At 40.5% G+C, this 110,010-nt stretch overlaps 2 long non-coding RNA genes across 4 annotated transcripts; both read left to right on the top strand.

Annotated features, from left to right (window-relative positions):
• The first annotated feature begins 28,691 nt into the window (after positions 1-28,691).
• Positions 28,692-107,813, top strand: LOC309607999. 3 transcript variants are annotated; one of them, XR_014232602.1, is made up of 4 exons: positions 28,692-29,054; positions 29,934-30,035; positions 88,034-88,148; positions 90,479-92,588. It is a non-coding gene; the product is annotated as an uncharacterized lncRNA (long non-coding RNA). The 3 variants fall into 3 exon arrangements; XR_014232601.1 differs by lacking the exons at positions 28,692-29,054; positions 29,934-30,035 and adding an exon at positions 95,837-107,813 and having other exon boundaries at positions 65,166-88,833; positions 90,479-90,561; XR_014232603.1 differs by lacking the exons at positions 28,692-29,054; positions 29,934-30,035 and having other exon boundaries at positions 65,166-88,833; positions 90,479-90,561; positions 91,358-92,588.
• Positions 60,017-60,857, top strand: LOC309608016. The gene is made up of 2 exons (XR_014232620.1): positions 60,017-60,627; positions 60,717-60,857. It is a non-coding gene; the product is annotated as an uncharacterized lncRNA (long non-coding RNA).
• Positions 107,814-110,010: the final 2,197 nt, after the last annotated feature.

The raw sequence follows: 110,010 nt of genomic DNA, 5'->3' as shown, positions 1-110,010 counted from the left end.
GCCCCCGACACGTGACTGCGCGGGCCCGGCCCCCGCGCACAGCGCCGCCTCGCCGTGACTCAGCACTTTGTGCCGGTTCAGAGCTGGAAGTCAATCCCGGAGAGGCCGCCCAGGGTTGAAGTCTGGTCCTCCACTCCTGCCCCCGGGGCTGCTGCTGCTGATGTTGCGGCAGCCATTTCAGTCTCGTCGGTTTTCGGGCCTCCGGTCAAAGAGGAAAAAAATGTTTCCCTGTGGCCACGCCGCTCCTAGTTTCCCCTGAGTCAGCGGCTCCGCGGAGAACCCGGAGCTGGCCTTGCACGGGGCGAATGAGGAGAGCAGAGGGGCTGTGCTTAGGGCTCTCTGAGGTTCAGGCTACTTGCGGTCACCCGCAACAGCCCTTACTGCTCCGTTTGGCCTGAGCATCCCCTAGATGGTCTCTTGGGTGGTGTCAGTACCTTACTCTTTATGGCGCACCTGCTTTATGCCACGCACTTTGATTTGGAAATCTGTGAGGCAGTCCTGGTTGTTGTCTCGTTTTATGGACGAGGCAACTGAGATCCAGTAATAGCAACAGGTAGTCGCTACGCAGGGATTTGAACTCCAGTGTGATTTCTAAGCCTGTGCACTTTCTGCTGCACTTCACATCCTGCGTGAAGCTGATGGCCTCCTGCAGTGGGACTCTTGGTTCTTGATACTTCCTCCACTACAGCCTCCTCCTTTGACACACCCTTCCCCCAAAAGACCTCTGGTCTGCTAGTGAGGGGCTTAAGCCTTTCTTTTTATTTTCATTAATTGGCAGAAAGACAGTTAACTTTAGTGTACGTAGTACAAAATCCAAAAGCTGTGGAAAGGATTGTCTCCCTACAATTTCACTGTACTTTGAATCTGAATTGATTATACTGAAGAAGGCCTCCAGGACCTTATGATAGAAGAGCAGTAGCCGAGAGATTGGGGTCTTCATGTTAGCTCAGACGGTAACCAGCTGGGTGGAGCTAAGCAACGTTGTGTGTATCATAGGGGACCCCTACCTCTTCACCTGTTCCAATGAGAATCTGGAAGAAACGTGGTTTCCCTTCCAACCTAAACATTCTCTGATGTTAATACTACTAAATTAGTTGAAAAAGTGCAAACCTTTTTGTATCGTGTAGTATTTCTAACACATGATGCTGAGATGCGCAATTGCTATTTTAAGTAAAAAAAAAAACAAAACCTTTTTTTTTGGCCGCACTGTGCTGTATGCGGGGTCTTAGTTCCCTGACCAGGGATCCAGCCCACACCCGCTGCAGTGGAAGCGCAGAGTCCTAACCACCGGACTGCCAGGGAAGTCCCAAGAAACACCTCTTTTAACTTAGTTTCTAAAAGCCAATTTTTAGTTTATATGGATTTAAAAAATATAAACATGTTCATTTTCATGTAGAGTTACTAAAGATCTGCTTGTCAAGGGAAGCCCTTTATTAAGCTGGGGAAGCGTGAGTGTGTAAAGAAGATGGGTAGGAGTCAGCTGGGGACGAGGTTAAGGATGTGGGGGTGAGAAAGGATGCCTTAGAGGCAAGATCTCTCAGGAGACATGACTTGATGGGATCCAGAGCACACGTAAAGAGGTGAGCTTCTTTTCTTGTCTTTTCTTTTTTTAAATAATAGCATCATCTTCCTGTGAGATACTAGGGAAGATGTATTGGGATGGGCAATGTGGTAACTGAGTTCCATAGACTCACTCTTTTCACTGGAGTATGGTTAAAGAAACACAGCTTTTTTTGATGGTCATTTCCAAACAAGCACAGAAGTAGGGAGAACACAGTGTAATATACCCATTACCCATGTTCAGTATCGCTGCATGGCTAATCTTGTTTCGGGTATTCACCCCCTCTCATTAGTGTAGAGCGAATCTTACTGCGTATGATCTCAAGTGGTTAGCTCTAAGTGCTAAAGAAAAAAAGAGGAACGTAGGGATGAGGGGCGATCCAGGAAGACAGGAAGGAATGAGCGGTAGGCTAATCCCTTACTGGAAATCAGTTTCCTTCATGCAGAAATTGGAGACGGTTGACGTTATCCAGTGGTTTTTATTCCAAATGTTCTAGCTATTGTTATAAATTATGGGACCTTGCATTTAAAAACAAAGCCAAAAACAAAACCAAAAAACTGTGCTTGTCACATGTAGTATAAACTGTTTCACAATAGCTGGCATGGATAATTATTATGGTCAAAGTAGGCCCACTGTCAAAAGGAGAATAAGGTCTTTCAAGCATGTATTTACCCTTTTAAAGATCCCTAATGGTAGTCTACACCCCTTTCCTCCCATTTCGCTTACACTGGTTCACACAGACATGTGTGAACTTCATTGTAGATTAGATAACATCAAATAATTCACCTTTGGCACACAGCAACCCATCATTTGTGGATGATGAGATGTGAAAAGGTGCTAACTGTAATTACATATACTTGAAAAGGCAATTGTACTAAATATTGAGCAATTTTGCTTTGATAAGATCAGTTCCTAAAAGAAAAAAAAAAAAAAAAGGAATAACGTAATTTTACTTCCTGAAGGTATTTTTCCACACAGAATACCCCTGGCCATTTATTTTAGTACTTAGGCTAAAATGTAATAGGTACTTCTGGGGGAAAAAAAATCAACTCATCTAAAATGCAACTTATCCTACAATGCACAGGGTAGCCCCACATGAAGAATCATCCATCTCAAAATGTCAGCAGTGCCAAGGGTGAGAAATCTTGGTCTACATGGATCAGAATTAATTCTGAGTATTACGTGGGTGCCTTTCCTTAAATCTTTGCAAGGGTTTCTAAGGTCATCAGAATGATTAGTTGAGACGAACTGAATATATACAATGGTTAGTATCACTTTATTTGCAGTTACCATGAACACAAATATATACAGCTGTCTAGTACACTCTTAGTCTGTAGTGTGCTTCTGGAGCTTATGATAGGAGGGTGAGGCTAGAGCCCCTTCTTTATCCTGTTTTTCTTTCCCTCGTGTTCTCTTAGTCATCCAACCCCGGTCTACTCTCCATAGCATCTTATTTCCTGTCCATGTGAGGCTAGTTATATATTTGTACCAATATTAATATTAAACTGCAGAGTTCTTAGTCCCCTGTCTATGTTTCTTAAAAATTCAGTTTTAAAGAATGAAAACTCATTAGCTTTCTTAAAAGCTCTTTTCCTACTGGACAGGGAATATGTCATATGTATGATCAGGCCATCCAAGATGGCTATTCTCTTGTTCCCTGTACATCCCCTGCTCGACCAGTGCCTGCTTCACCTACACCTACTCACATGACTGACCTTCCTATTGATACATACTTGCCCCTGCCCCAGCTAGTGATTGTTTTAACTTTAGATAAGAACATCTCTACCATGATACCTTATCAAAGGGGCGGTGAGGGGTGCCCCTCTGCTAGTTTCCCTGGTCATCCATAGCCAAGCTGACGTCAGTTCCCCCTGTAACTGGTAACCTGCCCCCAGCACGCATGTCCCTCCTACCTCCCCACCCCCCAACCCCAGCAAAGACTGCCACATAGTGGGGGGTTGCTCTAGGACCTTGCTTCTGGTATGTAAGCTCCCCCATCCATTAAGCCATTGACGTCTCTGTTGCTGACTCCGGGCTCTTTCTTCGGTCTTGAAGCTGGGCAAGCTGCGGGGTGCAGCCTGACAGCATACTGGGAGAAGGCTTGGGTGCTCCTTTGTTGAGTAGTTGTAAAGATTGAAAATAACCTGCAGAGCATCTGACGCATATTGGGGCCCATGAAATGGTACTTCTTTTGCATCAGTCAAGGCAGGGTAGGAATTTCAGGCGTAGCAACAGTACTACACTCAAATAGCAGTGAGCTCACGAAGCATCTTCCAGCCATGGATGCTTCTGCTGCTGGAATGGTAAGAAGTTTTAGCTTTTCCTGGAGTGACACTCCCTTGTTAACTCAAAAGCTCAGTACCTGTAAAAGCTGGGATTAAAACTCCCCCCTGGCCACTGAAAACTGCCTCTCTGGGACTTTCATTTTTAAGGTTTTGTGACTTCTGCCAGTGTCTTTTCTGGAAGTGTCATTCAGGCAAATCTCTATGGGTTTTCTACCTTATTTCTCCCCAAGAAGTAACCTGGACAAAGTAGAGAACAGCTTGCTACCCAGCAGCTGCCCCATGGCCTCAGGTAGGGGCGTTGTAGGGGCTTCAAGGAGGGCAGGCCACAGCTCACGTGGCACGTGGGCCAGTGAGTTCACAAAGAGAGTCACCATGAAGCATCACTTTGGGATGGGCAGCCCTGCCCTGGTACGGCCCGCCGTTGCCCTTCCGAGGAGTGTTCAGGCAGGGAGATGCGCGCCAGCCAAGCAGGTTGCTCCGTTTGTCCTTGATCTAGGGAAGGAAGGGGATCTAAGAAATCATGCTACATCTGTTATGATCAGGAAGGCTCACATTTATTCCTCCCCACACACCAAATAAAGCAGCACCTGATCTGGGTGATCACTGCCACCTGGTATGGTCACATCTCACTGTGGGCGGCAACATTCTTTGCAGTAAAAATATTCTCCTTTTCAAGGTGTGCAATATTATGGAAAAGTTTGGGAAAGACTTCTGTGAGGTATGAGCCCATTTTACAGAAGAGGAAGCTGAGGCTCACAGATTATTCCATCCTCAAAGGCCACACTTAGAAACAGCAAGTGAACAGCAAAACCAGGATTTGATACCAGGCCTGTTTGCCTTCAAAGTCCAAGTTCATTCCACCTTCCTCACACTGCTAAAAACCAAACCAAACCATATAAACAGTAATACCTAAGTTTTGATTAGGCTTTTATGGCCTACCAAATGCTTTGACAGAAGAAAGGGAGAATTAAGAGGGGAGGGAAAGAACATTTCTCATATACCTACACTGCATCTGGTGCTTTCCATCAACCGTTTTATTTAATCTTCTTAACAGTGTGAATTTCTGATTCACAAAACATAGTAGATGGTCTTGGTTTATTTTACAAATTTAAGTTGCCCTTTCATTATTTTCTCTCTGTACCTCACGAGTTCTAAGGACAAGCACACTAATAACTCATATTTGTGTATGAGAGTGTAGCTTTCACATAGTTTATCTCATTTGATTCTTATAACACACCTGTGGAGTAGGGCAGTTTTACAGGGAAGAAACTGAGGCTGAGAGGTTACCTATTTTGCCCCAAAGTGGCACCACTAGCATAAGGCCAGGCTGGGATTAGAACACACATTATTTCTCCAACCCTGCCAGCACCTGGCAGTGGACATTGATTCATGAGTATTTCATCACCAACCCAGTTCTTCAACAGTTGAAGTTTAGCAGATAGTTTTCCCGCCCCTCTTTTTCAAAATATTCCCAATCAACAGAAAAAAAAAAAAAAAGAACAAAAAAACAAACACCAACCAACCAAACAAAATATCACCAATCAGTTGTCTTTTAAGAACTAATACAAAAAGAAGGCTGGCCCAGGAAATGGCTTTCTTCTCTGGGTAAAGGAGCCGCTGGCCTGGGGCAGGTAGTAAGGTCAGTGTCTCTCCTCATCAGGGTGATGGCTTGACCACCCAGGTTCACACCATCTTTTCCCAAAGTCTTTCCTTTTGGTACCCTAACCTGACTCCTGCCTGCAGGCTGCCTTTACACATAGTCTGCCTTAATATAACATATAATACGCTGCCTTAATAATATATATGCCCCCCTTTAACAGCGGGTTTATATAATCTTGTAGAGTTTTAATATGACTTCATTTTAGAGATGGGGAAACTGAGCTGGAGAAAAGTTGAATGATAGAACCTGCACTTAAACCCGGGTCTTTTGACAGAAAAATCAGGACCCTCCTTGCCCTAAGAGCGATGGTGTCATTTCATTCAGTAGAGACTTTCGGAATCAGGCAATCATCCTTACTGGCTCAAGACTGTACAAAAGAAACTCTTAAACTTGATTTTTTTGTTTTTATAAATTTCTGTTTCTCTCTCTATGCCTTTTAATTTCTTTGTCCAGAACTTTGGGGCATTAGAATAATTACCTAAGTCATGTGCTGATGGAAGAAGATGAGAGAAAGACTGGATGACCTTGAGAAGACCCTCAAGAAATGATTTCTTTCTAAAGGAAAATCTTCAATAAGTACACTCCTTAAAGTAAACCCATAGATGTAAAACAGGCTACTCCTCTTCAGTATCATTCACTAAAACTCATCGTATTGAAAATAAAATTCTCTGCCCAGAGATGTCTCTCAGGCACATAGCACAGCCCTTTTTCCTGTCCAGGAAAACCGAATGTAACTTCTGTGAGAGCTCACGAACCATTTTGGGGAAATTCAGTGGGTTTTCTTAGTCATAATTAAATTGCAAGGGTGATAGCTAAAACCTTGAATGTGAGAATTTGTCCTTGAAGTTAAGATTATTACTGAAGTAGATTTAGGCACTATCTTCTTGTTTTCACTCTGCAAAACAAATAACTAAGAAATCTTTTACAGATGTCTTTTAATATTTAAGAACATGGATTAAATATGTCCATAAACTAGTTGTGAAATGAGTACCAATGTTGATCTGGGCTACAAAGAACTTTTGGAAATTTAGACGATACATAAAGTTCCATGATTATATAATGAAGGCAATTCTCTGCCAGTGGGATTGAATGTGTGCTTGTTTATTTAACAAATATTTGCTGGGTACCCTCTCTATGTGGGTCCTGTTCTTGGTACTGGGGACTTTGGGTGAATGGGAAGGACAACATTTCTGTTCTCATGAGCTTTCCTTCTAGAGCGAGAAGACAGAAAATAAACAAGAGAATAAGCACAGTGATTTTAGGTGCCATTTTGAAGAAAGTAATAGAGAGAAGTTATTACTATTGTGATGATTTGCATATGTCAGACCTTCTTCTGGTTAGTTTTGCTAACGATTTAACTACCAGAGCTGTGATTTTGCAGGCCAAAAAAGCTACCAGCTCTAGAGTATTTTCCTTTGCTCCTGCTGGGGATAAAATCTATTAGTTGAAGTAGAGAATTTTTTCCTTCTTTTCCTTCAGGTAGGGCATACAGCTTCCTTCCTAAAATTCTTCAAAATGAGATAATCATTGTAATTGTTATTGAAAGACAGATGCTTTAGTTACCTTTGATAGTTTGTTATGCATCTCTAGATCTTAGAAACAACATTTAAACAATTTCTAAAACCTCAGGTCTTTAAGAAAGATTTATGATGGGATTTATTCAGTAAGTCAAAATAGTGTCAAAATGTCAAAGAATATTTGATTTGATGTTCATTAAATTGACTTGACATGCTACTTGGGTCAGGGTTTTTTTTTCCCAAAATTTACTTGGATTGAAAATGATAATTAGTGGCATTGCCTTTGCTAACATTAGACTCTGCTCTTCTGCATGGAGACCACATTGATAGAAAGTTCCTAGCACGGGGTGGTGAAGGGCATCTAGAATGTAAAACCAGAGGGAAAAAGTACAAATTGTCCCGTTTTTCAGATATTTGGTACATTTGATGAGGTCAAATTTATAAGAAATACATATTTTAATCCATATTATATTACACCCAAGGTTGTTTATAAATCCTGTTTTTTTTCCTTCTCATAAGAAACAAACATAAATTCTGCTTCAGGATGGAACCCCAGCAAGAGTTTTCTCTTTTATCCATTTTTGTATTTTTTAGTTGTAAAAAGGAGATTCAGGTCATCCCATTTTAACTAGGGTAATATGTTCTGAGGTTTCTGAGTTTTCATTTTCAAGTTATGGCCAGTTTATAAAGTTTTAGGGCTGTTTTATATTCAGATGATTATATGGTAGTTCATTTAAAAGGCAAAAAGAAGTGCCAGCGTAAGCCTGCAAATATTTATTTCGACTTTTAAAAGTCTGTTAACAGCTCAATTCAGGTAACATGTTGCATGATTAATGAAAGCTGGGTTTCTTTTAACTGTACTTAGAAAGAAGACTGTTGAAATAATTTTAAAAAAAAAAGGCTATTGTATTTTGTTTCCTCTGAGGCTTGTAGTTTAGTAATCTCATTAGTATTGCATTCCAGACTCCCAGAGGAAGGGCATGAAAACTGGTGTAGATTATGAAGGGTTACTGGAAAAAGGGAGAGGAGGAAAGAATTGAGGGGAAAATGAAAGAAAGAAGAAAGGGAGAAAGAGAAGAAAAAAAAACCAGGGACAGCCTGGAGCAGTGTCTTTGGTTCCTTACGGACCAACTCATTCCTTTAGATATTAGTGTGCTAGTGACAGGACTCTGGGCAAATACATTAACATCTTAGCCTGGGTTCTGGGGGAAAAAAACAAGATTAAGAAAAAATGTAAGAAAAGAAATTGAAAATGATAACAATTCCAGCCACAGAGTTATTGTGAGGTTTAAACAGCATAACATATATGAAAGTGCTTCAAAAAACTTCTCTACAGAAGAAAGTTCTCTGCAGATACTACAGGCAGACATCAGAGAGACTGTGTGCAGGTTTGGTCAGACCACCCCAATAAAGCAAATATCAATAAAGTAAGTCACATGAGTTTTCTGGTTTCCCAGTACATATAAAAGTTATGTTTACATTATACTGTAGTCTAGTACTATGTCTTAAAAAAATGTAAATTTTTAATTAAAAAAATACTTTATTGCTAAAAAAAATGTTAACCATCATCTGAGCCTTAAGTGAGTCGTAGTAATAACATCAAAGATCACTGATCACAGATCACTGTAACAAATATGATAATGAAAAAGTGTAAACTATTGAGAGAATTACCAAATTGTGACACAGAGGCACGAAGTGAGCAAATGCTAATGAAGAAACGGCGTGAATAGGCTTGCTTGATGTGGGGTTGCCACAAACCTTCAATTTGTAAAAAATGCAATATCTTCAAAGTGCAATAAAACGAGGTGTGCCTGTATTAATAAAAGGTACAGGACCATTTACCATCTTATTTCTCAAACTATATTTGAGGTATTTCGAGGGGCCTCCAAGCCGGGCTCAGGCACAGAGAGTAAGATGAACATCCTTTATCTTGTGAGAAAACTTGCAGTGTCTCAATACTCAAGTGGGTGCATGTGGGTGTAGGAGGAACAGAACAGTATCTCTTTGATTAGTGCCTATTGTAAAAAACAAACAAACAAAAAAACCCCCCAAAACCCCCCAAACAAAACAAAACAAAGAAACCAAAACTGTATTCGTGCATATTTAAGATATGCTATCTCATTGGGAAGATACTGGGTAGGTGATTCATTCTACAAGACAGGAAAAGGTGAAGGAAGCTGATTCATCCAATTCAAGGCCAGGATCCAATAATTATGGAGGCTGTGTTCCATTCATTGAGGCCATAGTATGTGTCCGCCACTGTGTTCAAACTCTTAAGCATACTCTCGTTTAATTCTCACAACCACTCTATGGGGCCAGCAATAATAGCTCCACGTGGCAGCTGAAAAAAGCAACCTTTAAGGATTTAAGCATATTTACAAGTTACATATCTAGTAAATGGCAGAGTTCGAATCCAAGTCCAGGTGTTCACCACCTTGCTTCTCCACTTCAGCTCTCCGGGCATACCTGTGACACCTGCTCTTCCCCAGCATGTAGGGGCTCAAAGGCAAGGGGCCCAGGGCTCCCCTGCAAAGTCAGCTGTTGGCCCTGTGGAATCAGAGACCTTTCCCCCCCACCTGTCCCCCTTTCCTGTAGCATTTCCGGAGGGTGTCTGTGTTTCTTCTTCCCTCTTGGGGTGGCGGCACCATCCTTGACGGCATCCATGGCTTGCTTCTCAGTGATGTTCGCCTAGTTCCAGAGGTTGGTGAATACTTTGCAGGGGTTAATGGAGGAGCTGGGAAGTGTTAGGGTTCAAAAACGGGAAAGAGGGATAAATTAGGAATTTGGGAGTAACATACATACTACTGTATATAAATTATATGGGAAAAGAATCTGAAAAAGAATATATATATATGTAACTGAATCACTTTGCTCTACAACTGAAACTAATGCAAAATTGTAAATCAACTATACTTCAATAAAAAAGAATTTTTTAAAAAAGGGAAAAGAGGCAGGAAAAGGAGTAAAGTAAGGGTACTAGGGAAATATGAAGAGATCTAATGAGTAGTAGTTAATTGCCTACTAGGTGCCCAATACTGTGATAGGTGCTGGGACAAAAAAGTGAACAAAAGGCAGAGTAGTTCTCTCTCTGTTTACAGCCAGGTTGGGTAGAAAGAAAGTGGTGTTAAATAAAGAGATGTGTGAATTAATGCATAACTTTAAATTATGATGTCTTAGGACAGTAGAAGAGTGCTATGGAAAGGAATAAGGAGAGGAGGATACAGTTTTTTTTTTTTTAATTAAAAAAATTTGTTTTAGATTTTTTTTTAACATCTTTATTGGAGTAAAATTGCTTTACAATGGTGTGTTAGTTTCTGCTTTATAACAAAGTGAACAGCTATACATATACATATATCCTCATATGGGAGATAGTTTCAGAAAAGGCCCTTCTGAGAAAGTGATATTGAAAACATGTTTATAAACTGTTTGATACTGAAATACTTGTATATTGATGATTCTAGAATAATATAACTATTAACCTTTGATGGAAGTTATGCATAATAGTAGGAAATGCATTTATTTTTATTACATATGCATACTATAGTTTTTGAAAGTAAATTTCAGCTGTAAGTGAATATTTCTATATCTGCTATAATTATAAATTTTAAGGAACTATTATTATCTTTGTATTACCTGGAGTAAAAATCGTTGATTTTTACAGGTAAAATATCAATTGTTTTGTGAAGAGATTTCTCTTTTCCTCATGTCCCTCAATTAACCAAAGTTTAACTCCTTCTATACATATAATAGAAATTATCTTCTCACCATTTAATATATCTGTTTTAATATTAATATTCTACAGTATATGGGCTACAACTCATTTTTAAGTCTTATTTATATAACCACATAGCATTTTGTTTCCAGTAAAATGTTACTTAAATATTTGGTTTAGGATACATCTACATTTTCATAGAGAATAAACTGATAAAATTTTAGCAACATTTAATGGCCAAATAAAACATTTAGAAAGCTTTTCCAAAAAAATACAATAAAATATGTACTTTCACGCTACCTTTTTTTTTTTAGGATATTTGTCTTTCTCTTATTTATTTATTTATTTATTTTTGGCTGCACTGGTTCTTGTTTGCTGAGCGTGGGCTTTCTCTAGTTGCGGCGAGTGGGGTCTACTCTTCGTTGTGGTGCGTGGCCTTCTCATTGTGGTGGCTTCTCTTGTTGCAGAGCACGGGCTCTAGGTGCACGGGCTTCAGTAGTTGTGGCACATGGGCTCAGTAGTTGGGGCTTGTGGGCTCTAGAGCACAGGCTCAGTAGTTGTGATGCACAGGCTTAGTTGCTCTGCAGCATGTGGGATCTTCCCGGACCAGGGCTCAAACTCGTGTCCCCTGCATTGGCAGGAGGATTTTTAACCACTACGCCACCAGGGAAGTCCCTCGCCCTTCCTTTTGAGTGTGAATTATCACCTTATTTCCTATTGAAAGTTACTCCTTAAATATTTTACATTAAAAATACAGTTATCTTAATTAGTGGGAAGAAATATTGATCAAAATCTTTTATATTCCATTCTACCTCTGTGCAAAAACTTCATGTACAACGGTGTATGTATATTTCAAAGTGTAAAAGTAATGTGTGTGAGAAATTTTACAATTATCAAACCATTAAAAGCACTGTTAATTTTAACTGTTAATACTGCTGAATAACAGTAAAGCTTGTTAAATGGTAAAAATATATTTCCTCAGTTCTGATTCTTCTTTGTTACAGTCTGAAGTCACGATTTGTTTTATGATCATTGTTTATGATTAGCATTACGGCTGGGGTAAAATAAATTTTTCCCCCCAAACCTTCTTATTTAAATTGATGGTATAGCTGACAATTATAATTGACCCTTGAACAACAAGGGGTTTAACTGCTGGATCCACTTATATGGATTTGTTTCAGTAGTAAATACTGCAGTATTACAAGAATCCTTTGTTGGTTGAATCCTGGGGTATGGAGGGTCCACTATACATGGATTTTCAGCTGTGAAACTGTGAAGAGGGTCAGCACCCCTAACCCCTTCCTTATTCAAGGGTCAAATGTAATGGATCTTAGAATTGGCAAAATATGTCATGATGTACATAGTGATTTCAGCAGCAAGTCTTGCTTTCATCCACCTGGGGTATAAAATGAAATATCATTAATTTTTAAAAAATTTTATTGGAGTACAGTTGATTTATAATGTTGTGTTAGTTTCAGGTGTACAGCAAAGTGAATCAGTTATACATATACATATATCCACTCTTTTTAAAGATTCTTTTCCCATATAGGTCATTACAGAGTACTGAGTAGAGTTCCCTGTGCTATACAGTAGGTCCTTATTCCTTATCTATTTTATATAATAGTAGTGTGTGAATATCATTAATTTTTAATATCCAATTTACCATGGTTCTTCTCCCCAGAATGCGATTGATTGACCTGAGCCCCTGCCCCATCCCTCACTTTCCCACATTTCCCACTAGGTATTTCTGCGAGTCCTGGAAGGGGTGCCTTGCACCAGGCTTATAAGCCACTCCTCTCCTGTCACCGCGATGGACCCACATGCTCTGTCTCGCGCTCTGTCTGGGCCACATGCACTGCATTTCCTGTGCCTCAAGGACGGTCTCTTCAGACATCCCAGGTCTGTATAGACAGGGAAGTCCCCGGATGCTGCCTCCACCTATGTACAGTCGTCAGAATCTCAGCGGCTTCGGAGTGCCGGGAGAGATGTCCCCAGGGCTGAACTGCACTTGGTCTGGAGGCAGCTCTGCTGGAAGCCAGATGGTCTCCAAGCCTCCGAGGGACGCTTCTGTGGCACCTCCTTACCTCATTGCCGCCTGGACCCCCCCATCCCTCCTTTTTTGCCCACCTTCCTTTCAGAGACTAGTGTCCTTAAGAGTGTCCTGGCGGTTCCAACCCATTCCCCTCTGAACAAGGAAACTGCAGCGGCCTCCTTTCCCCCCAAAAGGCATCAAGTCATTTAAAAGAAAATTCAGAAAAGGCAGTCAGCAAGAACAATGGAGACTACAATAGCTGTTGCCCCATTTTAAAATTAGGAGACTCAGCAGAGAAGATTGGAGGTTGAATGATTTGTCCAAGGTCCCAGACCTAGGAAAACCACGGACAGGCGGAGAACCCAAAACTCTCTATGCCACTGCCCATAAGAAGACTGAGTTTTCTTTGTCTTCCTGGCTTTTTTTTTTTGCCTCTTGCTGAGCCTACCAGCTGAGGGAGGTGGAGTAAGCAGTGGGAAGCACATCTCTCCTCCAAGTGCAACTGGTTGAACCCCCTACCCTACCCGACCCCTTTCATGTTGCTGCCATTGTTTCGGGCATAAAGCAGGGACAGTGTCCTAACAAAAAGGCTTCTGAACATGTGTTTCAGCTTTTACCTTACATTTTTCTTTTTTTAATCCCACTTGATATATGCACTTATATGCTTAAAAAAAAAAAAAAGGAAGCTCCAGATAGCTGAGAAGAAATAGTTACAAAAGTGATGACATCTTTTGTTATGAAATCATTCTTATGATTTTAAGTGAGTTTGGATTTTTTTTTTTTGATCAGTTTTCTCCCTTGAAAGAACCAGTGAATTGAAATGCAGTTCATTCATTCATTCCAATCTTTTTTTTCCTCCCTCCCACCCTTTCTTTCTTCTTCCTTCATTGATCATTTAGGAGACACTTGCAATATTTGAGACAGTGCTAATGGGATACAGAGATGAATATAGCTGGTATGTTTCCTAGGATACTACACTGCAAAGAACTGGATCTTGAGAACGACCGTAAATACCAAAAACACTTTAGCATGAATTAGAAAAGGATAATTATTTAAGCAAAATTCTGATGAAGTGCTAGTTTTTTGTTTCTGTTTTGTTTTGTACATAGATTTCTCTCCACTGGAAGAGAAGGGCACTGGGGAGGCATCAGTGGGAGGTGATACATGGGCTAGACTTTGAAGGACAAGTGAAAAGTTGTTATGTAGAGATTGGGACATGGACACAGAGTTTTGGGCAGTAGGACCATTAGGAACTACATCATGGAATCAGAGGACAGGCTGCTTAGTCCACAGTGAATATTCTATTTTGATGGAATGTTAGATTTTCAAGGTGAATGATAAAAAATGTTTTAAAAGGTAGATCCAAATCTAGAAGATGTAAAATGCCAATCTAAAGACTTGGGACTTTGTTTTGTTTTGTCCTATATTGTGCTAAAAGTTAAGCCAACGGTACTCCTCAGTTTATAGCAAAGTTTGGCCATTGGTCTGTGCTAGACTCTTCTGTTTCATTCATTCATTCATTTTTATTTCCTTTTATTTCCCACTCCCAGCAATGGCAACCATGCTAATGCACTTGATAGTCATACTTTTTTTGTATGTGTTTTTATTATATAAGTACGGTTGTGTGCATGCTTTTTAAAATACGCTTCGTTGTGGAAAATTTCAAAAGTAAATGAACTATGCATCATCCACTTGTAATAATCAATTCCTGTCAAATCTTATTTTATCTATAGCCCCACCTACTTTAGCAATCCCTCTGGTCAGATTACTTTGAAAAAATCACAGACATTATATTATTTCATCTGTAACTATTTCAGCCTGAATGCTTAAGGGATAAGGACTTTTTTTGGGGGGAAACATGACTTCAATGCTATTATCTTGCTTAAAAAATTAGTGAAAATTCCTTAATTATTTCTTCAATAAGTGGTGTTTGTATTTCCCTAATATTTCTGTAGAATATTAGAGGAGATGGAAATTTTCAAAATCTGTAAATTTGGAGGAGGAGCCCTGCAGAGCGGGACTAACAGCTCTGAGGAGATGGGGTTGCTCTCAGTGGGTCACGTTGAGGCTGGCTGGGGGATTGTCGGGAACCCTGCAAACCAGGCTCAACTGTTGCTACTGGCACAGACTCCACTGCTGGGGAAAGGAAGGCTTGAGGGGTGGTAATGGTTCCCTTTTTGATTTTCCAGTTCTTTGCAACCTGGCTAGCAGTTCCTTAATTATGTTCAATACTCACTGTTAACAATGGCTGTGTGTTTCCACCTCCCAAGTGGACTCCAACTGAGAGACGTCATCTTATCTCCCTTTGGCTTCTGCTCTCCACCACTGCGTTGATATTATCTAGAGTTTTACTTCTAGATTATTATAAATATGTATATTTATTTTTAATTTTCCTTCTTTTATTTGCTAATTTAAAAAAAAAATTTTATTTATTTATTTATTTATGGCTGTGTTGGGTCTTCGTTTCTGTGCGAGGGTTTCTCTAGTTGCGGCAAGCCGGGGCCACTCTTCATCGCGGTGTGCGGGCCTCTCACTATCGCGGCCTCTCTTGTTGCGGAGCACAGGCTCCAGACGCGCAGGCTCAGTAGTTGTGGCTCATGGGCCTAGTTGCTCCGCGGCATGTGGGATCTTCCCACACCAGGGCTCGAACCCGTGTCCCCTGCATTGGCAGGCAGATTCTGAACCACTGCACCACCAGGGAAGCCCTGCTCATTTTTTAAAAATAAAAAATTGGGGTTTGTATTTCATCTATCTTTTTCTTTCTTTTTTTTTTTAAGTTTGTTGATTTTGAATATTTATTTATTTATTTTGGCTGTGCTGGGTCTTAGTTGTGGCATGCAGCATCCTTTGTTGCAATATGCGGGATCTTTAGTTGTGGCATGCGGACTCTTAGTTGCAGCATGTGGGCTTTTTAGTTGTGGCATGTGGACTCTTAGTTGAGGCATGCATGTGGGATCTAATTCCTTGACCAGGGATCAAACCCGGGCCCCCTGCATTGGGAATGCAGAGTCTTACCCACTGGACCACCAGGAAAGTCCCTCATCTATTTTTTTCAGACCAATTTTATTTTTCTGGTAACTTTTATTTTTTTTCATTTTAACAGCTTGATTGAGGTATAACTGACATACAGGAAACTGCACATATTTAAAGTGTACATTTTGATAAGTCTTGGCACATGTATACACTCTTAAAAATCATTACTGTGATCATGATAATATCACTATAATGAACGTATTCATGTCCCCCAAAAGTTTTCTCTTGCTGTTTTGTAACCCTGCTCCCACCCCTCCCTGCCCGTCTTCCCCACCCCCAGGCAACCACTTACCTGCTTTTTGTCGCTGTAGATTAGTTGCATTTTCTAGAATTTAATATAAATCGATCAAACACTATGAACTCTTTTCTGTTTTTCTTGTTTAGCATAAGTATTTTGAGGTTCATTTATGTTACTGCATGTATCAATAGTTCATTCTTTTGTATTGCTCGGTACTATTCCATTATATAAATGTATGGCAGTTTGTTTATCCATTCACTTGTTAATGGACATTTGGATTGTTTCCGGTTTGGGCTATTACCAGTAAATTTGCTGTGAACACTCGTCTAAGTCTTTGTATGGACATATATATACTTTCTTTGTCCTTGGATAATTCATTGGAGTGGAATGGCTGGGTCAGATGGGAGGTGTATGTTGAACTTTTTTTCCCCCACGTCTTTATTGGAGTATAAATGCTTTGCAACGTTGTGTTAGTTTCTGCTGTACAACAAAGTGAATCAGCTATACATATACATATATCCCCATATCCCCTCCCTCTTGAGCCTCCCTCCCACTCTCCCTATCCCATCCCTCTAGGTCGTCACAAAGCATCGAGTTGATCTCCTTGTGCTATGCGGCTGCTTCCCGCTAGCCATCCACTTTACATTTGGTAGTGTATATATGTCAATGCTACTCTCATTTCATCCCAGCTTCCCCACCCCGCCCCGTGCCCTCAAGTCCGTTCTCTACGTCTGCATCTTTATTCCTGCCCTGCCACTAAGTTCATCAGTGCCACTTTTTAAAATTCCATCTATATGTGTTAGCATACGGTATTTGTTTTTCTCGCTGACTTACTTCACTCTGTATGACAGATTCTAGGTCTATCCACCTCACTACAAATAACTCAATTTTGTTCCTTTTTATGGCTGAGTAATATTTTATTGTATTTGTGTGCCACATCTTCTTTATCCATTCACCTGTGGATGGACATTTAGGTTGCTTGCATTTCCTGGCTATTGTAAAGAGTGCTGCAGTGAACATTGTGGTACGTGTCTCTTTTTGAATTATGGTTTTCTCAGCGTATATGCCCAGTAGTGGGATTGCTGCATCATATGGTAGTTCTATTTTCAGTATTTTTTACGGAACCTCCATACTGTTCTCCATAGTGGCTGTATCAATTTACATTCCCACCAACAGTGCAGGAGGGTTCCCTTTTCTCCACATCCTCCCCAGCATTTATTGTTTGCAGATTTTTTGATGATGGCCATTCTGACCGGTGTGAGGTTATACCCCGTGGTTTTGATTTGCATTTCTCTGATGATTAGTGATGTTGAGCATCTTTTCATGTATTTGTTGGCCATCTGTATGACTTCTTTGGAGAAATGTCTATTTAGGTCTTCTTCCCATTTCTGGGTTGGGTTGTTTGTTTTTGTGATACTGAGCTGCATGAGCTGCTTGTAAATTTTGGAGGTTAATCCTTTGTCAGTTGCTTCATTTGTAACTATTTTCTCCCATTCTGAGGGTTGTCTTTTTGTCTTGTTTATGGTTTCCTTTGCTGTGCAAAAGCTTTTAGGTTTCATTAGGTCCCATTTGTTTATTTTTGTTTTTGTTTCCCTTACTCTAGGAGGTGGGTCAAAAAGGATCTTGCTGTGATTTATGTCATAGAGTGTTCTGCCTATGTTTTCCTCTAAGAGTTGTATAGTGTCTGGCCTTACATTTAGGTCTTTAATCCATTTTGAGTTTATTTTTGTGTATGGTGTTAGGGAGTGTTCTAATTTCATTCTTTTACATGTAGCTGTCCATGTTTCCCAGCACCACTTATTGAACAGGCTTTCTTTTCTCCATTGTATATTCTTGCCTCCTTTGTCAAAGATAAGGTGACCATAGGTGTGTGGGTTTATCTCTAGGCTTTCTATCCTGTTCCATTGATCTATATTTCTGTTTTTGTGCCAGTACTATACTGTCTTGATTACTGTAGCTTTGTAGTATAGTCTGAAGTCAGGGAGCCTGATTCCTCCAGCTCCATTTTTTCTTTCTTAAGATTGCTTTGGCTATTCAGGGTCTTTTGTGTTTAATCAATGAATTTGGTAAGATTGCAGGATACAAAATTAATGCACAGAAATCTTGCATTCCTATACACTTACAATGAAAGATCAGAAAGAGAAATTAAGGAAATAATCCCATTTACCATCACAACAAAAAGAATAAAATACCTAGGAATAAACCTACCTAAGGAGTCAAAAGACCTGTACTCAGAAAACTATAAAACACTGATGAAGGAAATCAAAGATAACATAAACAGATGGAGAGATATACCATGCTCCTGGATTGGAAGAGTCAATATTGTGAAAATGACTATAATACCCAAAGCAAACAATCTGCAAGTTCAGTGCCATCCCTATCAAATTACCAATGGTATTATTCTCAGAATTAGAACAAGAAGTTTTACAATTTGTGTATTGAACTTTTTAAGAAACTGCTGAACTACGTTTCAAAGTTGTTGAACCAACCAGCAGTACATGAGAGTTCCAGTTCCTCTATATCCTTGGCAACACTTTGTATGGTTGGTGTGTGGTGGTATTTCATTATTGGTTTATTTTGCACTTCCCTAAGGACTAATTGTGTTGAGCATCTTTTCATGTGCTTATTTGCCATCTATATATCTTCTTTGGTAAAGTGCCTGCTCAAGATAGACCATATTTTGAGCTATAAGACAACTCTCAATGCATTGAAAAGGATTCACATCATACAAAGTATGTTCCAGACCACAGGGGAGTTAAATTAGAAATCAGTAACAGAATGATATCTGGAAAATTTGCAAGTATTTGGATCCAGTGTTGCTGTTAAGAAATTCGATTCTTGTAGCTTTATAGGAGATATTCTTTTTCTCTGGAAGCTCTTAGAATTTTCTTTATCTTTTATGTGCTTAAATTTCCCAGTATTATATCTGAGTTCTTTATCTTATTTGGCACTCAGTTCCTTCCATCTGAGTTCTTTCATCTATCTTTAATTCAGGGTTATTTATTTTTGTTATTTCCTTAAATATTTTTTCTCCTCTCTTTAATTATCTCTCCTTTGGATTCCTATTTTCAGTATGTCAGCATGTCTGTTTTTTATCTTCCATGCTGCTTAACATTTTTTTTTTTTTAATTTATTTTTGGCTGCCTTGGGTCTTCGTTGCTGAGCGGGGGCTACTCTTCGTTGCGGTGCTCGGGCTTTGCATTGCGGTGGCTTCTCTTGTTGCTGAGCACAGGCTCTAGGCGCATGGGCTTCAGTAGTTGCAGCACACGGGCTCAGCAGTTGTGACATGTGGGCTCTAGAGTGTGCGGGCTTCTGTAGTTGCAGCGCGTGGGCTCAGTAGTTGTGGCTCGCGGGCTCTAGAGCGCAGGCTCAGTAGTTGTGGTGCGTGGGTTTTGTTGCTCTGCGGCATGTGGGGTCTTCCTGGACCAGGGATAGAACCCGTGTCCCCTGCATTGGCAGGTGGATTCTTAACCACTGCACCACCAGGGAAGTCCCTGCTTAACTTTTTATTTCTATATTTATTTCTTTATCCTATTTTTTTCCTGCCTCCCAGGAAATTTCCTCAATCTGCTCTTTCAGTTTTGCAGTTTATTCTTTAGCTATATTCAGCTTGCTATTTATCCCATCTACTATTATTTCTTTGAGTGTTTTTTTTTTAATAGTTAATCTTTCAGTTTGGCTATCTTTTTGACTTTTTCCTGTTTTATATTACCAGTACCTTTTGACAACATTGGTTGCAATTATTTTAAATTCTTAATCTGCTTATTCCAGTATTTCTGCTTGATATGATCTATGTGGTGCAGTTTGTGGTTTTCCTTCTCTAGGGGTTCTAACCTCAGGTATTTAGGTTGTGAGCCGATGTTCCCCGAGAGTTATCAAGTACCAGGATGAGACACCAAGGCTCAGGCCCTGGTTTATGGCTTTCTTGTGATTTTAAGAAGAGGTTAGAAGATGAGCCCCAGGGAGAGAGTCCTAGACACCAGAACTGCAGTCCACCACCCATCTGTTGCCATTCCCCCCACCCCCAACTAGGCATTCCTTGGGTAAGGGTTCTCCTCTAAAGTTTTAAAGGGAGAAGACAGTTCTCTCAGATGTGACCTACTATCCCTTATGTGGGCTGGCAAGGAGGCTGGGAGGAGTGGGTCTCAGGACAGCTGGTCAGCGTTCTCACCTTTATGTGGGCTCCTGTTGCTGCCTTCTGACTCCCAGTGGTAAGTGGGTGGGCAGTGGTCCAAAAGAAATCTAAGAGAGGCAGAGCAGAAACTAACATCACTCTCTCACCTGTTACTCTGCCTCTGCTTGCCTCTCCACCAACAGCTGAAAATGGTCTGTAGTCTCTCCAGGATTCCTCACAGTTTTGAAGATTACCACATTCCTCTCTCTTCTGTAGTCTCCCCAGAGCTGATTCGCCTTGGCCTGTCTCTGCTAAACATATTGTCTGTACTGCATGGGGTGGCAGTGGGGGATAGGTTACTGAGAGCTTTTGAGTTTTGCTGTAAGAAAATTAATCTTGCAGCAGAGTGCAATAAAAAGAGGAATGAAACAGTTATGAGTCTAGATAAGCAGTAACAAAGATCTGAATTGATAATTTGTATGTTGAAGTGAGAAGATTTTTTTTTCTGTATAAATAATTTACTTGTTAGTTGAACCCAAACTTGAAGAAGCTATTGGGGTTTTTTTTGTTGTTGTTGGTTTTTTTATATTTATTTATTTATTTATTTTGGCTGCGCTGGGTCTTAGTTGTGGCATGCGGGATCTTTAGTTGCGTCATGTGGACATCTTAGTTGTGGCATGCACGTGGGACCTAGTTCCCTGACCAGGGATCGAAACTGGGCCCCCTGCATTGGGAGTGTGGAGTCTTACCCACTGGACCAACAGGGAAGTCCCGCTATTGTTTTATTTTGCCTTTTTTTTTTTTTCTAAGTATGTTTGTTCTTAGCTAGATTTTTTTTTTTTTTTTTTGGAGTGAATTGCAAACTAAGCACTGGGAGAAATTCAAGAAGTTAAAGTGAAAAAGGAAGCTAAATGAGGCCAGATTGGATAGCAAATTGCTATTATTTAAAACTTATGGACCACCCAGACTATGGCAAGTTCTATTTAAGAAAATACAGAAACATGATTCCTTCCACTTAACAACTAACAGTTTCAGGAAATATATACCACATCTTCTGCTTGTGTTTTACTCCAGATACTTCCAATATTTAAGCTTGTTTAATCTGAGGAATTTCCTCTTCGTTTTCTTTCCCTTAATTTTTTTTGAGAGTAGTTCCCTTTCTCTTTTCATAAAAATAGAGACTATGAACAAATGTTATTGTGTATGTTCATATTATTTGGCTGAAAGTTGGTAACTAGAACACTATCTTTATCCTTCATAGGCAGGCTAGATGGAGCTTTTGTTACCCCCTTGCAACTATTCATTGTGTTTGCCCCTCCACTCAGCAGTAACTGGCTAGTCTCTATTTTTCTTTTAGACTAAAATCAAAGAAATCAGTTTGAACTGTAGCATGCAAGATTTATGTTAACTATAAACATATGAAAAGTATTCAATCTTAAGTAAGACAGAAAATTTTTCTTTTCTTTTCTTTTTTTGCCTATCAAACTGCCAAAAATTACATGTAAAAAGATTTTGGCAGTAAGAATTCTCATAGAATGCTGACGGGAACATAACTTCTGCTCACCATGAAGGGTACTTGTAGATGTGGCTATAGCTGCCTCTGTGTAGCAAGTGGACACCACCTCCACCACATCCCATATTCAGTGGTTCTCAAACTGTAGCGTGCCTCAGAATCACTCAGAGAGCTTGTTAAGACTTGGATTTCTGGGCTCCACCCCCAGATTTCTGATTCAGTGAGTCTGGGGTGATGCCTGAGAATTTGCATTCCTAACAAGTTCCCAGGTTATAGTGACACTGGTAGTCCAATACCAACTTTAAGGACCACTGCCACATGTCAATGGTCCTCGACCCTGGCTATACCTGGGGATCTTAAAAACAATCCTGTTGCCGGAAACTGCCAGTGTCCATGTCTACTCCAAGTGATCCTAGTTTAATGGTTGAGAGGGGGCCTGGATATCTATATTTTATAAAAGCTCTTCAGGAGATTCTAAGTGGCACTTTGGGTTGAGAACCACTGCCATATTCTCATTCTCTATCCATCATCCAGAGGAACTCTTAGAGATGCTGTTTCACTTCCAGTCAAGCCTTCAACATTAAGGTATTATCAAGATATTTATATTTAAATTGGAATGCCCATTGGTCTTGGTCACCACCAAAATTAAGTCATTAAGTATTTTTCTCCCTACTCGTAATAGTTCCCCATGATTTCTCTCCTCTGATCCATTCTCTCCTCCCTCTTCTCCCCACTTTCTTATCCCGTTCTCATCTTCCAGTTGCTTCCTCTAGAATTCTTCACTAACTGGTTATTAATAATCTCTTCTCTTTCAGCCTCTCTACCATTTTTTCCCTTCGTCTCCTTGCCTTATCTGTAGCTTGGCTTGTTTCTGAAGATAGCACTTTTCTTGCAGCCCTTTCAAATGCAGGCTGCGTTTATAAAAGGAGGTTCTCTTTGGTGCTTTCTGCACAGAAGACTGAGATGGGTAAGATATGCCCCTAGACCCCCTAATGTCTCTCCTATACCTCAAGTTTTACCCTTAACATTTTAATCCTTAGTCTGGGCGTGGGTAATACTGTTATTATGTTTCCTCAGATATTCATGTTTTACTGTGAAAAAGTTTCGGATACCTTCAGAATAGGTTATGTGCCTTATGCAAGGAGCAGCTTCCTATCAAAGCATGATTGACAGCATGATTCTGTAACATGTATCAAGAATCTTAAAAATATTTATGCCTTTTGACACTTTGATGGGTGGAGGGAACACAAGATAGAGAGGCAAAGGCCCAGGCCAATCCCTTCCATCTATTTCTCTCCTTTAATAAGAGATGTGTAGAAAAGGAAATGTCTTCCCATTCTTTTCGTTAGGCCCAGAACAATGCCTAGTGACCCTGAAATTCAATTCTCCCCAGAGCTGTAGTTCTCATTGGGAGTAAGTCTAGGTATGCTGGGAGAAGAGATGTGGACATTATTTATTCACAAACACACTTTGGACTTTTTTTTTTTTTAAGTATCTCTGTGTCACTGGTGCGTAGTGTTTTGTTTCCACACTTTTTATGCATGCACAAGATCTGGGTACAGTTTGGCTGGCATTTCTGGGAAATGAGAGTAGTATGAAGGGTGTGTTTAAGCCACAGCTGATAATTTTTCTTTGATAGAGACAGACCTATTCTGGCCCAATGTACAGAAACTGGATGCACAGAAAGATAGGAGACATAGTGGGATGGTGGAAAGAGCAAAAGACTAGAAAACTCAGAGTAAGAATTTTTTGACTTACTAGGCTTGTGATTTTGGGCAATTTACTTAGTTTGTGTGAGCCTCAGTTTCCTTACCTGTAAAATGGGGATTAGAGTGTCTTTTATTTTCCTCACAGGGTCTTTGTGAGGATGAAATAATTTAATGTGTGTGAAAGTACTTTGACAGTAGTAACTTGCCATAGAACAAAGGCAAGGCATTCCTGTAGGATGGGGTGTGGTGCTCTCCTGGGCTTCAAGGGGAATATTTGAGTTAAATTGACTTGTGAAATCTGTGAGGTTGACATGTTAGTAATGATAAATTGTAAGTTTAAAAATGATTAAGAGAAACTGTAGCTTTTGGAATTATAAAATGATTGAATGGAGATGAATAAAAATAGCATAAATTTACTGGATTAAAAAGAACCTCAGATTTTGAAAATATGCTACCTAGTTAAACAACATCAAATAAACAAATGATTATCCAAATAAAAACACTTTGCCCTTTCCTAAGCTCTTTTTCTTTTAGAATAAAGATTCCCTGATTCTTAAAATACTACCTAGATTCTAGTTAGATATGGGAATGGTTTAGTTATTCTACCCTACTTACCAAGAACAATCTTTTATATTTCAGTTGAAAAAAAAAAAAGAAAGACCAGCAAGTTTCAACATGGTGCATGTGACAGTGTTAATTTTCTGGAATATCTCAATTTCTAGAAATCTCATTGGTCATAAGGCCCTCACAAACTATCGTGTTTATGGTCCCTTTAACCCTTCAAACCAAAAATCCTCAATAAAAGCCTCCTTTTGGGGGCAAGGGATATGAGTATTCCTCCTAAGGAACATATCTCCTTGGTTTTGACTTCTGCCAGGCCTTTACTCCCTCACATCCGGGGTTTCATAATCCCCATTACTTGTTTTCTGCACAACAATTCTCAAATTTGGCCTTCTTTCATCATCTCTAAAGTCATCTTCTTAACCCATGCCCGTTTATCTTCTGCCTGGATACTTCCTGAACTTTCCATATTGCCAGCGGTATGAGGTTCTATGCTCACACTTTGGCCTCACTTCAAAGTGGTGCTAAATTATTTACTCATTCTTCACTGATTTCTACTCAGTTGTCTTCTCATTAAGCTAAATCCACCTTTTGCCTGTATGTCTCCAGACCAAACACAGTGTTTTGATCATTTTAGGTTTTCAGTACATGTTTGTTAAATCCAATTGAATAATTTTCTTTATCAAGCTTGCAGCATAAACTGGACCCTCTATGAGCAAACATAAATGTCCATGCCCCTGTTGATATAAAACATGAGTTTAGAGTTTTCAATGTGAATCTTGGAAAACAAACCGCCTTGGTGAGACGGAAGAGCAGTGATGTGGGTGGTGAGAGTGTGACCACGTCCTTCACCCCAGGACTCAGGAGGAAACTTTCAGTCTCTTGTTTTGGTAGTTGGAAGGATTGTCCAGGATCCCAGCAGAGAAGATGGAGTTTTGCGTGTTTAGAGGTGACAACTGGTGCTATGGAAGTGGAGGAATTTGGTCAAAGAAGGATATAGTTTGAGAGAGAAAGGAGTCATTTTTGAAAGGGAAAGTAGTGGTTAGCAAGCTTGGAGGAAGGAGAGTGGGGAGTGAACTGTCAGAGAATTCACATAGATTTTATAAGAATGGAAGGTTCATGAGGACAGGGGTGTCTTTGTATTGTGCACTGTTGTATCTATTCTAGCACCCAGAACAGCACGAATAGAGAGAATCCAAGTCGGCCCTGTCCATGCGCCAGAAATATCCAGTGGTTTCTACTGAATCCTGTGTGGATGGGTGGTTCTGCATTAAAGGCCTATGAGCACTGTTGTTCTGAAAGCATTTTATGTCTGGGATGCAAATGGGAAAAGGCCCGGCAGAGCCCTCTGACGGAGGCAGGCATCGTGACACGTTATTTGGCCTCCCTCCTCTGTTGCATGCCTTATGAACGCCCAAAGTCTTCACCGACATCCAGCTTCCACCCAGGGACCACATCCTCACTGCCTTCTGTAGGACATCCCTCCCTGTCCCATTAGGAGGCTGTGATTGCTGTTTCTTCTTCTGCTATCTTCACTCCAGTCCACGAAGAGATGAGGAGAGGAGGGGAGGGGCCGAGGTCAGCAGTTAGGTACAGCCTGAGTTGTGGGTGTGAGCTGGAAGCCTATGCTTCTCCGGAGACTGCTACTGGATGCTCCCTTACTGGGCTGGGAAAAGCTGAGCAGGATTAGAGGCAAAGAAATGATGTGACCCCAGTGGTTATGGGAAGGAGGTAAAGGAAGCCATAAGGTTAAGATGGGGCTCACTTTTTCTTAGCATCCAAAGGAAATCTGGGGATGCAGGAACCCGGAAGGGAGTGTGATACAGAGAGGATGGAGAGACATGTCTGAACACACTAAAATAAACTGCCAGTGTGGTCTGAATCCTTTATAAGTTCACGGAGAATTCTCCCTCTCTTCCCTCCCAAGTTTCCTCCACAGCATAGAGTCAAAACAAGAGACCAGGAAGAAGAGGCAGAACACAGCCCATCTCTAAAAGCCACTCCCTGTGGGCTTGAGTTTCCTTGGTTCACTGATTTCTCCTAAGGCCCATTATGATTGTGACCAGAGAAGAATGATTTTATGGCTCATTGACAAGTGCATGAACCTACCTCATCCCACATGTTTTGGGGGAGTACATTTTCTTTCTCTTTGGAAGGGGTCCACTTTCAATGTTTTTTATTAGGAATTGTTTCTTGTGATAAAATGCAATAGCCAAAGGTCACCAGAAACAAATCAGTATTTCAACAAAGGTTTGTTTTACTCTCTTCCTTGTCTCCTCCTTCCTGGGAGATTGTATTAAACCACTGATACATGAGGAATAAGGATCATTTACAAGTATATTGTTACTCAGTGCCTCACCGGTGATACAAAGGAAGAATTGCCATCATGAAAGAAGATTCTGGCTGGGGCCAGAACCTGACTAACCCTACCTGGAATGCCTTCTGTAAAGGTCAGGTTTCTGCCTTCCCCAAGTTCTATTTCCTTTAGCTCTTTCAGTGAAGGGCTGTCAAGTATCAGCATATAATGAATGTGCCTTGCAAGTAAATATCTTTCTAACATGTAGAACCTTGAAAGAAAATGCACCAGCTGTTTTTTTTTCTTTAGTTCTTTTTTCTGTTATATTTATAAACAACACAGAAAAAAGAGTCCAGATCTAGAAACCAATAAAATTAAACTGAAAAGAATGCCTCGGTATATTATTGTATACTCTAATTTTATGTGATTTTTCCCTTTTTATTCTTAGAAAGTCATTAAATTCAAGATCCGTGAGACTCAGTGGTCCTTATTATGCTTTTTTTTCTTGCTGTTTTAATGTTAGTAGATTTAGGAAACAAGCCATTCATTCATTAAAATGAAGTTACCATATTGTTGGGGATACAGAAAAGAGGCAGATAATGGGCCTGGTCTTTTAGGAGCTCAAAGCCCCAGAATACACTTCCTTCCCTGTGCTTTAGCACCACCTCTAAAGGAAAGAAGCAGCAAAATACTTCTCTTTTGAATGTATGGCATGTATATGACTCATTATATTTATGATTCCTTTAAATGAATTAAGAGGAAGTTCCTAGAGTATTTATACTCTTACAGTATAACATTTCTTAAGACTGCCCATCAATTCTATTGACATTTTTACCTGAGGATTTAGATAACTGGTAGAGATCTTTAAAAAAAAAAAAAACCCTTTATTGAGGTATGATCGACATACAAAAAGCTGGAGATATTTAGTGTATACAACTTGACGTGTTTGGGAATTGGTAGAGATTGTTATTGTTTTTTGTTTTGTTTTTTTATCTCTAGTACTGATCTGAAATTGAAATTGTTTAGGGGTAAGATTTACAGTTAATAGAGGAGTAAAAGAACAGCTGATTGTCCCAGCTTTTACTCTGGCTCTGCCTAATACACTGCAAGTCAATGTTTACTTAATGAGTGGTATTTATTGCCTTTCAATTCAACAACAAGCTATGTTTTTAATATGAAAATTACCATGATGAGTTATACCCACTGTCTATTCATCACTCAGCTACTCATTCCCTCTATGCGATGGCTCTAAGGCAGCGGTCCCCAACCTTTTTGGCACCAGGGACCATTTTCGTGGAAGACAATTTTTCTACGGACTGGTTGCAGGGAGCGGTGGGGGTGTTGAGGGGGATGGTTCAGGCGGTAATGTGAACGATGGGGAGCGGCAGATGAAGTTTTGCTCGATCACTGCTCACCTCCTGCTGTGGGGCCCGGTGGGTAATAGGGTCCACGGCCCGGGGGCTGGGGACCCCTGCTCTAAGGGATGCATTCCAGGATGTGGTAGTTACTGTCCTTGGATATAAGCTGGGTGGATATAAGCAGAAGTTGTGTCTGTGCTGTCTTTGTCACCTGCTACTCCTCAACCCACTGGAATCTGGTTTCTGCTCTACCACGCCAGCGAAGTGCTTCTTATCAAAGTCACAAGTCTGTATTGCTAAATCCAGTGGACACTTTTCAACTTCTATTTTCACCTCTTAGCAGAATGTGACACTGATGACCAATTTCTTCTTGAAGTATGTTCTTGTTGTAGCTTCTGTCACACCGCCACCTTCTGGTTTTCTTCCTACTGCTCTGAATACCCCGAAGTCTCCTTTGAGGGCTCTTTTGTATCCCTCCATCTTTTATTTTATTTATTTTATTTTTTTTTTAACTTTGGGTTTATTTATTTATTTATTTATGGCTGTGTTGGGTCTTCGTTTCTGTGCGAGGGTTTCTCTAGTTGCGGCAAGTGGGGGCCACTCTTCATCGCGGTGCGCGAGCCTCTCACTATCGCGGCCTCTCTTGTTGCGGAGCACAGGCTCCAGACGCGCAGGCTTAGTAATTGTGGCTCACGGTCCTAGTTGCTTCGCGGCATGTGGGATCCTCCCAGACCAGGGCTCGAACCTGTGTCCCCTGCATTGGCAGGCAGATTCTCAACCACTGCGCCACGAGGGAAGCCCTCCATCTTTTAAATATTGGTGTTCCTTCAGGGTATGTCCTGGGTCACCTTCTATTCTTATTCTATACACTTTTCCTGGGCAATTTCATCCCTTACGTAGGTTCTTATCTTCTATATTAATCTCTTCCAAATTAACGTCTCCAGCTGAAATCTCTTTCCTGAGCATCAGAAATCAAACCATCGACTGAGCAGCTTCTCTCTGATGGCTCAGTCTCAACCTGTCCCAGACTGAAGGCTGAATCCTTCTCCCCTTCCCCTGGCCTCATACTGCTTTTTTGCCCCCAGCCCCCCCAATCCATCAGCTCCTTCTATGGTCCAAACTGCAGTGAATGACACTACCATCCATCTGGTTACCCAGGAGAGGAACCCAGGAACTACCCTTGACTTCTCCCTGGCCTCTACTGCAGTCCTAAATTAATTAACAAATCCTGTCCGTTCATCCCTCTCAGTAGCTCTTGAGTAAATTCAGTTCTCTTTAGCTTTCTCTCTCTCCAGTTCAGAGAATGCATGTTCCCAAGTCATCTGTCTCTATGCCAGCCAAGGCCTGAAATGCCAAACACTTGACTCCATTGTCCTTTTCATTTTGCCAGATAGTGCCTGCCCCGAAACTGCAAAGAAAAATGCCCTGGATGACTTAATCTGAAAAGACCAGAGGGCATGGAAATGTGAGTATGTGTGAAACTTTATTTATTTAAAAATATGATCCAGCTGTATCTGCAGTAATTTCTAGAGCTTAGTGATTTCTCCATTTATTTTCTAGAGCTCCATATCTACTTTATAGCCAATAGTAATCATCATCTACTTAATCTACTAATATGTAGTAGTATACTATAGGATAGCCATAGTTAATAGCATAGATTGCTTTTTTCTCTTCATAATTTTACTTTTGAATTGCCTGTGTTGAAACTCAAATGTTTGTTTCCTAATTTTTCACACATTCTTGAAAGCTATTTTTTCCAGTCTGCTGGAATTTTTCATCCCTGTATTTGCCTGGCATTTTTTACCCCCAAGTTGTCTAGTGTACACTGCAGAATTATGATTCTGTAAAATAAAGATCAACCTTTCAATTGTTTGCTGACTCCTCATGGCTACAGTTTTTTTTTAACTCTGAAAAATGCTTATTAATTTTTACTATTTCCTTTTTATTTGCTCAAAAAGATCATTAAAATCAAGAGGACCACTTTTGAAAATATCCATGTTTAGATATCACTAATATTTTGGACTGAGAAAAATGATAGGTTATGGAAATATTAATATGTTGAAGATTCTTCTTATTTTCATACATTTTTAAACACGAATTGGGTATCATGTGTTGATAGGCCCATAGAAGGTGGCGGTGCAATTTGACAGCTGCATGAAGGCTAGAATTAAGAAGTGTGGACTGTCTGGATATGTGTTTGTAGTTGGTGGGTATATGGGACACCTCTTGTGCCCCATCTGGCATTGGCAACCAGAGGTGTAGGTGTGACCTGGCAGTGCCTGGACTCAGCTGTCCTGTGTATCTTTGGCCCACCTGTTACCTCTCTGTTCTTGTTGTGTGGGAGGTCTCCAGGAACTCACCAAGACATGGTGACAGATGCACAACTGAAATACAAGAGAATGACGCTCCATGGGGCTGTCTTTGACCACGGAGGGATGGGAGCCAGGTATGATGTGAATAAATGTACTTTACTTGACTTCTTTCATTCTGTCAAGTATAGGGAAAAGTATTTACATAATAATAAATATCCTTCAATGTAGTGAGGATTAAATAAGATAAAGTATGTACAGGTCTGTCAGATAGTAGATGCTGAATAAATGTTAATTTTCCTCTCTGTTCCTACCTGTATAAAATAGTGATAATGAGTGTTATTATTTTGGTTAGGTTTTTTTTTCCTGTTAGTCTTTAAAAATAATTTAAAGAAAATAATCTTTATTTATTTTATTTTTGAAAATGATTTATTTATTTATTTAATTTATTTTTGACTGCGTCGGGTCTTTGTTGCAGCACGCGGGGTCTTCGTTGTGGCATGCGGGATCTTTTCGTTGTGGCGTGCAGACTCTTTGTTGTGGTGCCTGGGCTTCTCTCTAGTTGTGGCGTGCGGTTTTTCTCTTCTCTAGTTGTGGCACGTGGGTTCCAGAGCGTGTGGGCTCTGTAGTTTGTGGCACACAGGCTCTAGCCGAGGCGTGTGGGCTTAGTTGCCCCGCAGCATGTGGGATCTTAGTTCCCTGACCAGGGATCGAACCCGTGTTCCCTGCATTGTAAGGTGGATTCTGTACCACTGGACCACCAGGGAAGTCCCAAGAAAATAACCTTTTTTTAAAAAAATTAGTACTTATTTATTTATTTGACTGCCCCGGATCTTAGTTGTGGCATACGGGATCTTTGTTGCTGTGTGCAGGATCTTTAGTTGAGGCATGCGGGCTCTTAGTTAAGGCCTGCGGGATCTAGTTCCCTTGACCAGGGATTGAACCCGGGCCCCCTGCATTGGGAGCATGGAGTCTTAACCACTGGACAAAGAGGGAAGTCCCAGAAAATAATCTTTTAAACTTAAAACTCTTGGAAAATTGGAATTCATACTAACCAAAGACCAATAACTATAGCCAAGAAGTATAGCTGAGATAATATCCTATGTGTAGTCAGAAAAACCTAGATTCTAGTTCTGGTCCCAGCTATGACTATCTGCATCATTTTGGACAATTTGTGACGACTCACACAACATTGGATGAGGAAATAGGCTTGTCCCAACTCCTAGCAACTGTTGGCAGAGGGCAGGAAGCAAGAGGGAGAAAAATGTTTTAATAGTAACACAGTCAACAGGGAATTTATTTCTGGCTTTCACTCCAGGTAGGAAGTGATTCTAATAACCAAAATAGGTTTGAAACCCCACACCCACTTAGTCCTGGCTGCAAAATGATGCTCTGCAGAGAGTACGACGTGCCTCCAGATGCCACAGATGCAGGGCCAGAGCTCAGTGATTCACAGCCAGGGATGGACAAAGCCTTCCCTCATGACCAGCTGACACAAACTCAGACTTCAAAGAATTTCTGTGAACAAGCGAAGAAGAAGCAAAGCTAACTCGCCGAAATCACTCCTAAATATCCCAAAGCAAGAAACAGATTTATCAATGACTGAGTGGCATAAGCATATCGTGCGTCATATGGAGAAACCAGACTGAACCCTAACTAGTTTCTTCACTAAGAATTTTCGGAAAGAGGAGCTAAAGAGGGTATCAAAACATGCTCTGTGTCTTTTAGAATTTGTTGTGCATGTTTATGGAGAGTGAACTGTGTGTAAGTCTCATGACTGGGTGTCGTTTCCATCATCCTCACCAATTGTTTTATTTCTTTAAAAATTCTGAGTTATATTATTTTAGGTGTTGTTTTCGTTTTTTTGGTCTTTTTTTAATTGTGATAAAAAACATATAACATTCAATGTTCCATCTTAACCATTTTTGAGTGTACAGCTCGAAAGTGTTAAGTATATTCACATTGTTGTGCAACAGCTCTCTAGAACTTTTTCATCTTGCAACACTGAAATTCTATACCCACGAACCACTAATTCCTCCCTCCCAGCCCTTGGCAACTACCTTTCTGCTTTCTGTTTCTGTGATTTTTGACTCCTTTAGGTAACTCATGTGAGTGGAAACATACAGTATTTGTCATCTCATGATTGGCTTATTTCGCCTAGCATAATGTCCTCAAGGTTCATCCATGTTTTAGCATGTGACAGGATTTCATTCTTTTTTAAGGCTACATCATCTTCCATTGTATGTTTATACCATATTTTCATTATCCAATCAGCGTTGATGGACGTTTGGGTTGCTTCCACCTCTTGGCCATTGTGAATAGTGCTGCCATGAACATGGGTGTGCAGATATCTCTTCAAGATTCTGCTTTGCATTCTTTTGGATATATATTCAGAAGTAGAATTCCTGGATCATATGGTAGTTTTATTTTTAATTTTTTAAGGATCCTCATACTGTTTTTCATAATGGCTACACCATTTTACATTCCCACCAACAGTGCACAAGGGTTCCAATTTCTCTGCATCCTCATCAGCACATTATTTTCTGTTCTTTTTACAGTGGCCATCCTAGTGGGTATGAGGTGATGATCTTGTGGTTTTGATCTTGGGTTGTCTTATGATTAATGATGTTGAGCATCTTTTCATGTTGACCATTCTTATATTTTCTTTGGAAAATTGTCTGTTCAAGTCCTTTCCCCATTTTTTACTTAGCGTATTTGTTTTTTGTTGTTGTTGTTTCTTACATTTTCTGGATATCAACTTATATATGTCAGATATATGATTTGCAAGTATTTTCTCCCATTCAGTAGGTTGCCTCTTCATTCTGTTGATTGTTTCCTTTGATGCACAGAGTTTTTAAGTTTGATATCATAACATTTGTCTACTTTTGCTTTTGCTGCCTATGCTTTTGGTGTCATATCCAAGAAATCATTGCCAATTCCAAGGTCCTGAAGCTTTCTGCCTATATTTTCTTCTATGAGTTTTATAGTTTTAGGTCTTACGTTTAGGTCTTTAATCCATTTTTTCCCCCACATATTTATTGGAGTATAAATGCTTTACAATGTTGTGTTAGTTTCTGCTGTACAACAAAGTGAATCAGCTATATGTATACATATATCCCCATATCCCCTCCCTCTTGAGCCTCCCTCCCACCCTCCCTATCCCAACCCTTTAGGTCATCACAAAGTACCGAGCTGATCTCCCTGTGCTATGTGGCTGCTTCCCACTAGCTATCGGTTTTACATTTGGTAGTGTATATATGTCCATGCCACTCTCTCACTTTGTCACAGCTTACCCTTCCCCCTCCGCGTGTCCTCAAGCCCATTCTCTAGTAGGTCTGTGTCTTTATTCCCATCCTGCCCCTAGGTTCTTCATGACCATTTTCTTTTTTTTGTAGATTCCATATATATGTGTTAGCATACTGTATTTGTTTTTCTCTTTCTGACTTCACTCTGTATGACAGACTCTAGGTCCATCCACCTCACTACAAATAAATCATTTCTTTTCTTTTTATGGCTGAGTAATATCCCATTGTATATATGTGCCACATCTTCTTTATCCATTCATCTGTCGATGGACACTTAGGTTGCTTCCATGTCCTGGCTATTGTAAATAGAGCTGCAATGAACATTGTGGTACATGACTCTCTTTGAATTATGGTTTTCTCAGGGTATATGCCCAGTAGTGGGATTGCTGGGTCATATAGTAGTTCTATTTTTAGTTTTTAAAGGAATCTCCATACTGTTCTCTGTAGTGGCTGTATCAGTTTACATTCCCACCAACAGTGCAAGAGGGTTCCCTTTTCTCCACACCCTCTCCAGCATTTATTGTTTGTAGATTTTTGGATGATGGCCATTCTGACCGGTGTGAGATGATATCTCATTGTAGTTTTGATGTGCAATTCTCTAATGATTAATGATGTTGAGCATTCTTTCATGTGTTTGTTGGCAATCTGTAAATCTTCTTTGGAGAAATGGCTATTTAGGTCTTCTGCCCATTTTTGTATTGGGTTGTTTGTTTTTTTGGTATTGAGCTGCATGAGCTGCTTGTAAATTTTGGAGATTAATCCTTTGTCAGTTGCTTCATTTGTAAATATTTTCTCCCAATCAGAGGGTTGTCTTTTGGTCTTGTTTATGGTTTCCTTTGCTGTGCAAAAGGTTTTTAAGTTTCATTAGGTCCCATTTGTTTACTTTTGTTTTTATTTCCATTTCTCTAGGAGGTGGGTCAAAAAGGATCTTGCTGTGATTTATGTCATAGAGTGTTCTGCCTATGTTTTGCTCTAAGAGTTTTATAGTGTCTGGCCTTACATTTAGGTCTTTAATCCATTTTGAGTTTATTTTTGTGTATGGTGTTAGGGAGTGTTCTAATTTCATTCTTTTACATGTAGCTGTCCAGTTTTCCCAGCACCATTTATTAAACAGGCTGTCTTTTATCCGTTGTGTATTCTTGCCTCTTTTATCAAAAATAAGGTGACCATATGTGTGTGGGTTTACCTCTGGGCTTTCTATGCTGTTCCATAGATCTATATTTCTGGTTTTGTGCCAGTACTATACTGTCTTGATTACTGTAGCTTTGTAGTATAGTCTGAAGTCAGGGAGCCTGATTCCTCCAGCTGTCTTTTTCTTTCTCAAGATTGCTTTGGCTATTCGGGGTCCTTTGTGTTTCCATATAAATTGTAAAATTTCTTGTTCTAGTTCTGTGAAAAATGCCATTGGTAATTTGAAAGGGATTGCAGTGAACCTGTAGATTGCTTTGGGTAGCACAGTCATTTTTGCAATATTGATTCTTCCAATTGAGGAGCATGGTATATCTCTCCATCTGTTTATGTTATCTTTGATTTCTTTCATCAGTGTTTTATAGTTTTCTGAGTACAGGTCTTTTGCCTCCTTACGCAGGTTTATTCCTAGGTATTTTATTCTTTTTGTTGCAATGATAAATGAGAGTGTTTCCTTAATTTCTCTTTCAGGTTTTTCATCATTGGTGTATAGGAATGCAAGAGATTTATGTGCATTAATTTTGTATCCTGTAACTTTACGAAATTCATTGATTAGTTCTAGTAGTTTTCTGGTGGCATCTTTAGGATTTTCTATGTATAGTATCATGTCATCAGCAGACAGTGACAGTTTTACTTCTTCTTTTCCAATTTGTATTCTTTTTTTTCTTTTTCTTCTCTGATTGCCATGGCTAGGACTTCCAAAACTATGTTAAATAAGAATGGCGAGGGTGGACATCCTTGTCTTGTTCCTAATCTTAGAGGAAATGCTTTCAGTTTTTCACCATTGAGAATGATGTCTGCTGTGTGTTTGTTGTATATGGCTTTTATTATGTTGAGGTAGTTTGCCTCTATGCCCACTTTCTTGAGAGTTTTTACCATAAATGGGTGCTGAATTTTGTCAAAAGCTTTTTCTGCATCTATTGAGATGGTCATATGGTTTTCATTCTTTAATTTGTTAATATGGTGTATCACATTGATTGTTTTGCATATATTGAAGAATCCTTGCCTTCCTGGGATAAATCCCACTTGATCATGGTGTATGATCCTTTTAATGTGTTGTTGGATTCTGTTTGCTAGTATTTTGTTGAAGATTTTTGCATCTATATTCATCAGTGATACTGGTCTGTAATTTTCTTTTTTTGTAGTATCTTTGTCTGGTTTTGGTATCAGGGTGATGGTGACCTTGTTGAATGAGTTTGGGAGTGTTCTTACCTCTGCAATTTTTTGGAAGAGTTTGAGAAGGATAGCTGTTAACTCTTCTCTAAATGTTTGATAGAATTAGCCTGTGAAGCCGTCTGGTCCTGGACTTTTGTTTGTTGGAAGATTTTAAATTACTGTTTCAATTTAATTACCTGTGATTGGTCTGTTTATATTTTCTAATTTTTCCTGGTTCAATCTTGGAAGGTTGTAGTTTTCCAGGAATTTGTCCATTTCTTCCAGGTTGTCCATTTTATTGGCATATAGTTACGTGTCGTAGTCTCTTATGATCTTTTGTATTTCTGCGTTGTCAGTTTTAATCTCTGCTTTTTCAATTCTAATTTTATTGATTTGAGTCCTCTCCCTTTTTTTCTTGATGAGTCTGGCTAAAGTTCTACCAATTTTGTTGATCTTCTCAAAAAACCAGCTTTTAGTTTTATTGATCTTTGCTATTGTTTTCTTCATTTCTATTTCATTTATTTCTGCTCTGATCTTTATGATTTCTTTCCTTCTACTAATTTTGGGTTTTCTTTGTTCTTCTTTTCTAGCTGCTTTAGGTGTACGGTTAGATTGTTTGAGATTTTTCTTGTTTCTTGAGGTGAGCTTGAATTGCTATGAACTTTGCTCTTAGAACAGTTTTTGCTGTGTCCCATAGGTTTTGGAGCATCATGTTTTCATTGTCATATGTTTCTAGGTATTTTTTGATTTCCTCTTTGATTTCTTCAGTGATCTCTTAATTATTTAGCAGCACACTGTTTAGCCTCCATGTATTTGTGTTTTTTACTGTTTTTTTCCTGTAATTGATTTCTAATCTCATAGTGTTGTGGTTGGAAAAAATGCTTGATATGATTTCAGTTTTCTTCAATTTCCCAAGGTTTCATTTGTGACCCAAAATGTGATCTATTCTGGAGAATGTTCCATGTGCACTTGAGAAGAAAGCGTATTCTTTTGCTTTTGGGTGGAATGTCCTAAAAATATCAATTTAGTCTATCTGGTCTATTGTGTCATTTAAAGCTTGTGTTTCCTTATTTATTTTCGGTCTGGATGATCTGTCTATTGGTGTAAGTGGGGTGTTAAATTCCCCCACTATTATTGTGCTACTGTCAATTTCTCCTTTTATGGCTGTTAGCATTTGCCTTATGTATTGAGGTGCTCCTATGTTGGGTGCATAAATGTTTATAATTGTTATGTTTTCTTCTTGGATTGATCCCTTGATCATTATTTAGTGTCCTTCCTTATCTCTTGTAACAGTCTTTATCTTAAAGTCTATTTTATCTGATATGAGTATTGCTACTCCATCTTTCTGGTGATTTCCATCTGCATGGAATATCTTTTTCATCCCCTCACTTTCAGTCCATATGTGTCCCTAGGTCTGAAGTGGGTTTCTTGTAGACAGCATATATAAGGTCTTGTTTTTGTATCCATTCAGGGAGTCTGTGTCTTTTGGTTGGAGCATTTAATCCATTTACATTCAGGGTGATTATCGATATGTATGTTCCTATTACCATTTTCTTAATTGATTTGGGTTTGTTTTTGTGGGTCTTTTTCTTCTCCTGTGTTTCCCACTTAGAGAAGTTCCTTTAGCATTTGTTGTAAAGCTGGTTTGGTGGTGCTAAATTCTCTTACCTTTTGCTTGTCTGAAAAGCTTTTGACTTCTCCATCGAATCTGAATGAGATCCTTGCTGGGTAGAGTAATCTTGGTTGTAGGTTTTTCCCTTTCATCACTTTAAATATGTCCTGCCACTCCCTTCTGGCCTGCAGAGTTTCCACTGAAAAATCAGCTGATAACCTTATGGGAATTCCCTTGTATGCTATTTTTTGTTTTTCCCTTGCTGCTTTTAATATTTTTTCTTTGAATTTAATTTTTGTTAGTTTGATTAATATGTGTGTTGGTGTGTTTTTCCTAGGGTTCATCCTGTATGGGACTCTGTGCTTCCTGGACTTGGGTGACTATTTCCTTTCCCATGTTAGGGAAATTTTCAACTATAATCTCTTAAATTATTTTCTCAGAGCCTTTCTTTTACTCTTCTTCTTCTGAGACCCCTATAATTCAAATGTTGGTGCATTTAATGTTGTCCCAGAGGTCTCTGAAACTGTCCTCCATTCTTTTCATTTTTTTTTCTTTATTCTGCTCTGCAGTAGTTATTTCCACTATTTGATCTTCCAGGTCACTTATCCATTCTTCTGTCTCAGTTATTCTGCTATTGATTACTTCTAGAGTATTTTTAATTTCAGCTATTGTGTTGTTCATCACTGTTTGTTTGCTCTTTAGTTCTTCTAGATCTTTGTTAAATGTTTCTTGTATTTTCTCCATCTGTGCCTCTGTTCTGTTTCTGAGATTTTGGATCATCTTTACTATCATTACTCTGAATTCTTTTTCAGGTAGGTTGCCTATTTCATCTTCATTTATTTGGTCTTTTAGGTTTTTACCTTGCTCTGTCACCTGTAACGTAATTTTTTGTTGTTTCATTTTTTATTTTTTGATGGGTGGGGCTGTATTCCTGTCTTACTGGTTGTTTGGCCTGAGGCTTCCAGCACTGGAGTTTGCAGGCAGTTGGATAGAGCTGGGTCTTGGTGTTGAGATGAGGACCTCTGGGAGGCCTCACTCCAATTAATATTCCCTGGGGTCTGAGGTCCTTTGTTAGTCCAGTGGTTTGGACTTGGAGCTCCCACCACAGGAGCTTGGGCCCAACCTCCGGCCTGGGAACCAAGATCCCGCAAGCTGTGTGGCACAGTAGAGAAAAAAAAAAAAAAGAAAGAAAGAAAAAAAGGAGCAATACAATAACAAAGAATAAAAAACAAAATAAAATTAGAAAGATTAAAAAATATTTTAGGAAAATTAAAAATATAATTGAAACAACTGCAAAAAGGTAAAATAAAACCACAACAGAAGAAAGAAAAAAAAGGGGGGGGGGAACAAGCCAAAAGGAGAGAACAATAACAAAGTATAGAGAATAAAATAAAATTAGAAAAATAAAAAATTTATTAGAAAAAATAAATAAATGAGTGAACAACAATGAATCAACAAGGTAAAATGGAACCCCAATCTAAAAGAGGAAAAAAGAAGAAGAAAAAAAAAGGCTTGGCTATGGGGGCAGAGTTTAGGCAGGGGTGGAACTTAGGCAGAGGTGGGGTTTAGGGTGGGGCAGGACATAGGCTGGTGGAGGGGTGACGTTTCAGCCTGGGGCAGGGCCTAGGCTCAGGACCCACTGCAGCTGGAAAAGGCCTTGGGGGCGGGGCCTAGGCAGGGCGTTATTCAAGCATCGGGTGGCGCCTCTGCTTAGAACCTGCACGGAAGGGGAGAGGCAGCACGTCCAAAGAAGGGCGTCTGGAGTGTGGAGTTCTGGAGTTTGGAGATAAGGCCCTGGGTGAGGGTGTGTGGGTGGGGTTTAGGCCCAGCACGTTGGAGGGGGTCTCCGAGTGTAGAGGTGGGGGGGGGCATAGGGGCGGGGCTTGGGCTCTTCACGGCAGGAGGGAGGCTCCCAGGACAGAGGATTAGGCCCAGGAGCCCAGCAGCCTCCCTGGTGCCTAAGTGGACAGGGAAAGCACTGGCTGCGTTTCCTTCCGTTCCTCCGCACACACCCCCAGGGTCTCCCCCATCCCTGCTGGACCCCTACCAGTGGGTGGGTCCCTCTGGGTGTAGGAGCTCCTCCTCTCCCCCAATCCCCCCACCAGAAGTCCGACCTTTACTTTTGCTCCCCCTTCCCTCCCTCCCACTCCCTCAGGACCTGCGTGGCTGGAGGGGGCCTCAGTGGGCAGAGGATCAGGCCCGGGATCTCAGCAGGTTCCTAGGGGCCCAAGTGGGCAGGGGAAACCTGGCCATGCTCCCTTTTGATCTCTGCCCTCCCAATGGTCCCCCAGTTAACCCCTCCCGTCGTGGGATCCCTTCCCCTCCCCCAGTCACCCCTCAGTGGCACAAGCCCCGTCCTGCCTCCACTTCTCTTCCCCCTTCACTCCTCCCACACCCCACACCCGGTCACTGGGGGTTCCTCCCATCCCCTTAGGTGCCCATGGTTCCCCACTGGTACCTGGTAGGTGCCCTAGTTGTGCAGAGGCGTGAATTCCACATCCTCCTAGTCCACCATCTTGATTCCACCACCCTTTTAGTCCATTTTGAATTAATTTTTGCATTTGGCGTAGGGAAGGGTTCTAGTTCATTTTTTGTGGATATTCAGGTTTTCCAACATCATTTGTTGAAGAGACTACCCTTTCCTTATGGTAATCTTCTTGAAAATTATTTGGTCATATATGTAAGGGTTTACTTCTGGGCTTTCTGTTCTGTTCCATTGGTCTATATGTCTGTCTTTATGCTAGTACCACACCATCCTAATTACTGTTGCTGTGTAGCATGATTTGAAATCAGAAAGTATGAGGCCTCCAGCTTTGTTCTTTTTAAAGGTTATTTTGTCTATTCAGAGTCCCTTAAGATTCATTATGAATTTTTGGATGGTTATTTCTTTATCTGCTAAGAGTGCCATTGGGATTTTTTTTTAAAATAAATTTATTTATTTTTACTTTTGGCTGTGTTGGGTCTTTGTTGCTGTGTGCGGGCTTCCTCTAGTTGCTGCAAGTGGGGGCTACTCTTTGTTGTGGTGCACAGGCTTCTCATTGTGGTGGCTTCTCTTGTTGTGGTGCATGGGCTCTAAGCACGCGGGCTTCAGTAGTTATGGCTCGCAGGCTCTAGAGGGTGGGCTCAGTAGTTGTGATACATGGGCTTAGTTGCTCCACGGCATGTTGGATCTTCCCGGCCCAGGGCTCTAACCCGTGTCCCCTGCATTAGCAGGTGGATTCTTAACCACTGTGCCACTAGGGAAGTCCCTGCCATTGGGATTTTGATAGGGATTGCATTGAATATGTAGATCACTTTGGGTAGTATGGACATTTTAACAATGTTTAGTCTTCCAACCCATGAGAAATTTTGTTACTATAATAAATGGGATTATTTTCTTAATTTCTTTTTCAGAAAGTTTACTGCTAGTGTATAGAAATGCAAGTGATTTTTGTATATTAATTTTTTATCCTGCAACTTTGCTAAAATCTTTTATTAGTTGTAACAGTTTTGTTTGTGTATGGGTGTGTGGAGTGTTTAGGATTTTTCACATATAAGATCATGTCATTTGCAAACGGAGATCATTTTACTTCTTCTTTTCCAATTTAGATGGCTTTTATTTCTTTTTCTTGTTTGTTTTAGAGTTTTGATCATTGAAATTAAGATTCTAGCCTGCTGTGTAACAGCTGGTGCGCAACAACCAGGACCTTTGCTACCCCACATGGCATTTTTGTGTGAATGAGAAAAACCAACCGCTGCCTCCAGGGGGTTGCAGCCTGGACCCACGGGCGTGCCGTGGAGAGCAGAGCACAGGATGAATTTCAGCCCCTCTCACCCCCCGACTGAGTGTACTTGGGTAGTGGACACTTGCATATTATCTCAAATCCTCTTGGCCTCACCTCTTATTCCAGCCACAGCTGCAGTGACCGGTTCTGTGCAGGCGTCAACTAATTTCATGCAGGTGCCCCTGAATAGTGCCTCCTCTACCACCCAGGCCTCTCATTTCTTGTTTGGGGGCTTTGGTGAGTCTCCTCATGGAGATGTCCATAGGAGCCTTTTTGGCACTCATGCATGTGCAAGATTGAAGGGTGCGACTGAGGGCGGGGAGGAGTAACACAGGGGCAGGAGGGTGGAGGGACTAATGCTCTACAAGGCAACCCTTGACCAGTGGGGACCGGGCTCGGTGAATAAATGCTCTGCTGCCTCCACAAGCCTCCATGAGACACATTTCATAAGAGTTGTCAAAGGGTTCCTCAGGATAGAGTAACTGATTGTCTGAAGCTCTGCTTTGAGGGGAACTGACCATAGGCCTGCTTGTACAACTGTATGCAGCAGCCCGACTGTAACCTCTGACCCCACCTCCTTCAGATTAAGCCTTAGAGAGACTCGTTTGTTTTAGCTGCTTTACGTACTACAGAACCACTTCACATCTCTGAGTTCCAGCATTCTCTTTATAAAACGAAAATGAACACATTTTGAAAGTGTATTTAAAATGGGAAGCACTAAATACCTTTAATCATTAAATATAAGTCATGATTTATGTTTTCACACCTCACATCCACTACCACATAAATGAATACTTGTCTTTGTAAAAAGTCATTTATACAGATCGCTAGACTCATGAGAACAGGCAATGAGTGTTTTAGACTGAGCTGCTGATTCTAGAGAGAGCTCTTTGCTAATTCATCTTTTAATCTTTATTGAGGCTGCAGGATTGTTGAATTCAGTCACCTGACCTGGCCTCCATCATGGCCCTACCTTGCCAGAAGTTCATGCCAACTCTGATCCCTCGGTCTGTGTGGTTTGGCCTGCCTGCCTATGTCCCATTTTAAGCACCACTCAGTCTAGATGGGCTTTTGAAAATTTATAGAGCCTGATAGTGCCAATCCAGTGAGGGCAGCCTTGATCTGCTCCCCCAGCCCAGCCCCCAGCACCACTCAGAATTTCACCCTCACTGGAATCTCTTCTCTGTCAATACTTCTATAGCTACTACTTTGTGACACCAAAAATAATCTGTAAGTAGTTTATTGCTATGTTGGACTTTTATCTTATTTTCAGTCTCAGAAATAGCCTGTCATTAACAGATGAGAGAAAACGCTGAATAAAAACTCTTCTCTTTGTACATTACAATGTAATTGGATTATCGTTATTCATTAAAATATCCTCGCTCTTCATTTGATGCTAAATGTTACATAAATATTACATTACTGGAGTCAACGTAGTATCAGAGAAAACTGTCTTTATCTGCATTTTATAACCCAAGATTATCACATCAGTGGCTTCACGTCACACCTTTGGAAATGTGGAGAGAAGACTGGGCGTGTAGAGACCTCAGTCTAGGCCCAGTTCTGCTCCTGCCACTTAATTCCTAATTTATAAAAGCTTCCACTTTTATAAATGTGACTGTTGGACTAGATACACCACCTTCTCTAAAATTCTGTGTCTCCTGTCTGCATTCAGGTCAACTGAGCACACACCTGGGTTAAGATATGGGTAGTAGTGTGTCTTCCTTTCTTATATTCTCACTTATCCCCTTCCTTCCTCCCTTCCTTTTGTTTGCCTGAAAATCATACCAGTATTTTGCTCTAGCTCTTACTGTGGCATACTGTCCTGGGTGTCAAGACCTTCTTTAGTCGAGGCACTATAAACATGCCATGTGTCTTCCCCGTGTATTCCTGTTCATGGACTACATTAAACATGGAGCCTTCCAGCCCAAGTTCAAATGTCCTGACTTCCTCTGTAGTACTGTATTGCATGAGTGAGCATGGTGACAATTTTCATCCAATGACCTCTCTTGGTTTGTCCACTTGCACTGTCAAAAACTGCACTTCTCCTGGTGAGCGTTCAGTGAGAACAAAGCGGATGTTGAAGGAGGGGCTTACAGAGGGAGCAATGTTTTCACTAGGTGAGAAACTTAGGGCTTCATGTCTTGTCTGTTAGTTATGGGATTGGAATGCAGAGGGGAGATGGTTGACTTGAGGACATGTACTAACAATCAACTTGAATTGACAAACGAAGTCAGATTTTTTTTCTGATTTGGCTATTCAGTTTGACAACAACCACTGGCTCTCTGTATTAGTTTGCCAGGCCTGCTGTAACAAAGAACCAGACTAGATGGCCTAAACAACAGACATTTATTTCTCACAGTTCTGGAGGCTAGAATTCCAAGATCAAGGTGTTGGTAGGCTTAGTTGCTTCTGAGGCCTCCCTCCTTAGCTTGCAGAGAGCTGCCTCTCACTGTGTCCTCACATGGTCTTTCCTCTACACATGCATATCCCTGGTGACTCTTGGGTGTCAAAATTTCCTCTTATAAGGACACCAGCCAGATTGGATTACGGCCCAACCTATCAGCCTCATTTTAACTTAATCACCTCTTTGAAGGTCCTAACTCCAAACACAGTCACATTCTGACTTACCGAGGGTTAGGGCTTCGACATATGAATTTTGGAGGACACAATTCAGTCCATAACACTCTCCGTATATTGGGTGAGCTAAATCAGCAGCTCCAAGAACCTTATGAAAATAAAGATGTGATAAGAAAATAATATTTTATAAAAATTTGTATTGGAAAAATTGTACTGAATTATTTTAAATTTTCTAATTCATTCTGTGTATATTGGGTTACACTCAGAGTGCCTCGGAGAGAAAGAAGACCAGGTGCAATAGTTATTTGATAGGTGTTGGTCAGGCTGATTTTTTTTTTTTCTACTTGTTCTGTCAACTGCTGAAAGTAATTAAAGTTTACAGTTATTATTGTGGATTTGTCTACTTCTCCCTTTAGTTTTGTCAGTTTTCACTTCATATATTTTGAAGCTCTAATATCAGAGGCATACATATTTAGTATTATGTATTCCTGGTGGACTGATTCTTTTATCATTATGAAATGCCTCTTTTCCTTGAAGTCTATCTTGACTGATTTTAATACGGCCACTCCAGCTTTCTTACACTTACTGTTTGCATGATATATCTTTTTCCCTCAATGTGTTTATGTCTTTGTATTCAAATTGCATCTTTTACAGACAGCATATTATTCAGTCTTGCATTTTAAATTCAGCCTGATGGTCTGCCCTTTAATTGGGGAATATAGTCCATTGACATTTTGTGTAGTTGTTGTTATGGTTGGATTAAGGTCTATCAATTTGTATTGTTTTCTGTTTGTCATGTGGTTTTTGTTACTCTGTTACTCCTTTTGCTACCAAACCAGGTTGATGCACAGCAAACCAAAACGCTGGGATGCTGAGATTTGCAGGAGAGAGGGTTTATTTGCAAGGCAGGCAAGCAAGAAGATGGGAGAACAAGTTTCAGACCCACTTACCTGAAGACAAGGGGTCAGGGTATTTATGGAATAAAGAAGCAGGGCAGTCTGAGGCTTAGGGAGCATGGGGAATGTAGAGAAATGTTACTGGAAAAAGGTACGGTAATCGTTCTGTGCAGGTGTACTAAGCTACAGGCCTCTGCATGTTCAAAAATGGAGGTGCTTAGCACAATCTGAGGGTGGAGTTTTTGGCCCACTGATGTCAAAATGTCACCAAGTGGACACACACATGCCCAGTTGGAGGGTCAGTGGTTACATCCAGTCCTAACCAGCTAAGTTAGAACTTGACACAGCTGACTCCAAGTTCCTGGAAAACAACTCAGGCAAACATCTTATTGTTTGGGTGTCATGCTGCTTGGAGGACATGCAAGTCTTAAAACGACCTTGATTAGTGAAGGCAGGTGAAATGAACTTGCCTGCAGTTCTACTGTCCCACTTTTTGTTTAATTGAATATTTTAACATTATTTTTAAAAATTTCTTCTCTTTTTGAAAAATTACAGTCCATTTAAAATGAATATTGTAGCACTTCATGTAAAATGGAAGAAATTTACAATAGTATAATTTCTTTTACTCCATCTTTGTGCTAATGCTGTCATGTATTTTACTTCTTTGGATTTTATAAACCCCATACACTACAGCAGTGCTACTTTTGCTTTAAATATTTGTCTATTAAAAAAACTAAGAAAAAAAATAGCCTTCTAATGTATTTATATATTTACTATTTTCCACGCTCTTCATTCCTTCCTATAAATCTGAGATCCCACTTGGTTTCATTTTTCTTTTAGTCTGAAGAATTGCTTTAGCATTTCTTACAGTGTAGGTCTGCTGACAACAAATTCTTTCAGTTTTCATTTATCAGAAAATGTTTTTATTTTATGCCCTCCCCCCCTTTTCAATGATAATTTTGCTGGATTTAGAAATTTGAGTTGATGGTGGTGGGTTTTTTTTTTTTTTTTCTTGCAGCTCTTTAATGGTTCATTTTCTGACTTCTTGTCACCATTGTTTTGGATGAGAAGTCATTTTGAGTTTGTATTATAGTTCCCTGAATGTAATGCATCTTTTTCTCTTGCTTCGGTTAAGACTTTTCTCCTCATTTTTTTGATTTTTCTGCATGTTGATGATAGTATGTCTTGGTGTATTTTTCTTTGTGTTTATCTTGCATGGGTTTCACTGAGCTTCTTGGGTTTGTAAATTGACTTTTTAAAAATCTAAATTTGAAAACATTTCATCCATCTTTCTCTCAAATATTTTTTTCCTTCTCTGTTCGCTTTCTCTTTTCATTCTGATACTCCCATTACACATATGTTAGATCACTGGTATTGCCCCATTAACATTTTTTCTCTTGTTCCTCAAATTGGATGATTTATTTTGATTTGTCTTCAAACTCACTGACTTTTTCTTATGCAGTCTCTAGCCTGCTTGTTAAACCTATCTCATGAGTATTTTATTTCAGGTAATGTAATTTTCAGTTATAGAATTTCCATTTGGTTATTTTTTATCATTTCCATTTCTATGCTGACATTTCCTACCTGTTTACTGTGTTTATCTTTTCTGTTAAGTCTTTAAACATATTTATAATGGCTACTTTTATGTCCTTGTCTGCCAGTTCTAACACTTAGGTCATCTTTGTGTCTATAAATAAAGCTTTATAGGAACACAACAATGCTCATTATTTGCATATTGTCTGTGGCTGTTTTCATGCTACATCGACAGTATTGAAAGGTTGGGAAAGAGATCATATGACTTATAAGCCTAAAATATTTACTGTCCGGGCTTGTAAAAAGTTTTGCCAACCTCTGCTCTAAAAAATGCCCCACACTTGAGGGTGTGATACTTCCTGCCATCACATGGCCTTCCTGTCGCCTCAGGAGGTGCTCAAAGAGCCTGGCAAGGCCTCCCACCCTGGCTGGGCTAGAACTCCAAAGCCTTCCAGCACTGAGCTATTTCTGGTGCCTTCGTTCAGCACACAGCCCAGCAGCAGCCTCTCTCTGTGGGGCCTTGTGGAGTTTTGCCCTGATATGTACATCCCTGTCCTCAGCCAAGGATCTGCTGGGAACTCCCATGCAGACTTCTAGGAACTCTTCTTTGTGGTTCTCTGCTCTCTGGTATTATTCCCTACACATTCCAGACCTTTAGCAGCCCTGAACTTCAGTCTCTGCCTCTTCTGCTCAGACGACTGCTATGCTCTGATTGGGCTCCACTTCTTGGCCCCTATCGTTTGGAAGGATTTTCTAGAGAAAGAACCAGGGTGAATGTGTCACTCATTTTGTGGGCTTCCCTTCTCTCAAGGTTCTTAGTCCTGTGCTGCCTCATGTTCAATGTCTGAAAATAATTGCCTTATTTATTTGTCATTTATAGTTGTTTATGTCAGGAGGACAAGTTTAATACTGGTTACTGTGAAGGTGGCAAAAGGCAGAAGTTTCTCTTTATTCCTTTTTTATTCCTAAATTTTATTATATACAGTTGTGACTTAGATAGCTAAGAAACCCTGAATTATAGTAAGGAAAAACAAATTTATACATAAATGGTATAAAGACTTTTTCTTTACTGCTAATTGGGCTATGCCTCTGTCCTTGTTCTTTGTTACTGGAGACATCTTCCATTCACACACTTTTTGTTTTGGGGGAAAAAAAGATTTTATGACTACCATGCTCTTCTACAGTTACAGAAGATGTTCATACCCATTGCAACATTATGTATTTATTTTATCCTTTTAAAACTATTATTACTAGAAAATAACTCAAAGCTAACAGCACTATTTTCCTATTCTAAAAAACATTTTCAGATTAGAAAAAAGGATCTCAAAACTGCCTATAGATATAATATATATTTAGTTTTTATTTTATTGCTATATCTTCTCGTCAGAATATGTTAGATGGGGTGTTTCTTCTAATGGTCCCTAAATTTAAACTTCCAGAAGTTGGAGGCAGGCTATGCTTATAGAAAGCAATATGCATTCTATAAGCAGGCTATGCTTATAGAAGGCAATATATTATTCTGATTGGTCAAAGTCCCAACTTGTATGGCTAAATTTCTGTGGCACAAAGAAGCTCTAAATTAGCAGATTAATTTGAGCTGTTTTCTCAAAATTTTAGTTATTTTGCATTTTATCTCAATTTTAGAACTTATGTTATTGCACCAGGATATCTTGGTTTTAAATTACTACTTGATTTTAAATTACTAAGCATCTCTTGGATGTCAAATTGATAAGTATCAATTTGAATTTTTACAATTAGTGCCTATATGTACAGTGATAAATGACTGTCCAGAAGAGGTAACTGAAATTCTGAGAAGTGTATAAATCATGTCATAAGGGGAACTGTAGAAAGAATTAAGGCTGGTGATGGAGGTGTTAGGTGTGAATTTCTCAGTGTACTTAAGGGCTGTTTTAAGTGCAGAAAAGACTATTCAGAGGTTGGTTAAGCTTTAAGAGTTAATAATAAATTTATTATAGTTACAGATTCAAAATCATAGTTTTTCCTTAAACTTTAAAGTTCAGTTTACAAATCTTATTTTGTTTGTAAACCAAGGAAAGTTTTGCAATCACTTGTAAGGGTCTTTGACTAATATTTGGTTCTATTTATGGATTTGTTAATTAAACATCTTCAGATATTTTACACTGCATTTAAATATTTAATATATTTCAGTTCTTTATCTCTAAAAAGTTGTTTGACTAATAAACCTTCCCAAGTGTTTGAATAATTGTTATAAATCGACACGTTAGACTTAAATGTTACAGAAAAACCCGAACGAACTTTTTGGCCAGCCCAATACTTGCACTTTTGTCACTTCCAGACTCTGATTTCCAGAGCCAAGTGGTCCCTTAACCCTCAAACATCTAATCTTCTCTGCAGGGAGGTCTACCATCCCTCTTTCCTTGAATCTTAAGGTTTATAAATAAGTGTCTTTTACATACAACTCTGTAACACTTCAAATTTCATGGAATCTCACAGAGCTCTTATCCGTATTAAAATGATATCAAATTGAATTTTAGAACTCTCTCCTGGCTTAGTAGGCTAATTGGTCACAGCTTCCAGGGATACAGTCCTGAGAAACCTGTTGGGGATCCATGTGTTATGCTGCCCCAGAGGACTTGCATGAACCCTTGTAACCACAGATGTAACACCTATGAAATCTTACTTGTTTATTAGAACTAGGTGTCCATAGGAGCTTCATTTTGCCTGTGTAACAGGTGATTTTCAAGAGATCTGGCCATTCAGTTATGAGCTGTCTTGGTTTTTAGCCATGGGTTCTTCAATAATGCTCTTTCTCCCCTCCTCCCTCTACCACCATCCAGCCTCCTGCTTCTCCTTTTCTCCATAAAACACAATAAATGAGTGCCTACTTTCAACTGGGCATGGTTCTGGAAACAAAAAGGTAGATGAGATAGAGGTTAAATAAAAAAGTACTAAAGATGCTTTAAAACAAAAAAATTGAGATAAAACTTTCATATAGTAAAAGGTACAAATATTAAGTATAAGCTCAACAAATTACCAGTTACTTAGGAGTATTCATAAGTGGGCCTTCAAACTGACAATTCAAGCCAAAGTCCATTCATTTTATCTGGGATAGTGTGCTCACTGGTAAAATTTCCCCAATGAGCACAATATCCCAAATAAAATGAATGGACTTTGGCTTGAATTGTCAGATTGAAGGCTGTTACTCAGAAATTTGTGCATTGTTAGTTTGGAGCAGGGTCAGTATACTATGGCCTGTGGGACTATTTCTGTGTGGCCTGGGAGCTAAGAATGGTTTTTATATTTTTAAAGGATGTAAGACAAAATAGAAGAAGGAGGAGAAGAAGAAGAAACAGAGACTATATGTGGACTGCAAAATTTAACATATTTACTATCTGACCTCGTATGGAAAAGAGGTCATAGAGGAAAGAAAGCTAACTGGAAGCCAAGGGGAATGGTTGCTCTTCTTCGCTCTCTAGCCCAGGAAGATGTGTCAACGGCCTTCTTTCTGACTGGCATTACATGTTGCTCAATCAGAAAAGGGTTTACCTTTTTACTGACTTATGTCAGCCCCACCTAGTGAATTTAAGTACAAGGAAGATTTTGCTGAAATGCTGTGCCAGAAACACTAAGTCAGGACACACACAGGTTGTTAACCTCAATCCGGAAATGAACTCGACTTTTCAGAAATATAGGAAGAGTTATGGCTATGCTGAACTATTTTCAAGGTTGTGGATGTGTTTTGAAGACTTTGCCACAGATTCTTCATCATCTGTTGGCTAGGGGATCCCCTGGGACCTTTGCAGCAGGTGAGAGGGGAGAAAGGAGGGAGAGGATGCCAGGGGCTGTGAGTCAGCAATTTCCAACCCTGTCCCTCCTTCTCCAGATAATCCACATGCCTTTCCTAAAATCTGTCCCAGTTTGCAGTGCTTCTGCTATTAATCTCCTACTCTCCAGAGGGGACTTCTGGCTCACATCAATATCAGGACCAGCGTTGGTTCTGATTACTGGATGAGGGCAGCAGGGGAGTTCCTAGTGGTGATGTTGCTGTGGTTTGGGTTGGTCTGTGTTGTTGCATCGACTGTGGTTATCGACATACAGAGGGGGCTAGAAATATCTAGGAGCGTGTTTGAGCCCTAATAAAAATGGGTGGGTCTCAGGGAAAATTTGTCCTGGAAAGGAAAATAATGTGCAAGCCAAGAAATGTGTGCAAAAACCAAGTTACACAGTCTGAACAAAGATGCCTGGGGTTAGAGACAGATTGCCATTTGTTGGGCTCCAGGCTCAGTGGGGCATGTTGCATACCAGCCTTAGGCAGGAGAGTGAACTACTCACCCTGCTCATTTGCAGGGTCTCTAGTAGCCTTGGCCTGGCTGTTGGAACTGGGCTTGTTGGTTGGAGGCTGGATGGCAGTAGCTGAGTGTGGTTGGATTGCTAAGGCCCAGGATGGACAGGACTGTCATTATCAATGTTAAGAAGAATATTTGATGACATGTGCCATTTTATTGAGCAGTTGCTATGTGACAGATACCGTATAAACAATATCCTTACTCCTTACTATAACTCTGCCTTATTTTACAGAGCAGACAACTGTAAGTCAATGAAGTGAAGTGATTAACCCAACTTGGGCAGCTAAGTGGCAGAACTGGGCAATGGATCAAAAGCCAGTCACTCATCATACATCCTAGAATATAAATACCTACCCCTGCAAGGATTGGGGTCTATGTAGGGACTTTGGATACAAAATAACTCTGACCTCAGAATCCTTTGAAATGTTAGTATAATGTACTTAGACAATTTTAACTAAGCATCTTTTTTGTGTGTGTCAGGCACTGTGCTAGCTGCTGAGTTTATGACAGCAAATGAAGTATGCACAGTCACGGCCCTCATTGAGCTTCCAACAGCAGGTGTTAGAGAGGCATTAAACAAGTAAATAAGATAATATGTATGTAATTACAAATTGTGCCAATATCTATCAAGGAAAGGACTGAGGTCGTATGAAAGGGAGATTAATAAGGGGTTTTACTTTAGATTAAGGGACGAGGGAGGGCTTCTTAGAGGGGGGGACATTTAAGTTGAAACCTGAAGGGTGAGCTGGAACCAGCTAGAGCAGTGGTACTCATCTGGGGGCATTTGCCCCCAGGGGACATTTGGCCGTGTCTAGAGACATTTTTCTTGTCACAGCTGGGCAAGGTGTAGGAGGGGGGTTGGTGGCGTTGCTGGCATCTAGTGGGTAGAGGCCAGAGATGCTGCTAAACTTCCTACAGTGCAAAAGACAACCTCTCACAGCAAAGAATTTTCAGGTCCCCAATTTTCAGGCAATAGTACTGAGATTGAGAACCAGCATTTGGGAGAATCAGCATGTGGGAAGGCTCCCAGCCCCAGGTGGGCTAGTGCTTGATGCAGCCCAGAAATAGGAAGAACAGCAGCATGGCTAGAGGTCAGTCGGTGGCGGGGGTGGGGTGGGGGGGCGCACTGGGAAGGACGGAGCCATGCATCAAGGACCATAGGGTCGGTCATTATAAGGATTTAGATCTTATTGCAAATTCTCCGTGAGTTTGCTCATTCACCCATTTCAAAAGTAGTGGTACAATAAAGTTCCCATTGTCCAAGAATTTCCAGACAGACTAACTCCAAATAAGAAGGAAGTGTTGGGGTGGGGGGAGGAGAGAAACAGGTGAGGCAGATTAAGAGGTACAACGTTTCAGTAACAAAATAGCTGAGTCATAGGTATGAAATGTACAGCGTGGGGAATATAGTCAATAATTATGTAATATCTTTGTATGGTAAGTAGCCTTATTGTGGTGATCGTTTTGAAATATATAGAAATATCGAATCACTGTGTTGTGTAACAGGAACTAACATAGTGTCATAGGTCGATTATACTTCAAAAACAAGCAAACAAACTCATAGAAAAAGAGATCAGATATGTGGTTACCAAAGGTGGTGGGTAGGGAGAGGAGGAATTGAAGGAAGGCAGTCAAAAGGCACAAAATCCCAGTTATAGGATAAATAAGTACTAGGGATGTAATGTGCAACATGATAAATATAATTAACACTGCTGTATCTTGTATATGAAAGTTGTTAAGAGAGTAAATTTTTTTCTATTTCTTTAATTTTGTGTCTATGTGAGATGATGGCTGCTTACTAAACTTACTGTGATCATCATTTCATGATGTATGAGAGTCAAATCATTATTCTGTACACCTTAAGCTTATACAGTGCTGTATGTCAATTCTATCTAACAAAACTGGAAGAAATGAAAAAGAAGGAAGTCTTGGATGAAGCATTGTAATAACCCTTTCCTTACTTGTTTTAGAGTCTATAGTGGAAAAGCACCTAGTGTCTTTTTAAGCATAAATTACCAGGTCAAATGCTGCCGGCTGACTTTCTTGCATCTTTAACTAGACTTTTGTTTCAGGCTCTGCACTTGTCACCTTGATCTCTTTTACATGTTCCCACAAGTTTCTTGCTGGAGCTGACTGTGTACCCTATAGACAGGGTCAGACTGAGTCATTTTTAATGGTTTAATATATCACCCATTTCCAGAATAATGCAGCATTATGAAAATTCCCATAAATTTTTCTAGATTAAGTAGGAAAAAAAAGGTAAAAAAAATTCTTGCCACAGATGTCAGTGGGTGACATTGTGCAAACTTCCAAACATAAGTTTTCTTATCTATGAAGTAGGCATTTAATTAATGGACTGGTTTCTTGACTATTTTGGTATTGTTGCAATTCAGAGCCAAGGTTGGACTCTGAATTGCTTCATGGAGGGGATTAAAGAAAGTAAAATACAGGGACTTCCCTGGCGGTCCAGTGGTTAAGTCCAGTGGACTTCCTCTGCACTCCCAATGCACGGGGCATGGGTTCGATCCCTGGTCGGGGAACTAAGATGCCGCATGCTGCATGGCACGGCCAAAAAATATATATATATAAAGAAAAAAAAAAAGACATACCCTCTTTCACTCTGCCCATGATACATTTTAAAACCAGCACCAAAAAAAAAGTAATTTGATTAAAATCAATATATAAATATGAAACTCTGTAAATAAATAGACGTGACAAAGCAAGAACACTGAAGAAATACTGATGTATTCATTCCTGCATTCACTTCAGCCTGCGCATTGCAGACAAGCCAGTCATTCTCAGAGCGGGCTGCATTTCCTGAAACTTCCTCCAACTAATCTTTCTTACTTTGCTGAGAACTCCTGGCACCAGGGGCTGCTTCTTTCTTTTTTCTTTTTCAATAATTTTAAGCTCATTTGCCTGGCCCTTCAGTAGATATCCAAAGTGTTGGATATCTACTGAATGGATAGATGGATGAATGGATGGGGGAACAGGATATTTAATGTTGAGCTGTTCTATCCTTAAGTGTTTACTGGATCTGAAGGGCACAACGTGGTGACTCTTCTGTTGGCTGTGCAGTTGGTCCATATTGTTACCAGCGGACACAGTCAGCCAGTGACTTGCTGGTGTGCCGTGGAGTCCTCTCAGCCAATGTTCTCACTACACCAGATTATTATCTTTCAGACGTTTAGTGCCACAACATGGATGGACCTTGAGGGTATTATGCTAAGTGAAATAAGTCAGAAAGAGAAAGACAAATACCGTACAATCCCACTTATATGTGTAATCTAAAAAACCCGAAAACCCAAAAAACAACCAAGCTCATAGTTGCAGAGAACAGATTGGTGGTTACTGGGGTGGGGGTGGGGTTGAAATGGATGAAGTGGGTCAAAAGGTACAGACTTCCAGTTATAAGTAAGTCCTGGGGATGTAATGAACAGCGTAGTGACTATAGTTAATAATACTGTATTATATATTTGAAAGTTGCTAAGAGATCTTAAAAATTTTCATCACAAGAAAAAAGTTTTTGTAACTGTGTATGGTGACGGATATTAACTAGGTAGTGATCATTTTGCAATATATACAGATCTTGAATCATTGTACTGTACACCTGAAACTAATATACTCTTATATGTCAATTATATACCACAATTTAAAAAAGTGTGAAAAAAAGAAGTATGGTGGATGATATAAAAAAAAAAGACTGAAAGTGAGCGTTCCTGAGGAATTTTCTCTGTGTATTTTCTATGTTCTTCATACACTTAATTGCTTATAGTTTTAGGTTTCAGGAAATGGAGCTAGTTATTTTTTAGTTAATCAGATCCTAAACTCAGCCCTACAACACTCACCAGGGTGCATCAGAATTTTAAATGCTACTCTTTGAATTTAAGTACAACGTTTAGTTCTCAGCTTACATATTAGAATTATTTAAATGCTTTGGTATATACATATATATATATATATATATTTTTTTTTTTTTTTACTACTGATTTCACTGTAGAGTAAGATTCTGTTACTCTCCAGCCTGTAGCTCTGTCCTTTCCCAGCATTTGACACATGGGCTGATTTCTATCCCACCCTTTTCTCTTCTTCAGATCCTTATCTCTTAAACTTGACTGTTGGAACTAAAGCAAATGTTTCCAGACACTATAAATATATCAAGTAAACACAATGTTGACAATTTAAGGGCAGGGTCCAGACCTAATGCTGATCACAGAGCAGATCCTACCTTCTCTTTGACAAAAACAACCAAGAGCAAAATATGGTTCATGGCGTCTACTGTGTCCAAAAAAAGAGAAGGGAGACAGTCCAGTTATTAAATAAACTGTTACCATCGGCTTCACAGGCAAGCAACAGCACTAACATTTGAAATCAAACTGAGAAGAAAATGCCTACTTTCACAAGGCAGAGGCCTCTGGTTGCTAGACCCAAAAAGAGACAGAAAAGCCTGGGACTCGGAGAGTGGGGAATGTGTAGGAAGTGGGGGACAGGAAACAGAGAAAACGAAGCCTTCTCTTTCTCCTTGGAAGCACAGGGCACTACGTTACAGTGAAGGCGTGGAGTGTCACGTTGATTGTTCCTGTGGGCTTATGAATGTTGGCATTCATTCATCCATTCATTCATTTTTTTTTTTTTAAACATCTTTATTGAAGTATAATTGCCCTACAATGGTGTGTTAGCTTCTGCTTTATAACAAAGTTAATCAGTTATACATATACAATATGTTCCCATATCTCTTCCCTCTTGCATCTCCCTCCCTCCCACCCTCCCCATCCCACCCCTCTAGGTGGTCACAAAGCACCGAGCTGATCTCCCTGTGCTATGCGGCTACTTCCCACTAGCTATCTATTTTATATTTGGTAGTGTATATATGTCCATGACACTCTCTCACCCTGTCACATCTCACCCCACCCCCTCCCCATATCCTCAAGTCCATTCTCTAGTAGGTCTGTGTCTTTATTCCCGTCTTGCCACTAGGTTCTTCATGGCCTTTTTTTTCCCCTTAGATTCCGTATATATGTGTTAGCATACTGTATTTGTTTTTCTCTTTCTGACTTACTTCACTCTGTATGACAGACTCTAACTCCATCCACCTCATTACAAATACCTCCATTTCATTTCTTTTTACGGCTGAGTAATATTCCATTGTATATATGTGCCACATCTTCTTTATCCATTCATCTGTCGATGGACATTTAGGTTGCTTCCATGTCCTGGCTATTGTAAATAGAGCTGCAATGAACATTTTGGTACATGACTCTTTTTGAACTATGGTTTTCTCAGGGAATATGCCCAGTAGTGGGATTGCTGGATCGTATGGTAGTTCTATTTGTAGTTTTTTTAAGGAACCTCCATACTGTTCTCCATAGTGGCTGTATCAATTTACATTCCCACCAACAGTGCAAGAGTGCTCCCTTTCCTCCACACCCTCTCCAGCATTTATTGTTTCTAGATTTTTGGATGATGGCCATTCTGACCGGTGTGAGATGATATCTCATTGTAGTTTTGATTTGCATTTCTCTAATGATTAATGATGTTGAGCATTCTTTCATGTGTCTGTAGGCCATCTGTATATCTTCTTTGGAGAAATGTCTATTTAGGTCTTCTGCCCATTTTTGGATTGGGTTGTTCGTTTTTTTGTTATTGAGCTGCATGAGCTGCTTGTAAATCTTGGAGATTAATCCTTTGTCAGTTGCTTCATTTGCAAATATTTTCTCCCATTCTGAGGGTTGTCTTTTGGTCTTGTTTATGGTTTCCTTTGCTGTGCAAAAGCTTTTAAGTTTCATTAGGTCCCATTTGTTTATTTGTGTTCTTATTTCCATTTCTCTGGGAGCTGGGTCAAAAAGAATCTTGCTGTGATGTATGTCATAGAGTGTTCTGCCTATGTTTTCCTCTAAGAGTTTGATAGTGTCTGGTCTTACACTTAGGTCTTTAATCCATTTTGAGTTTATTTTTGTGCATGGTGTCAGGGAGTGTTCTAATTTCATACTTTTACATGTATCTGTCCAATTTTCCCAGCACCACTTATTGAAGAGGCTGTCTTTTCTCCACTGTATATGCCTGCCTCCTTTATCAAAGATAAGGTGACCATATGTGCGTGGGTTTATCTCTGGGCTTTCTATCCTGTTCCATTGATCTATATTTCTGTTTTTGTGCCAGTACCAAACTGTCTTGATTACTGTAGCTTTGTAATATAATCTGAAGTCAGGGAGCCTGATTCCCCCAGCTCCATTTTTCGTTCTCAAGATTGTTTTGGCTATTCGGGGTCTTTTGTGTTTCCATACAAATTGTGAAATTTTTTGTTCTAGTTCTGTGAAAAATGCCAGTGGTAGTTTGATAGGGATTGCATTGAATCTGTAGATTGCTTTGGGTAGTAGAGTCATTTTCACAATGTTGATTCTTCCAATCCAGGAACATGGTATATCTTTCCATCTATTTGTATCATCTTTAATTTCTTTCATCAGTGTCTTATAATTTTCTGCATACAGGTCTTTTGTCTCCTTAGGTAGGTTTATTCCTAGATATTTTATTCTTTTTGTTGCAATGGTAAACGGGAGTGTTTTCTTAATTTCACTTTCAGATTTTTCGTCATTAGTGTATAGAAATGCAAGAGATTTCTGTGCATTAATTTTGTATCCTGCTACTTTACCAAATTCATTGATTAGCTCTAGGAGTTTTCTGGTAGCATCTTTAGGATTCTCTATGTATAGTATCATGTCATCTGCAAACAGTGACAGCTTTACTTCTTCTTTTCCGATTTGGATTCCTTTTATTTCTTTGTCTTCTCTGATTGCTGTGGCTAACACTTCCAAAACTATGTTGAATAATAGTGGTGAGAGTGGGCAACCTTGTCTTGTTCCTGATCTTAGTGGAAATGGTTTCAGTTTTTCACCATTGAGGACAATGTTGGCTGTGGGTTTGTCATATATGGCCTTTATTATGTTGAGGAAAGTTCCCTCTATGCCTACTTTCTGCAGGGCTTTTATCATAAATGGGTGTTGAATTTTGTCGAAAGCTTTCTCTGCATCTATTGAGATGATCATATGGTTTTTCTCCTTCAATTTGTTAATATGGTGTATCACATTGATTGATTTGCATATATTGAAGAATCCTTGCATTCCTGGGATAAACCCCACTTGATCATGGTGTATGATCCTTTTAATGTGCTGTTGGATTCTGTTTGCAAGTATTTTGTTGAGGATTTTTGCATCTATGTTCATCAGTGATATTGGCCTGTAGTTTTCTTTCTTTGTGACATCTTTGTCTGGTTTTGGTATCAGGGTGATGGTGGCCTCGTAGAATGAGTTTGGGAGTGTTCCTCCCTCTGCAATATTTTGGAAGAGTTTGAGAAGGATAGGTGTTAGCTCTTCTCTAAATGTTTGATAGAATTCACCTGTGAAGCCATCTGGTCCTGGGCTTTTGTTTGTTGGAAGGTTTTTAATCACAGTTTCAATTTCAGTGCTTGTGATTGGTCTGTTCATATTTTCTATTTCTTCCTGGTTCAGTCTCGGCAGTTTGTGCATTTCTAAGAATCTGTCCATTTCTTCCAGGTTGTCCATTTTATTGGCATAGAGTTGCTTGTAGTAATCTCTCATGATCTTTTGTATTTCTGCAGTGTCAGTGGTTACTTCTCCTTTTTCATTTCTAATTCTATTGATTTGAGTCTTCTCCCTTTTTCTCTTGATGAGTCTGGCTAATGGTTTATCAATTTTGTTTATCTTCTCAAAGAACCAGCTTTTAGTTTTATTGATTTTTGCTATTGTTTCCTTCATTTCTTTTTCATTTATTTCTGACCTGATCTTTATGATTTCTTTCCTTCTGCTAGCTTTGGGGTTTTTTTGTTCTTCTTTCTCTAATTGCTTTAGGTGCAAGGTTAGGTTGTTTATTCGAGATGTTTCCTGTTTCTTGAGGTAGGCTTGTATTGCTATAAACTTCCCTCTTAGCACTGCTTTGGCTGCGTCCCATAGGTTTTGGGTCGTCGTATCTCCATTGTCATTTGTTTCTAGGTATTTTTTGATTTCCCCTTTGATTTCTTCAGTGATCACTTCGTTATTAAGTAGTGTATTGTGTAGCCTCCATGTGTTTGTATTTTTTACACATCTTTTCCTGTAATTGATATCTAGTCTCATAGCGTTGTGGTCGGAAAAGATACTTGATACGATTTCAATTTTCTTAAATTTACCAAGGCTTGATTTGTGACCCAAGATATGATCTATCCTGGAGAATGTTCCATGCGCACTTGAGAAAAATGTGTATTCTGTTGTTTTTGGGTGGAATGTCCTATAAATATCAATTAAGTCCATCTTGTTTAATGTATCATTTAAAGCTTGTGTTTCCTTATCTATTTTCATTTTGGATGATCTGTCCATTGGTGAAAGTGGGGTGTTAAAGTCCCCTACTATGATTGTGTTGCTGTCGATTTCCCCTTTTATGGCTGTTAGTATTTGCCTTATGTATTGAGGTGCTCCTATGTTGGGTGCATAAATATTTACAATTGTTATACCTTCCTCTTGGATGGATCCCTTGATCATTATATAGTGTCCTTCTTTGTCTCTTGTAATAGTCTTTATTTTAAAGTCTATTTTGTCTGATATGAGAATTGCTACTCCAGCTTTCTTTTGATTTCCATTTGCATGGAATATCTTTTTCCATCCCCTCACTTTCAGTCTGTATGTGTCTCTAGGTCTGAAGTGGGTCTCTTGTATACAGCATATATATGGGTCTTGTTTTTGTATCCATTCAGCCAGTCTGTGTCTTTTGGTGGGAGCATTTAATCCATTTACATTCAAGGTAATTATCGATATGTATGTTCCTATTCTCATTTTCTTAGATGTTTTGGGTTTGTTATTGTAGGTGTTTTCCTTCTCTTGTGTTTCTTGCCTAGAGAAGTTCCTTTAGCATTTGTTGTAAAGCTGGTTTGGTGGTGCTGAACTCTCTCAGCTTTTGCTTGTCTGTAAAGGTTTTAATTTCTCCATCACATCTGAATGAGATCCTTGCTGGGTAGAGTAATCTTGGTTGTAGGTTTTTCTCCTTCATCACTTTAAGTATATCCTGCCACTCCCTTCTGGCTTGCAGAGTTTCTGCTGAAAGATCAGATGTTAACCTTATGGGGATTCCCTTGTGTGTTATTTGTTGTTTTTCTCTTGCTGCTTTTAATATGTTTTCTTTATATTTAATTTTTGACAGTTTGATTAATATGTGTCTTGGCGTGTTTCTCCTTGGGTTTATCCTGTATGGGACTCTCTGTGCTTCCTGGACTTGATTAACTATTTCCTTTCCCATATTAGGGAAGTTTTCAACTATAATCTCTTCAAATATTTTCTCAGTCCCTTTGTTTTTCTCTTCTTCTTCTGGGACCCCTATAATTCGAATGTTGGTGCGTTTAATGTTGTCCCAGAGGTCTCTGAGACTGTCCTCAGTTCTTTTCATTCTTTTTTCTTTATCCTGCTCTGCAGTAGTTATTTCCACCATTTTATCTTCCAGGTCACTTATCCTTTCTTCTGCCTCAGTTATTCTGCTATTGATCCCATCTAGAGTATTTTTAATTTCATTTATTGTGTTCTTCATCGTTGCTTGGTTCCTCTTTAGTTCTTCTACGTCCTTGTTAAATGTTTCTTGCATTTTGTCTATTCTATTTCCAAGATTTTGGATCATCCTTACTATCATTATTCTGAATTCTTTTTCAGGTAGACTACCTATTTCCTCTTCATTTGTTAGGTCTGGTGTGTTTTGACCCTGCTCCTTATCTGCTGTGTGTTTTTCTGTCGTCTCATTTTGCTTATCTTACTGTGTTTGGGGTCTCCTTTTCACAGGCTGCAGGTTCGTAGTTCCCATTGTTTTTGGTATCTGTCCCCAGTGGGTAAGGTTGGTTCAGTGGGTTGTGTAGGCTTCCTGGTGGAGGGGACTATTGCCTGTGTTCTGGTGGATGAGGTTGAATCTTGTCTTTCTGGTGGGCACATCCACGTCTGGTGGTGTGTTTTGGGGTGTCTGTGGCCTTATGATTTTAGGCAGCCTCCCTGCTAATGGATGGGGCTGTGTTCCTGTCTTGCTAGTTGTTTGGCATAGGGTGTCCAGCACTGTAGCTTGCTGGTCGTTGAGTGAAGCTGGTTCTTGATGTTGAGATGGAGATCTCTGAGAGATTTTTGCCGTTTGGTATTACGTGGAGCTGGTAGGTCTCTTGTGGACCAGTGTCCTGAAGTTGGCTCTCCCACCTCAGAGGCACAGCCCTGATGCCTGGCTGGAGCACCAAGAGCCTTTCATCCACACAGCTCAGAATATAAGGGAGAAAAAAATAGAAAGAAAGAAAGAGGATAAAATAAAATAAAATAAAGCTATTATAATAAAAAATAAGAAAAAAAATTATTAAGAGTAAATGTATTCAGAAAAAATTTTTTTTTAATTTTTAAAAATAGATTTATTAATTTTTTATAGTAAAAAATAAGAAAAAAATTTTTAAGAAAAAAATTTATTAAGAAAAAAAATTTTAATTTTTTAAAATAAAAAATATGAAAAAACTTATTAAAAATTTTTTTAATTTCTAAAAATAGAAAATATGGAAAAAATTATTAAGAAAACATATATTAGGAAAAAAAAATTTTTTTAAGTAAAAAAAAAAAAAAATGGACAGACCTAACCCTAGGACTAATGGTGAAAGCAAAGCTATACAGACAAAATCTCACCCAGAAGCATACACATATACACTCACAAAAAAAGGAAAAGGGGAAATTAATATATCCTGCTCCTAAAGTCCACCTTTTGAATTTGGGATGATTCGTTGTCTATTCAGGTATTCAACAGATGCAGGCACATCAAGTTGTTTGTGGAGCTTTAATCCGCTGCTTCTGAGGCTGCTGGGAGAGATTTCCCTTTCTCTTCTTTGTTCGTACAGCTCCCAGCATTCAGCTTTGGATTTGGACCCGCCTCTGCATGTACGTCGCCTGAGGGCGTCCGTTCCCCGCCCAGACAGAACGGGGTTAAAGAAGCAGCTGCTTCGGGGGCTCTGGCTCACTCAGGCCAGGGGAGGGAGCGGTATGGAGGAGGCGGGGCGAGCCTGCGGTGTCAGAGGCGTCGTGACGTTGCAGCAGCCTGAGGCACGCTGTGTGTTCTCCCGGGGAAGTTGTCCCCAGATCACGGGAGCCTGGCAGTGGCGAGCTGCACCGGCTCCCGGGAGGGGCGGTGTGGAGAGTGACCTGTGCTCGCACACAGGCTTCTTGGTGGCGGCAGCAGCAGCCTTAGCGTCTCCTACCAGTCTCTGGGGTCCGCGCTGATGGCCGCGGCTCGCGCCCGTCTCTTGGGTCCGCGCTGTTAGCCGCAGCTCGCGCCCACCTCTGGAGTTCGTCTAGGCGGCGCTCTGAATACCCTCTCCTTGCGCGCCGTGAATCAAAGAGGCAAGAAAAAGTCTCTTGCCTCTTCGGCGGCTGCAGACCTCCTCTCCGGCTCCCTCCCGGCTCGCCGCAGCACGCCAACCCCTTCAGGCTGTGTTCATGCCACCAACCCCAGTCCTCTCCCTGCGATCCGACTGAAGCCCGCGCCTCAGCTCCCAGCCCCGCCCGCCCCGGCGGGTGAGCAGACAAGCCTCTCGGGCTGGTGAGCGCTGCTCGGCGCTGAGCCTCTGTGCGGGAATCTCTCCGTTTTTCCCTCTGCGCCCCTGTTGCTGTGGGATCCGCGCTGATAGCCGCGGCTCGCACCCGTCTCTGGATTTCGTTTAGGCAGCGCTCTGAATCCCCTCTCCTTGCGCGCCGCGAAACAAAGAGGCAAGAAAAAGTCTCTTGCCTCTTCGGCAGCTGCAGACTTTTTCCCGGACTCCCTCCCGGCTAGCTGTGGTGCGCTAACCCCTTCAGGCTGTGTTCATGCCGCCAACCCCAGCCCTCTCCCTGCGATCCGACCGAAGCCCGAGCCTCCGCTCCCAGCCCCGCCCGCCCCGGCGGGTGAGCAGACAAGCCTCTCGGGCTGGTGAGTGCTGGTTGGCGCCGAGCCTCTGTGCGGGAGTCTCTCCGCTTTGCCCTCCGCACCCCTGTGGCTGCGCTCTCCTCCGCGGCTCCGAAGCTTCCCCCCTCTGCCACCCGCAGTCTCTGCCCGCAAAGGGGCTTCCTAGTGCCTGGAAACCTTTCCTCCTTCACGGCTCCCTCCCACTGGCGCAGGTCCCGTCCCTATTCTTTTGTCTCTGTTATTTCTTTTTTCTTTTACCCTACCCAAGTACGTGGGGATTTTCTTGCCTTTTGGGAGATCTGACGTCTTCTGCCAGCGTTCAGTGGGTGTTCTGTAGGAGCAGTTCCACGTGTAGATGTATTTCTACTGTATCTGTGGGAAAGAAGGTGATCTCCGCATCTTACTCTTCCGCCATCTTGCCCCTACTCCCATTCATTCATTTTTAAGCGAATGTTCATTGAGCACTCACCACTGGCTGGGTACCGTTCTAGGTGCTTGGGATACATCAGTGGACGACACAAAGGTGCTTGTCCTTATAGAGCTTACATTTTAGGAAGGAGAGACACACAATACCCACAGTAAATAAGTAACTGTATAGGAAGTCAGAGGTGATTAAGTGTCATGGAAAAAAAAGAAAAATTAGCACGGGATCAAGAGTGTGAGGGTAGGTGCGTGGTCAGGACTTGATATGGCCTGGATAAGGTGGCCAGGGTAGTTAGGTCTCCTTGAGAAGGAGAGAGTTGAGCAAGGACTTGAAGCAAGTAAGGAAATCAGCCGAGTGGCTCTCTGAGGGTAAAGCATTCCAGGCAGGGGGAACAACCCGGGCAAAGGCCCCCTGCAGGGAGGGCAGCTGGAGTGGACGCATCAGCATGGTGGGGGGTGGAGTGAGAGGGGGAGGTGACAGGAGAGGAGGAAGCTCTGAGAATTGCACAGGGCTCCGTGTATTCCCTCTTTGTCCCCTTCCTCTATCCCACCTTCTCCCCCTCCCCCAACTTCTAATACCCTTCTATGATCCCTCCCTGGAATTAATGATCCGTTATCACAACACATAATACCAGCTTAGACTCTAAATAGCTTCTTGTCATCTTGTTCTAATGTGGACTCCACTTCTTTGGCAGCCCTGCAAGGGGGGGTATTTATCCACCAAACTCTGCCCATCGCTGGCTCAGGGCTGCTCCCAGCACCCTGGCTTGCCTCACACGCTGCTGGTCACTCTCCCAGGACCAGAACAAAGCCCTCGGGTAGTGAGCAGGCTTGAGCACGTAGGTGAAAGCGCCAGGGGGATGCAATGGTGGATTGCGGACCACATCAGCCACACAGGGTAACCAGGCTTACCCCTGAATAGTTCAGAAAGCGCTCGCAAAGACATCGCCACATTTCACCTTCCCTACAAACCTGAAAGATAGGGTTTTATTATCCCATTTTACAAGGAATAACACTGAGGATATAAGACGTTAAATGACTTGCCAAAGACACACTCTTAATTGGCACAACAAGAACTTGAACTCAGATTTTCTGTTTCCAAACACCATGTCTTTAATCAACCACACCAAGCCATTGTATAAGTTGAGCTTAAAAGGATGGAAAATGATCTGCCCATCAGAATAACCGAGATTACCTTGCAAACAAGTGGCAGAACTAGAACGTGGTCTCAGCCTGTCTGGCTTCGAAGTCTATGCCTTTAATCACTAAATTATAATGCCTCTGATATTACTTCAAATACTGTTTTTGGATAAGGGTTATGTTATATGTGTAGCTGGATTTATCTGCCTCATGGACTTAATTAGTCACATTCTTTTAGATTTTCATATTGAGTTGAAGACAGCTCCAGAACCCCAGCTGCCAGATTAACAAGAAGTCTAATAGTCCTCCTTTCAGGTTCCTTTCTATGAGTTGTTGAAATAAAACTCCCAAACACCATGGTTACTTCTAAAGTCTGAAAAGGGCCTTTGTCTAACTTTCACAAGTGATGTATCAGCTGTTGCCACTCTCCCCACCATGCACACACTGTTACAGAAAAAAACAAATTGTCCCTAATCTTCAGGTGACGGTGGTCCACTCTGAAATGGTGCCTCCTGGGCAACTCCTGGCAGTCAGTTCATTGAGGGTGGGCAGGCAATCCCATCCCATCCCATCCCATCCCATCCCATCCCATCCCATCCCTTCCCATCCCATCCCATCCCATCCCATCCCATCCCATCCCATCCCTTCCCATCCCATCCCATCCCATCCCATCCCATCCCATCCCATCCCTTCCCATCCCATCCCATCCCATCCCATCCCATCCCATCCCATCCCATCCCATCCCATCCCATCCCATCCCATCCCATCCCATCCCCATCCCATCCCATCCCATCCCATCCCATCCCATCCCATCCCATCCCATCCCATCCCATCCCATCCCATCCCATCCCATCCCATCCCATCCCATCCCATCCCATCCCATCCCATCCCTTCCCATCCCATCCCATCCCATCCCATCCCATCCCATCCCATCCCATCCCATCCCATCCCTTCCCATCCCATCCCATCCCATCCCATCCCTTCCCATCCCATCCCATCCCATCCCATCCCATCCCATCCCATCCCATCCCATCCCTTCCCATCCCATCCCATCCCATCCCATCCCATCCCATCCCATCCCATCCCATCCCATCCCATCCCTTCCCATCCCATCCCATCCCATCCCATCCCTTCCCATCCCATCCCATCCCATCACATCCCATCCCATCCCATCCCTTCCCATCCCATCCCATCCCTTCCCATCCCATCCCATCCCATCCCTTCCCATCCCATCCCATCCCATCCCTTCCCATCCCATCCCATCCCATCCCTTCCCATCCCATCCCATCCCATCCCATCCCTTCCCATCCCATCCCATCCCATCCCATCCCATCCCATCCCATCCCATCCCATCCCATCCCATCCCTTCCCATCCCATCCCATCCCTTCCCATCCCATCCCATCCCATCCCCTCCCCTCCCGGAGTTCTGGGCCTCCATGGAGGTGCATCCACCACTCCTCTCACAACTCCACTCTCAACACCTGTTTCTTGGATCAAAAGCACCAGGTCCTGCTGCCTGGCCAGGAGGCATTCCAGCATCTGCAGGACCTACGTTGTTTGTTTTTGTTCTATAGGGTTCCATTTTATTAAATAGATATACAGACAAAATCAATCTCAGATGACTTAAGATCAAAATAGTGGTTACCTTTGCAAACATTCATAGCAAGGAGGGAGCTCAAAGAGGACTTCGGGGTGCTGGTCTATCTTGATCTGGGTGGTGCCTATGTGGGTGTGATCATTTTGTAAAAATTCATCTAGCTACATAATTATAATGTGTGCCCTTTTCTATATGTATGGCATCTTTCAATAAAAATGGTTTTACAAGTAAAAACAAAAATACAAAAGTAACTGTGAATTGTAAGTTCCCAGTTACATTTGGTATATTCTAATGGATGTAATTTTTTAGATCTCTGTTTCTATGCTAAGGCAAGAGGGTATTGAACCCTAGGATCCCACTGTTAAGTTTCCAAGATAATGTGGACATAGCACCCAATTTCATTTCAGCAGTCATGAGTTCTTTCTTCTTTATATCATTAGCAATGGCTGCTTTTTTTCCCCTTTCAGTTTTATTGAGATGTAATTGACACACAGCACGGTATAAGTTCAAGGTGTACAAGATTTGACTTACATACATTGTGAAATGATGACCACAATAAGTTTAGTGAGTGTCCGTAATCTCATATAGATATAAAATGAAAGAAAAAGAAGAAAAGGTTTTTTGCCCTTGTGATGAGAACTCTTAGGATTTACTCTTTTAATTTTCATATACAACATACAGCAGTGTTAATTTATCGTGTTGTACATTACATCCCTAGTACTTACTTATAACTGAAAGTTTGTAACTTTTAAATACCTTCATCCAATCCAGCTTCCCCAATATTACCCACCCCACCTCCGGTAACCACAAATCTGATCCCTTTTTCTACCAGTTTGTTTGTTTGTTTTTGAAGTATAATTGATAAACAACATAGTACACAACATAGTGATTCAATATCATTACAAAATGATCACCACAGGACCAGTGTTTGATGTAGTCTTTCCCTGTTGACTCTAGGGCAGGCTCAGCTCACCTGTTCAGACCTCTGCTAGCCTGGAGTTAATTTAATTTCAGAGGCATCCTGGTCCACCTTGACAGCTTCCTATCTTCACATATCAGGGAACTGGGGATGGTTAAAACTTCAGTTTCTTGCCTCCCAGAAGACCCTGAACTCACTCAGATTGACCCACTGTCTCCTCCCTGTCTCCCCAGTTTTATATAACAAGGCTCTCAGCCTTGACTGAGACACAGAATTTGGGTTCCATCCTAATCCCAGGACAATGCCTGCTTTCTTGCCCTGTGTTTGCCAAAAAAGTTCACCCATGTGACTACCCCAGGGCAGAAGCAGGCTCACCTCTCTGGTTTACAAATTATTTGAAAACTATTCATTAGTGCACACTTTCAATCCTGGACAAAGCTTTGTGGCAGCTTCTGTGTTAAGGAGATACTGTTTTCCTTGGAATCTCTGATTTCAAAACAATAACGGATAAAGATGGAGAAAGGTTTTCCCTCTCTTTGAGCCTGGAAAGGAACGTGAAGTATTCTATTCCCCCTTCTCCCAGTCTCTGGTAACCATAATTCTACTCTCTGTCCCTGTGAATTTGACTACTTGAGGTACCACATATAAGAGGAATCATACAATATTTGTTCTTTTGTGACTGGCTTATTCGCTTAGCATAATGTCCCCAAGGTTCATCCATGTTGTAGTATGTGTCAGAATTTGCTTCCTTTTAAAGGCTGAATTATATCCTACTGTATGTATATATCACATTTTGTTTATCCATTCATCCATTGATTGGACGATGCTTGGGTTGCTTCCACCTTTTGGCTATTGTGAATAATGGTGCTATGGATATGGTTGTACCAACATCTCTTTGAGACCCTACCCTCAGTTCTTTTAGGTATATTCCCAGAAGTGGAATTGCTGGATGATAATTCTATTTTTGATTTTTTGAGGAACTGCCATACTGTTTTCTATAGCAACTGCATCATTTTACATTTCCAACAATAGTGTACAAGGGGTTTTTTTAATATTATGGATACAAACTTTTATGTACATCTATTTGATTTTTAAATATTACAATTTATATGAATTAAGCTAATTCATATAAATTAATTCTAATTCACTGTACATTATATTTACTTGATTTAAACCTTGTATTGATTAAAAATATACTATAATTTATACTAAAAATTAATCTTCAGAAATATGGCATCTAAAAAGCCAAGTGGTACAGTGTTTAGGAAAAGAAGAAAGAATGCATGCAGAAATGGATTAAATTATACTTGTTACAAGTTACAAGTTTGGCTAGAAAACAGCTTTTCAACCATTGAAAACAATCAAGTTTCTAAATATCGATATTATTAGAACAATCATCAAATTCAGAGTTAACTAAAGAATCTTTTTTGAAATATGAAGACAAAACCAGAAATGCTAGACGTTTCATAAACTCGTAAACCAGAAAGTGAGCAAGAAAGTAAGAAAGTGTCATTTGTAATAAATTTTGATAGTGCTCCGAATTGGCCACCAATTTCCAGTAAAAGAAGAATGATTTTAATAGGACCTGGATTTTGGGGATGATGGAAGCATTCAGTATCTTGCTTGTGGTTGTGGTTATGAAACTGTATTCTTCCATGAAAACCTATGGAATTGTACACTCAAAAGATTGAGCATTTCCTTATCTCTCTGAGCCTTGGACTTTGCAACAGAGCAGCACGTAAAAAATTCTCTTTGGAGAGGATGACTGTGGTAAGAAACAGAAATTGGTATGAAAAGATTCTGGAGACAAGGAGACCAGTTGAAATCCAGTATAAGAGCCCTGTAGAAATTATTCACTCTGAATTCCTTTCTGTCCTTAGTTATTATGGACTTCTCCACTCTGCTCGACTTCTCTTATGGCCTATTATCTAGCTAACATCTTGTTTCTTTATGGGGTCTAAATGTTCCTCGCAAGTAATAGACCTAAGAAGTTAACTGGGTCCTCCAGAATTGCCTAACTTCACTGGAGGCTGGGAGTTCAAGAGACTCGTAAGAACACATGTTTTCTCAAGGTTGGGCTTAATTACCTTTGAGTAAGACCTTGGCACAGGGACAGCCATATTCAGGGTGCATGTCGGAGCAAAGGCTTCTAGTCTTTGGAGATTTTCACCCCCATCTCAATGATGTTTTTCATTATCCTCTTGGCAAGCTGGCTTGATTTCTAAATCACATGGAGTTCCCCTAAGACTTTGTAGATTCTGAGATGCATGTTTTCCTCCAAAGCAACTAACAGTAGTCAACTATTATTATTATCACCCTATGTTTCCATAGTCCAGTTCAAGATAGAGTATATGAATCCTTGTTTAGAGGATTATGATAACCCAGGGTTGGAAGAAGCTTTAGGGCCTTATTATTGAAAATGTGGTGCACCATTCAGTATCTGTGTCACCTGGAGGTCTGGGGGAAATGCAGAATCTCGGGCCCAACCCCAGGCCTACTAAATCAGAATGCATGTTGTAACACCGCCCCCCTGCCCGCCCCTCCCCATCTGTGTGCTCATTAAAATTGGAGAAGCATGGTTGTGGTGGTCGTCTGGCCTGGTCACTTACCTGGTACTCAGCTCTGCCTCAGCAGCCCTGCAAAGAGCTCAAGCGAGGTTAATTCATTGTATTTTTTACCTTACAATAGTATTTATATAATACTTGTATAATATAGTGCTTGTACAATATAATATGGATATTGAACAAGGTAATACACTGACTAGTTTGGCTGTCATTTATCATGTCAATAAATGTGTTTTAGCAGAAGTTTGATAAGCACAAAGTATTCATTGGGAATGATTAGATGTCAATTGTATTGCATTGCTAAGAAGCATCTGCTTAAGTATTTTCAGGTGGAGGATAATCTCAGAGTAACAAACAAGAGCAAAGACTTCTTGTGCAGTTGCTTTACCTTTTACCCTTGTGAATACTGTGGTCACGTAGGGAGGCAAATATCAACATTGAGTCATACTTGTCAGTGATATTCCTGAGACTAGTCCTAGGACTTGTTTAGCATTCAAATGTACATAATATTTAGAGTTTAGAAATATGTAATTCTTGATGCCTTCATCCTAAGTGACTATATAAATGGTTCAAATTATTCAGATTTAAGCAACATATTAATTTGACCTTATTCCAGTTTCTCAAAATTTCAGGATTTTTTTTTTTTTTTAATTTCTGCCTGCCTTAATTTAAAGTTATTTATGCCATTCCCCTGACAAGCTGTGTATTTATATTGAGGTCATCTTTCTAAGTATGGTTCCACAATCCCCAATTCAAACCACTGAATAGAGGTGTTAGGAACTCAGAACTTTTCAAATTTAGATGATACTGTTTATTACATAATATTCCAAGCAGGGTCTGGGGCAGCACCCCTTAATCAAACATTAATATTTCTGCAATATATGAAATAAACAGTCACACTAATTCATATAAATAAAGGCTCTAAATATCTTCACCTCAGGTCAGATAAAGTTTCTGCCACAAAATTGGCTACATTTTTTTTCCTGTTTTCATAGTTTTTATTTGTTTGTCTTGTTTTTACATTTTGCAATTGTGGATAAAGAAAGACGGACCTGTTTATAATAGCAAAATGAGAGGAAATTTTAGGAGTACTTTAGTTCACCTTTTGCCTGCAAGTAGGAAGGACCTAGCAAAAATTGATGTGAATAGTGTTTATCGAAACTAAGGTTTATTAGAATAGTCCATAACTTTCTCAGTGTTTAATAATCAACATAGTCATAATATCATGAGGCCAGGGCTGACCCTCTATCTGCTGATGTCAATTCTCATCCCCTCTCTCTTTCTAAAAGAGCCTTAATTTTATCCAGTGTGCCAAACTAAAATTACTTGCTTCACTAGACTATCTATCTTGCAGTTACAGGAGCCATGGGACCCTGTAGTGTTCCATGAGATATAAGCGGAGGGTTTCTGCAGAGGCTTTTGTTTTCCTGACACAGATCCAGCCCCTTCCTACCTCCCCTTTCCTTCTTCTCCTTGTCTAGAATACAGGTGTAATACCTGGAGGTACAGCAGCCATAGTGCAACAAAGGGGTGACAGCATGAAGACGAGTAAAAAACAGAAGAAGCCTGTTGAGCCTGCGTAGCAGCCTTGGCCTGCCCCAGACTTCTTGTTGCATGCAGCAAACTTAGTATTTAAGCTGCTGTTTTTGAGTTTCTGTTATTTGTGGCTAAACACATTTCTAAATGCTACATTATATCGCTATCTTTTTCTCCTATTTATTTTTATATCAAATTATTTGTTATTATAATTATATTATTAATAATATATAAAAATCATATATTATTATAAATAATAATATTATTATTTATTTTATATCAAATTGACTCTACGTGCACTTGAGGCATGATAATTATAGCTCTTTAATATGTCCATATCCATTATTACTTACCTTACCAAGTAGAAACACCTTTAATTTGTGTTGGTTTTCAAGGTTCCTTTAATCTATGAAGAAATACTACACAATGCTTTTCTCATCAGTAGCTTTTGTGCCATTCCTTATCTTAAGCATGTGTTTCCTCAGGTGAAATGATGCCCCTCTTCTAATATAAATCACTATCAAATGAATAACTGTAGAAGTTGAGACAAAAAGTTTAGAATGATTTTTTAAAAATAATTTTCCTAAATAACTTTAGAATATTAAAAAAAATTTTGATAGGCAAATTCATATTTGTTTCCCTTCATTTTTTTTTCTCTTCTTAGGCAATATTTACAACAAAGCTTAGTTAATAATTGGTCAGTTTAGTATTCGATTCAGGTCAAATCAGTACATTATAATTCAATCCATTCCATTCGACTCCCTTTCAGATTTGTAGGTTCTTTTCTCAGAATGTTCTGTTCTTGTCTTAGAGATTCTCTTCCTGCTACCATCTCTTTGACATTTGAAACATTTATTTTAAGGTGCCTTTCAGATGTCCTATTGTGTGAAGTTTACTGAGTGTGATTCCTCATATCTGAGTGGCTGCTGACTCTCTCCTTGTCTGTTCATTTCCTATGAGCCTATCTTCAGAGGTAATCGTGACCTCTGTTTGGGTCCTATTTGATCTTAGGGCTGTAGAAGAATCTTCACAGATTGTTCTCTTGTTGCCTTAGCTGTAATTCTGCTACAGACTGAATGTTTGTGTCCCCGTAAAATTCAAATTTTGAACTCCTAGTCCCCAGTGTGATGGTATTTGGAGGTGGAGCCTTTGGAAGGTGATTGGGTCATGAGGGTGGAGTCCTCATGAATGGAATTAGTGCCCTTATAAAAAAGACCCCATTGTGTGAGGTTACAGTGAGAAGACAGCTGTCTATGAACCAGGAAGTGGGTTCTCACCAGACACTGAATCTGTTGGTGCCTTGATCTTGGACTCCCAGAACTGTGAGAAATAAATTTCTGTTGTTTCTAAGCCACCCAGTCTATGGTATTCTGTTCTAGCAGTCTGAACAGACTAAGACAGTTTCCATGGTGTTCATTGTTTCAATGTAAAATTTCCCCTTTGTCTCTTGGTTTGAGGCTTTCATATTGTGGAGAGAGAGATTCAGAGAACTTGGGTCAGCACCTGTGCAGTAATTCAGTCTGGGAACTCTAATTGTAAGACCCTTTCCGCTCGTGGGCTGGAGCAGGCCGCTGCTTCCATCCCATACTCAGGGGCTGGTGGGCAATTCAGTCTTTAAAAAAAAATTGAATTTGTTGTCACTGTTTCAGCCTCAGACTACTTCACTTGAAATATGGGCAACAGCTCTGAAAATCAAAAACCTGCACACTGAGCCCATAGTGCTGCATGACAACCATTCGCTGGATTTGCTGGAAAGCTCCCTTTCCAGTTTGCAGAAGTCTTTCTACTCTCTTTTTGACTACAACTGCCAAAGCCTTCATTTGTCATTGACCGTGTGTGTGGATGTGTTCTTCTCGTGGTCAGCTTCAGAAGAGAGTAAACTGTTTCTTGCAACTCCGTCTCTATCAGCTACCTTTGGAAACCAAAGGTAGCTGAAGACAATGGCATGTTTAACAAGAAATGAGAGAATAATGATTAGTGGAAATAAAGAATGTCTTATGCACTTAATTTTCAGAGAAAATGTGTCTCTTTCAAAAGAATACAACTGGGCCAGTTAACTCTTTTTTTTTTTTGCCACGCAGCATGGCCTGCGGGATATGCGGGATCTCAGTTCCCTGACCAGGGATGGAACCCGTGCCCCCTGCAGTGGCAGTGCAGATTCTCAACCACTGGACTGCCAGGGCAGTCCCAGTTACCTCATTTTGATTATCATCCTGGCTCCTGTGGACACTTGAGTTTTTCTGCCTCGGGCAAGGTGGGCCTTAGTGTCAGAGGAACTGTGCGGCCTTGAGCAACTTAGAATTCATCTGAGCCTCAATTTCATCATCTGGGAAACCAGAACAATAAAGCTGTCTTGTGTAGAAATGAAAATCAGCTGAGATTGGGGAGGAAAGCATTGTGTGAACCATAAAGTGTTATTAAAGCGTATCATTTATATGTAGGGTTAACCCTTTCCTTTCTCTAATTTTCTATTTTCTATCACAGAAGTTCTTTCTTAGCACTTCTAAATGAATGAAAAATTCTCTTTGCCTAAAAGTTATTTGAGAGCATGAGCCAAATAAATAATCTCTTCTCCACAGACCCCATTCATGTTGTCACTCTCCATAAGTATGGAAGCTAGACTTCAAAAACAGCCCTTAGTCACACTTTTGTGTAGTCCTCTCCATTTCGATCCCTGTAGCTTATTTTGATATATAGGACATGGGAGAAGTGACACTGTGTGACTTCTGAACCCTGGTCATGAGAAGCCTGGAAGCTTTTGCCTGTCTCTTGGAATTCTTGGGCTGGGAGAAGCCTTAGTAGCCATGTAGGAAGTCTGACTCCTGTGATCCTGCCATGCTGTGAGGAAGCCCAACCGGCCACGTGGAAAGGCTCTTGGAGAAAGAGAGATGCTTGGCCAGCCCCCAGCTGTTCTAGCTGTCCCAACTCAGGCACCAGACATATGAGGGAAGACATCTTCATCTGACTACAAGCCCCTGAGACACCCCAAGTGAAAATTTTCCTGAGGGGCTTAGTTTATCAATATGCTATAAGAAATAATAAGAAGTCTTTAAGCCACTAAGTTTTGGTGGTAGTCTGTTAGATAATAATAGGTAACATTAACACTACATTAATCTACAAATTTAATGAGATCCAAATAAAAGTACCAACAAGATATTTGGAGCTAGACAAGCTGATTCCAAAGTTTACGTGGAAAAATCAGTTAGGAAGAATAACCAGGATAGGGACTTCCCTGGTGGCTCAGTGGTTAAGAATCCATCTGCCAATCCAGGGGACACGGGTTCGAGCCCTGGTCTGGGAGGATTCCGCATACCACAGAGCAACTAAGCCGGTGCACCACAACTGCTGAGCCTGCACTCTAGAGCCTGCGAGTCACAACTACTGAGCCCATGTGCCACAACTACTGAAACCTGCACGCCTAGAGCCCATGCTCCACAACAAGAGAAGCCACTGCAATGAGAAGACCGTGCACCGCAATGAAGAGTAGCCCCCACTCTCCACAACTAGAGAAAGCCTGCGTGCAGCAACAAAGACCCAACACAGCCAAAAAAAAAAAAAAAGAATAACTAGGATAATTCTGAAAAAGACAAAACAAAATAAAACAATGAAGGGGGGAGGGCAGAGTGGAGGTGGTTAGCCCTATCAGCTGTTATAACATTTTAAAATGTAATAATTAAAACAGTTTGGTACTAAAAACTGCTGAGAGGTAGGAACTCTAGATCAATGATGGGAGACAGAAACTCTAAGACACATAGAATTTAGGATATGATAACAACAATACTTCAAATCAAGAGGGAAAAGGCAGTTATTTAATAAATGGTGTTGGTAAACCTGAATGGTCATCTGGAAAAAGATAAAGTTATATCCATACCTTACATCGTATACCCAAATAAATTCCAGATGAATCAGACATTTAAACATAAAGAAAAAACAAACTATTAAAACACCAAGAGATTCCATGGGAAAATCTTCTTTTATATTCTTCAAGTGGAAAGGTCAGAAGCCATACAATAAAATTCAACTACATAAAAAAATCTGTACGGCAAATGCTACCATAAAGAAAAACAAATGATAATAAGCTAGGGAAAAATATTTGCAAGACATTTCCCAATTAAAGGATGAATTCCCTAATATGTAAGACATATCTTCAAAGAAATACAACAACAATTAAATAAGAAAATGAACAAAAAGAGAGTGCACAGAAAAGGAAATACAAATGGCTCTTAGATACATGAAAATATGCTCAGCCTTACAATGAGAGAAATGCGAATTAGATCTACCTAGAGAAACCATTTTTCCTTATCAGATTGGCTTAGATCCAAAAGTTTAATAGCACCCTGTGTTGGCAAAGGTGTGAGCAAATAGGATCTTGGAGTTTAAATTGGAATTTAAATGGGAACAACTTCTATGTCATGGGATGAATTTTGCAAATCTATAAAAATTGCAAATGTATATGTCCTTTGACCCAGAACTGTACTTTTACTTCCGTGTAAGTAAATCTACTTCATAGATTTACTTCCGTGTATGTTCATCATAACAAAAAACGGGAAATAACCTAAACATTTATCAATAGGGGACTGATTCAATAATGGAATACTCTGGCACAGTAAAAATAGGGAAAGTCTTGAATAGGGAACAATATCCCCGATATTGTGTGTGTGTGTGTGTGTGTGTGTGTAAAATGCAAGGTATAGAACATTGTGTATACGGTATTCTATAGAACTTGTATGAAGGGAGGAAAGCTATGTATATACACATGCATTTGTATGCATCTGAGTAAATATTTCTGTAGACATACTCAGGAAGCTGATATCATTGGGTGCCTTTGGGTAGAGGAACTGAGTTCCTGGAGGTCAGAGCTGGGAGAGAAACATCACTTTTGTACCTTTTGAATGTATCACATTTTATAAAATTAAATAAAATTAAAAGTATGTATCTTTTTTCTTTTTTGTATCTTAAAGATTTAAATTACATAAATTTCAAGAACATAAATTGTGATGATAGAGGTCAGAATAGTTTCATTCTGGGGAGATATTTACTGGGAAGGGGCAATGAGCAGAGATGTCCTCTATCTTGAATTGGATGGTGGTTATATAGGTTATATAGGTAAGCGCAGGTGGAAAAATTCATCCACCCCACATTTAATATCTGTGCACTTTACAGTATGTATATTATACCTCACTACATTAAAAAAATGTATAATTGGAATGATGGGAAAGGAAGTGGAAATATACAACTAAATTGTAATCTGTAGAGTCCTTGTTCACTCTAGTCTTAGTTCGAGTTACAGGTATTTCCACTCACTTGGCTTTTAGTTTTGTAAAGAGTTTCATGTGAGAATGTATATATATGCATAGAAACATCAATGCAGAGGGAGGTTGTGGCCATTTGTAATCTTATTTCTTATTAAAAATAACCCTCATTGACCTCACTTGAGTGGCTGGTTATTCCATTTTCCTACAATCATGTTGAGTTGGCGAGTGACTCACGACTAACTGTATGTTCAGGTGTGAATAGACCAAGTCACATGCTTTTACGAATTTGATATTGGACTTTGCTTCCATATAGAATGAATTTCTGAACATTAGCTCGGTGCAGCTTTGAGTAGTTTACAGTGAGTCAGCAAGAGCTTAAATGGGAGAGTGTGAACCAATGACAAATGTCTTTTGAAAGGCAGCTTTGATCTGATCACTATCTGCTTCTGCCCTGCAATCTCTATCTTTGCTTTTAGTGTAACAAATACGTTTTCCTGCATTGAATATGTTTTCCTAGTAACAGTGGTGAGGCGTGACAAGGCAACACGTTTGGAGCAATGTTTGGGTCCAATCAGGCACCAGTGACAAAAATGTCTGATGGTGCTGAGTCACTGTGATCAGGTGATTCCCTGTGAAAAGGAGATTGAGAGCTTGACTTTCACTTCCTTTCATTTGCTGAAGTAAGCCTGGAGGCATTGTCACATGATCACTTTCATTCACTAAAACTCACTTTTCCAGGTGCTTCTCCCTCTTACATAATAAAACAGCAAAGCACCTCCCCACAACCCCCTTCTTCCCCCAAGACTGTGCCCCTGGGGGAAACCGAGTGGCCTTGCTACCTAGAAGCCTCTGGACTAGATGTTCCTGGGAACCTTAAGCAGGGATGATGTGTAAGAGTTGGGATTGATGTTCAGGCATCGAAACACAGACATAGAGAACAGACTTGTGGTTTCCAAGGGGGAGGGGATGAGGGTAAGGGAAGGACTGGGAGTTTGGGACTAGCAGATGCAAACTAGTATATATAGGATGATAAACAACAAGGTCCTACTGTAGAGCACAGGGAACTCTATTCAATATCCTGGGATAAACCATAATGGAAAAGAATATGAAAAAGAATATAAATGTATAACGAGTCACTTTGCTGTACAGCAGAAATTAACACAACATTGTAAATCAACTATACTTCAATAAAATTTAAAAAAAACCAGAGATTTAGATTACTGAGCAAAGGAGAGAGAGAGAGAGAGAGAGTGTGTGTGTGTGTTGTGTGTGTGTGTCTGTGTGTATCTGTGTGTTCTTAACCTCACTAGAAGCTGGTTAAGAAGCTTACTCAAGGTTGAACACAGTAGAGGTATTTCAAGTTGCGTTAGAGAGAAAATTACAAAAAATAATCTTTAGGAGCCAGACAACCTTTTGGAACACCAGTAAGAGAGCTCCAATATAGGTGAGGTGAAGTCCCTCTTTGTGATAACATCAAGGTCCACTCCGCAAGGTTAGAAGTGAGGTGACAATGGGGCTGGAAGGATCAATAGAGACCATCTTTCTTGGGGCAGGGTTAGTAGTCATCCTGCAGGAGGCAACGCTAAGAACACCAAAGAACATCCTGAGTGATGGGCATCTTCCCAGGATAAAAGAGGGGCTCCTGGGAGTCCACTGAGTGGAACCCCACGCCTCAGTGGAACACGTGTTTGTCACTCTGTCCTTGGTGGCCGCTGTTGCACTGGACTGTCCTTATCTGCCGGTTCCATTGGATTGGGAGCTCCTTGACTGAAGGGGTTGTAGTGAATTCATCTCTGTACCCCTAGTGTTCACAGTAAATGTTTTATTGAATTCGTGAATGCATCCATCTATCCTCTACATTTTATCAAAACTCTGAGATGTGATGAAAAACATCAGTGTCTCTACTTGGGTTTTGGATCCTTCTGTAGGGTCTTTGCTTCTACACTCACATGATCCTACACAGAGTAAGCGCAACATAAGTGTTAACTAGGCCTGCCACAATTACTACTATTTCTAGGTTTGCCTTCAATCTTTGCATGTTAAAGTTTAACTGACTCTGGTGTTTTTCTCTTATCACATGCCCCTGGTTCCTCCCTTTCCACTGTAAGCATATACAGGTGGCCTTTTGCATAATAGTATGAAGTTTTTTTTCTATGATTCCCCTCTATTTTCTGCTCAAAGGTTTATGTTTCTCAGTTTTCCTGTTTCTTCTGCACATTTTTCTAACGACTGAGGTCATGAAAGCAGATGTTGGGAGCTGATTTCATATCTGTAGCTCTGGTTAGACACAATCTCAGGGAATTTGTAGCCAGTTTATATTCTCTTCTTACTTAAAAAAAATCCCTCCCTTGACCTCACTTCCGTGTCCAGTTGCCATTTCATTTTCCACAACGATTTTGACAAAATGTCTGGAGTGAAGAAATTTACATTTCCACCCTCTTTTCCTCTCTGCCCACCACTTATCAGAACACATTGCTTTCTCTAAAGCCCTGATGTTTTTCTTCTGACCTTGATCCACTGAGCTGTTTTCATACCCCTTTTTCACGCTTACTTAATCGGTTCCACATTGTTAAAAAAAACAAACAAAATAAAACAAAACCCCCAAACCCAAAGTCTTCCCGCTCTTGAGACAGTCTCCCCATCCTGACATCTGTAACCCTGAGCCCATGTGCATTATTTGGACCTGTCTGGAGATTTTTACGGTCACGATTGCTGTTAACATCCTTCCACATCCCAAGTGAGTCCACCACTCTCCTCCCTCTGTAGGTCCACATGTGTGTGATCTCCTCCCAGCTCTGCATCTTTATCCCACTCAAGACACTCTTAACTCCACATAGTCCCTTGGTTTTCTAAACCTATTTTATTTTTTTCTCTTATTGATTGTTTTAATTGAAGTATACTTGATTTACAATGTTGTGTTAGTTTCTGCTGTAAAGCAAAGTGATTCAGTTATACATATATATATTCATTTTTTATATTCTTTTCCATTATGGTTTATTACAGGATATTGAATATGAAAGCAAGGTCTTGAACAGATATTTGTATACATTATTCACAATAGGCAAAAGATGGAAGCAACCCAGATGTCCATCAACAGATAAATGGATGAAACAAACCGTGGTCTAGCCATACAATGGAATATTATTCAGCCCAGAAAGGAAAGAAACTCTGATACATTCTACAACATGGATGAATCTTGAGGACATCATGCTACTTGAAATCAGTCAGCCACAGAAAGACAAAAACAAATGCTGTATGATTCCATTTACCTGTGGTACCTAATGCAGTCAATTTCAGAGACAAAGTAGCATAGTGGTTGCCACACAAGTTATGCTTTAACAGGGACAGAGTTTCAGTTTTGCAAGATGAAAACGTTCTCGAGAAGGATGGTGGTGATGATTGTACAACATTATGAATGTGTTTAATGCCACTGAGCTGTACACTTTAAAATGGTTAAGATGGTAAATTTCATGTGTGTTTTACCACAATAAAAAAAATTGAAAGAAAAATAAAGGTCTGGTCTAAAATGACTAATGTTGCCTGAGGCCCCACCAAACAGAAGGCCTCCCTCTGTAGCCTCTTGGGGTCTGATTCCTGGACCAAGCTGCCCTATTAAGCAGTTAATTATTTCTCTTTGATACTGGCTTTTTCATCTTTTAATACAACAGTCTTACTGTCTCTGATAATTACTCTGTCTCGATACCTTTTATTTTTATTTTTAAATTATTTTTATTGGAGTATAGTTGCTTTACAATGTTGTGTTAGTTTCTACTGTAGAGCAAAATGAATCAGCTATACGTATACATATACCCGCTCTTTTTTGGATTTCTTTCCCATTTCAGTCACCACAGAGCATTGAGTAGAGTTCCCTGTGCTACACAATAGGTTCTCATTAGTTATCTATTTTATACATAGTATCAGTAGTGTATATGTGTCAATCCCAATCTCCCAATTCATCCCACCCCACCCCCCTTTCCCCCTTTGTATCCATACGTTTGTTCTCTATGTCTTCTAAACCTATTTTAAAACCTACACCTTCAAGGAGAAATTTATCTCCATAAACTTTCCCTTCTCTGATGGCTCCCTCAGGGTCTGTGTGAACACTGTTTTTTTTGTATAATACTAACTTATCAACATGTGTATACTTTTGGATAAATATTTGTAGGCTTTTGTTTTTTCATGAATGCATATTGCTCCCTTAGACCCTTTTTTCTATTTGCATTTTTTCCAAAATGCATAGTATGGTCTCCCATACACAGTGGACACAAGCTAAATGTTGGTTAAAGTGGATAATAATTAAAAATGTAATATTTACTCCTGTCAGCGGGAGTAAATATTTAACTTAATATGACTCTGTGACAATTTGTCCAGACACTGCCACTTCTTGCTTGCAGAGAATTTATGTCTGTTGCTAACTTATTGCTTCTCTGGTCTTCATTTCCTACCTGGCTTAGATGTAGAGTATGGGGCTTATGAAGTAGACCAAGACATAGTTCCTGAGGGTTTTGTTACCCAGATCATATGCCAACCTACCATCAGGTCCAAGTACTCACTCACCAGGCTGGATGCTTGTGAAAGAGGTGATGAGGTTTATCTGGGAGAGACGGAACCCATAGAAGCCTCTGGTGCCAGATTTATGGGGTTGAAGTTCAGGTTTTGCTGTATTCTAGCTGTGTGGTTCAGGCCAAGCTACTTAACTTTTCTGTGCCTCAGTTTCCTGTGCCATAAAATAGGGGTGATGATAATTGTGTTGATCTCCTAGGGTTGTTATGAGGATTAAATGACAGTATATGTGATGGGGTAAGCGCTATAAGTACTAGCTACCACTGCCACAACTGTTTTGTAAGTTTGCCTTGAATCTTTATATGTGTATGTGGATTCAGATGTTACACATATAGATTCATGAAAATGAGTTGTTAGGTTTATTCACCCTTAAGAAATAGATTCTTGAAGGTCAGGATAGCACACACCAAGTTTTACTGCCAAGGCAACACCAACTATAGAAGAGGCTGAGAAGAGTGAACACTAGTTCCTGTTCTACAAGTGCTCTGCACTCTTCAAAACTGTCAGTGTCAAGATCAAGAAAGGCTAAGGAACCAGTCCAGATTAAAGGGACCAAAGAGTTGTGACACCTAAATGCAATTCATGATCCATGTTGGCTCCTGAATTGCTATAAAGGACATTACTAGGAAAATTGGAAGAATCTGAATACAAGCTGAATGATAGATAATTAGTATTGTATCAATGTCAGATTTCTAATTTTGATAAAGGTAATGTGTGTGTGTGTGTGTGTGTGTGTGTGTGTGTGCGTGTGTGTGGACACATGGGGAAAGAGAAAAAAGAGAGTGAGATGAGGAGACAGAGACTGGGAAAGTGAATGTGGCAAAATATTAACATTTGATGAATCTGGATTATATAGACTTTTTGTCCAATTTTTGCAACTTTTCCATAAATTTGAAATTATTTCAAACAAAAAAGTGAAAAAAAATTAGTTCTATGATTTGGAGACCCAGTTTTCTGATTTGCAAGATGGATGAATTTTACTTTATGGTCTTTGGGAACGATGATAATATTTTCTGAGCTGCAAATTGGGAAATTTTGCTGGAGAAATCTCTTTAAAAGTTTTAAAAGAATAATAAAAAAAATCCCCCAAAGTTAGCAGAAGGAAAGAAATCATAAAGATTAGATCAGAAATAAATGAAAAAGAACTGAAGGAAATAATAGCAAAGATCAATACAGCTGAAAGCTGGTTCTTTGAGAAGATAAACATAATTGATAAACCACTAGCCAGACTCATCAGGAAAAAAAGGGAGAAGACTCAAATCAGAATTAGAAATGAAAAAGGAGAAGTAACAACTGACACTGCAGAAATACAAAGGATCATGAAAGACTATTACACGGAACTATTTGCCAATAAAATGGACAACCTGGAAGAAATGGACAAATTCTTAGAAAAGTACAACCTTCCAAGACTGAACCAGGAAGAAATAGAAAATATGAACAGACCAATAACAAGCACTGAAATTGAAACTGTGATCAAAAATCTTCCAACAAGCAAAAGTCCAGGACCAGATGGCTTCACAGGTGAATTCTATCAAACATTTAGAGAAGAGGTAACACCCGTCCTTCTCAAACTCTTCCAAAAAATTGCAGAGGAAGGAACACTTTCAAACTCATTCTACGAGGCCACCATCACCCTGATACCAAAATCAGACAAAGATACTACAAAAAAAGAAAATTACAGACCAATATCACTGATGAATATAGATGCAGAAATTCTCAACAAAATACTAACAAACAGAATCCAACAACACATTAAAAAGATCATACACCACGATCAAGTGGGATTTATCCCAGGGATGCAAGGATTCTTCAATATACAGAAATCAATCAATGTGATACACCATATTAACAAATTGAAGAATAAAAACCATATGATCATCTCAATAGATGCAGAAAAAGCTTTTGACAAAATTCAACACCGATTTATGATAAAAAACTCTCCAGAAAGTGTGCATAGAGGGAACCTACCTCAACATAATAAAGGTCATATATGACAAACCTACAGCAAACATCATTCTCAATGGTGAAAAACTTAAAGCATTTCTTCTAAGATCAGGAACAAGACAAGGATGTCCACTCTCGCCACTCTTATTCCACACAGTTTTGGAAGTCTTAGCCATGGCAATCAGAGAAGAAAAGAAATAAAAGGAATACAAATTGGAAAAGAAAGTAAAACTGTCACTGTTTGCCGAAGACATGATACTACATATAGAAAATACTAAAGATGCCACCAGATAACTACTAGAACTAGTCAATGAATTTGGTTAAGTAGCAGGATACAAAATTAATGCACAGAAATCTCTTGCATTCCTATACAATAACAATGAAAAATCAGAAAGAGAAATTAAGGAAACACTCCTATTCACTATTGCAACAAAAAGAATAAAATACCTAGGAATAAACCTACCAAAGGAGGTACCTGTACTCAGAAAACTATAAGACACTGATGAAAGAAATCAAGGATGACATAAACAGATGGAGAGATATATCATGTTCTTGGATTGGAAGAATCAATATTGTGAAAATGACTATACTACCCAAAGCATCTACAGATTCAATGCAATCCCTATCAAATTACCAATGGCAGTTTTTACAGAGCTAGAACAAAAAAATCTTAAACTTTGTATTGAGACAAAAAAGACCCGAAGAGCCAAAGCAATCTTGAGGGGAAAAAACAGCTGGAGGAATCAGGCTCCCTGACTTCAGACTATGCTACAAAGCTACAGTAATCAAGACAATATGGTACTGGCACAAAAACAGAAATATAGATCAATGGAACAGGATAGAAAGCCTAGAGATAAACCCACACACATATGGTCAACTAATCTATGACAAAGGAGGCAAGGATATACAATGGAGAAAAGACAGTCTCTTCAATAAGTGGTGCTGGGAAAACTGGACAGCTACATGTAAAAGAATGAAATTAGAACACTCTGTAACACCACACACAAAAATAAACTCAAAATGGATTAGAGACCTAAATGTAAGACCAGACACTATAAAACTCTTAGAAGAAAACATAGGAAGAACACTCTTTGACATAAATCACAGCAAGATCTTTTTTGACCCACCTCCCAGAGTAATGGAAATAAAAACAAAAATAAACAAATGGGACCTAATGAAACTTAAAAGCTTTTGGACAGCAAAGGAAACTATAAACAAGAAGAAAAGACAACCCTCAGAATGGGAGAAAGTATTTGCAAACGAATCAAAGGACAAAGTATTAATCTCCAAAATATATAAACAGATCATGCAGTATTATTAAATTATTATTTAATATTTATTAAATATTATTTAATAAATATTAAATAATAATTTAATAATACTGCATGATCTGTTTTAAATATATTTAAATCAGATTAAATTAATTAAATTTTTTAATATCTCAATATTAAAAAAACAGACAACCCAATCCAAAAATGGGCCGAAGACCTAAATAGACATTTCTCCAAAGAAGACATACAGATGGCCAAGAAGCACATGAAAAAGCTGTTCAACATCACTAATTATTAGAGAAATGCAAATCAAAATTTCAATGAGGTATCACCTCACACCAGTTAGAATGACCATCATCAAAAACTCTACAAACAACAAATGCTGGAGAGGGTGTGGAGAAAAGGGGACCCTCTTGCACTGTTGGTGGGAATGTAAATTGATACAGCCACGATGGAGAACAGGATGGAGGTTCCTTAAAAAACTAAAAATAGAATTACCATATGACCCAGCAATCCCACTACTGGGCATATACCCAGAGAAAACCATAATTCAAAAAGACGCATGCACCCCAATGTTCATTGCAGCACTATTTGCAATAGCCAGGTCATGGAAGCAACCTAAATGCCCATCGACCGACGAATGGATAAAGAAGATGTGGTACATATATACAATGGAATATTACTCAGCCATAAAAAGGAACAAAATTGGGTCGTTTGTAGAGATGTGGGTGGATCTAGAGACTGTCATACAGAGTGAAGTAAGTCAGAAAGAGAAAAACATATATCGTATATTAATGCATATATATGGAACCTTGAAAAATGGTACAGATGAACCAGTTTGCAAGGCAGAAATAGAGACACAGATGTAGAGAACAAATGTATGAACACCAAGGGGGGAAAGCAGGTGGGGGATTGGTGGTGGTGGGATGAGTTAGGAGATTGGGATTGACATATATATACTAATATGTATAAAATGGATAACTAATAAGAACCTGCTGTATAAAAAATAGTAAAATAAAATTCAAAAAAATAAAAAAGAAAGGTACTAAATTCCTTAACTTGAGATATTTGGCTTTCTTTAATTAACAGTAATGTTTTGATGTACCACTACTTGGTCTTTGTTACAAAAACTCCTATATAGCCTGGCTTCCCCCCACCTCTGCAGAACAGTCACCCAGAACTAGCTGAGAGGCTATGTTCCAGGCTAAGTCCTCAGTTTTGTCCACCAAATAAAACATAATTCTCAAAAAGAAAAAGTTTTAAAAATCCTCTAAAGATGACATTAAGGCATATTAACAGATATACTTCTTTTGAAAAGAAACATTTGAGCTATGGATTGAAACACAGCAGATATGTTTAAATCCATGAGTTCATAAAAAATAAAGAACTCCTGGTCACCTACAGAGGACTTTGAGAATTGGTAAATAAAAGGAAAAGATCAAGTGTTTATCCTACCTTTCTTGTACTAAATGTATCACGGAGTAAGCAAATAGTTGACAAGAGGAAATTTCTGTATTATAGAAGTATTCCTGCTAGTAAGTGAAAAAGGAATGAGAGTTAGAATATTTGCAAGCTCTAATGAAATAATGAACTTGGCAAAAATATCTAAGAAAGACAACTGGGCATTATATATCTGCTAATGAAAAGTCCTGGGCATTATATATCTGCTATATCCAATCTGTTAAGTGATCAAGTCTGTAACCAACTACCCACTGGAGAGTGAGAACACAGGAAATGCAGGGGCCAGCAAACAGATTAAAAGACACCATGTGGAGGCAGTCAGGAAAATCCAGAGTGGGGGAAATTCTCCAGGACAAAGCAACCCAGTGTCTTCACCATATAAATGGCAAGGAGGGGAAAGAGTGTGTAGCAGATGCTGTCAGTGCTCACCCCTGTCTTTTGTACCTTTCACTGTGCTCAACCCGACTTCCAGTTGTTACTAGCTCCTCTGTGCCAAAGAGCTTTTCCCCCTGACCCATGGAAGCTTTTCCCCTCTGCCCACTTTTGGAAGGTCAGGAGTGCCAGGAAATCAATGCCCCCAGAAGCAGCCTTTAATCAATGACTAAATAAAGTGGGTGAATAAATACCCTGCTTTTTCAACTCTCAGGGAGGTCATTCCGAGGGGCTTAACATGTGTGTGTGTGTGTGTGTGTGTGTGTGTTAATACCTTTTCCCTGAAAGGATTAAGCTTCAATCATGTGCTGGTAAATGGTTAAATGGCATTGTTGGTTTATGTTTAATACCCTTTGTTGGTTGCCCTCTCTTCCCTACTTCACGGTGTCCCCTGACCTTCTTAAACTACGTGTACTTGAATCCTTGTGTTATGGTCTCTTTCTGGAGGAACTCAAACTATAGCAGAGGAGGAGCTTGAGACTAAAAGAGACTTAAGAGGCAGGGAAATTTGAACACTGACTGAATATTTGATACTATTTAGGAATTATTGGTTTTTTGTTTTTTTTTTTAGGTGGCATAATGCTGTTATGCTTGTATTTAAAATCAAGAATAAATAATAAATGTATACAGATAAAATGTTATGATATCTGGCATTTGATTTCAAATAATATGGGGTGGAGTTGTGGTTGGGGATATGGTACAACACTGACAATGAGCTGATAATTATTAAAACTGGGTGATGGGTATGTGAGGGCTCCTTATACTATTCTGTTTACTTTTGTATATGTTAGAAATTTTCCCTAATTGAGTGCCAAAGAAAGATCCCTGGGGGTTGTTTATAACTGTACTTAGTGCTTGATACTGCCTTGTATGGAGTAAGCCAAGAAGCACTCAAAACATTATTGTTGAAATTAACATGTTGTGTCTTACGTTGGACATACCAAGGCAAATATTGTTGATGTTACTACTTTTAACTGATATACCAGAAATCTTACTTAGATTAGGAAAAAAAGTCATTTTATCAATTAGCACGATGTCAACTTTTAAAAATTTCTTACTAGCTCTACCACTAATTAAAGTATTTCTTTAGCTTGTGATTATTCATCATCTGTGGCTTGAAGTTATTTTTGAATTGTGAATGTTTTTATTATAATGCTTATGTACTTTTTTCTTTTTTTGCCAAAATGCTGAAATTTCTAGGGTATTTTGATGATTCAGTGGGACAGGATATGGGACAGAATACTTAAAGTAGGACTCAGAAAATCTAAGATTGTGAGTGCTGAATCTTAAGGGCTATCTGTTTCTGAAATTTGCAAGGTGACTGCTTTTGTAGGGACCAAAACCTGATAAAACTAACACTTTATTGGGAAAATCTTTTAAATAAAAGAATAGTGTGTTAAGTGGAGGGGTAGGGTATATCTGAAGTCTTTGAAGCCTGTAAACAGAAACTTGCAAGCAATTCCTACAGAAATTTTCTATCTTAAAAAAATTATAGATGTGGATATGTATATAAGTCCCTAAAAAATCCTATCACTTCCCAGGAATTCACACAGGCTGAGATTTGCTTTTTTGTAGGATTTTCTAGTAATATGACAGTCCTTGTTTTCAAGCTATCAGGTGGAAAAATAGTAATTCAATTTGGTATAATATTAAATATAAATATCATAATAAGATATGACTTTAATTTTAAGAAGACTCACTAGAAGATTTTGAAGTGCAAAGGAATCTTTTTGGAATGTGCTTCAAATAGGTAAAGTTTAAACTCGAAAAAGTAAAAAGTTAAATATTTTATATTTATAAAAAGTCAAACTGTTTTTTTCCATACCTGGTTAAGAAGTTGGTACCAAAGTAACTAAATAGCTTCATATGGTAGACAGTTTTTTGTTGGATTTATTCCTAGTTCTATTTCATGTACTTACGTTTGTTTTCCACCTATAGGTAACTTATGTTATCAGGTTCTAGTTTATAAAACCTTCTTAGAGGCTTATTCTTTATAGAAAATGGTGTGGGAGTAACTAATTAGCCTACTAGTTAAATTTTAAAACTATAACCAACTAGATAAAGATTGAACATAAAGTTGTGCACATGGATTGTTATCCTCACATTAACAGTCATAGAATTTATTTTCTTTTTTTCATTTTTTACAGTGCTATTTATTTATTTATTATTTATTTATTTAGGCTGCACCATGCAGCATGTGGGATCTTAGTTCCCTGACCAGGGATCCAACCCATTCCCCCTGCACTGGGAGCGTGGAGTCTTAACCACTGGACCACCAGGGAAGTCCCAGAATTTATTTTCTAAGATATTTCAGAGAATGAAATTCTCATCCACATCATCAGCTAAATTCAGTCAAATTCTCTACTTGGACTTGGCTGTTTAGTCTGTATGATTAAATCTTAATAAGTTTGCTATTTCTTGGAATCCATCTCTGAATGATGGATTTAAAGCTTTTGTTAACAAAGAGATTTATTCTAGGCTCTAAATAAGTAATTTAATTTCTTTAAGTCATTAAGAGACATTTTGGTTCCCCCAAAAGACTCTGAATTGGCTAAACATGATAATAATAATAATTAATAATAACATTATATTAATATTATTAATAATAAGAAGAATGCTATAAACTTCCTTTCAACTCAGTATATAAAAAATCAGCTAAGATAGTAGTTAATTCTAACTTCATTAAATTGTAATTCCCATTAATTCACATCTTTCTTTCACAATAAAATTTTATCTGCAGAATTTCAGTTTTGATCCTGATGCAGAATTATGCTGACTTCTACTGCTCACCTTCCTTCAGCCTTTCTGCTCGATGGCTTCCTCAACCTCCTCTGAAGTTTTCATCTGAGTCCATGGTAAGTGTACGAAAGCACATTCTACCCCTGCAGTGGGATGTGAGGGCACAAAAGTGCCCCTGAGCAAACGTCCTCCGTCCTCTGCCCACTTCTCGTTGCCTTATCAACTTGTTCTTAAATTCCATGCACTCTTGGACCCACTAACAGAAACTCTAAGGAGGTGAGTACATTTCGGGGAGAGGCCAGGCCCCACGCAGTGTAGTGTGTAGAGCCTGGCGTGTACCTGCTCCCAGCCTGGAGCTCTGCAAGCCTGTCAGCAACCCAGGAGAGCAGAAATATCTATTTTATACATTAGGAAATTGAGGCTCAGAGAAGGCACTGGGCTCCTTAGCTGTGGGCTGTCAGCCTGTCTAAGCCAAACCCTTTTATCTACACTACTACTTCCTGTATGAACTAGTAAGACTCACGGTGACTCGGCAGAAAGAGGAGACTTGAGGGACTGGGCCACCAACCACTGTGTGCTGACCTGGCCTTAAGCACAAGGGAAATAAAGCAATTATGGGAACCTGGGTGTGAAAGTCAAGGAATTACCACAATAAAGGGGGGGGGGGGCTAAAAGAAGCTGGGGAAATAATTTTCCCAGCTTCACATTCCCCCCTTACAGCCAGGCCAAGCTGGAGCTTGTTTTATAGTAGACTCAGGCAGCCAGATGGGTGTGTAGAGCAAAGATATTTTTATTGAAAATGTAAGTATGACTCTGAGGGAATGGAGTCTTTTTCCAAATCCAGGGTCTTTTATGTGCTCTGTAAAGGAGTGTGCATGCTTGGGTGGGAATTATTTGCCACAGGTTTTCATGTTTTGTTTTATTTTTCCTCTTCATGTTGGTCAATGTCTCTTTTTCCTTTGCCCTACCCAAAGATATCAGTTAAAGAGGCCAAGAAAATGCCATCTTTTATCCGAGTTAAGCATTTCAGATGGCAAGATGGCTCTGTTAGGTGGGAGAGTGATACCAGACACAGAGGCAAGCTCTCTCTCACCCTCCACTCCCACAGGGTATTGTGCTCGGATGGTCAAACGAGAGAAGGCAGGTGATGGGCCTGCAAAGCTTTTTACTGATTTTTCTCCATTTATCCTTTTTCTGAGTTCCAGTTCAGCATGCTCTAGTCAAGGATCATTTGTTTCAAGGACTGAAAAACTGAATCTAGCTCAAGTAAAGGGAGGATTTACTGGAAGGATTTGAGGAAATGTCCTGAACTTCATTTGCAGGAAGTGTGCCTGGACCTCCTGGGAAACTCTCCCTCTCTGTGCTGTCTCCTGATTGAGGTTACAACTGCTCTCTGCTAGCTCCTAGGACTCTTGCAGTAATGCTCCCCTAGTGGCTACAGCGCTATAATAGCTACACAACCACTCGAGTTTATTTTTGAAAAATGGTGTTTGTTTAGCCAAGGCGTTGCAAGTTGTTTCAAGGGATGCAGTAAAATGCTTGCAATAAAAGTCTTGTTCATTCACATTCATTTGAAAAAATGTAATGAATCGACGCTGTGTAACTTGTTTCCTGCAAGATGGAAGCTGTCATATCAAGACTAGATAATCAAATAGATAGTGATGGGATGTCAGAATTCCAAAGAGGTTGGGAGTTGTTGTTGGAGGTGGTCAAAGAATCTGTTCCCCCACAAGGCATGTGGCTTCCAGCCAGCAGAGCTCATAGTTCCTTCTCCTCTAATTCCCTCATCTATTTCCTGATGGCTTCTTACAATGTCTCAGTGTAACCAGGGGAACGTGGAGCCTAAGGTACTTCTGCTCACCCTTTTAACATCCATATAGTTACTTCTGTGATACACGGCAGGTTGTAAGGGTTGGATGTGCTGATTTGGTTCTTATCCTTTGAAAGTTTTAAAGTCACCTCTTCATCTTGTCTCAAATATTGAACCAGAGGTCAGAGTCCAGAACCTCTGACTCATATGGTAAACTAGTGGGTTTTAAATAGGTACAGGAAGGGCACTGGATCTAAATAGATCTGGAATGAGATACTAAAAGTAAGGAAATGAAGGGCAAATTTGGATTCATTTAAAAGGAATAAAACATAAATAGAGTATTATTCAGGGAGGTTGAGAATGAAAAAAACTTGCTTTGGTCTCTGGTAAATGACAGGTTGGTCACCTCTCCTGCTGTGACTCTGGCCCTGCTATACTATCCACACTCCTGCTGTAACTTCCAGGAGGTGGGACTCCATGAGTCATGTACACCTCCAGAGTGCTTGGTCAGGGTGACACTGTAGGTACTAGGATGGTCAGTGCTATTGGCACTGAAAGGCCAAGAGCTGCCTTTGGTCAGATTAGACCAAGAACATTCAGGGGCACAGAGATATGGAAGCTGTTTTCTTTCCTTAGAAGAGGATGATGCAATAGATGACAACAAGCATTTGGGTGAATCCCTGCATCTAGCCTTGGACGACGTTCATGCCACCTGGCAGGTAGGTGGGAAAAATTTCATTAGTCCCAAGTGTTCTTCCATCGCCCCACAACCAGACAGAGCCTTTTAGTTTTAAGACACAAGGGGGACCAACATTCCCAGTCCATTTGTGAATGACCCAGAGAATGAGGTAGGAGAAAGGAAGATGCCACATTTAATCCACCCTGGAGGAGTCCCTAAATCCCCATTAGTATCTCAACTGCTTGGTCTAATTGAGGGGTGTGTGGTACAGTGTTCTTTTTCACCTGAAATGAATTGATTGGTTAGTGAAATGGCTGATTGACGGGCATTGGGGATCTAAACATGAAAATTATATGATCATACCACTTAAGGAGCTCAGAATTTAGTGGAGAATATGGAGAAATATTTATGATATTGTGTGATGAGGGCAACAATAAAGCAAGTCCAAGATAGAAGGAATCTTCTGGGCTTTGTGTTAGACAAAACGCCTCAGGGAGGCCCTCTTACCTGCAGGCTAGTATGGGCTCAACTCCAGCTCCAGCTCTTCTAAATGAGGCCTGATTCTAAAGATCACAGATTATCTCATATCTGGAGCCAGGCCCACTGTCTAAAATTTCCCTGTGGTTACCAAGTTACTGGTCTGGTCCCTACAGGCCCATTAATTATTATCCACCCCACGTGGGTGCTTCTGGAGCAGACACTGGACAGGTAGTGTTGGGAACGGTACAGCATGTGTTTGTCCCAAATAATCTTTGAAACAGGTCCGTTCCCAGTTTGGCCGCTGCTGGGGAACCAGCACCTTTGCTTCCTGATTGCTATTACACCCCTTCCTGCAGCCCTGTCTCCCAGGGCTGGCTGGACAAAGAGTTCAAAGGACAAGACACCAGCATGGGAGAGACCTGAAGCTCAACAAATGAGCAGTAAATACTCAGCACCTCATAACCATGGATCATCTAAAAGCACATGAAAATAGATGACCCTGGAGGGCTGCAGTTATGTTGGGTAAATATGCTATCTCAGACTCTGAGTAGTTCTTTCTGTGCTAGTATTTGGGGAAAAACAATCCTTGCTATATGGAAAAGTATAAAAGACATTCTGTTGAGAAGATGAAAAACATGCTTCTGTTTTAGACAAAGCTTGTGACAGTTCAAGGATCGCTTATCTATTGGCCCAACTGAGCTTCAGTGGCTTAAAAATAAAATAAGAAAAATAAATACATGTATTCTTGCCTTCTCATTCTACTTAAAGGCACATTTCCCAAGGTTTCCTTCTCCACCTGGAAATAGGAATTGAGAAATATTCAAGAGAGATCCTAGATAAGACCACAGTTTCAATAACCTGAAGACAAATCCTGTTCTTAGAAGTAAACGCTTGGTTCTAAGAAGCTCTCTGAATACTGGGTAGCACTTAAGAAACTACAGTCGCTGGCTCAGATAACATAATAACATAAAAACTACCATGTATTAGGTGCTTATTATAGTCAGGCAAGCTTCTAAATGCCATATATATGTATATATTCTCCTAGGACATAAAAGATTAGCAGCCCCTTCAGGTTCTGGTATATTCTAAGTTGGGTTAACCCAGAAACTGTCATGGAAAGACAGATTCAGCAAAAAGGCAACAGCCAATATAGTACATCGAAGTCCCTGTGGCTTAGTAGTAGAGATTGGACATTGTGCCCTTAGGGGAAAAATAATGAGGTCAGAGCGGACTGGGCTAGATCAGGTCTGGCACTTTCGCCGCAGAGCCTGGATTCAAAGATGATCTGATGCAAAGCCAGGCAGACAGTTCAGCCGAGGCATTCATCCATAGGGCCTGGCCGGAAAGACAGTTTGGGTTGAGAATACGGGCACACCCGATCAAAGCCATAGGCCGGGGAGAGGGGTGTGGGAGCTGGGAGAGGAGCCTCAGCCCCCGGGACAGAATGGCAGGTGCTTTTTATAGAGCACTGGGTCTGAGGTGCTCTGGGGGGGACCCTGTGAACGGCTCAGGGGTCTCCAGCACTGTTTGGGGGATACCCTCCCGTGGTTTGGTGACCCAAGCAAAGGAGGGGACAAAGTACAAGAATGACAGTAGCAGGGAGAAGTGCCAGATTTCATCCCAACACCAGAAAGTGGTTATCAACAAGCATAAGAAGAGGATTTTATCCCCTTGTCAACTGAAAAGAAGTGCACAACCTAAAAGTTGAGAATTATGTTTTATTTGGTGGACTTGCTGAGGACTAGAGCCCGGGAGGCAGCCTCTCAGATAGCCGTGAGGAACTGCTTCGAAGAGTAAGGCAGGAGCCGGGATATAGAGTTTCTGCAACAAAAACCAGGGAGTTGGTACATCAAAAGGTTACTGTTAATTAAAGAAAACCAGACATCTCAAGTTAAGGATTTTAGCACTTTTCCATGTATGGGAAGGTACAAGAGTCTGGGCTCACTGAAATCATTCCTTTGATGTGCACCTTAGCTATCTGGGGCCAGTATCCTCCTTTTTTCCATCCTGAAGCCCCTCAGGGTGCACCGTTGGGCTTGGCTGCAGTGGCTGAGGGCTTGATGGCTGCAACATCCTTGGTTTACTGATATGGCAGGCGGCATTCTTCATCCACACCCTGCTTCAAGCCCTAGAAGGCTATCCTAGACTGTGATTCAGTCTTCCTTTCTATCAGTTCTGGGATTCTGATTCTTTTTTTCTTTTTTTTAAAATTTATTATTGATTTATGTCTGTGTTGGGTCTTCGTTGCTGCACGCAGGCTTTCTCTGGTTGCGGCGAGCGGGGTCTACTCTTCGTTGAGGTGTGTGGGCTTCTCATTGTGGTGGCTTCTCTTGTTGCGGAACACAGGCTCTAGGCACGTGGGCTTCAGTAGTTGTGGCTCGCGGGCTCTAGAGCACAGGCTCAATAGTTGTGGTGCACGGGCTTAGTTGCTCCACGGCATGTGGGATCTTCCCAGACCAGGGCTTGAACCCGTGTCCCCTGCATTGGCAGGCGGATTTTTAACCACTGCACCACCAGGGAAGTCCCTGGGATTCTGATTCTTAATAGTATCTGCTTTTGGCATCCCTATTCTTATGATTGCTAGGGGTTTTTGGTTGTTTAAACCCTGCCTGGCTTGTACCAATAGGCACAAATTCCAAGTGTTTACCACTAAGCTCATAGGCTTGTTAAAGAAATGGCAACGCCAAGAGGTTGCAAGTTACTACTGGTAATCCATGAGTAGGGTGTTGGTGCCTCGTGATATCCTTTAGTTCCTAATTCCCTAAATCTAAAGGATTGGCAAGCTTCTTCTGTTAAGGGCCAGATGGTAAATGTTTCAGGCTTTGCTGGCAACACCCAGTTCTGCCATGTAGTGTGAAGCAGCGATAGATAATAAAACAAATAGGGGTGGCTGTGTTTCAATAAAACTTTATTCACAAAACAGGCAGCCATCAGATTGGCACATGGGCCCCCATTTCTGACCCATGATATAAATAAACAGACAAAACAAACAGGTAAATAACTTTCATACTCTCCACAAGCAATTTTTTGTTATTGTTTTTTCCTAAAGGATGGGAAAGGGAGGAACCATTTTGCCTGCATGGAACTATGTCACTGTTGTTTCCCTTCGATCTTACATTTGTAATTTTGGAAGATAATAGCCTTAAACCAAACTTCATGCCTGCTTTTAAGATACAGAAGGGGCTGGAATATGTTATTCCAGGCTTTCTTTAAAGAGAGGGGCCTCGTTTGCTACTTTCCCTCCCAGCTGGTGAAGTTCTTTGCACACAGCCAGCCTCTGGCAAGAGTGGAGGAACTTCTCTGAGGTGGCCTCTATTTTCTTTCTCCCATGTCATGCCCAACAATGACTAACTCAACAGCCTTTGTAATTTTACCTTCTGGGGTGACTTATCTACATAAAGAGTTAATAATAGATTTAGAGACAAGGCAAATACCATTTCTTCTAAAACTGAAAAAAATATCAAAACAGAACTCAAGTGAAAACTAGAAGAGAGTTATCCCTACCCAAATCAAGTCTGTTTGCCCTCCTCATATAAGGAATGAAGATACTCAAGCCAGTGGGCAGAACTTGATTGACTCTAAATTCTCTTTAGCAATTAGCAAATTCATCACCTGTTATTGTCTGCATTGCGTCCTCCCAAAAGAGATGTTGAAATCCTAACCCCTGGTACTTGGGAATGTGACCTTATTTGGGATAAAGGTCTTTGGAGATGTAATCGAGGTAAGTTGAGGTCATTAAGGTGGCTCCAATCCAGCACCCTAAGGGAAGTTTGGACACAGACACACAGAGGAGAATGCCATGTGAAGCACAGGGACACATAGGGAGAAGACGGCCATGTGACAACAGAAGCAGAGTTTGGAGTCATGTAGCTACAAGCCAAGAAATGCCAAGGATGGCTGGTAACTTCCAGAAGCTGGGAGGGAAGCACGGATCAGGTGCTCCCTCGCAGCCCTCCAGAAGGAACCAACCTTGCTGGCACCTTGATTCTGGCCTTCTTGCTTCCAGAACTGTGAAAGAACAAATTTCTATTGTTATAAGCCACCGAATTTGTGGTCATTTGTTAAGCCCTAGAAAACTAGTCCAACACCCATGGGCTGATGTAAACTAATAACTCAGATAAATTCTGTGCAGGCTTCCCCTCTGCTTATGTTTGCGAAACACCCTCTCTCTTCCTATTTAGATACCTCAGGAAAGGAATAAACTAATAATCCTGCATCAAATGCAACGGGCTACATTCTGGTTTTAGTTTTGATTTATCTTTCAGCTAAGCTGGGACTTTTAAAGCCAAATGGAAGTGAGCATTTTAATACTCTCCTCTTTTTGTTATGTGAATTCAGGGCCGAAGCCGAAGGCAGTTTGGCAAACAGTCAGCCACTGGTAGTATGACTGCAAAACCTGATATGTCAGCTATTGTCCTCCTGTATTTGCAGCGTCTTTGGGTGCCATGAACTCATGCAATATAACAAAGAAACGTATTGTCTAAACTCTTCTGAATATATGGCTCGTGTTCACATAACTCCTTTTGTCTTGGTCTGTGCCTGTCAGAGGGGAATTCTCTGGTGTCTTTGTTTTCCTGTAGAGCTTTCCCCTCTAATTTGATCTGTGTTTGATGACATGGATAGAAAGAGCACCGTGCACCTGGCATAGCAGGATCGCAACAAGCACTGCTGAGTCGTTCTGCAGTGCTCCCCGCTTCCCCGGGGGGCCCGCCGGAGTCAAAGGAAGGAAATTTCCCGGGAAGAAGAATCCTGATACCTAGCACTTACCGAGTGATTCCTCCATGCCAAAGATTCCTCTAGGTGCTGACAGCAGATAACTCTTTTCATCCCCACAGGCATTGTGTGAGGCAGGTGCCATTGGTGCCCTCACTCGACAGCCCGGGAATCTGAATTACAGGGGTGATAAGTAAAACTCGCTGATCACAAGAGCTGAACTGAGGAACCTGGGGCATCTGGCTGCAAAGTCTTAGCTTTCACCGTTACCCTGTTGGCTTCCTACCTGGGAAAAACTCCCCTCCTGGATCTGAATGTTGTAATGTTTTCCTCACTGAAAATAAGTGTCTTTGTATCCTTTTCAGCTAATGCAAAATTTGGGTCTATGTACTTGCCCAAGGTTGCAGGATCATCTTTGCAGGAAGTGGACAGAATGAGACGGCCTCTCAGTCCAGCTGGAGGGATTCATGATTGGGTGTTTTTAAAGAGGTCTCTTGATCTTGGAATGACGAAGGCCATGTGGGCCCCATTTTTAAGCAGTTACATTTTCTCCAGCTAGGCCCACTCACCAGAAATACCACAACTTTCTAAAAATTAAATGTTTTATTTTTAAAAATCATGTTATTATATGATAAAATTAGTGACAGTGACTATTTGCAGGTCTCCTTATTTCCTTACAGAGCACACATTTGGCGGGGGGGTGGGGGGGTGGTCAGAGACCCAGGACAGAGACGGCTAGGGTCCAGTGCCTTTTGGGGGAGCTCCTGCAGGCCAGCACCTCCTACTGTTGAAGTGGGCAAGAGGGAGGAGAACTAAGGGAAAGGATGGTCAGAAATGCTTCTAGGGCAGGGGTTCAATCCCATCCTCCCCAGTACCCCCTGTCAAGAAAAAAAATTGAACTCTTTTATCCTAAAATGACTTTCATAGATAATCTAACCTACTTATACAATCAGTATAATGCCCCACCTGAAACATAAAGAAAAAATAAAAGGATCATAAATGGAAATGAAGTAGTTTGATGTTTATTGCTCAGGGCCCACTAGAGTAAAGTCATAGTGATGTAGCCAAATGCTTGCACCCATGTGTGGAGTCTCTGCAAAGCCACATGGGCAAGGATGCACTGAATCGAGGGTGTGTATGTGACTCATGCACCCACCGCCTGTGGCCTTCACCACAGGAGCTGAGATCTTTGGTGGTGAGGAAGCCAAGTAAAGTCATTAGCAAGACAACCTACAATCATCCTCTGCTTTTAAAAAAAAGTTATCAACAAAGCAACATACAGTTTTCTTTCTAATTTAGTGGCATTACTGGTATATTCAGCCTATATCAAAACCAAGCAAAAAAATACTATGTGTTAATATGGAAAATAGGGTCGAGTCCTGAATCTGTCACCTTCCTGAATTAGTTCCACAGTTAAGCAGGATGTGGTGGATAAACAGCAAGTTCTCTGTAAAGCATAGAGAACTGTATTCAATATCCTATGATAAACCATTATGGAAAAGAATATGTAAAAAAAGAATATATATATGTATAACTGAATCACTTTGCTGTACAGCAGTAATTAACACAACATTGTAAATCAACTATACTTCAATATTAATTAATTAATTTAAAAAGTAGGATATATAAACCATCATTATTAAATGACTTAAAAAATGTATTTATTTATTGGCTGCGTCGGGTCTCAGTTGCGGCACGCAGGATCTTTCGTTGCAGCGCGTGGGCTCTTTGCTTCGTTGCGGTGCGTGATCAGGCTTCTCTCTAGTTGTGGCACGCGGGTTTAGTTGCCCCGCTGCATGTGGGACCTTAGTTTCCCGACCAGGGATCAAACCAGCGTCCCCTGCATTGCAACATGGATTCTTAACCACTGGACCACCAGGGAAGTCCATTAAATGACTTTTAAAACATAATAAATATTGATAAAATAAAATTTTAAAAAGCAGGATGTGGGACTCTTGTTTGGGTTGTGGGACCTGCCTGTGTAGTCTACTTGCCATATGCAACCTGCAAGTGTTGGGACAACTACCCCCTTAGATTTTCCCAACACCCTCCTGGGCTGTAATACTCCATCCAACGACCCTTAGGTGTGTGCTTGCTCAGTCACAGAGCCGCTCTGGTCCCCTTGTCCCCTCTGTCTGTCTCCTTCTTTCTCCCCTTCCTCCTCCAAGTCTCCCTCATCCTCTGTCCCTCTGCCTCCCTCTTCTTCATCTTACTTGTCCCTTATGTTCTCCCCCACTGGCTCTCCCTTCCCCATTTCCTCCCCCTTCATCAGGAGGAGGCCATGGCCTCCTTCTAGGAGTAGAGTTGAGGGCTTCTTGTCTCTCTTGGAGAATAGATCTCATAAGGCTGCCTCCTGCGGTCCTCCCAGCCCTGAGCCTCCTAACACTACTCTCTCTCTCTTTTTTCAATCCGCAAATTTTGATCTGTAATTTTAACTGTAAAGGTCAGAAAATACTGTCTGAGGAACACTGTGACATCAGAGCCTTAACCCTTTAATACAGTTTTCATATAAACTCTTAATCACCAAACAGTGGCTAAAATATATTTGCTTAATTACTTATTTACCGGCACTGTGCCATGTGGTTTAATACACATTATTGGCTTTGATTTCCATGTTAACCCCATTATCTCAGTCCTCAGATAAAGACTGAGACTTTAGGAAATTAAATGATAGGCCAAGTTCGCGGATATCATAAACGACAGAGCTGGAACCTACACTTATGTACCAGGCAAGGGGTGCCAGGGAATGAATTCCCACCCTCAGGGAACTGGCTACCTGGTGCAGGACGGAAAACCTGCATAGGAAAAGAAGAGAATTTGACTGCTAGTATTTATTGGGTATTGCATGTGCCATCAAGTGTGTGCCACATGTGTTATCTTATTAATCCCTTTAATAACCCTGTAATGACCATGCCATTATTAGCGTGGCCACCATAGCGTCCCCCTTACAGATAAGGGACCAGAGGCAGAAAGGTGGCTAGAAAGTAGCAGGACGGAGATTCAGACTCAGGCAGGCTTCCTGGGGGCCTGGGTTCTTACCCACTTGTCTAAGCTGAGGAACCTATTTCTGGCATCTGGGATTAGGGAGGAGTGGCATTTGAGCTGAGCTTAGGGAGGAGAGGAATTTCCACAGGTGGAGATGGGGAAGGGTATTCTGTGCCCGGCATGTCTGGAGCAGAACAGAGCAGGGAGGTCCCCACAGCTGTGCGGACTACTGGGAGGAAGGTGGGAGCCTGGTCAGTCAGGCAGGCAGTGCTTTCTCCTTTATATTTTAGAGGCATGATTTACTATTTCCAGTTGAATATTGAAGAGAATGAACTTTACTGTTGAGCATTTGTAATTGGAATAAATATATCCTTATCTCTTCTGAATGGCTATTAAAATAATCTGTTAGGAAGCATCACAGCCATTCCTCCTTGGCGCTCTGGGCACCATATGTGTATAGGGATGGTCTGAAGGCAAGAGCTGGAGTTCAAGTCCAGATTCCACCCTATGACTTCATCTTCTTCATTCTTCTGCAAGTCTGGGGCAGTAACACGTGCCCCAGCCTATCCTGGAAAGACATTAGGAGGCCAAAGAGAGAACAGATGTGCAAAGCTTCAGAAGAACGGTGCTGTGGAACTCTAAGGAATCAAATATCTTTATTATTCTGATAAATCTGTTCTTTTAATACACGACAGTCATTCACATCAGCCACAGGCAACTCAGTACAGAAATGTTTGGACCTGGAGTAATCTGTAGAGTGCCCTGGTGTTTTCATATACGTGATCTAATTCCATCTTTACAATCGTCTTACGAGGTAAGCAGGATGGTTATGATTAAGTGCCATTTTTTCAGAAACTGAGGCCCAAACCATTTGTTTAGTAGATGCTGGATTTAGGTATAAAACGCCAGTTTTCCAACTCTCAGTTTAGATTCCTTTCCAGAGATGACATTAGAGGCCATGAGGGGAAAACCCTTGCTAAATTTCTTGACAAAATTCAAGAGAGGCAAGAGTATAGACTTTATAATGCTCTTTGAATGTAGTGCATGATCCACAGAAACACTGAATTCCTAAATCTTTTTAAAAATTCAGCTGGAAGTTTGCCTCTTTTGCTTTGACCCCTGCAGGTAGAATTTGCATGTCCTGTGGCGGTGCCATGAGGCTCTGCACACACCCTGGAGTTACACATATTGCATCATCCAACAATCACTTGTTTACACGTCTGTCTCCCAGCCTCTCCCTCACCAACCCCCGGCCCCCAGGGACAACCAGCCAAGGCCTGGTCATCTCGGATCTCCAGCACCTAGCAGGTTGCTAGATGTAACAACAGCTCAAGAAGTATCTTTATGTTTTTCACAAAAGGCAAACTTGTTGACTGCATAACATTTAGAGACATTTAAACAGTAAAGAATATCCTAAACAAAATAAAGGTTAAAAAATGGAAAAATAAGAAACAAATGCAAATGTCAAATCCTCTCATCTATGAATTAGTGATTATAAAAATATTATAGGACTAAGGTTAGCTGGGGGTGGTATTGTCATTCGGGTCTGTGTGTGTGTTGTTTTTAAAAACAATCAAAAAGTTTTGAGGTAAGTATCAGCCTACTTTTATGGATTTCTAATAACAGCTCATAGGATATAGAAATGATCTTTATTCTTTGGAATGTTTCCATCTGGTCATGTCGAAGTTCAATGATGGCTTAAGTGATAATAGATCTTTTACTTTATTTTAATTAGTTAATTAATTAATTTATTTTTTCTCTGCAACAAGAGAAGCCACCGCAATGAGAAACCTGCGCACCGCAACAAAGAGTAGCCCCCCGCTCACCGCAACTAGAGAAAGCCCGCTCGCGTGCAGCAAAGAAGACCCAATGCAGCCAAAAATAATAAATAAATAAATAAATAAATAAATAAATAAATAAATAAATTAGACCTTTTATTTTAAACAAAATACAATATTTATATGACTTATTCTCTACAGGGTCCAGTGAAGTGGAAAAAATGTATGCATAAGAATTACATAACAATCACCTATATTTGAAAAACACTACCTTAGGAATTGTAATTTTATCAGCAGATGTAGCCTCAATTAAAAAATAGTAGTTAAACTAAAAACAGATGACTCAAAATGACTTTTTTTTTTTAATTAATAGCTACTTTATTTATTTATTTATTTTATTTATTTATGGCTGTGCTGGGTCTTCGTTTCGTGCGAGGGCTTTGTCTAGTTGCGGCAAGCGGGGGCCACTCTTCATCGTGGTGCGCAGGCCTTTCACTATCGCGGCCCCTCCCGTTGCGGAGCACAGGCTCCAGACGCGCAGGCTCAGTAGTTGCGCCTCACGGGCCCAGTTGCTCCGCGGCATGTGGGATCTTCCCAGACCAGGGCTCGAACCCGTGTCCCCTGCATTGGCAGGCAAATTCTCAACCACTGCGCCACCAGGGAAGCCCTCAAAATGACTTTTAAAGAGAGAGAATGCAGGAAAATTTCCCGTGGCCATGGGTATGCAGGGGTCAGATGCCTTGAAAGCTGAATCAAACCTGTATGTGACCTGCATTCCAGACTCCTTAACCTTCCTCTTCCCCCAGGGACCTGATTGCTCAGGGGATGCACTGATCCTCTTGGACCTATGCCCAGGGCTGCTTGTTGAATAGAAGGGCATTAGGTCTCAACTTAGCCCTCAAAACAACACACATTTATTCTAGTTCTGTAAGTTAGAGGTGTGGCTTTGCTCTCTGGTTTCTCTGCATCAAAGTGCTGACGGGCTGGGCTCTTATAGAGAGGCTCATTCCAGGCTCATTCAGGTTGTTGGCAAAACTCAGTTCCTTGCAGCTGTAGGATTGAGGTCCTTGTTTTGTTGCCAGCTGTCAGCCGGGGGCTGGCTGTAGCTTCTAGAGCCTTTTTCAATCTTTGCACTTGGACACCTACACCTCAGCCATGCAGTGAATCCTTCTCCCACTTGGAAGTTCCCTGACTTCCTCTTCTGGCTGCGTCTCTCTGGCTCCAGCTGGAGAAATTTCTCTGGCTTTAAGGTCTGAAGTGACTAGGTTGGGTCCATCTGGTGAGTCCAGGATAGTCCTCACCTCAAAATCCATAACCTTAATGACCTCTGTGAAGTCCCTTTTGCCATGTGACATGACGTATACACAGGATCCAGACAGTAGGGTGTGGCCATTAATCAGCCCACTGTAGGGTTGCTTGAGAAAATTGGAAATTTAATCAGCTTCAGCCGATTTTTGTCTGGTACAGCCATTTCCTTTTCTTAGTCCATTGAGCTTTTTTTCAGTTGATGCAGCTGCCAACCAGCTCTCTTGAGCTTTTTTCCCGTGGGAGATAGTCCATCTAGCTTTCCAAGAAGGAAGTTGTTCATTGTAATTCTTTCTCCAGATCTTCAGCCATCTTCCAGTTGGAGCTGTGTCTCCAATTCATGCTGCTGATGCTTTCCTATGTTTTAGGAAGTTTTTTCCCTCAGAGGTAAATTACTTCCTCGATTGGTTTTCTGCAAAGTTTCACTGCATGTTCTTGACACAGTTCAGGCGGTATTTGAGGTTTCAGTTGAAGTTCTTGACTTTCACCTTTAGGTTGTGAATTTTTAAACGTTAAGATATTTGTTCAGTTTGGAAACTTTTCATTTGACCTGTAAGCTCTTCATCCATTTGATTTTATTCAAATAATTTAAAATAATTCCTGGTCTTCTCTTTTAAACCCTTTTAAGGAAACATTTAAGTTAGCAGCATCAATGAATTTCTTCAAAGTGACTTCCGACTGACAGTTTAGGCAGCCACGTGCGGTTCACTATTTTCATCTCATTTCATCTCATTCGAAGTTGCCATCATCCATAATCTTCTCTAAACAGAGCAGACAAATGTATCACCTTCAGTATAGTTTCAGTTAGAGATTTTAACTGGCTGCTTTGTCATTCACAACCTGTTTCATTCTCATGGTTTGAGTTTTCAAGGGTTTGTTTTTTTTTTCTGTTCTTTAATTCCCACACTTTCTTCCATCTCATAACTTCTCGGATAAGCAGTTCTTTGGTTTTCAAATTTTTTTTTAATTTTTGGCTATGTTGGGTACTCGTTGTTGCGCACGGGCTTTTCTCTAGTTGCGGCGAGCAGGGGCTTCTCTTGTTGCGGAGCATGGGCTCTAGGCATGCGGGCTTCAGTAGCTGTGGCTCGCGGGCTCTAGAGCACAGGCTCAGTAGTTGTGGCACATGGGCTTAGTTGCTCCGCAGCATGTGGGATCTTCCTGGACCAGGGATCGAACCCGTGTCCCCTGCATGGGCAGGTGGATTCTTAACCATTGTGCCACCAGGGAAGTCCCTCAGATAAGCAGTTTTAGGCTTTCCTGAAGATGAGTGTTTTCATCCAAACCACCCATCATTTCTCTCCAAAGTTGTTCTACATTCTTCTGAGATGCCTTTAAGATATTTTTGGTGTGTGTTACTAGGCAATGGAGGATTTTGATGCCTCTTCAAGTGACTGTGCGTCTGTCCTTGAAGGCGAGCAACATCACTCCATGAAATGAAAGGTTAGGAGTCTCGCTTTTCTATCATTTGTCAGGAAGGTCTACTTATCCTCAAGGGAAGAGATGGACATGTTCAGATTTTTGTCGAGTGCTCATAACTTCAGAGGACCAACGTCCACTAGAGGTGACTCAGGCCTTCTTGGTCTTGTAAGCAGTCTGATCTTCTCTCTGACTTTACCATAGTCTTAATCCCGGGCACAAAACCTTTTGGCTCACTCTTTTTCCCTCCTTAAAGTACGTGGGCTCTTTAGTATATAAAGAGCAGATACCAGAATTACTGGGAAACTCACAGAGAATTGGGCATCGTCCCCAGCATTCTGACAACACAGGCAGAGCACCACACAGCTGTTCCAGGGCTGCTGGAAAGACATTTTTGTGGCAGTCAGCAGACCCTCTCTGGCTCCAGAGAACACTGCAGCTCTGTCTCTGGTTGCCAGTGACCTGTGAACCACAATTGATGGCATGGAATCCTGCAGAGTTCTGACCCAAACAAGTGCCTGATATCCAGGGCAGACCAGCAGTGGGGCTGGGAGACGGGGAGGCCAAGTTCTGTAAAACAGGGCTCTCTAACTCTGCTCTGCGTGAGCAAAGAGAAAATGCATGAAGAGAAAGTAGAATGATTTGTGTGGTGCATTGGGGAAAAACGCAAATGGCTGACTGCAGCCAGAGAAACACTGGTCTCCGTAGACCCTGCCTGGCAAACCTACAGCAAAAGCCCTACTGCTAAATTCCAATGGCAAACCTGGGAGGCATCAAAGCAGGGCTGGGTCATAACCCATTCTCTGCACAGGAGTGTGGCAGGGCCTATGGTGGCATTTGCTGCAGCAGGGGACTCGTGTGCTCCATCCCTGGGTGAAGCTCACTCTTCTCCTGATTTAAAGTCTCCTGCTGCAGCTCAGCACCCTGGTCTACCTCTGGACATCACAGGGACCTCTCACCACTGAGGACTCCCTATCTTGTCTGTGTTTGGTCAGTGCAGGCAGGGACAGGGGACAGAAGGGCTTCACCAAAGGCACTAACTTATAGAGCTGGATTTCAACTGGAAGAATTCAGGAGAAATTGAAGTGTTTAATATTTCATGGATTTTCGGTGGAGCCAGTTTGTCTCCGTTCCATCCAAGCATTCCTGGATGGTGAGGCTCTCCTCCAGTGGCCCTGCCACCTTTAGCACGTGGCTCCCATGCTTGCCTGGGGTTGGTCTGCAGTCTACTGCATCACCTTCAGAAGTGTGCCTCCATGGAGAGCCTCTGAAGAGTGGGCAGGTCCTTCTTCCAGCTGAATTTGCTGACTTCTGTTTTTTTTTTTTATACATGCCACATTCCTAGTATCTCTGGAAGATATCCTAGTATCTCAAGCCCAGAGCTTTATTGTCCGTCACCCAGGACTGTGCCATGAGTCCTGACTTGTCCTCAGTATCTTTATCCATGAGGGAAATGAGAGAACCATCAATGGAGGCCTGTCTGGGGGCTCTGAAGGGCTCCAGGTTTCAGGCTGCAGGTGCCCTGCTCCCAGGAGTCCCTCTATCTATGGCTCATTCCTGAACCAGAAAAAGTCATCTGGGTGTCAGTAGGTAGGCTCCAACCTTCTCAGGTTTCTCCATGTGGCCAGGAACATGGCTGTCCTCAAGACGTATTTAAAGAAATGAACATTACCTAGTAACTCATTCAGGTGTCATGTAAGTCAAGGGGATGGAATCAGAACGGCTCAGTCTCAGAACGCAATCATGTAACAACATGATGAGACATATCTCTGTCTCTATAATCTCCATCTCTATCTCTTAGTTCTCTCCGGCTGGGGATGCTGTAATAAAATACCATAGATCAGGTGGCTTAAACATAAACGAATATTTTTATTTCTCACAGTTCTGGAGGCTGGGAAGTCAGATATCAGGGTGCCAGTGTGGTTGGATTCTGGGTGAAGGTCCTCTTCCTGGTCTACTGATGGCATCTTCTCATTTGTGTCCTCCATGGTGGAGAGGGAGGCCTAACTCTTCCTCTTCTTACAAGGGCAGTAATCCCATCATGGGGCTCCACCCTTATGACCTAATGACCTCCCAAAGGCCCACACTTCCAAATACCATCACATTAGGGCTTCAACATATGAATTTTGAGGGGACACATTCAGTCTATAACAATATAACTATGTTTGTATAAATAACTATATATAGGACTAGTTTCAGCATTTAGCTGGTATTTATTTAGTGATAAATAGATATAGATCTATCTATCTATAAAATTCAATAGAATATATATTTATATTCATATATGTACACATTATTTGATAGAATATATATAAGTATATAAACATAAATATAGTCTATAATTATATATAATTATATATTATTATACTATATTATATTACATATAGTAAGCACTAAATAAACACTTACCAGCTAACTGCTGAAACTAGTCCTAACCTGCTTTTAAAGATTTGGCAATTATAGAGAGAAAGTATGTAATTAAAAAAAATTAATGGAGAAATAACTATAGAAATATTATCAATCTTCTGAGAAATTTAAAAATAAATAGGTAGGGACTTTCCCGGTGGCGCAGTGGTTAAGAATCCGCCTGCCAATGCAGGGGACACGGGTTCAAGCCCTGGTCCAGGAAGATCCCACATGCCACGGAGCAACTAAGCCTGTGCGCCACAACTACTGAAGCCCGTGAGCCTAGAGCCCACACTCCTCAACAAGAGAAGCCACCACAATGAGAAGCCCACGCACTGCAACGAAGAGTAGCCCCCGCTCGCCACAACTAGAGAAAGCCTGCTCACAGCAACAAAGACCCAACGCAGCCAAAAATAAATAAATAAAATAAATAAATTTTAAAAAAAAGGGTAAATATAGAGTAAGGCTTGGTTGGATAATTCCTTTAGCCTGTGATGTTTCTCAGCAATGGAATTCTTGGCTTCCAGCTAGTTTGGAGGAGTCCTCGTTGTCATGGTTGTGTACTTTATTGTGCTCCCCTCTTCTTGGGGCAAGGGAAAGTGCTTTGAATATAGTGGATGTGCAATAACTATTGATTAAATAAATGAATGATATTGGAATAGGAATCTAGCAAGTGGTAAGTCATGATGGTCTTGTTATTTCATTCATTCACTCATTTATTTACTCAACAAAAAGTACTTACCCCCTGCTGCACACCAGGCATCGTTCTAGACACTGGACATTCATGGCAGTGAATAAGACAGACAAGTTCTTTGCTCTGAAGGAACATATTCTAAAAAGAGTGGCAGAGCATCAACAAACCATTGAGAAAATATCTAGAAGTGTAGCTGTAGTGTGGTGGTATGAGTCCAGTGAGAGCTGGAGTCCAGGCGGTGTGGGGAGAGGCCTCCTGGCAGGAGATGCAGGCTCAGAATTATAGCCACGGCCAGGAAAGGACAGGAGAGAAATACCCCAGCCACTCTCTTCCGGCCTCTGACCTCTCTGAGGTCTCCTATTGGATAAATACAACCTCTTGGCTGAAGAGTCTGAGTCTGGATGATGGAATCCTTGGGGGTCAGCCTCCCAGAGCACAGAGCAGGGCAGAGAAAGAGCATGATCAGGGGCCAAATGTAGTCAGTTAGAAAGATTTTACCATGTCTGAGCACCTTGAGGGCAGGCTCTAAGTTGGGTTTACTTTTCTCTTCCCCATAGGACCCAAGGAACACAAAACTTGGCAAGAAGCACATGCTTATTAATTTAATTGTGCTTCAAAAACAGAAATATAGATCAATGGAACAGGATAGAAAGCCCAGAGATAAACCCATGCACCTATGGTCAACTAATCTATGACAAAGGAGGCAAGGATATACAATGGAGAAAAGCCAGTCACTTCAATAAGTGGTGCTGGGAAAACTGGACAGCTACATGTAAAAGAATGAAATTAGAACACTCCCGAACACCATACACAAAAATAAACTCAAAATGGATTAGAGACCTAAATGTAAAACAGGACACTATAAAACACTTAGAGGAAAACATAGGCAGAACACTCTATGACATAAATCACAGCAAGATCCTTTTTGACCCACCTCCCAGAGTAAGGGAAATAAAAACAAAAATAAACAAATGGGACCTAATGAAACTTAAAAGCTTTTGCACAACAAAGGAAACTATAAACAAGATGAAAAGACAACCCTCAGAATGGGAGAAAATATTTGCAAATGAAGCAACTGACAAAAGATTAATCTCCAAAATATACAAGCAGCTCATGCAGCTCAATATCAAAAAACAAGTAACCCAATCCAAAAATGGGCAGAAGACCTAAATAGACATTTCTCCAAAGAAGACATACAGATGGCCAAGAAGCACATGAAAAGCTGCTCAACATCACTAATTATTAGAGAAATGCAAATCAAAACTACAATGAGGTATCACCTCACACCAGTTAAAATGGGCATCATCAGAAAATCTACAAACAACAAATGCTGGAGAGGGTGTAGAGAAAAGGGGACCCTCTTGCACTGTTGGTGGGAATGTAGATTGATACACTCACTATGGAGAACAGTATTGAGGTTCCTTAAAAAACTAAAAAAAGAATTACCATATGACCCAGCAATCCCACTACTGGGTATATACCCAGAGAAAACCATAATTCAAAAAGACACATGCACCCCAATGTTCATTGCAGCACTATTTGCAATAGCCAGGTCATGGAAGCAACCTAAATGCCCATCGACAGATGAATGGATAAAGAAGATGTGGTACATATATACAATGGAATATTACTCAGCCAAAAAAAGGAACAAAATTGGGTCATTTGTAGAGACGTGTTTGGATCTAGAGACTGTCATACAGAGTGAAGTAAGTCAGAAAGAGAAAAACAAATGTCGTATATTAATGCATATATGTGGAACCTAGAAAAATGGTACAGATGAATCGCTTTGCTGGGCAGAAATAGAGACACAGATGTAGAGAACAAACATATGGACACCAAGGGGGGAAAGTGGCGGGGGGATGGTGGTGTGATGAATTGGGAGATTGGGATTGACATATATACACTAATATGTATAAAATGGATAACTAATAAGAACCTGTTGTATAAAAAAATAAATAAAATAAAATTCAAAAAATAAATTTAACTCTGTTTTGTATGGTTGGCTCTGCCTGATCTAAATGTGTGTTTCAGGCATTGCTCACCCCATGGGGGTTCTGGTTCCTCACTATCCCTGGGGAACACAGCATCTTGTTCACGATGCATTACAGCAATGTGCCTGGTGCACAGTTATGCCAGTGAACATTTGCTAAACAAGGATTCTTTTTTGCATGCAGAATTTTCTTTGTTACCCATATGCAGAATTGTGATAGAATAAAACATTTCTCAACTTCAAGCCTGCAATAAATGGAAAAGTTTCATAAAGGTTAGGGAAGAAGACTTGGGGGACAGACTATAATCATTTCAATTTCCTTCTCCCTCCGTCCCTGAGGAATCCTCTCTTGCTGTGGTGATTAAGAATTGATGCATGGAGGGGAGAGAGATAAATTAGTAGTTTAGGATTAGCAGATACACACTACTATATATAAAATAGATAAACAACAAGGACCTACTGTATAGCACAGGGAACTATATTCAATATCTTATAATAACCTATGTTGGAAAAGAATCTGAAAAGGAATATATATATTTTTTATATATGCATATATATATGTATAACTGAATTACTTTGCTGTACACATGAAACTAGCACAAAAAGGAAAAAAAAAAAAAGAATCGATGCATGTATTCCCTCTCTTAGACTCTCCATGATGTGCTCTCTTTTCCCAAAACCATCGTGCATTGGGAACCTTCTTGTGTGGCTGGAATAAGAGGAATTTAGTCACAGATGTGGACTTTACAGTCCATATTGTCTTAGAAGAGGTAAAATCAAGAAGAGTGTAGAGCATTTCTAGAAGTAGAGGGACAGGGAGACCCAGGGGGGCAGAGGTGTGTGTGGGGGGCTTGTGATATTAGATGGATTTCCTTGAGTTCATTAGAACCGGATTTATGCAGACACCCAAGGCTTACAGAACCCATTTAATGTATGCTGTAGACCTGTAAGGGCCCTGAATTGAGAAAAGGCTGCAAGAGTTGTCTGGGCTTGTCCTTCAGAAGGGGAAAGGCAAGATATAACAGGGGAGCTGAGTGCAAGACTTATGACCCAGGCAAGGGGTTGGCGGTGGGGGAGAGCCCTGCGTAGCGTGAGCGGATCCCTAGGGGTGTGGTGGAGGCAGGTGGTTCGCTGGGCAAGCTCCTTGCTCCGTGGACAGCCAGGGAGGGAGATGAGAGCTACGGCTTCCTGAATGTAATCATTCATTGTGCAGAGACAATCCTCGATGAAAATTTTTCTTTTGCCTCCCGGTGTCACATGAAGACATCCTTCCCCAGCTCCCTTGCATCTGGGTAAGGCCGTATGCCTACTTCCAGCCAAAGTGATGCAGATGCAATTGACATAAATCACCTCCATACCTGGCCCACCAAAAATAGACATAAATCACCTCCATACCTGGCCCACCTGCTCAGTTTCCCCCTCTCATTGAGGGGGAAAGGTATCCCCAACATGGAAAGAGAATTTCTGAATGTGGAGCCTGTGGTGATAACCTAAACATGAGCACAAAGCAAAGACAGCCAGATAAAGGGCGTTTAAGTCCTCCAATCATGTCACTGGACACTTCCCTCCTTTGGGTACGTGTTGAACTGCTTGGGATGGGGGTGCAGTGGGAGAAATGTTTGTTACTATAATCAAGGTCTTGCTTCTTCCATTTTGGTATATCACCCCTTCTGGGCTAAATAATGGTAATTTACAAGGGTCTTCTTTTTGAAGATTGCAATC

Source organism: Balaenoptera borealis, assembly GCF_965194805.1.
Source record: "Balaenoptera borealis genome assembly, chromosome: 12".
Classification (NCBI taxonomy): Eukaryota; Metazoa; Chordata; class Mammalia; order Artiodactyla; family Balaenopteridae; genus Balaenoptera; species Balaenoptera borealis.
Note: the sequence above shows the minus strand (reverse complement) of the source record. Positions and strands in the feature narration are given on the sequence as shown.